General features: G+C 32.9%; 10 protein-coding genes and 1 long non-coding RNA gene across 19 annotated transcripts; 6 read left to right on the top strand and 5 right to left on the bottom strand.

The window, feature by feature from the left end:
• Positions 1-9,838: 9,838 nt before the first annotated feature.
• Positions 9,839-45,987, bottom strand: LOC132908976 (unconventional myosin-Ie-like). Of its 4 annotated transcripts, XM_060963479.1 has the most exons (22): positions 45,468-45,738; positions 42,502-42,879; positions 41,439-41,564; positions 40,838-40,927; positions 40,634-40,728; positions 38,972-39,149; positions 38,641-38,803; positions 37,358-37,465; positions 36,137-36,265; positions 34,831-35,027; positions 33,807-33,974; positions 16,656-16,826; positions 14,818-14,984; positions 14,466-14,679; positions 13,848-14,078; positions 12,934-13,218; positions 12,703-12,858; positions 11,977-12,116; positions 11,724-11,875; positions 11,095-11,472; positions 10,507-10,842; positions 9,839-10,147 (listed from the first exon to the last, which is right to left on the bottom strand). In XM_060963479.1, the coding sequence occupies exons 3-22, from the start codon at positions 41,562-41,564 to the stop codon at positions 10,071-10,073; spliced, it is 3,561 nt and encodes a 1,186-aa protein (XP_060819462.1). In that variant the 5' UTR covers positions 42,502-42,879; positions 45,468-45,738; the 3' UTR covers positions 9,839-10,070. The 4 variants fall into 4 exon arrangements, with proteins under 4 accessions (XP_060819462.1, XP_060819463.1, XP_060819461.1 ...); XM_060963480.1 differs by lacking the exons at positions 42,502-42,879; positions 45,468-45,738 and adding an exon at positions 45,766-45,987; XM_060963478.1 differs by lacking the exon at positions 42,502-42,879.
• On the top strand, positions 20,790-31,975 carry LOC132909016 (uncharacterized). The gene is made up of 3 exons (XM_060963597.1): positions 20,790-21,139; positions 27,969-28,193; positions 30,914-31,975. Exons 2-3 carry the CDS (start codon positions 27,970-27,972, stop codon positions 31,626-31,628), a joined length of 939 nt encoding a protein of 312 aa, XP_060819580.1. The 5' UTR covers positions 20,790-21,139; position 27,969; the 3' UTR covers positions 31,629-31,975.
• A 1,298-nt stretch (positions 45,988-47,285) lies between the features above and the next one.
• Positions 47,286-49,104, top strand: LOC132909038 (uncharacterized). The gene is made up of 2 exons (XM_060963633.1): positions 47,286-47,653; positions 48,918-49,104. The coding sequence occupies exons 1-2, from the start codon at positions 47,327-47,329 to the stop codon at positions 49,056-49,058; spliced, it is 468 nt and encodes a 155-aa protein (XP_060819616.1). The 5' UTR covers positions 47,286-47,326; the 3' UTR covers positions 49,059-49,104.
• Positions 49,105-49,239: 135 nt separating this feature from the next.
• On the bottom strand, positions 49,240-57,384 carry LOC132909056 (uncharacterized). Its single transcript, XR_009658487.1, has 3 exons — positions 57,004-57,384; positions 50,569-50,790; positions 49,240-50,481 (listed from the first exon to the last, which is right to left on the bottom strand). It is a non-coding gene; the product is annotated as an uncharacterized LOC132909056 (long non-coding RNA).
• Positions 57,385-58,148: 764 nt separating this feature from the next.
• LOC132908980 (EH domain-binding protein 1) lies at positions 58,149-70,483 on the bottom strand. 4 transcript variants are annotated; one of them, XM_060963492.1, is made up of 18 exons: positions 69,908-70,482; positions 69,150-69,357; positions 68,890-69,071; positions 68,608-68,819; positions 68,186-68,321; positions 67,869-68,102; positions 67,465-67,654; positions 66,496-66,662; positions 66,191-66,413; positions 65,872-66,042; positions 64,447-64,530; positions 64,240-64,353; positions 63,892-64,092; positions 63,540-63,689; positions 63,203-63,420; positions 62,920-63,108; positions 62,645-62,766; positions 58,149-62,540 (listed from the first exon to the last, which is right to left on the bottom strand). In XM_060963492.1, exons 1-17 carry the CDS (start codon positions 70,009-70,011, stop codon positions 62,685-62,687), a joined length of 2,865 nt encoding a protein of 954 aa, XP_060819475.1. In that variant the 5' UTR covers positions 70,012-70,482; the 3' UTR covers positions 58,149-62,540; positions 62,645-62,684. The 4 variants fall into 4 exon arrangements, with proteins under 4 accessions (XP_060819475.1, XP_060819478.1, XP_060819476.1 ...); XM_060963495.1 differs by lacking the exon at positions 65,872-66,042 and having other exon boundaries at positions 69,908-70,483; XM_060963493.1 differs by lacking the exon at positions 64,240-64,353.
• Positions 70,484-71,936: 1,453 nt separating this feature from the next.
• LOC132909024 (uncharacterized) lies at positions 71,937-75,602 on the top strand. Of its 2 annotated transcripts, none has more exons than XM_060963612.1 (2): positions 71,937-72,207; positions 74,878-75,596. In XM_060963612.1, the coding sequence occupies exons 1-2, from the start codon at positions 72,054-72,056 to the stop codon at positions 75,483-75,485; spliced, it is 762 nt and encodes a 253-aa protein (XP_060819595.1). In that variant the 5' UTR covers positions 71,937-72,053; the 3' UTR covers positions 75,486-75,596. The 2 variants fall into 2 exon arrangements, with proteins under 2 accessions (XP_060819595.1, XP_060819596.1); XM_060963613.1 differs by lacking the exon at positions 71,937-72,207 and adding an exon at positions 73,497-73,880 and having other exon boundaries at positions 74,878-75,602.
• A 777-nt stretch (positions 75,603-76,379) lies between these two features.
• LOC132908995 (cytochrome P450 6a2-like) lies at positions 76,380-80,885 on the top strand. The gene is made up of 7 exons (XM_060963545.1): positions 76,380-76,848; positions 77,446-77,642; positions 78,551-78,920; positions 78,984-79,321; positions 79,422-79,649; positions 79,915-80,166; positions 80,396-80,885. Exons 2-7 carry the CDS (start codon positions 77,459-77,461, stop codon positions 80,560-80,562), a joined length of 1,539 nt encoding a protein of 512 aa, XP_060819528.1. The 5' UTR covers positions 76,380-76,848; positions 77,446-77,458; the 3' UTR covers positions 80,563-80,885.
• Positions 80,886-80,943: 58 nt separating this feature from the next.
• On the bottom strand, positions 80,944-90,394 carry LOC132909005 (nuclease SbcCD subunit C-like). Of its 2 annotated transcripts, none has more exons than XM_060963575.1 (2): positions 90,215-90,394; positions 80,944-82,327 (listed from the first exon to the last, which is right to left on the bottom strand). In XM_060963575.1, the coding sequence occupies exon 2, from the start codon at positions 82,287-82,289 to the stop codon at positions 81,147-81,149; it is 1,143 nt and encodes a 380-aa protein (XP_060819558.1). In that variant the 5' UTR covers positions 82,290-82,327; positions 90,215-90,394; the 3' UTR covers positions 80,944-81,146. The 2 variants fall into 2 exon arrangements, with proteins under 2 accessions (XP_060819558.1, XP_060819557.1); XM_060963574.1 differs by lacking the exon at positions 90,215-90,394 and adding an exon at positions 86,479-86,557.
• On the top strand, positions 87,685-90,663 carry LOC132909075 (uncharacterized protein CG45076-like). Its single transcript, XM_060963661.1, has 5 exons — positions 87,685-87,712; positions 87,775-87,833; positions 88,228-88,401; positions 89,507-89,710; positions 90,373-90,663. Exons 1-5 carry the CDS (start codon positions 87,685-87,687, stop codon positions 90,661-90,663), a joined length of 756 nt encoding a protein of 251 aa, XP_060819644.1.
• An 8,342-nt stretch (positions 90,664-99,005) lies between these two features.
• Positions 99,006-110,999, top strand: LOC132909011 (uncharacterized). Its single transcript, XM_060963587.1, has 6 exons — positions 99,006-99,297; positions 103,828-103,966; positions 104,293-104,490; positions 105,713-106,099; positions 108,833-109,114; positions 109,542-110,999. The coding sequence occupies exons 2-6, from the start codon at positions 103,883-103,885 to the stop codon at positions 109,653-109,655; spliced, it is 1,065 nt and encodes a 354-aa protein (XP_060819570.1). The 5' UTR covers positions 99,006-99,297; positions 103,828-103,882; the 3' UTR covers positions 109,656-110,999.
• On the bottom strand, positions 110,763-114,198 carry LOC132909031 (uncharacterized). Its single transcript, XM_060963625.1, has 4 exons — positions 114,081-114,198; positions 113,103-113,357; positions 111,409-111,551; positions 110,763-110,885 (listed from the first exon to the last, which is right to left on the bottom strand). The coding sequence occupies exons 1-4, from the start codon at positions 114,156-114,158 to the stop codon at positions 110,795-110,797; spliced, it is 567 nt and encodes a 188-aa protein (XP_060819608.1). The 5' UTR covers positions 114,159-114,198; the 3' UTR covers positions 110,763-110,794.
• Between the last annotated feature and the right edge of the window lie 533 nt (positions 114,199-114,731).

Genomic DNA, 114,731 nt, shown 5'->3' with positions numbered 1-114,731 from the left:
TGTTTTTTATTTTTCTAAATAGCTTAGCCATTTCCCAAGCTTAAAAATCTTACAACGCGTAGTAGTTGTAATCTTCGTTGACGGATATGAAATTTCGTCAACGATCTTTCGTTGGAAAGAATAACTTACTAAATTAAAGGATCGTAACTCGTTTGATTTTATTGTCATTAGAAAATGCAATGACCTAACGTGACGCGCAATTATACGTTTAAACGAGTACTTAATTTTGAATTTCAGCAACAGTACAGTATACATAGGATACTCAGCATGCGCAATCATAAAAAGGCTAAATACCGTAAACGTAAGATCTGCTTTCGTCGTAAACTTTTAGTTGTCATAGTATATTTAACAAACTTTTATAAGGTAATTTAATAGATCTTGTAAGATAGAATGGGGCAATACGAGGTGCAATCAGGTAGTATAGCATATAAAGGAAAAGGTGTTTCTTGTACTTTTATTCCAATTAGTTATCGATGTTTTCCTGCAAGTACGTATAAGGGAAACGAGTATGCTTCCTGAACTTTGTATCAGCATGCAACAAACAAGCATCGACCAATCGATATTTAATTTTGATTTATTCGTTGACTCTGCGAACATATACGAGAGGAAAACTTGAAAGAAACTCTGTGTAAAATAGGATGAATCGTCGAACACGAACAGACACGTTTCTTGCGTATTCGGCGATATCGTCGAAACGTGTTTAACCAACGATTATTTATCGAGAAGAACAAGTACCTGTTTATGTATTTTAAAATGCTATTAAGTATTAAATCGATCTCCAGTTGAACAGCGTAATAACGTAATTATGCAACAACGTCGATAAGACGGTGAACGCCATACAGCATAATATAAGAGATACCATCGTTTTTATTTTTAGCGACTTTTTAATAAATCGAATGTGTGGCAAGAATTAGCATTACAAATTGTACTTGTCTAGAACGATTATGCAACAATTAATCGATGAAACGAAACCCGGCATAAACTAATTCGTAAAGCTCGATACGCAGCTATTACGCGATTATTGAATTTGTATATAAAATGTCTAGTTGCACGAAGCTATTTATTTTTGTAGGAAACTATGAAAACGTTTATACTATTACGAATAGTTTCTGTTCGTTGTACGACTATTTTAAATTTTATATAAAATATTTTCTTGTCGATCGCGTGTTCGTGTCGTCGGATATAACAAAACGAGTTTTAATTTTAATGTCTCACGATTCATCCTATTGTAACGAGAAACAGTTGGTTCTATTATAAACTCCATATGGCGTATTGGATTGGAAATTACACGACGAATCGTTAAAGAAAGCATACAGAGTAATCTACGTGGCTGCGAGAACGTAAAAAATTTGCTTTTATAAGGAATATTTTCAAACGAAATATCGACGAATGTAGCGAAGCGAAACGAAAATTGGAACTCGCGTTTTTCTACCTTAAAACACGATATTTTAGTTTGTGTTTGCAATTAGTAGTATCATTAGGTGACTCTCCATTCGACGTTTGTAGTAGCTTTGCCAGCTGATCACCTTATAACCGTACGTTTTAGTAGCTAGTACGTATCGTTAGTCGATGACCTTGTTTCAGAATCTTTATCGCTGAATTACTTCTGATCTAGTCGTATTACTTTTCTCCAAGTACGATTTAAGAAATATGTGAAACACGAAGAGCTAAAGCTAACAAAGGCTCGGTTACCGTGGAAAGCGAAACACGCGATAGAAACAAAGAATCACGTTTGTTCTTATGTGTTTGTTCTTATCGATAATTTGAATTAAGGGGTCTTCTGTGGTTGTGAGAGGAAGAGAGCGATTTGTTGGCCACTGTTTCGGGAAAAGCGTGTAGTACGTTTATTCTTACGACAGTTTTTGTATTTAATAAAGATACATTTGAAGAATATTTTGTTAAATTCTCATGCAAACGTATTCATTTGTTTCACAACTATGCAGGGTTTCTTCTTTTCTTTTTCTTTTTACGCCTCCTTCGTAAACGTTCCTAATTTCGTAGAATCGATTACATTTAGTTCTTAATTGCATGTATTCGAGCTGTCGATCTCGGTACACTTATCGGCGTTTTCTTTGTCTACGCGTCTTATCGACGTCCGAATTTCTCAAATAGTTGTCAGCCAATGGGTCCGCGTGATTCTTTATTCCGTTTAGGCGAGCATTTACGTGGTTTGTAGTTTTCTCCAAAACCGTGGATATTTTTAACGTTTTTCCTATCTTCTCTTTTCTGTTCTTCCGTCGTCGTCGTTTCGAAAAGTGGAGATTCTCAATTTTTCTGATAAAGACTGTATCGTCCGGCTGCAACAACCGGATTTTTCGGCATTCTTAACCACGGAAGACCCCGTTTAATATTTATTTGCATATAAATAAACCGTCTTAAGTTTTAGTAGAAGGAAGTAAAGCAGCAGCTGCTTTTACTCGGTATGTTTGTACAGTACTAGCGTTCAGTCGGATCGAATCAAATGAAATCGTTTTCTCTTTCTATGTTTAAGTTTCTAACGTTCGAGCCTATGAGATTAAACACGAACATTTCTTTCAAAGCAAACTTGCAACGACGAATCATCTTCGGCGATTCCAATGATTTCTTATTTGCACTTGTTTCATAGTGGTACCTCGCGTTCGTACAGAACGTTAGAGCTGGACATTTATCGTCATTTCGTGTTTCGTAAGTAACGAATCAGTGGAAAGAAATTTGCAGTTCTTGCTTAAAGATAGTTTCGCGTTAAAATGTCCTGCACGAAAATATGCTATGTATACGCGTTACGTTAATTGCCAGTGAATTTATTTTATTCGTTAAATAGAACAGAAGCATTTATTAGTTTTCGCAAGGTTCACCGTGAAAAGAAAACGAAAGGATCGTTTAGATTTCGTTTGGATCTCGTGACAAATTTAACGGGCAATTAAAAGAAAAAAGTACCTCGGTGTTAACGCGTGAACACCTAGAAAGGATCGACGATGGATGAAATATCTCTGATAAAAACGAGCCACGTGCGTAGATCGTGCAGAGATTCGTACTCGATCGGATAGTAAACCAGCCTAATAGAAAGCGACGCAAAACTTGCGACACGTACGTTGCTCCAGAGTTAAACGACCAAACGTTGTATTCTACTAGTAGAAGTAAGTAACCGAAACGAGATACGACGGAACATAGATTTGAAAATGCTTCGTGATCGCTGTGTATATTACAATGAAAACACATAGAACGTTCGCGCTCCGATTCGATCGAAGCGAAACGCGAGGGAAAAGCGTTCAGAGAAGACTTGGGGCGACTCGAGAGCGAAGACCGATTATTTTCTCAAACGCGTATCAATCGTGCACCCATTTGTCGCAAGAAACGCATCGATTCCACTCTTTTCAAAGCACGAAAGTAATATTCAGCCACTGCTTCGCTCGGCCAATCTTCTACCACGATCTGTCCTTTTTCCAAACGTGCAGGCTCCGACAGTTGGAGCAGAAGTCAGGTTTTTCCGCGTCTTGGATTCCAGTTCGGTCATAACTACGAACATGTTTGTTCTTATCGTCGATTCTACGTTTCCGCGTAGCTATACCGCGTATCGGCGTATCGTTTTTCCATATTTTCCACGTCGTGACGTTTTTGTCCTTAAGAAAAGAAAAACTTGCTGCAACTTGAGAAACTAACCCGATTTAGAGCCAGTTTACGCGTAACGAACAAAACCTAGTACAGGTATAAACGTGGTGCTAACGTTAAAGTTACGACAGTTCTTGAAAAATGATATCTACGAATAAAAAGAAGAATTCGAAAGTTGCGGCTTACAGTTATACGAATCGAAGGGAGAATCACGCGAGCCAAGGAACCATATGTAAACTAGCAATGTAAAATAGCTGTGTGCTAAGAGACGTCGTGGAATACAATTTTTACGCGAATAAAATGCAGTGATCTTCCTGCGAATTTCGCGAATTATACTAATTTAGCGAAACGAAAAAACGTTAAAAACGTGGCTTGTCTTTCGAGTCGCCAAATACCTTGTCTCCTAAACGTTGCTTGCGCGTAAAAGCAAGGTATTTTCAAAGTTGTGGCTAAATCGGAGCACGGACGCTGAGTTAATGATTTTCTGCTTAACGCCTATCGTAGTTTAATCGGACGAGTGCCAAACTTACTTATAATCTGTTGGATGTTGTGGCAGCGTGTTCTGCGATTCGTTATCTCGCCACTGCTTGCGGATAAAAATCAAACGATGTAAAATCAGCGCGCGGATCATCGAACCACACGGTAGAAACGAACGTCTATCGCGAAACATCTATAAGTATGTCGTTGTGCTTCTACGTAGATGTTGCGAGAATTTAATACGTTTCTTTCCTTCGACTTGTAACGAATTTTCACCACTCGCGATGTTTCTACGCAAGAAAACGGAAAACTCCGCGTTCAGCGGAGATCAAAGATGTTTTAACTTCTCGCTGTTTAGCTAAATAACGAAACGCGAATCTCTTCAACGCTAGAACTACCGATAGTTAACGCGAAGCTACTTCTACCAAAACCAGTGAAAATGACTGGTCTTTAAAAAACACGCAATGATAGAATATTTCTATTCCATGTTACGTAGTTCATTTTCCGTATTATTAATCCATGATCCCTGAAAGAGGGTTGACACGTTTATAAAATTGTAGAACCACTCGTTTTGACTGGTGCGATACTCCTAGCGTTAGCGTCTAGCTGACCTAGAAATTTCCTGATATCCGACATCATCGTATCTGGCGACACGCGGTAAAAATTGTAAAAACGCGTGACAAGTTGTAGAAAACGAGGAAACTGGTTAATTTCGACAAACAGATCGCAGCACCCTTTTACGCTCTGACAAGTACCAGTCATTTTCACTGCCATCGGTATAAGTAGCCTGGATACGAAATTATTTTCAGTTCGAATACATAAAAGACGAAATAAAATTCACTATGTCATTCTTTTAGTTATATGCGTTTAATTATATATAGAAAAAAATATAACACGAAGTAGAAATTTTAAAATACAATTGTAAAACCAGTCGATTAACTGGTGTGGTAGTTCCAGCGTTAAAGAAGACCCGAACGATCGTCGTGATATGGCCTACACCGTATCGATAGGATAGGAAGAAGAACGGTATATTCCGTCGATACGCATTCTTTTTCCAACGTGAACGTGACACACACGCATTCTTAGCCCATTTGCATCCAAGCGCGGGTTATTCCGCGATCGGACGACTGTGCTCTATCACCAAGCGCGGATTATTACGCGCGCTGCGACTGCTTTTCTTTATTTCCATTTCGATCTAAATAACTTGTACTTTCTTCCTCTGTTGCAAAGAACGTAAGACGCGGTGTTTGCGAGGTAACATCGTCTACCGATCGTTTCGAAGAGTAAATTCTCGATAAACCGCATCGAGCGCGCGACTGCGCGCGGTGATAGGGACCAGTCCTCTCGAGTAGGGCCATGATGCAAACGGGTTAGGCGTACGTACTTGGATACTTGATAAAAACGCGCGAGTAGAGAAATACGACGTACGAAACGAAGTATTTTACCATGGGAGACGTAGATGATTCGGAAAAAGCAACGTGTATTGTATCATATACGTACATAGTATTACTAATAAGCCGATCGGTTAATGTTAATCGTTTAGGGGATGTTAGGCAATTTGAAACGGTCAACGAAAAGCAATTGTTCGATGGTTACACGTAGATAATAAGCAGATTTATTTGAAAAAAATGATATCTCACGTCAAAGACCTTCGCTTCGCAAAATCATACAAATCTTTCCTTTCCTTTTACTACGATCGCGCGCGTCTGTTAATCGGTCGTTTTTTAACAAGCTTACGTAAATCCCTATCCGTCTCATTCCAGTATTTTTTTTTAATTTTTCGTTAATTGAATTTATAGATACGTACGATTCCATTAACTTGTGGTTTAGAGAAATTTCGTTTCATCTATCGACTAATTATTTTTTCATTTAAATTCATCGACTCTTTAACCACGCGAATGTCAATTCTCCGTAGCACGGTGCTGTTAAGGTAGAAATTAATGGAGTTTACAAGGACGATCGACAGGACGAGATTTTGTGGCGAGGTCTTTCCAAATAGCGCAGATACTATTTCCCGTTAGATACGAAACTTCTCGCTGTGATCTCTCGCGTTTCCTTCTTTCCATTGCTATTTCTTTCGCAAAGTGGATTTCCGATCGCTAGAGTAGTCGAATAAAGCGATGCGTTTACAGTTTCGTTCGACGATCGTAAATTTTCCGCGTAGACGCGTTTCCGTTAGAAACCGCGTTAGGAAGCGAAAACGTTACCGATTCACTTTTTATAATTGCGAAGAAAATCGACTCCGCGTGACACACACACACACGCATTGTAAACGTTTTTAAAAATACTACATACAACTTATAGTTTGTTCAAATGATTTGTATTCAAGCGGATCGCATCGAAGATCACGTAAATGCATATGCGTATGTGGAAGAAGATTCAAAGATCTTGTAAAGCTTCAGTTTGTACGATGCAACGTTATATCGTTGTACAACATCGGTTGTATAAAAGTTTCTTGAGATACAACAGCGAGGAGATTTGCATTCGCCGACGAAATTAATCGATACGTAGAAAATGAAAGAAATAGTTTGCGAATCGTAAGGTTTCGCTGCTGTAGTCGGATCTGTTAAAGATCGCGAAACCGTCAGTTGCTTCGCGAACGAGAACAACGAAGACGAAAACTGGCAATTTCGAGTTACACGTCCGAGCGAGAACGTTCGAAACGAGAATCGAAGCAAACCTTGATCTTGCTTCCTCTTGCGTTTTACTCTCATCTATTTTCCTAAAAGTGCCTACGCTCTTCTAAACTCTTTCCAACGCCACGTTTCGCTGACTTTTCGCCAGATCGTATCGTCTTTTTCCATTCATCCGACATCCGCCCTCGGCTGAAAGATTTAGGGCAACCGAAACACGTACGTTACACGCATACACAGAGGATAATTCGCTGTGACAATTGGGATATTTGTATGTAAACCGCGAATGTAACACGTCCTGTTAATGTAAAAACTCATTGACGAAATTCGTTGTTCTAATCGAAGAACGCGGAGAATTTGTTCGATGAGAAGCGAACGTCTGTTCGAACGCAGGAACGATTCTACGAGATTAGAATGGTATCCGTGCGAATTGAATTTCGGTTAACTGAATTTCAACGACGACGCACCATCTAAACTTGGATTATATGAACAAAAGTATGTCAATTGCGATATAACGTAACTTTAGGTATAAAAATTAAGGATATCGAGAGCGTTCGATACGACAGCTCTAGGCAACCAGATATAATACGAGCTTTCGAAAAGTTCTGTAACGCAGGGATTATCAAATTCCAGCAGAGAAAGCGATTAATCGACTTAAAGGGTGACGCGTTGTCAAACTAAGCTGGACTCTTATGATATAAATAGACCACGGATTTCTTTGCAAATTCTTATTTTTTTAGAACACCATGAAAAAAAGGAAGAAAATCGAAGCGTTACACTTTGGATATTTCGTATAGTTTTTCACACTGTGTCGGTCCCGTGCAATTTTCCGTCTTCAAATTTCCTACGAACGCAGAAAAATCCGCCGTCTATTTACAAACGTAGGACGAATTTAATATCCACTTTGCGTTCTGAGATCGTTTTGTATTCCGTGAAATTTCTCACCAGCTCTCACATATTCTCCAATAACGACAAAGTTACACGCTTATTCGAAAATATTGAAACGATCGATACATGATATTTGGATGGCTCATTTTCTTAACGCGAATGTTTTTGAGCGCATGTTACGTATGTAACTTGTTTATAGAGAACAAAAGATCGACATCTTGTATTTCGCACTGATGCAATCAAACTCATAAAAATGTATAAATAAATGTCTGAATTTCCCATTTTCTACGTTCTTTCATCCTGATGTTTATCGCGATAATGAAGCTTTAGTTTCAACGTAAATTTTATAGTTGAATAAGTTGTCGAAATGGGATCCGATTAATTTCAGCAGCCACAGGTAAATGTAAATTGAACTACCCGCGGAAATGCGCGTAAACGGGTCTCCTGGCGGTAGGCAACCGGCACCTACTCGTACGCTGTCACGGACGTAGATGGAATTCGTTAGGCGAAATTCTACGAGATGGTAGCAGCAGCTTTTTCCAAATATCTAAACTAAGAACGAGCGGTGGTTACGCGTATAGGGAAGAAGTTTGTTTCTCGAAATCGGCGAGGTGCGTGAGATATCGATAATCATCCAAATAAACGTTAGTTTATATTTTCAAACACATCTTTATTAACAAATTACGTATCTCCAACCATTTTACAAACTGTTACAAGTTTTATCATTTAATTGTTCATATAACAATTTTACATCACTCGTTGATTATAATTTACGACTAAATTCAATTAATACTGTTTAACGACTAATAAGTGAACGCTGAAAAACAAAAGAAACAGTTTTTCATACTTTGGCTCAGATACATATAATTTATTATAAAATTTGTATTGTAAAACGAACGAAACAATTCTACAAGGCAGAATGTTAGAACGTATTCCGGTGATTATTTACAAGTACTGCCGCCTGATCGATTTCGACGATTTTTTAATTTGTTATAGAAATCAACATTTTAAACGGAAAAAGAAAAAAGTTGTTCGAAATCGGCGAGGCGGTAGTGCTTTTATGTAATTACCCATGTTCGAATTCTAAAACTTCTGCTTAAGAATACTATAATCGATTATAGTTGGTCTTTGGGTTATCAAGTTACCGTGTTATCTATGGTCCCCACTGACTGATTAAAAGCAGTTAAGGCAAATAAAGGGCGTTAACGCAGTCTAAAACGCTTCGTTTCAGGATAACCCCATAGAAGTAAGCTGCAACAAGCGTTGCGCGGATACGTGTATAATATCCATGGTAGAAGTATTAACTCGTTTATAAAAATATTATAATTGAACACGGAGTATTACATTTTTTATTTCGGAAATACATTGCGATATTTGCTTTATTATTGTTTATTGCGGAACGCTAAAAATATTAAACTACAAAGATATTCGAAGCATCCTGTTAAGCTGCATTGTTTACAGTCTTTTTCAATCAGCCAGGCAATCTGCAGGAGAATAACTCGCAAATGAAATTAAAACAAGAATATCGTACAAACTTTTGCTGCAAATCTGTTACTTGTATACAAAGTTATAAGCAAATTGACATATACGTCTTGCAGGGAATTTTCCATTTTGAAACAAGAGCCTATCGAGTGATCGTTATCGACTGACATCAACTGTTTGCTACAACGAAGTATTTTAACAATTAGAATACAGGTTTAAGTAAATACGAAAGTACTTACTTAATTTTCGTATCCTGTGATGCAAAATTCTCTACACTCGTATTTTAACCTGTCTTTGATATTCGCTTACAATCTTGTATAATAAATCGTAACAATGGAACTTTTCTTCTTATACCTGTTTGTAGGTTATACTCCTGCAGTCCGTCCGGAAAGATTAAAAATACATGTATCTTGTATTATACGTATAGTAATGAACACAGTTCACACTCTGTAGTATCGTACATCGTATACATTTACTGATACAGTTATACTTTGTTGTTACAGCTATTAATGATGGAAATTGCGAGTTTGAATAAGAAAATGAGAAATGAGATTTTGAAACGAATACTTCGATTGAACACGCCGAATGAAAAAACGCGACAAACATAGAATTTCAGAAAATATTTAAAAAATACAAAAAATATATATTACGAATTAAAAGGTGTTGGAGTTATTGGAAGATCAGAGACGTTATTCTAATCTTGACATTAGATTCGTTCGATCTACGCTTCTACAGAGCAATACATGTTCTTTTAACATTTAACTTTTTGGTATAAATTGTTTTCTTTTCTAATATTTGGTTAGCTTTCGTTGTAGCGTAGAATATATCGCATAAAAAATATATTAATTTTAACAACAAAAAATTAACCTATTAAATTTCTTACAAATACATTTCATTTGGTTGTGAAAAATAGCTACTATATTTTAACTATATAAATAATATCCTTTTAAATTATTACGATAACGTTATAACGATTATTCTGAAAATATACAACAAAGTACTTTATATCTTGACAACGTAGTTTGATGGAAACAGCCCTTTCTTTCCTTTTAACCTACCGTACCACCAACCACCTTCGTCTGAAACGTCAGATATACATTGAAAATTATAATATATACTCAAATTTCTTGCTACCTTTTAACGAGCTTGAAATTAATAAATAATCGAGTCACTGTATTAATGATTTGAAGTCGAATATATGCATTAAACGTTATGAGTCGTACAACAGCGATAAATTTCATGTTCGAGTTTAATTTGCCCAATTCGAGTAAAAGTTAAACAACAAAATTGCTACGCAAAATCAATAAAAACCAATAAACCCACCATCAGGTTTGTAAATGTATCGTTTTTACAGCAATGAATAGCAAAACAAAAAAGTTATCGTATATTTCTATGATTCGACTACTTTTAAAGCGGTTATCAAATTGGTTAAACTTACGTTCTTTAAGTATCTCAACAATGTCACCTTCTTTGAGTCCTATCTCATCGTGATCTTGAGGATTGTAATCGTACAAAGCTCTAGCTTTAGGTAACTTAGGCACTGCTGGTTTTTGCGGACGTGGTTTATTAGGCGGGACAACACGAGACTTGTTATCTCCAGTTTTATTTACTACTTGCCCAATAACTGTTTGCATCCCTTTGTTATGTTTTATGTCTTTAATATTATTCATACGATCGTCACTATCAATCGGCGGAAGTCGAAATCCTGGATGAGCAAGTGGTGTTTGTGGTGGCGGTGGTTCGGAAGGAGGCGGCGGAAATTTCAGTAAACCTGCTTAATTGTAAATATTAATTTATCTATCAGAAATATTTTTATTATCGTGACACAGAATAGATGACATTTCATTGGGCAAACTAAATATCCTTTAGTATGCGAATAATGTATGATCTGTGAAATTTTCAAGTAGAGTAGACAATTAGTATCTGAGGTAGAAGCAATCAAAAATGAGCCCGATAATTATCATCGATTCTGTTCATATTTACTGCTAAAATATCGGAAATTGATGAAAAGAAAAAATTAACTCACCACGGGGTACGTCGTTTGGATTAGTATACATGCCCATCAGAGGCACACCATTATTTTGTATCTTTCTCGGTTGCTTTGTTATCTGCTTTTTCTCTTTTGTTTCCGTGGATGTATGTAAAGTATTCGAAGTATTAACTGTTGATATCTTTTTCACAGGTATTTGAAAAGTAGGCTCTCCGGACACGTTCGTATTCGGAGGTGATACGTTATTCAGTTTACGATCCAAAATTTGATTTTGTTCTGTAATTACAGATCGAGTAGTTTTCTGAATTGATCTGTTTTGGCCTGATTGCAAACTAACTGTTGAAAAAGGATGACTATTTTTCAACGTGTTGTATTGTTGCTTCGTCGACGTCGTTGCTTTAGTAATATTTAGATCTAAAATGTAAATGCTTACATCGTACGAGTACATTGACGAGTGCTTAATATAAAAAACTATTGTGTGTATTGCAAATAGAGAGAGACTACATTTTTTAACCCTCCTGTTATTCGACCAAATGGTACTTTCCTATTGTTAGTAAATTTTCCAAATTTGAGAATACTAAATAAACAATTTCCATTTTCGATCAACCCTATCGGATACTATCAGTACCTGTATTATCGACTAACGATTACTTCTGTTAACTTACTAGTGGTGCATGGCAATCCTGGTCCAATCCAAACGTTTAGAATTTTTCCACTTGTTTTCAAAATTTCTTTGTTCCTATATTCCATTTGTATAAAATGTATTTCTCTTGTACCTGCACTTCCCCATCCTTCCTTTTTAACCTTATATTCTAAACTATAAAGGTTAGAATGATATTAACATAACTTTATGTTACATTACGTTACTTAATTTACCAAATCACTATTTTACTATGTTTGATGTATTAAAAATCTTACTTGTTACTAAATTTTATATTTAGAATATGACCAGTTTCCTCGACGTATCTCTTGCTAAGATTAATCAAAAATTCTGTTTTAAATATCAACTCTAATAAGCTATCGTAATCTTCTTTCACATGAATAATGAGAAAACCATCCTGTAATCAATACGTAAAAATAATCGATTGTCGATAATGACATAATAGCTGTAGTATCAACAAATGTGGTAATAATTGGAGAGTGGTGCGACCGTGCGTATGAAAACTACGAGATGAATACGCGCTATTCAGTCGTAAAGGAAATTATCTGGCAAATAGCATTCTTTTTAAAAGAAAACAAACGAAGCAAGTCTAATCTTTTGAGCAACTACTGGGTTGGCGAAAGAATTGGTTCATTGCCATCTCTACACTTTTCTCTAGAGTGACAATGATGATTACGATCAAAACAGCAATATCAATGGCAATAGATAAAGAGCGAGCGAATAAGAAGTACTATCTAAAATGAACTCGTTACCTATTGGGATTTGAAAGACAAAGATAACGTAAAAGCAAGAATATCGATTCGTGTCTTTCCTTGTTTTTCATACATAAAATTTGGTAACTTGAAGGTAAAATATCTGGCAAGCAAAATAAAAGATATTCTAAAATCTAAGACGTTTGGAAATAAAACCAATTAACAGCTACTTTATATAAGCAATAGTTATTTTAGATAATACTTCTTGACTCACTCTGCATAATTACTTACTTGAAGTTTACTTAATGATACATAACTAATCTGATTGAATGGTAATTTCCGTTTTATAATTTCTACCAATTTGCCTTTCTCTGGGCCCTTCTTGATTTGCTCTTGACCGATAAGGTATAAGTATTTGTTGGTTAGAATAAAATTTATTCTACTCGTCTGCGAACCGTCATTAGATCGTTACACGTAACGTATATTTGTTAACAGCTAGTTTTCGTAGATTTATACAAGTACCTTGAATCTCCTGTCATACTTTTTCACAACTTCAGCAAAAAAAATTTTCTCTCTTCTTCCAATTAAATTTAATATTTGAGGTTTGTCGTCCAATCCGATGTAATCACCCATGAAATGTCTGTTTAAGCTAGCTCGTCTACGTTCTTTCCGACCAAACAACAAATCAGCTGCTTCTTGTCTTTCTTGTTCTTGCCTCTTTCGAGCAAAGTACTTTTTGAATGCTTTTTGAATTACTCTAGCGTACATGTTATATTTCCGATCTCTTGCTTCCTCTAACGTAAAAAGCTATTAAACAATAGTGACATTGGTCATTTATATCGTAGATTTATACGAAACAATTTTTCGAGTATTTAGATTTCTACGGCAAAGGCTGTGCTTTTGTACCGACCAACCGATATTCCGTCGGTATAGACGAGTCTATCAATTTTCATTATTATCGAGGAATTTAAAGACACATTGACCGGTGCTTGGAAAAATAAATACTCAAATACAAAAGTATGTAACGTAACAATTAGTTGTAGTTAGACTGTGGATTTTTATATAAAATATAGGAAATGTGGAAGCGCAAAATTCCGCAGAATGCGCGTTATATGAAAAAATATATAAAATATCCAAAATATAGTGTTTTCTACAATGCTTGATGGGTAAAACAATTTTCATAAAAATCCACAATCTGGTTATAATTAGGATAACTCTGGTGGACGAATAAAAGAGTATAAGTAAAATTTTGGTCAAAGCAGAATACGCTAATACGTGTATTCTACGTTACCGACTTTTGCTTATGGTTCTGATAATACAAGCGAATTTCACTTCTTTCCTCTGTTTTACCTAAGATTCTTGTCGTTCTTTACGAACACCACTAATTAAACTATTGCAATATAATTACTGCATCTTAGAATAAAATCGAAACTTACACTTTCGGGAGCTTTTATAAATAGTTTTGTTTTTCCAAGTTGATACTGCGATCGATTAATATCGAGGCTTTTTAATATCCATTCGACTCCCTGCTTTTCATTACCAGACCAACGTGGCCAAGTTTCTTTCGTGAGAATTCCATATCTTCGTAAAAATTTGGCGAACGGTCTTCTATATGCAAAACCAGCCCTACGTACTCTAATATTTTCTTTTAGACCTAAATATTCCACCTAAATGACATAGAACATGAAAACAGAACATTAATCAGAGAAATATGTAATTGTACGTACTTTGTGTTGTTTGAAAATGCTTAAATTTACTGCACATATACATATATACGTATATATACACCGTACTTAAAATATATATTTAATCGTAAATAAAAAAGTTTATAGTTGCTGGATCCCAGATTCGAGGTTTCTATATAATTGTTAAATTAACTTATATCAAAAAACAAATTATTGTATAAATACACTATATAAATATATATCAATATTTCTTTTTCTTTTCTTAAATAGGAATATGTAATAAATGGTATGTCTTGATATTATTAAATCGAACATGCACAAACAAATAAAAACAAGAGTCTCGTTAACTTCATGAGAGAAAGGACGTACTTGGTGCTTTATTCTAACCGAATCCCAATCTCGTGGTCTTTTTGTCTCGTTTGGTTTAATGCATCTGATATAATGTGGTGTACATTTCATCAATTGATTGACCAATCGACTTGCTTGATTTCTAATCTTGTTACCCGCAGTGGTGGGTCTGGATCTAAGCGTTTTTATTTTATTTGTTTGACATTCTGGCGGATACAATTTCTGGATCAAAGAACTGCAAATTCACAATATATATAGATGTTTTACATACACCTGCCAGTAGATCAAGCTAAAATAAAATTGAATATAGGAGCGTAGGATCTCCACGTTTACTTGACAGAAATTTAATAAGAAAACAATAGCAATGACTTACTTCGTACTTGTTTGCATTAGTTCCACAAGGTCTAAGAAAAGTACATCGCGATTTTTATCGCAGAATCCATCAACCGAATACGAAACTATACCGGCATAATGCATAATAGCAAATCCGTCTTGCGTGCTTTGAAAATGTTCGTGCTTGTTGGACGCAATTGCAAGTTTCTGTAAATAAATGTAATAAAGTTTCTATTGGTACAAAAATTCATTAATTTAATGAGAACTCGGAAAATAAATTATCCGGCCCTTTATAATATTAATTATGTATCATCGAATTGTGAAACGCATCGCGTTAATGTCGTTTCTTATGTACCTGTAGAGGCACATGAGCTAGAGGACAATTCAAATCATGTTGCTGTCTTGCCTCGGAGTATCAATATCGTTAGAATACAAATAATGTGAGGCTGTCCGCCTCTTCTGCGAGCGGGTCATGCTCGCAAAGGAACAGGCAGAAAGGGAGAGAAAGAGAAACCCTCACCCTTGTAGGATAACGCGATGGAGGAGGATGGCGGTCAGGCGACCCAGGGCCGCTCCACCACCACCCTCAACCGGACGCGACCAGCAGGGGGATGGTGCCAATACATTAGGATCGACTCGATTAAGGGATCGTGGGGAATGCACCGATAGCAATTCGCAAAGAACGGGATCACGGAGCATTCCTATCATACGCGCAGGCACGCCATCGTGGAGTTTTAGTGGGTAAGAGTCCGACACTGCTCTGCTGCTGCTCGCAGTGGCGGAGCGTCCATGAGGATTTCTCCACGTGAAAAAAGAAAAGAAAAGGATACAAATAATGTAACAATAAATAAACTCCGGGAAAAACAATGTCGCAGCTACGTGCGACCGTCAAGCAAACTCGAATTCAAATTTTCCGGCTCTCCCCCATCAGTATGACTAAACGAACGCGACCGTAACAGTTCAGTTATCAACCAGTTATCAGTCAGCTATCTCAGCGATCTTATTAGTCATTTACACACTGTCTTTAGCGTTAGTAGCAGCGTCTTAGCGAACATAGGCTGTACTTATTTATTTATCAATTATTTTAGATACACTTGACGGTTTTCCATATCAAGTGATCACGTCGGGGTCACCAATGTGGAGGATGTGTGTGCAGCTTGTTGGTTGTGTTTTAAATGACGGTTCTCAACTTTGAGTTATCTCGTCATTTAAAACACACACACATCCTCCATATTTATTATATTTATTAATTTGTATGGTATTTCCATTTGATAGTCGTTTAACCCATTCGATCCAAAACGTAGAATTATTGAAGCGAATTACTCGAAGTAGTAGTGAACTTTGTAGCATGAGAAACGTGGATACAGCAATTGGACATCAATGGACACCGTGTAACGTACGACTGAAAATTTAGAAATTTGAAAGGTAGAAATGTTCAGGAACTGTAAATACAATAAATATTAAAGAAATGGAGGGATCGAGAGAGATCGAGTAATATACATCGCTAGACGATAAATAACGACGAATAAAGGTACGCGAAGAAACGGTAAAACGTTCGAGGCAGATGCAATAATAATTCGTGTGTTGATCCAGCGATTTGACTCGTTACGTTTATCAATTATACACAGTTTGAGCCAGTCCACGCGACACTGTCGCGCTTTCGAATGGATTAATCTCCTACAAAGGGAATTTGAATTTACATTAATGCCAGATTATTCAAACAATATACGAGTATTGATTCTTAATATCCGAATATACAACGAGCAATGACTCATTCGTATTATGATAAAACTGTTACTAATTTTTCAATTAGCAGTATTATCGCAAAGACTGTTTTATATAAAATTAGTATACATGTATAAACTGTTTGGACTTTACCTTTTGCAAGTCTGCATCCGCGCCAGCGCTACCACCGTGAAGAGTAGCGCAAACATCGTCAAGTACTAAGAAGAGACCCGGTGGACGTTTACCTTCCAAAAGCTCGACGACAACCGCATTGTTAAAATACTCTATCGGAGTCCATTGTATATTTTCCGATACGTATTCTTCCTGAAATTTAACACTAATTTAGCTATTTTCAAAAGCAACTCTTCAAAAGTTCAAATTCGTCGAACAGTGTTATTTTTGCGCCTGTTAGTTGTAACGGCGGTCTCGTGCCGCTTTAATATAACTCTCCCATTAAATTCTATCAAGTAAACTTTGTTACGTGTTATATGGCTTCGGGTAGCTTTCATCGGAGTTTCAACGCACTTACTAATTCACACTTGGAATTGGCTAGTAGCTACTTTTCACAAATGGCGATATATTATTATTCGATGAGACACATACGGATAGCGAAGAATATAAATTTGCTAGTATCGCAGAAAATGCATCAACGACTGCATGTAATCAAGCGAAACGCGTATCACGGGCTTTAAATGTTCATTAGATTTCATTTAACGTCCAGGATACAAATCTCTTATCACGTAGCACAGAAACTAGAAAATTTATACATTTTATACATTTTTGCATGGAACACGCGCTCTGTGTATTTTTGCGCTTTTAAATTGTCCACAAATGCATAGAAATTGCCAGTCTATTTGTAATTTATATTAATTTCATAAATTTATCGTAGTTTTATGTAGCAATTCGTAATAACCAACAACAACGAGGAGAATATTGGATGATGGTTACGAATGTTATCTAAGTGGCCATCGAGAAACGAGTTGAGATTAAAGAAGATTAAAGAGAATTTTATACGTCATTTTAAAGACACAAATAACGTTGATATATTGGGCGGTTGTAATTAGGAATTAAATAAATCAAAATGCTTTTCTCTCATTACGTATTAAAACCTTTCCGTGCTCGTAATTGGCGATAATCTCTCCTTATAGCTATTTTTCTGTTATGTCGTTGGATAGCGATCGAGGAAACTATAGTTTATGTAATAAATTACATAAATACGATTCCTGGACGGGATTGGGCGTCTGCGTTACCAATTAATGATCGTACAAGATTGAATGGTTGGATCATGGATCATGGATCGCGTTCAATCGTCGATGTTCGACCGTCAGAAACCTTTCCAACACTTTCACTTTGATTTGGGACTTGTCCCGAAGAGGGGACAGGTAGCGTTACAACGTTTAGGCCATGCACAATTATCGCTTTAGTAGTTCTAACGATATTGTTGCGTTATATGCGTTATAACATTATTGGAAGAAGAAGAAACTGAAGTTTCCATGGATGCGAGCGAGAGCGACAAAATTGCCACGCGATCTCTCGCGCGTCTACGCTTTACGAATGCTGAAAACTTTCGTTCGAAAGGAATCCTCCATCGAATCTCGACAATTTACGGTAATAAGATTATGATGGAATCATTGGTGAGACGATGGGTACTGGAATTCAATACAGGTAAGCGTGGTGGCCGGCCGTCTCTCGTTACCTCAGGAGACGCGTCTGCAATTCGAGACAGCAAACCGAAATATTCGAGTAAATAATAAATAATAAAACAATAAAATAATATATGAACAAACAATGCCATTAAATGTTTAAAATCTAGAACCCGTTATCGATATCCTTGCTATGGTCCCGCTATTTGTGCAGCGATGGTCAAGAGGCTGAAGACGAATAAGGGCGCGAACCTGTAGCACGCAAATATACCTAAAAACCTAACAATTTTCTCAATTTTTTAATAATACGACTGCGAATTAAGGAAAAGTAGATAGCCTATGTCCTAATCCGGCATCTCAACGATTCTTATGCCAATTTTCAAGCGAATCGGTTCGATACTTGAGACACGATCGAGGGACAAACGTACAACGTTTCGATCTTCTATATTAGTATAATACGATCGGAAGAGTTTTCGGGTGAATGAAACTATGATTATGTGAACTTGCTGCAGAAACATACAGTGCACGCAATTGCTCGTTTCGCGTTACCATAGGTGTTAAATAGGGTGGTGGTTGTATCGCAAAATACCCAAGTATATTACGTTAAAACGAGTATTCTTCTTGCACGACCTTCGTACTATGGAGAACACTGTATTTTCGATATTTTATACATTTTTGCATGGAACAAGCGCTCTGTGTATTCTTGCGCTTTTAAATTTTTCATAGAAATTGCCAGTCTATTTATAATTTATATTAATTTCATAAATTTATCGTAGTAGTTTTATGTAGTAATAAGCAATAACTAACAACAATGAGGAGAACGTTGGCTGATGATTACGAATGTTATCTGGGTGGCCATCGAGGTTGCAAGTTGACTTTTCTTTTTTAACGAAATGTACATTTCTTTATACAATGATCGATGCACTTTTTAATTCTCTAGTTTGTAGATTTTATTTTAATATCTTAACTTTAATCTCGTAAAGTTTCTTCTATGTTTATCTATGTCCCTCGTCTTTCATGCGCCGAATTATTCAATTAACATTGGAATATCTTTTAAACTGTATACTTTTAGATACTAGTACTTCAATACTTTTTTGTAGAGAATTAAAAACTGTATCGAATGACGTATAGGAAAGTATATTTCCATTTAAAAAAGCAAAGAACACCTTGAAATCTAATTTCGACAACTCCTCCGCTTAGACAAATCTGGTGGTCATCGTAAGACGTCTTCCTTGAGATGGAACCAGTTTAATCCGCGCATTATATCTCCTAAAAGATTGTAGGCTATTCGAAAAAGTGTTTTAAATAAACTTGCGCATTATTTAAATATAAAATAGCACAGTTAAAATTTTGTTCGATATTTTGCGTATATCCATATCGCGTGGAGGACATTGCACGGAACGGATCAAGACCGGAAAGAAAACAACGTTATTTTAAGGCGATCTATGAAAAGATACTCAAAGTTGAATCCTCAATGAATCATTTTAACCAATTTCTTAGCTTCGAATGGCAGGATTTCCTGTGACATCTTCTGCACCGTCGAAAATAAAACCGTTTTGTCGTTACAGTGCAACCGTATACTTCTACCAAGAGATTTCCATGGATAAGGAAACCGTTAGCCACCTCGTTTTAAAACTGATGAAATCTAATGAACTTCTTTAAATGTAATGGTTTCGTGTAAAAGAACCCTGACACAGGCGATTAAACGAATAATTACACATACATCACCGTTACATATTTCTAAACCTTTATATTATATATGTTTCTATATATTTGTTATTTTATCATCAATGTAATATTATATAATAATAAAGTATTATTAATAAGCATAGTATAGTTAAGTAAGAAAAGTATAATTAATAATAAACGGAATTTATTCGTTTGAAGAAGCAATTATATTGTACAAAAATCATTATTATACTCGTAGATTAGCGACTATAAGTTTGGACGATAAATCGATCTTCGTAAAGGAAACTTTACATTTTTCGAGGGATTATACAGCATGGACGTGTCACAAACTTTTTTGGACATGAAAAGAGGCTAACGTCTTGACGGTTCTCTTTGAGATCGTCAAATTAGGGATACAAAGAGAAGAGAACCTATTTGCAAATATCGAAATATTTCGTTGCCAGAATGATCAATTGAAAAGTTATGTGGTTGATTAAACGGAAAAAATAAGCATAAATTAACCATCTGTTAATAGTAATTTTTTGTAATAATGTTATTAATACAGATAATTTTCTATTTGAAAATTCACGCGAAAATTGTAACGGAAAGTGGGAAAAGTTGCGGTATAAGAATTATAACGTTAGAACGTTATAAAATATTTAAAAATATAACACTCTTCCATCGTCCTGGATCCAATCAACGTTATGATATATTAAAACTTTGCCATTCTGCGGGAATACGAAGTATATAGTACACTAATTGTTATAGGGACGATCGTAGTCGAAATCAATAAAAAGAAACTGAAAATCAAAGAAAGGACGAAGGAGAAAGTAACGAATAGAGTGAAAAAGAGATAGGGAGGAGAAAGAGAGAAAGAGAGAAAGAGGAAAAGAGAGAAAGAGAGAAAGAGAGAGGGCGACGTTTCACTTAGCTATTTCATTACCTTCGCTCGATCCGTGGCCGCAGTGCAAACAGAGCCATCATCTGTGTAACGCGTATTCGATCGTACAGGACCGTTTCGAATTTCCATCGTTAAGATTCACGTGCAAATCATGACCGACAAATTGTCCGATGAATACAGAATGCTAAAAAATGCGAAATCCAGTGACATTTAGTTATCATAAGTGATTCGTTATTTCCAAGTTTATACAAGTTTGTAGTTTTAATTTGTTGTAACGAAATAACGCTTGATGTCGGTCAACTTTTATCGGTGTAAAGTGCACCAGTTTTTAGATAGCTGCGAACAACCGCAGCTACTACACCCGCAACATTGACTGATCCAAATAGATCGTATTCGCGCTGACCTATTTCAACATTCTACTTCAGGTACGCGCAAACCACTTTTACCAAGCAAAATCTCTTATCAATTTCATCGATAACTACCGTTAGATACGCCCGTGTTTATTGCCAATTTTATCGACACTTTCTTCCGACTAGATAATATATTGTCCTTTTTACGCATAAACCACGAGCGTGTAAATTTTCCCTTTTCCAACGAAGACTAACGTTATTTATCATATAGATTCATAGATTTGCTACGCAAATTACAAAGTGTTTTGTAACAAACATAGTACAATAATGTAACGATTGTGCTCTCTGTGGTTTGGTGCAAAAAGTATCAATGATATTGTAGTGCTTAAAAAATTGAGATTTTAACGATATTAAAGATATGTTTAAAAATTCGCGTTTAAATAATTTCTGAATTGAACAAGCGTCTCTGTTGTTTCTAGTTTTTTTTCTTAATACAAAAAGAGATTATATCGACTTTGGTATTTTCCGCAGGAAGTTTATTTCATGAAAAATATCGACATTCGCATGTACAAATTCCATTATAGTCGCTTGAAGATGCAATTTCCATTTGTAGTTTTTTATGCGGAATACAGAATCGCTTACAGACTCAAGGCCGGGTCCAACTGACTTTTGCAAAAATACGATATTAGCACTTGTTGCGCAAAACCACCGATCCAATTACTTTACATTCAATCGTTAACTTCTATAATCTATCGAATCACACGTATCGGTATAAGAAAAGCGATATGGATATGCTTCAATTTTGAATGCAAAGATGTATATATAACATCTCAAACTTACACGTAAAGTGTAATTCTGTTAACGCAAAATGACAAACAGAGAAGTAACTGATGGGATGAATTATTTTAGAGAATTACTCTACATCGTCAAACAAATATTTTTATCGATTAAAGTAAAAAAAGATGCATGTAATGATAATGCACGAAATATCACTTTTTATTTAAGCATAATAAAAAAAGAATTGAACAATACACTGAGAATAATATCTTGAAGAGAAGAGGGGGCTTGTTAATACTTAATCTGATATTATACATACTTTATACGTACGCAGAGTGTCCGGCTTATCCGCAAACGATCAAATATCTGGAAAAATATGAACGATACGAAAAGATGTTTCACAGAAATTGTACAGATGCTTTTCGCGATCGTCAGATTCATATCGATATGGCTTTGTTATGAGACACAAGGCTGCAGTTTTCTAACTCTCCGAGATGTTTGAGCGTTTCCAGATAAACCGGACCCACCGTGTAATAAATAAAACTTCACTGCGGTAGTTCGATGAAACTTCATTGATATCTATTTCCGCTACCTGCCCACTTATTCTTGTTCCCGGCTGTATATGGGTGGAATAACATTTCTCGAAAGATAAAGACATTGCACGTCTATTTTATCGGATAACAAAAATAGTATGTAATTTGAACGATTTCTTGAAACGTACAGGGTGTTCCCGATCCGAACGAGATTGAATCGTAGCTGCGGTGCATCAAATATCACCAGAGCAATGCACAGCTGCAAATAGGCTCCACTGTTAGAATTTTGAACAGTATCTTCGTTAAAATAGACGATAACACGAATTAATGAGCGTAGAAAGGAAAATTTCTTTGTCGCGATTTTCTTCAAAATGGAGCAAGGGCGAGGAAATCTCCGAAGGATTCTTCTTCTTAGTTTATCGGTCCCCGACGCACTCCCAAAGTTTCGACATTTAAATTAGGGACACCCTGTATATCGTACTTTTAGAACAAATCAGACGTGGCGTACATGCATATCACGCATATAATATATACCATTTTCCTAATGGTTTTACACAACACCTAGGGCTCGACACAGATAGTCGACAGAGAAGTAAATATCATAGAATACATCTGGTGTAAATTATTCTATCGGATGATCGCCTTAAAACGATTGCTACGTTAAAAAATAAATCGAAGATGTTACGAAGTGAAAGATGAAACACGGAAGAGCTTATTGGAGAACTCGGATCCCATGGAAAGTTAGATGCTACAAATAATCGATACTAAAGGATTTATTCTTAAATACAAATCTCGTGTATTTGTATAAAGGAAATGATGGAAGAATTCCAGAATCTAACGCAGTTGATGACAATGGGAGTGGCGAACAGAACGTCATCTCGAAATATTACGGAACATTGTTCATTCCCGATTACGAACTTGCGCAATTTTTAATAAAAGATACACAGGGTAGTCCGTAATTCGTGACAAAGGTGGAGATCAGAGAAACCTCAAAAATAGTACCTCTCGAAATAAGAGGAGAATCGAGAATAATAAAGTTGCATTGGACGTTTCATTTTCGAGAAAATCAAGTGTCAAATAAGTGGATTTGATGTCCATACAGAGATAGATAATCGATAGTCGATGTTCTAAATGTGAAAGTAAGAGGAAAGTATAGAATACAACTAGATGTCTGAAGTTTGATTTTTGATGAATGTATTTTTGTATTGCACGCCACATAAAATATTTGAATCGTAAAAGAAATATAATTGTTGATACACTTGTCCTGTGTTCTCCGATCTCGTCAGAAATTGATTAAAGAGGAAGACTAATCGTAAAACTAATTAAAATACTGTCGTTAAATTTCATAAAACTCCATTGGATCGTACTTGAGTCATTACTGGCGCCAGATCAGGACTTGGAACGTTGTACGTTTCTTGCTTTTTACACGAGTCTTGGTATTATTTGCTTTATCCTCAACGATATTACGATGCATAAATTACTGCTTTTGTATATTGCAAGTTTTAAAACAGTGTATAGGCAATCAGGCAAAACTATAATCAAGAATAAAGACAATATGTAAAAATTTACTTCAGCACTCTAGTATCTAAAGGCAGTTTTTCAGTTATTTCAATAACAAGTTTATAATTTTTCTTACTTTGGAAAAATCATAGAAGGTAGATGGCATTTCCCAATATCGAAAAGTTAATGGATTTCCTTCCGGAGACGAAACGTCAAACTGTAATTATTTAAGTGTGCGTCACCTAACTTCGATAAAACGATCTAAAAGCGCAACGCGCATACCATAAAACACAAATACAAATGTTGGAGCTAATTTATATATTGTAACTAATATAACAAGAGAAAGAGATAAATTATTTCAAGTATAATACGATCTAATCCTGTTTTAGCGCGATAGATGAATTTCCGAAAAGAGCGGTATAAAAAGATATACAACGAATGTGAAAAACTAGAAATTTGGAAATGGAAGACTAAAGAAGTCGGTAGAAACATTAAATTGTTTTCGCACAGATAATATCAAAATGATTATGCAGCGTGTCGCCACGTTTTTAATCGGCTATAAATTGCAATGTAAGAGATTTCCAAAATATTGTTTCCTTTTCTTTTTCTTCTTTTTTTGATAGAAAGTCACGGTATCACGGTTTAATGCAAAGTAACAGTGCACAGAAATAAACATACCTCGTGATGTAGCGTTGCAATATCTTTGTGCGTTCAACTTTAATAAATCTATCTCATATAAATTTCAAATTAATATAGATTTCCGCTCATAAATGTGTGGAAATTTTAATCGGTTTACGTTAACAGTACATGTAATTAAAATATGTGACGACCGGACGAATTAATGACAAAATAACGAAGAAAACCGATATTTACTGTTTTACGAAATATAAACTGATTCTTATCAATTTATCCATGACATACTAAAATTAAATATTTTCCAGATTCATCGGGGTGTTAATCGGTTTTAATCATTGCCAGATTTGATCACGACAATTGATCTATCCATTTGGAAGAACCTTCCTTATCTTGTTCATAACTTAACGATCAAACAAACCGAGTATGATGAAATTAAATGATAAAACCTACCCATGGCGTTTGACACCTGCAGGCACCGATCTTTTTGCGTGTCATGACGATTCTAATAAAGATTAAGACCACTTTGCGTCTTTCCATTCATCGTTTTGTAAATAATTCACGTTCTGTGAAAAGTAAGCAAGCGTCCGTATACTTTTGAAACGCAGTATACGTAATACGCGTATACCTGCACATAGAATCAACCTATCGAATCGAAAAGTTATAATTCGAAGCATTCGAAGGAAACGTAATTTCTTAAAGTACGCAGCGACAATAAGCGTTGCAAGCTGGGAATAACTACGATAATCGATTAAAACAAAAGTTAAAAGTAGTACAAAGTACGGTATACCGAAAATGAAACTTGGAAGCGACCGAATGCGGGCATAACTGCCGATAGAAACTTGAATCGTTTGACAGACCGACTCCACGTGGACTCCTACGTTCACCGAGTATAACCGAGTACGTTCACCAGGGCAACGAATGCACTTGCACTTTTTAAGAGAACCTGTTTCCACTTTAACGCGAACCTACATCGAAAGAACCACACCCACTGACAAGTCGGACCATAGATCTCTTTGGAAAGGAGGACCTTTCCGTTACTCTGCTAGGCGAACAGTAAGACACGATTACAGAGATTATTGCGCGGTATTTTCCTCGATATTAAACGGCACTTTGTAACAAAGAGTTAAAAAGAGGAAAATTTACTCGATGCACAAATCTATCAGTTTTTTAGACTTGAAACTTTCACGATGATTACACGATATATTTGTGATTCTTTGGATTTCGTGTTTTCGTGTTCGTATGCTGCGTTTTGTTCCGATTTTTTATCATTCAGTGATTCCAGTTCGCTTTTTCAGGACAGATCTACTTATTATTTGTTAATTGGGCGTTATTACTCTATCGTGTACAGTAATACTATTCTAATCCTTGTACGATCTTTATTCCTTTAGTACTTTAATTAGTTACAGATAAAAGTCTACTTAAAAGTTCGTTTGTATCCAATAAAATTTACAATTAACAATTTTAATAGCATCAACCATAAAAAACTGTTACAATGTATCAATTTATGACTAGGGATATTATTTACTTGAATTATTATAGCGTTAATTATTATAAACGTCGAACGTTTCTAAGAACCATTGAAAGTAATCTTCATCTTCCATAAAACTTATACAAATTTTTATTTTAACCAAAAAGCAACTCTTTTCTGATAAGCATTGGAGCGAAAATTTGTTAAATGTGCTATAGTTATTATTTAGAATATCTTTTCTAATAGCTATACTACAGTTGGACTGCAGATTTTTCACAGAAAGTTTGAAAGTGAAAAATTACACAGAATGCACGTAATATGAGAAGAATATATAAGATATAGAACAGAATATAGTGCTTTCTATAATACTTGTCAGATAAAACAATTTTAAAAATCAGAAGTATGAATTTGTTTAACTCTTAGGTCTAATTATAATATAAAACGAAAACAAAGATAAGCGTAAAGATATTATAATATAACAAACTCGAAGTAATTGTAGATTTTCAATCTTCTGTTCTATTCTTGGTTCGAGGTAAGTGGATTGTTTAAAAGAATCGAACCACTATCTTCCACAGCCGCACGATAAAACCTAAGAACTCGATGTTTATTAGAACGAATCATCGCATCTAAGGGAGATTGTAATTCCATATTCGCATAACATGCGACTTACAGAAACAAGACGAGTTCTATAAGACACTATTTTACTTAGCTGAACGTTCATACTTGGGAAAAAGAGAAAGGTAGGTCGATTCGTGACAATTTGAAAAATAAATTTATCTAATTTCGTAAATTCTGGTTCTGATCAGTTTCGGACAAAATATACATTTCAAATTCAAGTCTTGAGATCAGGATTCGAGATCGAGAAAAATTATAAATCATTTTTCCAAGTTTACTTTTTATGAATATTACGCGTGTTTAACGGTAAAAATAAAAATGTTCATACTCTCTTTTCATTCGAAGAAAACGACTAACTGACTCTAGCATTTGTTTCTTCTTATATTCTTAAAAATAATACGATCAATGCGAGAAACCGACTGCGCGATTTTGCAAAAATTCCATATCCTTCGAACAAAAATTTAACATAACAGTTCGATATTTTAAATAGTTCACGCTTTAGGCTGAATTACGAAAGATAAGATATATTAAAGAGATAGCAGATATTTTGGAAGAAAAATCGATGTAAAATATAAAATTTCAACTCTGATCTACTTAAATCGATTCTCCTGTTAAATATAGTTTTGAGCTCCCTTGTTCGATTATGACAACTATATTATATTACTTTGGTATACGTATGGCTTACGTAAGTGAAACAAGAGAAATTGTATCATTCTGTTCCTTAAGGTTGCTCTTGCGAACAGGTAAAACTTTCACTGCGCGTTTATTGTAACACGCTTCTACATACTGTCTCGTGTGAGTGACCAGGTGCGCTAACGTTCTCCTCTTTTTCGTTTCTCATAATTGTAGCGAAAGTGGACAATATTTGTAATAAACAGAAATCGCTATATATCTATAGAATATCCAGATATATTATAATATTAGGCATATTTTGCCATTAAGTATACTGTATATATGGAAATATGTTATAGTTAGGTATAATAATATATATAATGAGTTATGGTAACTCAAGGTACAGATATGTTATAACATGGCAATGTAAGACTTAGTATGTAGGTTACTAAAATTATGCTGCAAACACTGCAATGTATATTTATATCATACATGTATATAGGTAACATGTTAAAGAGCGAACGAAATTCCACTGAACCATGTGCGTTTATGTAATCAAAGAAGATCTGCTAACTTTTAACCCTCGCTACGATAAACAATATACATAAAAGTTCTCTTCTCGTTAATTACTCTCAACAAATGTACATACATAGTTAACTTGAAGATAGCAACATATTTGTACAACAAAGTAATTAAGAAGTAAACTATTCACAGAAAAATGACTTTACGCTTTCCTTTTCTAAAATATAAAATGGCATTCCAGAATGTTAGCAGCGGTAAATTACTACACGGCAACGGTGCTCTTTGCACTTATACAGCGATCATTCTCGGCAATGGTTCTTCCAAGGCCACCCTCTTCACCAAATTATATCCAACACTTTGATCGAAAAGGAAATGACCAAAGATTCTACGGGGGAAAATCTTTACCAAGCTTCTCACACAGTTCTGAGATGGAAAGAGCTAATAATGCTAATACCAACGATTACAGGTATTAATTATGTATTTACAATTTCTATTATAACTTCCTATAATTTTTACTTTTCTTCTGTTCTGCATAAATACTCTCACTTTCTCTTCTTTCCTTCCTTTCTCCCAGAGTCACATCTCCATGTCAAGTGATAATAAAGTCACGCGCTATCGTTATACTAAGAGTCTCGGATAAAACAACTTCCGCTTATAAAAGCATATTTCAAATAATAAGAATTAAAATAACCAATGTTGTTAGAGCGAATCGAATAAATTTTTTTTAACAAAAGTACACTTGACGTATTTGCGATTCTCCGGATTTCGACTGTGTTATAATAATCATAGACATAAGAAGTACAGATCAGAGATGCCGTGCCAAGAAAATGGACCCCGTTGAATCATCAGATAGAAATAATCGAAGAGATTGCTCTTTGCTTTTCTACCTATTAGAAACAAATCATCATCTCTCTCTATCTTTTTTTCAACAATCTTTTTTTCCTTACGTTATATACTTTTCCATACATATATCTTCCATCTTGATACAAGTTCTTTAATATAGATTTTGCACTTTAGACATTGACAGTTCTAGTTTTAAATAATATCCCATTTCATCTTAGTATAAACCCATAATTCTATAAGTCTATGTATGCGCCAGCCTTAGATATGGTCTGCTTCTGGCGTGGCAGTTGAATGCACGCTATTTGATTATATTCATTCATTCAATTATCGTATACGTCATTATAGATATCTATATTATTAGTAAAACGTTACTATGATCCGTGGCTAAAGTAGGACTGACTTAAGAGGATCCAATATACAAGACTGCGTAAGAAGTAAATGTAAAGATAGGGAAAGTTGTATGAAAATTGTACATTTAAGATTCTGGATCTTTTACACGTTGTGTAATTAAACCATTGTTTACCAAGTACTTTCATAATCAACGTACTATCAACATGGTCTACATGACGAAAATTCAAACGGAATATACAAATTAACAACGCTACGATATCTTCCTTTCACCAATTTTGTCTCGTTTAGGTTTCCTGAAACTGTATGTATCTGTATAACTGTATATATATTATCTGATGTTAGCTCAGGTTCAAAGTAAGGCCCACTGTCCATGAAATGTCACTCCATAGACGCGTTGATGCTAACGGTACGCTTCCATGCAGCGACCATTGTCAAGTAATGTAATGTGCACCGTTTTCGTCATAACGACTGACGTTAACATCGTACGTAACGAGACATACGTTACAACCATAAACAAACGTAGAGATACAGGATGAGAGCTCGTCGCTCGACATTTTAATAACGGGACAAAATGTATCTTATCCGTACGCTTCGCAGACTGAGCATCGACGTAAACGCATGGCTGCGTCTAGTAGGCTACGCTTACGCTTCCTGGATAGCGGGCCTTAAAGTAAAACGAAAGAAATTTTGTCATTATTTTTGATAATTTCAGAAAAAGAGTGCTTTCGATTCTTCGGACGTGTCTCATAAGAGGAAGATACATAGAATACATATGCGGACTATGTATCATTGGTGGTTCCATTGAAATCATCGACATAGACTTCACCGATACCCGCTTTAACCGGTAGTGCAAGGAAATAAGAGAGGATTTTTACTTATGTAGCTTTATTGCTGTACCTAACGATGGTTCAAAGATGCTATCTCGAACCTAACGCAAACTATGGACTTGATATTGATTTGTGTTGAAATTACGCTCAAACTAAAGGTAAATTAATTGAAATTGAACCAAAATTTACTTAATTTGCTAGCCAGCTTGTACCTTGTAACGGGTTTGGGTCAGTTCTCTTAATTCGTCGATCGTCTACAGCAACAAACCTACATAAGTAAAATTTCTCTCTTATTTGCCAGTACTAATACCGCCAGTCAGGTAACGCTGTTGTCAGTTAAAGCTATCGTCGGCGAAGACGGTGAAGACAGAGTCGGTGATTTCAATGGTACCCATATGTCCATGCTGAATACACTTGGCTCGACACTATTCGAGATCGTTTCTTTCATACGTGTAGACCTAATAAAAGAAAAAGCAGAATAAAATACTGCTTAATTAATTATGCTTCATCCTGATTTATTCTCTTTCTATCCGATTCCTTCTCTACTTTGTCGTTATAAATTATGGATTTTGTTATTTTAATGCTCGTCTGAACGACCGATCCGTTACGATCGGTTTGGACAATTTATACTTGATTTTTAGTACGCTGCACTCCGACCTTCATCGTCTTATCAATTTTAAAATTAGTCACATCCTTGGTAAACTTTGATACGGAGGGAAAATGGTGAAAAATTATGAAACAAAAAGAATTATGGATTAAAGTTAAAAGGATCGTCGCAATTTTACGTCCTCGTAACGCTAAAATTAAAAACCATTAAAAGTAAATGAAGATTGTCATATAAGCCATACGAAATAAAAATTGATTATGTTAACGAATTTGTGACAAAGAAAATTAATTAATGACAAAGGAAAGAAATTAAGCATATTAGATGTATATTATCGTTTGTAAACAGGAGATTTCGATCGTGTTTTAATACGAATGAACATTACTTCGAAATATTTATATCCTTGATCCCATTCGTTAATGACGCACGTAGCTGCATTTTGTTTCGCCTCTGAAAATTTATTTTATGAAAACTGACGCTTAATACTATCTTTCATAATTGCCTTCACAAATATTAAAACATCACGAACCGAGTTAAAAAAAAGCTATTTTTCTTTTTCAGTCTTGTAGAAATTGAACTTCAAAGTCCAGACGAAATGGACGCGTCCAGCCTTCAAAATATCATACACGCGATGCTGAAACAATCTGAAGAAGCTCGCAACGAGAGTTATCCAAATCCAGAAGTGCTACCTCGCTCAATTTTTGGTGTGAGAGATGTTGGCTCAAGTGTGAACTTCAAAGCAAACGCGGTTAACGAGGGCAGACACGTTTTAGCAGATCCGTCGAAGTTTCAAAGTTTCGATGAAAAGCTTTATTACTTAAAGAATAGCAGACCAAAGGTTTATGTAAACGTACGAGGTCATAGCGGTTCTTTTCGGAAAGGCGTAACATCTAGAACGACTACTATTCACGATCCTATAGAATTTCTTAGAGTGACACCTCCTTTGCAAAAGCAAACTGACTGGACATCTCATCGCAATAAAATAATTCGACCGTTAAAAAAAATTGACCATCAAACTAATACGAAACGTGAATATGGTAAAAATCTTTCGAAAAAGAAAGCTAAAAAACTTAATAGACTAACTATAGTTTACGGTTTAGATAATCTCTCCACTACTGAGAGCTCTATGGTGACTTCCAGCGAGTTACCAAAACAGATACCAGCACCACCGTCCAAATTTCCAAGTAGAATATTAATGGCACAGACCACGCCTGTTCAAAGATATGCTTTGAAAAGAACGAATATATTGCCAGAATATAGTTTCTCAAACGTTTGATGCTATTTTAAATACGCAAACAATTTTTTTAACAAGGTAAACAAAAAAAGAATCCGTTTGCGAAAAAAGTGGACAGATAGTGGAAATAGGTATCGATAAAATTTCGATAAATATGGTTTGTTTATACAAAAGTGTAAATATTAATTTCAATAATTACTTACTCAATAATCTATATACCATAAGGATATGTAATAAATAAAACTTATAGTACTAGTTCGATAACTTCATCGATAACTGCTTCCACTATGTTCACTTATTTTTATCCCCGTCTGCATCTCATTCGAAACCACCGAATACTCGACGATACTTTCAAAGTTTGCGAACAATGATAATTTTTCTATACCAAATAGGAATACAGAAAGATCTTACGTGCATGTTTTATAGGATCATTGTGAAAGATAACGTTTTCAGCAGATTTACTAAGTTGCATCTTCACTTGCAGAAAGTGACAGAATTTAATTTGTAAATACATAAACTTGTTGCATAGAGTCAAACTGAAGAAAATAATTTCTATAGAAAATTTTGAAGAAAATGTTACAACTTAGAAAATAATGTGTCTAAATAAAATTGTTGAAAGTATGTTGCCAGATAGAAATATCTATAATTTCGTTTCAAAATTTATATACTTAACCAAATTTATAAATATACACTCAAGTTTGTACAACTATTTATAAAGAATCTGTTATCTTTAATCTTAAGTTGTACATTATATAATTTCTTTAGAAACATTACAAGCATAATTTCCTTAACATAAGTTTATGAATGATTTTATTTATACAATAAATAATGCTTTATATAAAATGTCAAAAAATCTAGTTTTTAATCAAGAACAGTAAAAATTTCATGTTTCAAAATATACTATCTCTCATCTGCTGCAACAATGACATAAATATATATGTATACAATGTGCAACTATCCAACGTTTCGTTAAAACTGACGTACGTATGAACCGATCACAGACCAAATTGTTTAACTCAATTTCTAAAAATTTTTGAAACGTTAGTACCAGAGCACTTGATTCGTGCTTACCTCATATAGTTTCAATTTTCTCTATCTTAATTTTGCGGAGTTAACTGGTTTGGCAAATAAGCAGCTCATAATCTGCCATCGATCTTTCCTTCCAAATTATGGATTATATGAAAAAATTATTTTGTAATATATGTACAAGCACCGATGATCATGTATTTAATCTTAATGTAATTTTATCTATTTAATTTTAGGTCAAGTTTTTTAAGCCCTTAATATTAAGTCGTTTTTTTGATAAATTATATCTATGATTTATTGATTTCGTAAAAAAGATGATATCCGTTCGATCGAAGCATCTTATGTTCAGTTATATAGTCGTAGAACGATGAACGATATTTTATTCTTACGAACGATAATGTACAATATGTACTATTTGTATATTTATAAAGAAAAGTTTATATAAGAAAATTGCAATATTTATAGATTGAAATGCTATTATATTATATCATATAAAGTAAAAATTAAAAAATAAAGCTGTAATAGAACTTTAACGTATCTGTTATTCGATTATTTATAAAATATTCAATTTTCACCGAATCTCAATTTTATTTGCATAACGAGGTATACATTTTAATAAAATATTCTACAAAATATCATTATTCAGTCTTTAAAATCGTTTCGATGTTTTATGGATTAACGGAAAAGTCTCTTCATGAAAATTAACCAACAGATTTAATTTACGAACGTTCGATCTTATATATTTTTATACTTTTTGTATCTTTTATTTCTATGCTCGCTGAATGTGCATCGTGCAAGTTTAAAATTTTCGATTCTTGAAACCCCTCAACTTTATACCGAACCAATTTTACTTATTAAAGTTACTTTCAGAACTTTTAGTACAATATTAATGAAAATTGAAAATTAAAGTAATTTGTGAAAATTAAGATATATTTTTCTAGATCTTGTGTATCGTATGCAACGTTAACAAATGAATTGTAATATTTAAATATCTGCGAATAAGCGAAAATCAATGAACATTGAAATTATTTTAATTATAAATCATAATAAAATTATAATATAGTTTCAACAAAATTATAAAATCATTCACCAACGATAAAAATCAGTTTATCTAAACTTGTAGTTATAGTTATATAGTTTAGTATAAAAAATTATTAAACTATACCAAGAATCTGAAACAAAATTCGTACTTACTTGTTCTGCCTTTAGAGTGAGCTCTATGAAGATCTGTTGCAGTTTCTCATTCACAAAATTTATACAAAATTGTTCGAAACCATTTTTTTCAAAAATCTCAAATCCGTAAATATCCAAAATTCCAATTTCAAGACCCTCGGTATTGGTTTCCATAGCTGAATTAATTTTCTGCAAACATTAATATACAAGGTAACTCATACAGAAGTTAATATTTTAATTTACTTGTAAATTCTGACATTAAAATTTACTAAGATAGTGGTAGAATATATATACATAAAATTAGAGAACTGTATTTGTTTCTTGAAACCGAAATCTTCAATTAATTAATACGTATACATACGGAAATGCCAAGTAACATCAAAATATTCAGATTTGCAAGGTAGATGTCAATGAATTCGTAGCGAACTGTTATCCTTTGTTAAGCTCGGAATTGATCAGAGTAAATTTATTATGGAAATTATTTTCCACTAAAGTTATAAACTTAAAAAATAATATCTTAAGTTAAAAATTAAAATCTTCCTCCTACAAAAATAAATTTATAGTCTAATAGTATATAATAACAAAGCAATAAAATTCATTGTTTCTTTACGAAATGAAAAACTATTTGTATTACCAATAAAAGAACTAGAAAATGTTCGAATAATAGAACTATCACTTTTCTGATGTTAAATTTCGTTTGTTCGAATGAATGTTCAGAGAGCAAGGAAGATATTCTGATAATGGAGGCTCTAAGGATTTCTTTAAATATCAAATATTCTTTGATATAAATACTTGCCGCTTTTTTTATAAAAATTACCATAAATTTTATAGTATAAAATCTAAATAACGTGCCAACGAAATATAATATTTTAAATGTTGTACTTGTTGAAAAATTGTAAAATTCAATCGATTATGAACGTTATAACAAATCAAACGCATATAACAACTACTGTGTGAAATTTAGATTTCAATTGGATAAAATATTTCTAAGACATGAAAAACTAATTAATTGATAAATTGTTAGCGTAGAAATATATGTACTTACTTTAACCAGATAATCAAAGAGTCTAGCATAGATATCCTTCGCCAATGCATCCCGAGTATAGACAGCTTGTTCTACGTTTAATGTAACATCAACGCTCTCAGATTGACTTCCCCATTTGGATTCAAATTGACGTGATATCAATTTTTGAGATAGCTGCTTTACTGAAATCTCCAGCAAATGGGATGGAAAATCAAGATCTGAAATATATAGACGATATGTAATAAATGTTTCGTTTCGTGTATTAATAATCTAATCTATTCAGCCAAGCAACTAACCCATTGTATCGTATGCAGTGAGTCAGATATAGACAGTCACGAAAGTCTACATACATTTTAATTAAGAATCGACCCAGTACACGCGTATGATAAATCTTCAAATTTATTTGTCTCAGAAACGAAGCATCTTGTAAACAAATTTTATTCTACATTTTTCCCTTATTCTCACGTGCGATCCGGAAGTAGCCATATCCAAATACATTTGATAAATTTTTGTACATAGACACATGCAATATAAGAAAATTGCAAGTTTTCAAAAAGGTATCACCAAAAAACATACAGACAAATAGAACCTTATTCGTATTACGTTATAATATAAAGCTTAACTTGAAAATTTGTTTCTTCCTATTCATTTCTTAGAGTAGAATGATTTGCTACTATTTCATAACAATCGTGACTGCATATTACTATTATATTAAAAACGTTTATCATTCTTTCGGTTCCAAGTTCCAAGTAGAGAAAATATAATTAACGAAAAAAAAGTTACAAGCCTCGTACACGTATATCGCACGAATTCATGGATTCAAAATAAACATCAATGCGTTAACTACTGGTTATATCGTTAGTAACATTTTACAAATAACAATATAAGTCATAACACTGATTGGGAAAGAAAGATACATTTTAAATAGCTTGAAATTTGCCTTTGATAACCGAACATGTATAAGGTATACGTATATGTAAATATACATGCATAACTGTATATTTAACACAATATCTACTTTTTAATGACTTAAAGATTGCTGTTTTACTTGTATTTCGCGTATTCCTGCACATATTTAGAATATAGTATGCATATGTGCGGTGACCGAAATGATATTAGGTTCACCCGTGGTTTAATGATAGTAAGTAAAAATATGCGAAAAGATGTTAATTCGACTGTACTACTATCATCAGTTCGGCCACTATGTATACACGAAGAAAAGAGGACTATTTTCTTAATTATTCTGCAAACAATTTGTTTTCAACAAGGTCATAACTTCCAAGGTCTCCATCTTTAACTATAACTTTTTTCATTAATCCGTACTTACATCGTTTATCAGCGATTTGTGAATAATTTCCGTTCTCGACGAATTGAATATTTCCTATGTGAAGTATTCCCGCAACGAGTCTGAAAATATCAGTTACTTCGGAATCGCCTATCGCCATTATGTTCAATGCTGAAACGAATAAAATAACAATCGATAATTTAAGGTAAGGGTAAACGTAAGAATAAATAATAATAAATTTCTAAACACTAGCAACTGTTATCAGTGGACGAGATATTATCGTATTATTGTGAGAACTGAAAGTTTTATCATTTTCATTTTATTTTAGAAGTCGCACTTCTAGCGATATAATATGATTCTTTTAACGATTCAAAATAAGACCTACGGTCGACTACATTGTAGTATCTTCAGTACATATACATATTATTTATATGCTTGTTCTTTATTCTTTTCTTCTTCCTTTCTTTTTCTTAATGTAAATGTAATTCATTAAGACATTCACTCCATTCAGAAATTTTTTTGGAGAAGATAAGAGAATTTTCTCGTTCTATTCCTCCAGGTATGTCGATTCTCTTTCCAGGAAACAATCTCGCTACTTCCTCTCATTTGGAGTGAAATTCTCTGCAGCCAACGATACTATTGTTCAACTTGTGATCGCTTACAGTGCAATAAGTACTTGTATAGTTTCATACGCTTACGAAAAATTAATATCATGAAAACTGAAAGCAGATGCAGGGGTCTGCTAGAAAAATCGCTTCATTGGGATTATGTACAAATAATTTTTGTACAGTGCTTGTCACTGTAATCCATCGTCATTAAACCTTTCGCTAATAATAGTATTCGCGAAACTTTTAAAAATGAAAAGTTCATTTTGATTAAAAATATCCCATTTAAAAAACCTTAATCCATCTATTCAAGGTCGAACGGATATTACGACCGTAATATAAACAATGTAAATAATATAAATAAAATAAATCGATATAACTTTTATGAGCAAAACTTTTGTCTGAAACATTCTTTTTTTAGAACTTTTGTTTTTGAAATATTTGACCGTTTTCGAATTTTTATACTTTTATACCTTTGTACTAGAAACAACGATATGTACTTTTTAATTCGTTATCTCATAACAGTAATGTTATTTTATCAAGAACCTGTTCGCTAAATTACTCAAAATTGCATGAACCTCGGATACCTAAATGATCCTTGAACCTCAGTTTCTGCAATCCTTGCAACACTCGCACAATAGGCAACGCAAATTCTTACCTTTTAAAGTTGCTTCAAAATCATGAACGTCGTTTACGTCATCGACTTTATGCCCTTCGCCATAATTGAGGTAGTGGTAATAATCAACATCCACCAATCCAAGTTCAGCTGAAAAATAAAAGATTACATACATAGAGCATAGAAACGACAACTATTCAGTGGCGGATAAAAATAAATAGATAAGTGATGGAAGTAGGTATGAATGAAGTTTAATTAAACTAGCACTACTGTTATATAATTAAGTTTTATTTATTATACATCCTTAGGGTACATAGTTTATTTAATAGATAATTGAAGTTAATATTTAGATTTCTTTTTATACAGACGTATTCAACGAAACTTCATTCATACTTATTTTCGCTCTATCTGTCCATTTATTTTTGTCTCCGCCTGTATCGCGTCAAGGTCATGCTATACAATGTGGTGTTCACTGTATCGGTCTGCATGATGTTTTTGTCATGTAATCCGATATAAAAGTTCAATATAAGATAAAAAAATCCGATAAAAAGGTAGTTAATAAAAATAGATCTCTATTAAAACGAATAACAGGAAGTAAACATTCTTGAAATAGTGTTTTTTCATGACAAAATTCAAGATTACGTAAAATTTTCTAAAGTAAAGTTACACGATTCTTTCTAAATATTATATTGCCAAAAGCCTAACAATTTTTGTTCACGTAATACCAAAAATTTGTAGCAGTGAAAATAATGCTCCATACAGCCCAGACAAGTTATATCTCTCTCTTAATTGCGCTTAACGAACAATACGTGGAAAGAAATGTGTAATTCAAAAAGTTTCCTGTAACTTTCCTGTAAGTTTCTACTTATAAATGCGGTTTATGAGTAAAATATACGATTGACCAATCTTTTCTTCGTAGGAAATTTATCATACGATGTGAAAAAGGTATACGAGCAAATATCAACACGTACAACTTAAAATAACGTTAAAAATAAATGAACAATTTTTTAGTGCAACATGTTGCAAACGCTACGTGTATAGTTTGTTCGTTATTTCTCGTAAGACGTTGATGAGTCATTCGTACTTTATACGATGCAAAATTAATGATAACTTATCTTAAAACGGAAACTCTACAATTTCACACGCCGTAAACGGTAACAGAAAAGGAAAGTATTCAGGTTTTTGCGGTTCGTAACGAAAAAAACTTTGCAGATCATTAGAGTGAATACCTTGTATGAGACATGAGATATGATTAAATAAAATACAAAAAATAAATTTGTAATTTTCCTACCAACGATAAATAAGAAAGATTATTTGATATTTACATTTCATTTGCTGGTTTGCACCTGTTACAAGTTGATAAAATACATGAAAATTTCTTTCATCGATATTATAACAAGTGACTCTCGATTTTTCTAACAAAAAGTTCGAAATCTTTCCCCCGCTTGGTTGGCCACTAGGACCGAATTGCATTTCTACATATTTCCCCTGAAAGAAATATATTTTTAAAAAATGCTTGCTTATTTTGCTATGGATATTTATTTTCTATTTTCAATTAAATTATTGACAAAACTAATGGCTAAAATAAAATAAATAAAATAAGTAACGAAAATAAATAATCTTAATAAAATAAAAGGAATCTAGAATGAAACGTACAAATCTGCTACTGTTATTGTTCCGCACAGTTTTCGCATTGCCAAAAGCTTCTAAAAGAGGATTAGATTCCAAAATGACGTTTTTTACTTTTTGCACGTGTGTACCACCACCACTAATCTTCGCGATGTATGACATAATGTATTTTGCTGAAACTGTTTTACCAGCACCTGATTCTCCACTGTAAAATGGAAATAAATAAAATAATTCGATTACGCATTATTTTCTGCCGACTACAAATATTATTGTTTATTTAGTATTGCGAGGGTAAAATTGCTAGACTTTCGAAGAATACGTCGAAGTACATATTGTATGTACATCAGTACAGTGCACAGTTACATACGTTATTATTCGTACATTGCACTATCTCTGTATCTGCTGCTTTGTATCAGAGGGAATGATTTAAATATCATGATTATTTATTCTACGAAAATACGAACCATTCATATAGCTTGAAAATACCTAAGCTATCTCTTCTTAACGATAATTTTTAATCGTACGACAGATTTTTAACAAAAAGTTGCCTTATTTTTAAGATCGTTATCCTTACGAACGATTCGACTTACTTTCTATGTATAATTATTTTGTATACTTAACTCTAGAAGCAATTAACACCGATACTTTTATAATATACTAAGAAATTTTATTTTAACGTGCCACGAATCGGAAAGTATACTAGTTTTGACAAAAGACAACTTACAATTTGTCACGAAGAAAGAGGAAAAAATTATATAATGAAATTACAAAATTATTAATATCAATCGTAGCAGATATAAAGACCGTATTGAATTTAAGAAACAAAGAGGGCAACCACTGTTTTGTCAAAAATCTATTCTACGTGCGCTTAAACGTTATTCTTAATAACGAATTATTTATGTATTTCCAAGCTATGATAAATGATTCGTATTTTTGTAGGACCAATTTGTCTACTCGCAATATTATCAAACGTTCTTCTATCGTGAAACGACTAAAACCTGTGATTCACAATAATAATCTCATTCCACAGTATCAGTTTGTATTCCGATAGCAATATTCTGAGATGGAGCAAATACATCGGATAGTGAACGAAATAGGAAATAATCTTGAAGAAAACAAGATATCTTCAGCTGCCTTTATAGATATTAGCCAAGGTTTTTTATATTGCGTTTGGCGCAAAGGATTACTTTATAAATCAAGTATAGTCTCATGTACAACTACTACCTACTACTTGCTACCTACTATACACCTGTATGCTACTGATATTTTGTTTAAGCGAAAGATATTTCCATATGAATTACAATAGCAGATTGCAACGGTAAGTCGTAGCCTATAAAAGCTGATGCGCTCCAAGCCAGCGTTTTGGGGCCTGTGCTGTATCAAATTTTCAGACAACAGATCTCCCTACGATCAATAACGCACTAATAGACCCTTCGTATATGTATATAAACTATTAAACATTAACGGGACATATAAATACGTATAAAAACAACAAAAACGATATCTTCGTCTAAAGTAACGATATGTCCATTGCCTTTTTCATTTTATATGTTATCTTTCTTCTCAAATTGTAATTATTTTTAATTATTAATCAGCTAAGGAAATTTAAGCACTTGGGATATTTTGAACCTCATAGAGTGAAATAATTGTTTTAGAAGTACTATTTTCATGCAAGGACATATATTTTACCTGATGATAACACATTGATTTTCCTTATCGATTAACATATTTCTGTACATATTGTCTGCTAATCCATAAATATGTGGAGGATTTTCATACGGTACCTGAAACAGATGAAAATTGATTTAATCACAAGTATCGTAAATTAAGATCTCTTTATACGGCTGTGACGTTTATAATTTAGATACTACGTAAATATTGCTTGTTACTTACCGCACCCTGGTAAATTTCTATTTCCTTATCTCCAAAATATGGCATTTGCTTAAAAGGATTAATCGATACTAATACAGGACCAATACATGTCTAATAGTTATTAAGGAAATTAATATGATCTTATTTGCAACATTAAAATCAGAAGCGTAACAAAGTAACATAGATCGTTTCATGACGTTTTCAGCAACGAAAGGGTTAATTTACCATTTTCTAGTTTATTATAATTTTTCTTATACAAATTTGCCGTTGAAAGTATCATTGCTTAAAAATAGTACCTCTTTCTTTAACCTTTTAATCTTTTATACTATTAATCTTTCGTACTTCCTTAAACCAAGAGTTTACATATCTGATATTGATAATGTATTCTTAAAACCATAAATTTCCTCTCGGCCATCTTATTCCACAAATATCTAGAAGCTTCGGTGTATTATATACGTGTACATTATTAAATTTTTTACCGTAATCTTAATATAAGATTCTTTAACACATATATATTAAACATTACATTATACTATATATTACAATTATACATATAATACGTATAACGACATATTTCTTAGAATAAAGAATTATTGCTGTTATAACAATTATTTAAGGATACAAATATATAGTCATCCATGTATCTTTTTCGAAGATTTTCGGTAATAGCATCCTCGGTAATTTTCGGGAGCAAAACCATATCATCCACTCCGGAAACTTTAACATTTTGACTCTGCCAATGATACATCTGAAACAAAAATAAAATTTTCTGCATTGGCCATATGTTTGAAAATTTGTTATGTCTTATTTATGCTACTCCTTGAAAAATTTATTAAACGATCAGTGGAAATCACGCTCTGTATCATCATCAATCTATAAGTCGTCTGATACTTGCTTATTTTAGGCAAAAAGATTGCTACAATGTAGAAACGATGAATAATTCGGAGGACAACTGCGTGCAAAGCTTCGAATCGGACATCCTGCATATATATATATGTAACCGTTCTTTAGCTCTAGTTTTAAAAACGTTATATGAAATACTTTTAATGTTCTGTATACGCATAAATACAATAGAATCCACAGAAGCATTTGCAGTTGGTAAGTATATTTGAGTAGGCTTGTTTCAATAATTCAAATAATCAAAGGAGAAATACAGTCGAACTTTGTTTATCCGGACATGTGGAGGGACAGATCGTTCGAATAATAGACTCAGTTATGAGTTCATATAACTGAACAGTATAGTTAAACAAAGACTGGTTTGCATAAAGTATAAACGAGGTGCGGATAAGCAAAGTTCCACTGTACATAACGAGCACGATACGTGAAAACGTAAACGTAACGCGAACGCATCGATGACGGCTCACCTATGCATAGCAGACATCGACATCTACGTTTCACGATACGTGTTACGATGTATATAAATCTGTATCGACGAATGAATATCTGAATCAACTTGTATCGATGCAGAAATCAAAATTCCCTTCGGACGTCGTTTCAGCATTGCTTCTATTCGCTCAAAATTACATACATCTGCATTTACGGCAATTTACCCAACTCAAGCTTAATCTTTGTCTTTTGTTTATATCTATAGTTTATATAGTTAGTAACTGTATACATTTACCGAGTTGACGTTTTTATTGCAATATATACATACGTGAGATTGTGATTATTATTATGACACTGACCTTGATAACATACGTATGTATATCAAAGTCGTTGGAATCGATGAGACCTGCCTTTTCTATATAAATATATACACAATTGTTCTCCTTTTCTTTCTGTCAGAACAAAATTTATTAAAAGTGTTTTTATCGAAGATATCTTTCGGGAGAATATTCCAGTAACCGCGTATAATAAAGGACGAACGAACTGCATCTATTCTTACATAGCAAAGTAACGTTAAGCGACAATTATTTCTTTCAAGGCATATTCCACCTCGTCCAATTTATTGAGTTCAAGGTAACAAATTATACCGTGCTAAACACAGATAACCGGTCTTTCAATGTTGTTAATATTTCTTCAAGAATTATGATTCGTCATCGTTTTAAACATTGCATGTGAAGCTAAAAAAAATATGCATATATATATACACATGTAAATTCATATATTCAAATATAAAATTATTATTTATTTTAATCTAATAAGAATAAAAATTTTAATAATTTTTCATTATAATAATCAAAATAAGATCCTGTTCTGATATAGAAAACAAAAAAGCATTTACCTATATTAGGAAACTTAAACGATATAATCATGACTGCAAAAGTCTTATTAAACTGCGCTTTTATATAATTTATTCTTAATGAATTTAATGAATTTAAATTAAATTACACGTATCGTTTACTACTACTTTTTTTTTTTTTTAGTAATATGCCTCAAATAAAAGTCGATATTTTTATTCAAAATATTCTTCTATTAGCTAAAATTTTTTACGTACTATTTTATTCCCTTAGGGAAAAAGTCTTTCGTACTGTTTACTTTAAATTTTCCCGAACAATTATAACATCTGGATCATACATGCAATAATATACATATAAAGTATTTGCGTAATCATATCTTTGTATTGCATTATAGTTATACGGTAAGAAAATTAAGAAATATATACGTATCATGTATTCTATAGGTATACATTGTTTATATAATGATTGTATTATAGAAAGATTAATCTAGTCTATATTTAATCGAATGAAATTCAATAAGATTATCTGTAAGAAAACAAAAAAAAAAAAAAAAAAAAACTGTAAAAAACAACCAAGTAATAAATTACAATTTATAAATAATTATCTCCATGAAAGTTCTAGGAGTATACAAGCAATGTTTTTACCCTACCCATATGTATATTATAGATTTTTTCATTAAATATTTTATTAAAAATTTTGTTTATTTATTTCCCTATCCGTCATGAGGTATGCAATGAGAAAAGACAATTGGCAAAGGATATACTATACAGATTACATGTAATTGTTAATTTGCAATCTATTTAACATTTCAATGATATAATGTAATCAGTTCTAATGATATAAATATACCTTTTTATATAACTGTTATATATAATATATTGATATAACTAATAAGAGTACAATGTCTTGTATAAGATCCAGTCCTAACCATACAAAATAAATTTGAATTAATTTGAACTTGATCAAATATAATATAATTATAAATTAAATATTTCAATCCAATAATTGTTAGAATTGAAATCTAAAAAGCAAATAACAATTATTATACATACAACAAACTATTTTAGTAATTAAGAGATACATCTCCTTTATTAATGTTTCAATACATTTACCCAAAAATTTATTCAAAACTGGAAATATAATGGGTACTATATATAATTTATACAAATCTATAAATATGTAAGAAATTACTTCCTTATGTAGTAAATGCATAGTTTCTACCAAACTATGGTAAAGGCAATCACAATACAAATGGGGTATAATCTTATCAAGGCAAACTTATCTTATCGTACTAATAGATATCTTATAAACTTAATAACTGAAAAATAAGAAGTTCACGCTATAATTTTTGTATAGAATCTAGTAACCAATTAGTTAACAAGAAACTAAACTCTTGCTCTATTTATTCCTCTGACAATGAATGAATGAAATTATTTTGAAGTATATATTTACTAAACTCTTGTTTGAGCAACATAAATCATTCCTAATATGATAAAGGTACTTACGTATGAGTTTGTATGAGTTTTACAATTTTATTAACATATTGCCCCAGAGTTCCAATTATCTCATTCACAATTCATTGATATTATTTATATTATTTTCAACTGTATATACATGTATGTATAATATCATTTTAAGTATTTAATATTTGTGATAAAATAGGTAGTCTTAAATTAAGTTATTTAGACTATTTGAAACACCATTATATTGCAACTGTTAGTTAAAAATTATCAGTATTGGTCGTTGAAACAATAACTTACAACTTACAACAGCGTAATGGAATGTTTCACTGCAATTGTATGTTTTAATGGATCGTACTCTTATTCTTTTTAAATTCTCTTCTTTGTAATTTCCTATCGCTTCTTTAAAATCAGAAAGAGAAACAATCTAAGTTTTAAACTCAAGGATAAACTAAATAGACAAATATAATAGTAATTTAGAAATAGTTCTTCTACTTGTGGTATTATTTCAATCATTTACTATTAGAGAGCTTATAGGCTTAGCATACATGCTTAGACTTGTGTATGATATAAAAATGGAGAAAGTTTATCGGTGATGATTTAGAATATGGAAGAAATAAAATTAACTACTCAATGGTTGTTTTTTTCCATTTATGCTTAATCTTCTTTTTACATTAAAACAAAGAATTAATCTTTTTCTGTAGAAATACATAAATCTATTCTATATTTGGTCTACTATCCTACTATAACCTTAGATACATATTTTTTGGAAAATTTATTTTCGTTAATAACATTTTATTTATTATTAATACTAATTTATATAAACACCAATAGTTTTTAACAATGTTTATATAGTTTTACCTTCGCTTAGAAAAATCTTGTGTCCATATTTATTTCATTATTAATAAAATGTTTAGACGAAATAAATAAACAATTACAATGCATTTGGTTATACAATGTATACGATTATCAAGGTTGGAAAAGTAAATATGAATTGTTTTCGACACTTACCGCGCTTGGTAAATGATAAACACCTGCTTGTTTCTTCTTTACAACTATTTGGATATAAGAAAATATACAAAAGAAGCACTCACATAAATACAATAAATAATTTCACTAGCATCATATTATACAAATACAAGCACAAATACCACAATAGATCATCACGAGACATAAATTTCAACATTTAAAGTTTACAATCGCGAAACAGACCCGATCGTATCACGGTCTGACAAATACTAGCTGGAGAGCCGGTGAGTCAGTGCGCCTGTCACAGAACTGCTATGATAGCATGATACGTCAGACTTACTCAGAACCACGCTTTTCGTTTGTAATCGTTCAAGAATGTTTCTCATTGCGTATTTTATACGAATGCTACAGCTTCTCTATTATATGTTTGATTCGTATGCCTCGTTTATTTAAGTACTTATAATATTAATTGAGATACTTTTGACACGAATACACCGTATGACTGTAAGAGTAGGTATCTGAAGGAATCGATGAATGAAAAGTTCTAGCAGTAAAGATGTAGGCACGTGAGCTCGTAACCAATGTCATCGTCTCTAACGGTGTCGCGCCGATAAAGTCAGTAACAGGTGGCACTTTTACGCGCTGTTACACTTAACGCGCTGAAAACGATACAGCAATTGTGAGATTTTTCATCTTCAAAGTAAATACATACTTACATCGACTTAGACGCTCATTTGTAGTAGTAGAAAGTAGAGAGCCGTAGACTTTCATTCGTAGATATTTCAAATATTTCCAATAATTACAAGAACCGTGCTAAAAACACATATACATAATATAAATCGTGTATCTTGAAAAATTTCATTTAACGAAATTAATCGGTATTTATCTGTAATTCGTAAAAATGTTTAATTGTACTTAGCTTTAACGAATCAGAATTACTTTTTCAATTAAATCAAATGTTGGAAATTAATTCATGAGATTGAAAATACATATATGATAACTAGATAGCGGATGTTCATGCATTAATGGAAAATCTTTATGCAGGTGTTCCGTTTCTTTAGTTGAGCTATCAAAAATATGAAATTGTATCAAAATCTGCAGTCTAGCGTTGTTCGTTTCTGCAAAATAGCGATGATTGCAATTACACAATAGATCGCGTATTAATTGTTTTTTTTCTTACAAATTGTTTAAAATGTTCCTATTACGAGTACCTATTTACAAGTAGAGTTTGAATAATCTTGTACATAAATAATTTCAGTGACGAAGGAAATGCAATTTAACTCGACCGTGTTGCATTTGCGTCAAAATTCCATACAAATCAGACCTAAGTACCGTTTGTTTTTATGCAGCATTTGTTTTACGGTTCGAAGAATACTTGCACTGAAATTTTCGAATCTCTTCTTTTCGTAGCGTCGAATGAATCACTTATAAGCAATAGTTAGATCATAAGATGAAATTAATCGAGACGTCAAGTAAATATCGGCGTGACTTAGAGTTACTGGAATCAGAGTGTGTACATTACAAAGAAAATACAGCTAAATAGTAAAAATCAGATGCTCGGTCTGAAACGATAGACAGATGATGAAATAGATTAAACTATTATACTATTATTTTACCGAAAAGATTTATTTTAATCTTTGTTTACGACATCTATCTGTCATTTCCGCAATTGAGAAAGAATTTTTATCGACTAATAAAATATGATAACAGACGAAACTTAACGTTTGATAGATAATTTTACAATGCTGTCGTTAAGAAAGCAGAAAGAAAACCTAAAAAATGATATCGCCGCTCAATGAACAAAGATACGTAGTTTATCATGGCGATAAGTAATAACTACAATACATATATAACACGGAAAAACTAGAAATAAGTTGTTGAGTGACAGACCGAGTGACACGATGTTTGGAAAGTTAAGTGCACACTTGATCATGATGTTCCTGGTCTCGATGCTGTTAGTCATGGGCATTGCTGTGCCAGGAATCCTTGCCAGCAATGGATATACTCACTATGATCAGGCCCAGTTGAACGCAACTATTGCAGCATTGGTACACAGCAATGGACCTGTGACAGAAGTCGACGAGACACACGATCATTCGAGTTTCTCGATTAGATTTGCCAACGAATTGCATATCAAACTTCCATGCGACTTTGGCCGCCATTATTATAAAAATGTTAACACTTGTGTGTCGACGTCCAAAATGGTGCTAATTTACGATCATTGTCAGGTAATATCGTTTTCTATGCTTTTTAATGCTTTATACTTCACAAAGGCGTTAAATTACGTGCCACATGAATATGAAATGTATCGTTTATTAATATCGTTCATTTCTAGTGTCTTAATTTAGAGAAGCCTGCAAAACCTATAAAGAGCTATAATTATATGTATTATCCTTGTGCCTAGTTTCTAACGATATCTATTATCGATTATCTTCGATCGTTAAATCGAATTTTAACATTTTTCCTCTTCGGATTTTAGTAGGTCGAGCAATAAATAGAGTGCGCATCGTGCGCAACTGTTCTCAATAGTAGTAGAATTAATTAGAAATACGGTAAATGTGCGATGCATTGTATTTTTGTTCGTGTAACATTTTAAACACCCATATCGCTACTTACGATTCTTTGCTAGATTTTTTTACGTTCTTGAAACACCTTTCAGGATTTTATACTGTCTGTGTTCGCGAAAAATAACATTTTCCTAAGAAAACGAAAAAACGAATAATCGTGATCGATTTAATATACAGTGTAGGATAATAGATAATATGTTACAACGATAGAAACTGTTATTATAAAGTATTTTAATAAATCCCACTTAATCTACTGTATATAATATGTAATCTTTCACACTTGTTGTTGAGAATACGTTTTTTTCAATTAGCTCTACAACTAATCGTATTTTTGTAACGTTTAATAATTGTTTTTACCAAGTGTGAAAAGATATATACCTTTCCTAGCATATCTAATCTTCTCTATTTCAAAACATCAATACCTAACTTACGATTAAACCAATTCCGTTTACACACATAATCGTGTTTGCGGTGTTTCATGTCAGCCTCTTGGAAATCAAACTAATCGAGTCTTCTTTTTACTAATTTCTTAATTTCGTTATGCTCGTACGCAATTAATATTTTCAATTCTTAAGAAACGAACGACTTACTTCCACAAGTTCATTCATGTGCAAAAAATTAGCCTAAATATTAGAAAATTTTAAGGTAAAGTTGTAAGATGTAATATAAATTGTTAATTCGTATTTTATGCTAAAATAACTCTTTGTATTTTAATGGTTGTACGATATAATATTCATACAATTCGAGCATTCATTTAGACATTAAGAGTGTCGTTCTAACCTTTTACTTGGATGTTAAAAGTATTATTCGAAACTGTTTTGAGATACGGTTCGTTTGTTGCAAAATTACCATATAAATTTTACATTTATAAGATACATTTAATGCAGCTTTACGATTCTAATTACTTGTCTTTCTGTGTATATAGTTTTCAATGCGTCCAGATTGCTGGAACGAGATGCCTTTCTGTTTCCTCGACAGCACAAAGAACAATGCTTATGACGAAGATAACTGCCTGCCCTATTTTAAACTCAACAAAAACCTATGCCGGTGTGAACTCAAGAAATGATGAATTGTATCATACGTGTTCTGATATAGATGTAACATCAAACAGATGAATAATTTATTATGATAATGAAATATAATAAACAGAAATGTCTATAGCTTATTTTAATTTCTACTAAAAACTCCTTTATCGTATTACAGAATACAAGTTCCATTTCATTCGTTACACTTCTCGCAAACAGCGTTAAAAATTGCATCTCATTTATTACACCTACGTTATTTTTAGTATTTACATATTTACAATATGCATTTGGCATATTATTTTGCGAGATTCTGGTTGGGTTCGGATCAAGTTCGTGTGCTACGACCACCAGTATGTTTATCGCGAATTTTATGGTAAAACTTTTGAAGAAAAAGCTGTCGCTTTAAATATTCTATGAAGGGCATCGACCCAGATAATTTTATCCTTAAATTTAACGAAGAACTTGAGAAAGTAATTGACAACGCTATGGTAGACGAGAAGGTACACGGAGATTTGTTTAAAGAGAGTCTTGAAAAACAAGTGCTGCAAAACTACAAAAGACGTTCTCCTTGGTGAGAGGAAGGGTGCAAACTACTGGTGGAACGGAGACCTATCCGCACTGAGGGTAAAAACAATGCTATGTAGAAGAAAGATCCAAGGGGTAAGAATAAATAATTCCAATAATGCTGACAAACTAGAACCTTTAACCCTTTCGCTTCGGCAGTTCAGTCCGCTAAAGTACTGTCACGGAAGCACGCGCCAGAAATGCGCACAGTGTGCGTGGTTACTGTATATACGTTTTCCCAAGGCTTAAATAACAATAATTCTTGTAAGAACCGTATATGAAATATCGTTTCACTACCAAAGCATTGAACAGATTTTTTAGCACGAAACAGTATACGATAGTTTGGATGTTTGAAATTTTATTGTTGTCGTTTCAAAAATGAGTAACTTTTAAGAAGTGATTGATCCAATATATCAGTAAAATCAATTGAAAATGTTCTGCCGATAACGAAAAAATATATTATTCACTGGCATTGGTGTATGCCTGATATATGGGCTGCCGAGCCCAGGAAACGTCGCGCGGTCGCTGCTTATACGCGGCACCTGAAGCGAAAGGTTTAAGGATGCAGGAAAATAGCTAAAGTTAGCCTAAAAAGTAGAGGAGAAACATTTTTGCGCTACCCTTGACTGAGACCATTCTTAAGGGAGACTTTACTGGACCGCGATGGCTAGAATGGGCAGGAGAGTACCACCAAAAAATCTTCGTGTCTGCGGAGTGGCGAAAATCCTTGAGGCACGCTTTTCCAGACGAAGCCTGTCCCACGGGTTGATGAAATCGGTGGTGAAATGACCCATGGCAGCAACGAGAATAAAGCGCTCAGCATCGTAGTATAGCGGGATGAAGTGAAGAAGGCCGTCAGACGATTAAACTCCGGAAAAACTGCTGACGTGGATGGGGTACCTGGGCAAATATCGAAATTAGTAGTGGAGCAAAGATTCGGGAAACTCCTAAACATGTTCAACGATATAAATAGAACGGGTAAAATACCAAAAATTTGAAAGGTGGCTACAGTGGCGGTCTTCCCCAAATCTAGGAAGGATCCCCTTCTCTCTACCTCGTTGAGGCTTATTGGTACTCTGCCAGTGTCGACCAAGGTGTGGGAACATCAAAGCCCTCGTCGAGAGGAACCTGAGCCAGGAACTCTTCCTGAGAGTTCCCGAGAAGAGGTACTGTCGACGCGCTATGTGTCGTCCGCGGGATTGCCGACACCTGTAAGAAAAAAAAAAACTAATACGCGTAGTCGTTACTATCGATATTAAAGACGCATTCAATAGCCGGCGAAGCTGAAGCTAAAAAACTACGGCAATTCGATTATCGTTAATCCTTTTAAAAAATCAGAGTGTGGTGGATTTAAACACAGATGTATCTTCGTAAGTTTGTTGTTATGGAACAGAACGTACCACAATGCGATGTAGTTGTATAAATTGCTGTGGGAAATGGTGCAAATGTCGATCTTATGGATATGATAATCAGGTACACGAATCTCCTTCTTCTTCCCTTCTTTCGAATTCACACAATCCCTAACGCTAATTTGCGCATAAATCTTTTTAGATAGAAGCAACAAATTCACAGCAAGAAAGCGACGGAGCACAAATTACGGATGGATGAATCACCACAAATTCTTTCAAAGAATGTAAATCCGCGATACTCTGATATTTTAAAAATGTCTTGCCGTTGATTTATTTGATAGTCTGTTCCGAATTTGACTGTTCTTTATTTATTACTTAATTACTTCATCATCTTTACATCATCGTTTTTCACATTGAATTCCACACTTTACACAGCTATATCGCTTTGTGGTATGTTATGCTCCACAACTTCAAACTTATGAAGATATCTCTGAGTTGAAATCCACCACATTCTAATTCTTTAAAAGGATTTGTAGTGGTATTGCACTGCTTTCTTGCTGCGAATTTGTCGTTACTCGAGAGTGAACTCAAGAAATGATGAATTGTATCATACGTGTTCTGATATAGATGTAACATCAAACAGATGAATAATTTATGATGATAATGAAATATAATAAACAGAAATGTCTATAGCTTATTTTAATTTCTACTAAAAACTCCTTTATCGTATTACAGAATACAAGTTCCATTTCATTCGTTACACTCCTCGCAAACAGCGTTAAAAATTGCATCTTATTTATTACACCTACGTTATTTTTAGTATTTACGTACTTACAATATGCATTTGGTATATTATTTTCTGACATTCGTGTTGGGTTCGGGTCAAGTTCGTGTGCTACGACTACTAGTATGTTTATCGCGAATTTTATGGTAAAACGACTGGAAAAAAAAACTGTCACTTTAAATATTAAACACAATATTTGAGCCACCTTGTTATAGGAAGGACATACCGCGATGCATACGGTGTCAATAATACGGACACACAAAAAACTATTGCGACAGAAACTCGGCGTGTACCAAATGTGCACGAAACCACCTATAAGTATATATTATATATATTATATATAATATAATGTAATGTAATAAATAAATATATATATATATATATATGTATATTATTAAATTTAAATGTAACGCACTGTAACTACATATTATATTCGGTTTTAAATGTTAAATGTAAATAATGAAGTTAATCCACGCTTTCGATTATACGCTCGAGCGTGCTTGTTTAAACTTTACTTCTACGTTAACAAATTACATTTCATTAATTTTTATCCGATGTACCGGTACTGCATGTATTGTACGCCGCTTTATTATATATTTGATAAATGTTATTCCTTCGTACTTATGTACCGATGGTACTGGTTTTTGCAGCGACCTAAACTTTTGGCCTTGTAATTTATAATCTCACAAAATTATTATGTTTTTTCAAATATCTTGTTGCTTTCCACTGAAAGATCATCAAAGTCAACTACTTCAAGAGACATTTTGCCAACAAAACAAAGAATCGTATTCCAAAGTTGTTAACAATTAGATTAACAATTTTTCTGAACGTGATCCGAAGAAAGCGATCCGGGGAACGAAGAGACTCTTCAAATCCTTCATTCTTTTTCTTTTCTCGGAATGGTTTGTATTTGGTTATTTCACTTTCACATGTAGCTTTATTCGTTTAGGGAAAAATTAGAGAATTAAATGCTTTTCGGCTATTAAATAAGGGAACAGCAGCTTTTATTAGTTCTGCGTCTAACGCCGTTTTCGGACTTGACCCGCGTGCAACGGCAATTCCAAGATTCAACCCCAAAGTGCCTTCCTTTTTCTTCCTCCTTCAATAGAAATATGTTTACAGATTATGACCTCTCCACTGTTTAGATCGGTAACTTCTTTCAAGATGAAAGATAGAGTTGTCGGTGAGGTCACGCGAACCACGATGACTACTTTTGAGCTCTTGAGTCAAGTTTTTCCCTAAAGTTAAACCAACGGTAACTTTATTTTTCTCTTCAGAAAACTCAAGCATTATCGCAGTTACTTTTCGAGCGACTTAACGAGTCATAAATGAATCGTTGTCTCATTTATATTGTATCATTCGCGTAACAAATCTTCCGTTAATCCTTACAAGAATTCCTTCGTCGCTGTTAATATCAATTACTGAAATAACGCGACTATAAAAACATAATGCGACACTTGTACATTAAAGCGAAGCGTCTGAAACTTGCCCAAATACTTTATATCTCCAGAGGGATACTATCTTCGAGTTTGACTATTTTATTTTTTTAGTGAATTTAGTGGGAGTATTTCCTTTTTAGTCTTCCTTCTATGAGACTTTTGCTTTCTTCAGCAGCCAACTGGTTTGGGAGTGTTGTCGTTCTTTCCTTGTGTTCTTGCGCGTATCCGCCGATTTTTTCCTTGACCGTTGATATTTTTAATAGTGGCTCATTGCTGCTGTCCCCCATAGCGGTATTCTTTACGCCCAAATATCCACGTAAGTTGTGTACCTAAGTGGAGTCCCAGGTATTTAATTTGTCTTCTTTGTGTTATGTGCAAACTATTTAATTGGATATTTCTTGGCTGTTATGTGTGTAAATGTAATATGCTTGCATTTACTGGGGTTTGCTTTTATTTGTTTATCTTGTAGCCACCTTTTTAGTTTTGTAATGTGTTCTTGTAGTAATGTGACGGTTGTTTCTAGATTAGCGCCTAACTAGTACAGCCCTGTCATCCGCGAATGTAATCTTTCTACGAGAGTTTTGCTCTCTTCAGCAGCCAGTTGGTTTGGGGGTATTGTCGTTCTTTCCTTGTATTTTTCTGCGTCATTACCGATTTCTTCCTTGACCGTTGGTATTTTTAATGGTGGCTCATTTCTGCTGTCCCCCATAGCGGTATTCATGTCAAAGAATCTATTTTTTTTAACGTTATTCTATATATCAGTTGATCGTCGACTGGTCATCTTCGGATCGTTTGTTGTCATCTGTGACTGTTTGGTGAAACTTGTTTCCATACCTTGTATCAAACTGCTCGATGACAATCAAGTTCATCGTTGTTGGAAGAAGCAACAATTATGTGGACTGTGTATGTGCGATCTGCCATACTGATCGCACCAGTCGATTCTTTCTCATGTGCCACTAATAATCTCTCTTGACTTTCAGATACGTAAGAGGACTGTGGCCAAATTGTTTGTAATCGCTTATTTCCATCATCACCGTGGAAATACCTGTTTCTTGGATAATCTTCCTGCGTTTTTCATGTTTGTATTGAAGGCTGCGTCTCAGAGGTGATAAGTAGTTGAAATGAAAATAATTCTAAAAATCATTAATGTTATCGTTAAAATCTGCATAAAAACCAGTACAACTTAAACAAAAAGGACAAGGTATAATTTTCTCATTATCACGCTTAACGTATGATTGAACTAGTTTTCCAGTAAATTTTATATACATAAACTCTTATGAATAATACATATAATGTAATTGGTTAACGTTTAAAACCTTAACGTTTTAACAAAAATTAGTTTTTGTACACTTCTTAATGCATTTAAAACCGAAACAAACAAGTAGTTTGCAGATGTACTACATTATTTTAACTGTTATACTGTATTTATTATTATATTAATATAATATAAAAATAAATAATAATATAATAATAAATAATAATATAATATAATAATAATAATATAACAATAAATATAGTATAACAGTTAAAATAATATATATAATAATATATCGTTTCTCAATATCCCATCATAAAACCCCAGAATTAAATCAATAATACACAAGATATTTTTTAACTAAATTTATCAAAAAGATGTCTTTAACGATATTTGTTTGGTTCGAAGGGACACGTTTATTTTTCTTATAATTTTCTTATACAGGAAGTATCAACCTTATTTTTTATGCCAAAAACTATTGATTTAAGACGTATCTTAACCTTAATTTGTCAGATCTATCGTACGAAGGACGAAGAAAGACGCGAAGCGGTGTTCCTCCGTTAACGTCGCTTTGTCCTCCATACGATACATTTGACAAATCTGTAGCGGTACACGAGTCAGAGGACGATGAAAATCGAGAGCGACTCGTGTTGTTGTTTTGCCCCGGGACATTGATACCGCCTTGAGACACGAAACGTAATCGGGCAAAACGAACGAACGGTCGCCGCTACGTGCAACCGTCGATCAAAGGCGAATTTGAATTTTCCGACTCTCCCCCGCCCACTATAGATAAATGGACGCGATCGCGAGTAAATCAGTTATCATTCGAGTTTCACGAGTTATCATACGGATTATTAACAGTAATTAACGGAGTTGTTGAGTTATCGACTTATTCACGAGCGATCATACACAGTCTTAGCGACGTTTGTACGAGCGTCTCTCGACAGTATTTATATTTATATTTATATTTATTAACTTATTCAATTTATTCGAAATATATTTGACGGGTTGCAACAGCAATCTTTCGTTCACATTTTATTAACCCTCTACACCATCCACCAGAAATCTGTTGAGGTTGACTGATGAATTTGTAATAGAAAAATATATTGATATAAATATATTTATACTTATAGCTTTAAGTATCATGTATAAATTTATGTTGATCCAGATCCTCACTCTCACAGTGTCACGATGCAATAAAATCGATAGGAATCACGTTCATATATTTATAGCAAAAGGACATTACCAAAAATTATTTCCCCTCTTTTAAGTTAAAATTAACCCTAACTGAAATCACGTAGCAGACAGTCATACAAATGAAATCCAATACATATAACTAGTTGAGAATTTGAATTTGTTATTATTAAATTAATTTCGCGCCAAATGTTAAAATTTCAGTAAAGTGAGCAAGAACAGAAAAATGTTTCAACTATATACAAACTAACGAAACATGTAGTTTATCCTATCTTGCAGTAAATGTTTTTTACCACGTGATTTTATTCATTTTTGTAACAGGAAATTTTATACACAGAAATATATTTTTTTAAGAATCGTTACAGCTAGCAAGGATAGAGATTGTGCACAGAAATACTTAAAAGGGGCTGAAAAATTAGTAAAACGGTAGATATGAAAACCACCAAAATATTTTTGGTTTTCTATACATGAATGAGATTGGGAATTTAGATGATGAATATTTATTAAAGTGTTGTCAAGATCTTCACTTACATTTTGATAGAACTTCGATAGAACTTTCGATAGAACTGAAATGTCTGAAGAAATTAAGATGTTCCGGTCAATAACGCAAACCAATTATTTGGCTTTAGATTCGATTGTTGCAAATGGATTTCCTTATTTAGGAAAGAACGAAAAACGAGCATCATCGCAACCTCTGTGTGAATTTGTGGTACCCAAACTTATTGAACCGTATAGTATGAAGGAAGTACTGTAACGACCGACAATTTTTTTACAAGTTTGTCACTGGCATGTAAATTATTCGCCTAAAGAACCACACTAGTTGGCACAATACGCGGAAACAAAAGAAAACTCCCAAAAATTTGTAAAACGAAGGATACCGTGGCTCGCTTTTGTATCGGTCGATCAAATGAGATTACACTGACAATTTATAAAAGTAAGCCGAAAAAGAAAGTTTTTATTCTGAGCTTAAAACATAAAACAGGCAAAATTGGAAAAAGCGAAAAGAGCTTACCTGAAACGGTCGAATTTTATAATAAAACAAAATTTAGGGTAGATACAGCAGACCAAGTGGCAAGAAAATATAGCGTGAAGTCGGGATCAAGAAGATGGTCACTTCAAGTATCTTTTAATATTTTAAAATATAATAAAATTTAAGATTTAAGATATAAATGTCTGTATTTTATATAAAGAAACCACAGGTTTTGAGGTTTTATATCAAGATTTTATATCAACTAATAAATAAAGCAGAGACAAGAAAATATTACTAGCCACGGGTATAATAAACACCTAACCAAAAATCAAAAATTCTACGTAATATAACCAGTCACCCGTGTCGAATCGGACCTTTTATTCTGCGATATGATTCGCATGTCCAAAGAAACAAAAATGCATGCGACTTACGTTTAGATGGGACGAATATTGTGTCATTGATATCATCACGGTTCAAGGGAAGTTTTCGTGAAGCGACGAAGCCATCAAATTAGAATCGTCGAGTCCCATGGAGGAAACGCAGGCTGGAAGAAATCTATAAGAAAGCATAAAATATTATATACAATTTGTTACTAAGGACAGCTTTAATTATTTGGTAAATTAATTGCAATTAATAATTAATAAATTAATGAGTCAAATAATATTGTTATAACGGTACTGCATCTCGAGACAATTTTCAAATTCAACATAAGCGAAAAGTAAAGCGCGTTTTATTTGTCAATGAAACGATTTCTCTCCGAAAAGATGCTTGCTCTTCGATAGACCAAGCAGTTCTACCATCGACTCGTCTCGATCGAGAGTTCGGCAAAATCTAGAGTTCGAGTGGAGATGCTGATTGGCTAATTACCGAGCGCAAAATCCAATTAGTATGCTCGTCTGGAGCAGTCCTTGAGGACAAGGTCCTGATGGAAAAAACGTCAACAATACCGGACGAACGCCAGACTTCGAGGCTATTTTTTTAACATATATAACAGGTGAGATATGGTAACTAGATTATTTGTTGTCTAAGATATACTGTTGGATTAGAAAATTATTTAGCCAAATTTTCATAAGCGTTACAATTATGTTATTACGTATTAATTATTTATTATCGAATTATAAGGATTTATTTCAGAATATAGAGTTAGTCCTTTACATACGAGGATCATGATCTCATAACGATCTTACACCGGTGACGCTGTGCGATTTGGAAAGTATAGACGTATTTCTAACTTCCTTTTTGCTCATCAAGCAGTATATGTAAAAAATGTAAACAAGTAGATATTTATTTTCTAAAATTAGAAATATTACTATTGCAGGTTCCCACCATTTCAAATGTATATTTCGCTCTTAAAAGCTGCCTTTACTGCCAAATTCGTTTTTAAAAATTATATCTTTACTTTTTTACTTTAATTATACTATGTTCTATGAAATTATCCATAAAAATTAAAAATAAAGGTAAAAATTAAACCTAAACATGTAAGCTTTGCTTATTATCATTCCAAGTATCACATCAATTCACATATTATATAATTCCAGTTGTATGGAAAGGCTGTATAATAAATATTATAAAAATGTTTCCTTATGTTTTGTCGTAGTGCTTTATTTCTTTTTATTTATGGAGAACTACTGTGTTTTGACATGCTACACATTTGACTTTTCACATGAAATAATTTACAAGTTAATCAACTTTTTTCCATATTATATTGGCAAGAATTGTCATTGCTTTTATAACTTTAATATATTGTAGTCAGTATTTTTTAATAGTAACGAATAAAATAAATTAAAATTACTTTAGTACAACATTACATAACGATACAAATTGTATCATTGCTTTTATAACTTTAATATATTGTAGTCAGTATTTTTTAATAGTAACGAATAAAATAAATTAAAGTTACTTTAGTACAACATTACATAACGATACAAATATGAAAACGTTTTTATGTTGGAACATATATACAAAGTATCTCGAAATTAAGCAACGAATATAATTATAATATTTCGATTAAAGATATATTGCACTTAATTTAATATAAGTACAAAAAGAAAAAGAAAGAGAGAAAGAGAGAATTTTATAACATTGTAACTTCATTTCTTAACACATTGCGTACGGGTCACGAGATATCTTTTTATGTTTTCAATGTTTTCATATTTTCATGTTTTTTCGATTTAGCAATTCGATGACTTAGCAAACAGAAACCAATGTTTTTGTTATGTTACCAGGATAATAAAGCCTTGCGTTCTTGTGACAAATGATTAGCAAAAAAACTGAATGTTGACATTCCAAGGATGTAAAAACAATCAGTCAGTATAGTCAGTACATCGATAGATCTGTGTCGATAAAAAATGTGCGCGCTAAGAGAGCCTGGGAGCGCGTTAAGCGCGTATAGCGCCGTGCGCAATGTGTTAATTTAAATATTTCACTGTTCCAATTTTATATTTTAAAATAAACATATACACTGTACTAATTTAATTATATCAATCGCCTTAAGAATATGTTATTTATTGAACTATTAATTCAATATTGATTAAATAATTATTACGAGATACGCTGCATATTCACAACTCTGTGATACATACACATGTCTTATAATTATTAATCCTGTATATACACAATTTACCGCTCTCACGTGCAGATATAAATATTTTCAGACATTGAAATAAATTATTGCTACATTAGTCATATAAATCGGACATTTTCTGTTACGATATTCGATAAATTAGTATTAGAATAGATACAGTAAAGTAAAGAAAATTTAACAGTCACGTTTCAATATTGCAGTTTGATATTTTTCGGTACGTTTTGCGTTATATATATGTCCTAACAATTACCAAGAATATTGAAAAATTTTCATTATTTTAAAATATTGTAAAGCTTTATTATGTACAATAACATTCACTATATAAGGATTAGAAACGCATGAAAGTTAACAAAAACGATTCTTAGCTTATTTAAATTTTTTTTCATTATTTTTTATATGTTATTACTGAAATCAAATGTATCTGGTTTGCATACATATTAACATCAAAAGTAAAATTCAGTACTTTTTACCACCAAACTGAATTTATGGAACATGAAGCACATTCTATTTTATATGTGCATATTTCATGAAAGCATTGCTTTCTATGTATTTGATGATCGATTATGGCAGTTACATTGAGTATGATATGCCTGCACCAATCCCATTATATTATGTTAACTAAGTTTTATTAGCTTAGATTTCTTTACTTTGTAAAGTAACAGTTGCTTAGTGCTTCTTGAGTATTACTTTTATATGTATATTATAAAATTGTTAAATAAAAATAAATTTTATATTGCAAGGCAAAAGAATTATGTTATATGCACATTGCATACTTATTCTTTACTTAATCTCTGATGTTACAGTTTCTTAGTAGCCATATTAATGACATTAATGAAAAATTAATTATAGAAATTCTTTTAAAAAATTAATTAAATAAATCCATTTTATTACATGTGTGTGTGTGTGTATATATGTATACAGGGCAGGGCTGAAGGAACTATTAAGTAGATAGAAGGTTATTTTTTATGTAAAAATAAATCAAAAATGTAGAATAAAATTACATTAATTGTCAAGAAAATCCATTTTGATGCTATAGTTCCTATTGTTTCTATATAAACTGTCTGCGAAATTTTGCACATATTATTAGATTCAAGAAAGAAATCAAATCTTGAATAAAAAGGTTCTATTCAACATTTTCGATTTATTTTTGTATAAGGAATGACTTTCTACCAGTTGATACAATGCTTTCGCTATTGTGTACATGTAGCAGATTACTAAGTACAAACTTAAAATTTCTTATCTAGTTTTGAAACATAAACGAATATACAATTGAGATAAGCTGTCTCCTCTATGATTAAGAAGAGCTGTTTAAGTCTATGATTAAGAAGAGCTGTTTAAGTCTATGATTAAGAACCTCAGAACAGTTGAAAATAAAAATTCATATTAAAAAAGAAAATAGAATGATACTAAAAAATATCATATATTTCTACACTATTTATATGTACTTTTATACATTTGTACACTTGAAAAGTGCAATTATGCCCTTTTATATAGCATTTTATACCTTATGGATATCAATCTAATTTTTCTTTATAAAAAAATATTAAGTTAATTATGTTCCAAAAATTATTTCAATTTTCAATTTTCTTTATTATTTCTGTATATAGCAGATGTAGTAATATACCATTATTATGTATCTATAAACATGAACCAATTGTTCATATTGAACATTGTAAAATATTTTTTCATAAAGTAATTAATGAGATAGTTGAGCTGTTTTCTATAATAGCAATGTTATGATACACAAAAATATTCAATAAACATAAAATTGAAAAAATCTTTAAACTAATAGATTTAGGACATAAATACTTTCGTTCATTTGAGATCAGGATCTTATAAAATGATCCTCAAAATCCTCGGATCCTTCCAGCACATTTTGAAATACCACTGACCCAGTCTGTAAGTTACTTGGTTTTTATCTTTAAATCAATGTCAATTTTAACGTTTAAGCAATTTACTCATTATTGCCTCTATATAACATTATTTCTTCAATTTTTTTGACGCTCATTAATAAATCCTTTTTCCAATGCACATTCAATATAACCAACTTTTGCTATTATAAATATGTTCCTGAAGAACATAATTTATTACAATTCACAAGACAATTGCATTACAAGACAACAGAATTTCCTCTTGAAAAGCACTTTTCAAGTAGACTAACTTATTGAGGCAATATAGAAATATTTGCAGCATCTAACAGAGTATTTAATTTTCGTTTATAACATACTCTTTCATGTTCCTCTGTTTTAAGAATACAGCTTGTCCCAGTTGTGTAAGATACCCTGTATATACACATAAAATACATTGCTAAAATTACGCGTTACGTAATCAAAGCTATAGATAAATGGAATATGCATATTAATTGTCCTATGTTTGTCCTTAAGTTTGTGAATGAATTATGAATTTTTGGCAATTTAATTTTTGGTTATTTTATTTAACATTAATTAAAATATCAATGAATCTGGAAAAGCATATTTAATAGAAATAAAATTTTGAAATAATAATTATTGTATAATTCATTTCATTACTTTTGAGGAAAAGAAATATACGATAATATTTTATGTATCCATGAATGTACAAAATTAATTAGGCCTCATATATCATTAATATGGAACCCAGGAATTAATAATGAATATGATACTTTCTATTCATAATTGCATATTATACAATGCTAAAATGACAAATATTTCATAGGCAAATAAACGATTACTTGAATAAAAAAATTAGGATATTTTTATATGGCACAAAATAGACATAATCCATTAAAATCTTTCACAAAATTTTCCATACTATTTTGTAATAACTAATTTCTTTCTTCTTCCTCAAGTGACATATGTATCTTTATATGTAACTTTTCAAGTTACTTATGTATTATTTAATACTGCTTAATTGCAGATATGACATTATATGTTGCAACATTTCTTTTTATATTCTTTCGTCATTTATCGAGATTCAAGCACCTTCTTTAAATTAGCAGTTTTATACGTACCGTATTTTTCTACTATTGCCTTTATAATAAGACATTAGAATCACAAATAAATCGAACTATAACCAAAATTCATTTTTTCTAGCAACATATTCTTTTTACATATAATCTTTGCAACCTCGTAATAGGCTTCATTGATCTTATGTATTTCTTCGACGGACCGGTTTTTATTTTGAACCTAAAACTACTACAAAAAGTAGCATTTTGTTTATGCAGTACTTAATAAATTTGTATAAATATAAAACACGGGTTGTGTACAACTTGTATACAGTTCATAGTATAAAATAAGTTTTTAAATATTAATGTTTTACAGATTATAAAATTCTCGATTTTATCATCTTTGAGAAAAATTTTATTATGTGTTTTCTTTGGCAACCCCACAGCAAAACGAATCGTACCTAAAATTATTTTTAGTTAAAGATCACTTAACTGTTGTTTGGGAAAGATTTTGTATTATCCATTTTTTAATTAAAAAATGTCTGTAATATTTAAGAATACTTACTTGTCACTTTCGTCGTATTGACAGGAATAAAATTACTCTTTCATTGTATCATACAATTTTTATTTCTTTGAGCTAATCCAGCTCTAGATAAGTTTCGCTCTATTTCGTCATCATCTTCAATACTAAAATATAATAATAATAAAACAAAATGTAACATAACATTCACAGAAAAAACAATCCATAAAATCAACTTTTAATGTCTATTAATTATATTATACTTATTATATTATGTAATTTTAATAGAATTTAAATATAAATTAACCTTCTATACTTACGCTCTTTCTTGTGTATCAAGATGATGAACTAATTCATCTCTTTTATTTACTATTGAAACTAATTCTTCTAACAGTAAATTTTCTCTCATTTTTTGTTCAGGAGTTTTTCTCCACTCTTCTACTGCTAATATGCTTCTCAATTCACGATTTAACAATTCAAAACGTCGCTCTAGATCATCTTCTTTTTCTCTAAAGTATATTACAAATGATAAAAGAACAATACAACAAATATCCAAACAGTATTCAAGATGATTAATAAAATACCAAAGACATAATTACTTACAATATATTCAATTGCATTTGCCTTCTCAATAATGCATTTTTTTTATTGACAAGCGTAAACCAAAGAGACATTAGTCTTTCTGTTTCATCCTCATTATCGCTTTCCATTGCAGCTCGAAGTTGCTTCTCAAGTTTACCAGCTTGAATATCTATTTGAGTTTGTTCTCTTTCTAATGCTTCTAATTCATTTTGAATATATGATGTCATATCTTTTCCCAGCTATGTATGAAATGATTCATAAGATTTGATTCTAACTTAATTAATTTTAATTTAATTCTAACTTAATTAACTTTAATTCTAACTTAACTTAATTCAAAATAAATTAATTTAAACCATACCCCTCTGAGTGTATATGAAGTACCATCAGGGCTAGTTTTATCTGGTGAAATTCTCTCTATTATCTTAGAGAACGAGAATAGAGGAGAACCAGTTTTTTTCTCTGCATCTATTACATTCGAAGTTCCTAGAGTGTTTCCATTATACTCAGACTGAAATATTTATTGTATATAAATTTATATCTCTTATAATAAATATTAAAAGTTGTGCTTTGTCATGAGTGATGTAAAGAACATAAATTTCTATTCATTGATGGAGTAAGAGCATTAGAATTCAAATCATTTAATAATTTTTACTCTATACATACATATTTAAATACAGAAGTATTAAATTTTGAACAAAATAATTACCTACCTTTGTACTAAATTTGTCACCTGGAGTAGACGGTGTGATACTACGTCTTGGACTATTATTCTGATCATCTATCGATCGTCTCTCACTATTATTGTCATCATTAATTTGATTTGAAGTAACATTAACACCCATTTTTACTTCCGCTATTAAACGTCTTGCTCTTTCACGTAATTGTTGCTGTCTTTCATCATCATTTTGGCTCTATAAATTAAATGTTATAAAATAAAATGTTTCTTAATTCAAAGGACAATCTGATTAGAAATGACAAAATTAGTGTAAAAGGTATGAAACTAAATGAATGTACACAACTATTCTACACAAAATAATAACACTGAAAAAAAACAAAACCTCAATAGGATAAGCAGCAGTGGAAATAAGGCCAGTTGACTTTGTATGATTCCTAGCCTGCTCTAATAGTTGCCTGGCACGTTCTCTTAATTCGTCATGTCGACTGACTAATGGCTAATATAAAAAAAAAAAAAAAAAAAGAAAGAAAAATAGTAAATTAGTTGTGACACTACAAAAAAAATTGGTAAGTATGAAGAAAGTAATTACATGTTGAGAACGTTGTTCTCCTTGTGGTGATGATACACTCTGATATTCAGTACGATTACCCCTTTCACAAACATTAACTGAATCCTACAAAAAGAAGATAAATAAAGTTAGTTCAATTACTAAACTATTGAAAATTTATCCTACTTTAAATGTTATGATTTACATTAAGAATATAATCTGCAAATCAACATTCACATACAATATGCATGTATATATACATATACATATATATATATATGTAATTTATTATAAATACTAAATATGTAAATTTTTCATACCCATGTATTTAAATATATTTACATGCAAAATATACATATAAACATATATGAGCATAAAATATGTTGAGCAAATAATACATCTGAGCGTAGCATAAATAAATACATTTTGATGTGTGGACATTTTTCGTACTTTGGTATGAATAATAAGTGCAATTTACTGGAAATGCAAATGAGCAGATGGAAATACGACCATCTTTCATGAACTTCTGTCTAACAATAATTAACTTTATAAGTCATTGTGATCTTTGTAAATTTTTAGCGTAATATGTGATTCTTAAATGAGTGGACATAATACCGCCGAAAAATATCCTCGCCATATTGCATAAGCGAAATTTACACATTTATATCAAAGCGTAAAATCTCATTAACCAGAGTCACTAGTATTTTATATTATTTAAAGCGGTTGTTAGTTTTTGGCAGTTGTTAATCGTTTTATTAAAGTATTATAATTAAAATATTTTGAAATGAATAAACATTTCAAAACAAGAATTTATACTACATCTATACCATTTTCTATACTCACTATACTCACATTTATACTACTTTCAAAATAAAAAAAAGCAGTACAAGTGTAGACACGTGAATTCAAATACTGCTTTAAAATTATAGATAAGATATCTTTATAACTAACTATTTCCAAAGAAAAGTAGTTTAATACTTTTTCATTAAAAATTTTGTACACCAATCAGTATATAAAAAGATTGACGATTCCATTCAAAAATAAAGTTGCTCTTTGAAACATCTCCAATTTCAAAACAGACTTTTGTGCTATACGACGTATTGAACTATGACCTATTACTGAATGTCATCAATTCTATCACTTCCAACTATTTCGAAGCTGTAACTCTATCCCGACGTACAGAAAACCTGATATATTATACCTAAATATCTCTCCTCTTATGTATAAAAATACGACAGTATTACACACAAAGCTTTTATTTTTAAGAAAGATGAAACTAAAAATTTCGAAACAGTTTTTGCATTTGATATACATTATAAGAAGTTGTTGGGAAGTCCTAATACTTTGAGATTACATAAAAAAAATAAACAAAGATGAATTGCTAATGTAGTGTATAAAGGAGATAATATAAACTCAATTATGTAGCTATATAAAATTCAGATACTTAAACAATTCAAAAATACTAACATTATACATTGATGTTTCTGATTTGTTAATTGAGATTGATTGAGACCACTTTTCATCAATTATTTGAATATTTTCCTCTTCTTCATCAGACCCAAAAGGATCTGTTAATTGTCGACGAGTCATTAATATAGGGCGTTGCTGTGCTTGTGATATTCTTGGTGGAGATTTACTCTGTGTATATAATTAATAATAAAATGATGTCAATCACAAAATACCTCCTTATCACTCATTTAAAAAATAGTTATTTATAACGGTGACATATAAATGTAACATAACAATACATAGAAATTATTTATCCATTATAAATTTACTTATATACCTTTTCTCTAGATGAGTACTTTTCTTTAGTTGGTGACAATACTTTCTCCAGAATACTTTTTGAACTTGCTAGTATAATATCTTTAACATCCTTAACACTTGATGGTGATTTATCCTTATTGCATTGATCATGATCTTGATTTTCCATATTCAAACTTAGATGCAACTTATTTTTTAAGGAATCAATATTAATGTCCTCTTTCTTATTATCAAATGGATTTGATCTAGAGAAAAATATTGTATCTTTATTGTCTTTCCTAATATTTCAAAAAAATTAAAAATATTAATAGTATAATAAAGACATACCGTCTGTTGCTATCAGTTTTATTATTTTTATGTTCCATTTGATCTTTTTTACGTAAATTAATTATTTCCTGACCAAACAGTTGCACACTTACATCTGAATTATTGTCTGTATTAAATCTTCCAATCATGTAAGATGATTCATCTGTAGTTTTACCTATCTGATGTACCTGAAAATATGAAATAATTTTTTTTCTGAAGAAGTGTACAATAGTTTTTATACTGTACATGTGACTTTCTAGATATTTAATAAATTATATGCATAACTTGATCACAAATGCATAGTATACTTTGTGTACAGAAAATTAACATAATAAATAAATACATACATGTGTGTGTGTGTGTGTGTGTATAAATGTTTTTTATTTTATAAATTTGCAAGTGTAATTATATGAAAAATCATGATGGAGTAACGTTACATTTGCTAACTTTATATTTGCTCAATAAAGAAGTAATTTTAAATATAGAATGAGAGATCATGATTAATGTATGTATTGGAGACAGAATTGAAGATCCTTGTGATTCAGTACATTAAAGAGTATTTACAGAATTCAATGTTGTTATTTTATTCAGAATGAATAAATTTGATTTTATGTAATTTTTCTATAAAAATGGAAAACAAATAAAAAAAACAAAAACAAATAAAAAACAAATAATAGCAAAGATGATAATTTAATTCTGTAAAAAAAGAAGAAAGAAAAAATACTATAAGAGATATTGAGAGCAGAATTAAATTCAAATGGACATTCTTAAAAAGGCAGTAAAAGGCTCAAATTAAATCCCTGTAGAAAGGGATTTAAACTTCTGTTTAGTACAATTGAACAGATCATATCTTTTTTTGACAGATTGCTTCATATTAAAATCAAATTAGATATATATAAACAACTACTCCTTTGGATTTATGGACAATATAATTAAAAAAGTTAATTATAAATACAGAAAAATAAGACATCAATGAAATTTGTTAAATACCTCTAATTCATGACCAGTAAAATGTGCTCTCAATTGATACAAGTAAGTCATTACAGCTAATTTATCAGGTACAGTTAGTATATCCATATCTGCTGGTTCTATTACTCTAGGTATACCAAGAGCTTCTCCAGCATCAAATGCTTTCTTACAGTTACCCTTTACATCATGTGGTAATAGTGAATCTATGTCTCTGAAAATTATTATTAAAATACTTATCAGAAAACAGTGTAGTATTATTTTTATTAAAATTAAAAATAAATAATTTACAATGAAATGTAATTTTAAACTATTCATTTGTAAAAAATCATTCTATTGATCTTTAATATTATTAAGCTATTTTATATTTTTGTATTATTATATTTAATATTATTAAGACATTTCGAGATGCATTTTCTAATACATACATAAGATCTGGTCTGAAATGGTGTATTATTGAACAAAATGCCATTCCATTCCTCCAAGATGTTGTAAGATTGGTAACTTTTACACCAGTATAATCTTTAGTTACCTCTTTACACCATTCCAATAAATCCTGACCCGGAGTAATTTCTTTTAATCTAGGAATATTGGCATCATTCTTTTTTAGTTCTAGTGGTTGTAGTGGTAATCTTACTAGTGTACTATGTTCAATATTTTTACTGCAATAGTAATGAAACATTTATTAAAAATATTAAATTGTGGAACAATGAATCTTAATTTTTCTGATTAATTATTAACATACTTGTTTTCAACAGTAATAGTATCCTTTAAGGGTGATTTTTCTTTGAAAGAATCGCCAATACCTGATAGACTAACATCACGCATGATGTGATCACTATCATTTACAGGAGTAGTATCATCTTTTGATAAACTTGCCACTGCAAAATGTGCATTATGATTAAGATATGAATTAATGGTACATTGTGTATATTCTACAAAGTTGAAAAGATTACTAGGAGAATGGTACAAGGATAAAGGAGATACTACTCTCTATCATTCAATGTCAAGCGTTGCTACATTGTTTTATTTGTATAAGTGACATTTTCAGCCAATGAGAGCTTATCCATATAATTGGGTCTATCAGAAACAACTGATCAGACTCCCATTCCTTTGACTAGTCATCTTTTCTCTGCACAAAACAAGTATTTAATATTTGATTCATACCGCTTATTGGAGTACTAGGCAATTCACTTTCAGTAAGACTACTTGTCATTAAGTCAAGCTGAGCAGAGATATCTAAAATTTCATCAATGTTTTTTCCAGATATTTCTTCAACGTCTTCCGGTATATCTTCATTATCAAAATCATCTAAAGGTGCAATATCGCTATTGTTATTAACTGACATCAAACTGGCCATACTCTGCATATCTTCATCCCTGATTGAAAATTATAATGAATATTAAATTTAATTAACTATAAATCAAACCTTAAAAAACATTTTCTTACGTTGCTTTTCCTTCTCTTAAGAAAACACAAGATAAAGTACATTCTAGTGCAGCACTAACAATCTTTTTTGATGTTGGCTTCAAATCCAATTTAAGCTGTTGTTGACTAGATTCTAATGTCGCATATTTTTTCATATTTATATTTGTTGCAGCTACATGTCGTCTTTTACCAGTAGAAGAAACCTAGTTGTATTATATTAATGTATTAATCCATATTTAACATAATAATATTTGCAAATGTCTGTATTTATTCTTTCTTACATCTTCGATGACAAATGTCCAATCTTTATCTTCCAATTCATGGGTCCTTGGATCTTTAAACAAAGTTACAGAAACTGTATGATTATCAGGAACTGCCCAACTAATAACACCTTTTAGTGGGTCACTTAAGCTAGGTTCCCAATCTAGTGGTTCTGAACTAACTCTTCTACTACGTCTTGTCCATACAACACTTAGTTTGTTTGGTTTCCTATATAATGTTAGAATATAGTTTCTGGCGTATTTATGTATGTTTATGTAATATAAAATAGTTTCTAATAATATTTGTATGCATCATATATCTTCTATACAAAACAGCTAAAATATGTTATATACATAAATATGCTATAGAGATAAAGCTATAATTAATAATAAGAGTTATATTTTATCAATTATTTTTTCACATTGTTGTTTACTATAAATATTGTCACAGAGTCATAAGTATTTATTTATTTATTTATAATGGATATTTAATATCTTAAACCAGTTATATTGTGTAAGCACATATGCTTGTGTGAAATGACAGAATATTACACTTTTTCTGCAATGTTCTAATTTAGTATGATAATTCCTTTTCAAATAAATTTGTGGATACATGTATATACAAAGTTTTGAATAACAATATATTAATAGCATTTTATGTAATAATGAAATGTTTCGTGTACGTGTTCCTTACGATATATTAAGCACAAAAAAGAAACACTTATGATAAATATTGATTCATGTTAGTAATGTTGAAAAAATATATATATAACACTCACCATTTTGTTGTCGTTTCTAAACTGACTTCATGATACGACACGGTGAATTGAAATTTCGCGGCTCTCTTGTTTACCCGTTGTAATCGTTTCCAGACGGAACTCATTTTTTATTGAACTATTTTTTCAATGATCTTTACAGTATTTCCAACTTATAATGATTCACGAACGTTTCGGCTATAACACATCATCTTTCGTCGAAATTATGGAAATTGAGAAATCAGTTACTCTCTCTCTCTCTCTCTCTCTCTCTTGCAAAATATACGAATTAACTTTTATCTCTTTGAAGTTATTAAAGTATAAATTAGTAAGATACTCTAATCATTCATATATATGTGACATTTTCACTAATGTAATATGAACAGCAGCATATATTTCCTTATTCATTAATTCATGAATTTTTCAAGATATTACACATCTCATTATTTCGTTATAGACGCAGTGTTACCTACGCACAAAACAATATATTTTGATAGCACACTGATTAACAAAACCTACAACCACAAGATTAAAAACTTTCTGAATCAACTCGACCTCATACTCTGACGAAAGTTTCGTCACGAAACCTTCCAACTTATTGATCTCGTACTACACGACTCTATGATAAGAAACTTGGTTATAACAAACTGAATAGATTTTGTTTAATAATAATTTTTAAATTCGCATAGTTTCAAGAGGATCGAATTGCAATCTTAATAAATTTTGTTAAATATATATAAAGTTAACAATTACAACTCTTTTTATAAGAGACTAATTTTATTCTGTTAATATTAATCTTTCTATTGATATTAAGTAAAATTAATATTAATTATATATAATAAAGACATGTATTATAAATAAGTAATCTAATATATAAATAACACATTTAATCTAAATAATTCATACATTAATGTCGTTGTAGTTGTAGAACCTAGAGGCTGTTACTAACTTCGTGTCATGATTCAACTGAAACATCGTCTCTAATCTTTATTTATTTTATGAATTTGCGCATGCTCGTTCGTTTAAAATCAAATTTGAAAATTACAATTCTATACTTTAAATATTGACTCCTTAGTTAACTCCACAGAGTACGTTTCTCCGGCAGTTGCTCAACAGTTGTTTGAGAGATAATCCATATCCTTATAAAAATGAAGCTAAAAGACCACAGTATTAATTTTAAAAAAAGACTTTAGAGAAAAAGAAAGATAATGGAAAGACCTACTGAGTAGGGGAAAATAATTCTTTCTAAAACATGTAAATGTCATTTTTATAACTAAGTTTAATACTCTATAATTGTTTATTATATATTTAAAATATTTTTAATAAAGGAGGATAAAAAATTACTTTTCTATAATGGTGGATGAACATACTAAACCAACTTAGTTCGAATTGCTTTGAACAACAGTTGATTCGAATAAATCATTGTTGTCGATGTATTCGAAATTATGCGGTTTCGAATGGAATAGCTACATGTGAACGTTTATAAAAATTATAAATTAGAAAGGAGAAGAAAAACAATTCTATTTTTCGTTGGAACATATTTTCTTATCCTTAGCGTTAAACAAAAAAGACTCGTCGGTAACGTCGAGCGTGTACGGTTCAAGTCGACAAGTTCCTGGAAAAGATGTTTTCAATAGTGACCTTATTTGGCAGATTATTGTAGTTATTGGGATTTGTAACACGTGAATCTCTATTGAAATTTCTTTTTGATGAGATTTGGAAGCTTAATAGTTCGTAATATAATAGTATAATTTCTTAAATTGCAACATTTTTTGCGTAAAAATTTTTATATCATATCGATGAGATTTTTCCGATTAAATTAAAATCAAATTTACAGTTAAGCAATGTTTTCTATGGTGGTAATTTAGCGGACTAGGCAAAATTAAGGTAGATTTCTGCTGTTTCGCGTAGTGAGAGAGTATTAGATTTTGGATATCGACTGTCGCTATAAACCCATGCACTGTACTGTGAAGTGGCGTCGTTACGGGCAATCTGCGAAGTTGGTTGAGAGGCTACCACAAATTTATGTGACATAGGCCATACGCAGCAACTAACGATGAGCGACAACGCGGTAACAGTGAGCGGCAGAGAGGGGACCAATTTTTGTCGATCTGTTTTCCACTATTATGTTTGTTATTTTAGTAACTATCTAAGCAGCAAATAAGTAGTAATGACGAGTATGAAGAATCATTTCGATATCGAATGTTTAATAACTGAAGTGCAATCTAGGCCGATTTTATGGCAAGATAATCATAAAGATTATAAAAATAAGTCTATCACAGACATGATATGGGAAGAAGTAGGAAAGCAGTGTAATTGTACAGGTAAAATGTTTATTCTATTCTTATATTGTTACATAATTAAATTAGCAACATAATTATTAATGGATACACTTGTAGATTAATAACTCAACCGATTTCGATGATTTTTAAATATATTGTGAAAATCGACATTTTGAATAACTTCCTTGTACGAAAATGTCGCACTCATTTAGTTTTCTAGATATTCGTAAAAAACTCCCAGTACTAGCAAATTGAATTCTGTCCATATGTGTGAATCTGTGATACATTCACAAATATAACCAAACGTTCACCGTTCCGTTTGCCGCTTGGCGATCTGTTTACATTACATGTTTACTAGCCATTGATCTGTTTATCTTTATATCATACTTTACGAACCTAAATAAATGATTTCCACGAAAATCTCGTTTAGGATTGCATATGCAAGTCTTCTGACTTGCTATTCAATGCAAAGTGAATAATACAGAATATACATTTTTAGTTGTTTTGTACATTTGTTACTGCTACTACTACTAAGGTCAACTTCAGACGAGCCGTTTGCGGCAAATCGCCGCAGCGGTGGGGCAGGTTGGAACAACAAGAAAATACCTGTGTATGTATTCTTCTTTTGTGAGACAGAAGAACTTTATTTTTCTGTTCTTTCAACGACATCGCAACGGTGTTGTACGATAAAACGTTACTCGTCTACACCGAGCCATATGAAATAAGCAATACAGCGAATGAGCGGCAGAGCGTTGCCGCGTTAAGCCGTGTATGACTTATTTCATATAACGAATTATTTTAATGCGATCGTACATATGTCTGTCTATGAGTTTGATTTATTTTCTGCCGCCTTGTTGTCGCTCCTTTGACCGTTTCTACCATTCGCCACTTTCTGTACGATCGAGGTCAAGGGTTTTAACAGTAATCGAGTCTAACTGCAGATGGCGTTTACTGGACTCGTTTTCTAGGTAATGGATGATTGATGGAGACGTACAAAAGGCGTGAGCTTTTTTGAGCAGCTTTAAAAAAAGGCACGTTCAAAGATATCAACTGTACTGACATAAATTGTAATATTTATAGTTTTTCTTTCATTCGTATACATATAACGAATTGGGTATATAAAGAGAATAGGGATATCTTCTAAATTAAGTGTTCTATTGAAGAAAAATAATTGTGAAGCTCATATAAGAATTCCTATAAGATATCTTAATTAATACGTATAATATACACGTATATATTTTTAAATTAAATGTAAAGAAATATGAAGTGGAGAATTCGAAGGAAAAAAAGATTGAAAATTATACTACATATCTTATACTACAGCATTTCGATAGCTACTAGCACCTATCGATTCCATTCAAATAGATGTGCGCATATTTTTTTATTTTAAGCTGTTGATCTGTATTTATTACTGCATCTGCCATCATCCGGTACAGGATTATCATCACTATTTCCTTCATTTAACTTCGTTGTCACTCGAATGTAGTCTAAATCATTATCTCTGTCTCTTTTTCGGATAAAATGTATAATATACAAACACATTTGATAAAAATGATTGCTTTATGTAGTGAAGTTTGTATATCTTTAGTCAAAAGACACGATATACTATGGAGAATACCGAATGCACGTTCAATTCATTTCCTTGTTATCGAGAGTGGTTTATTAAAGTTTTCTCTTTACGAAGTCGATGCTCTTCGTGGATATGGTCGCAGGAGGTATTATTTTTTACGGGATACGCTCAGTTTTCGGTTAAAATTTAAAAGAACGATGTTAGAAAGCTTGAAGGGATGAAGCGTTAAATTTGTCTTGTTCCAAAAGACGGAAGAGGGTTGACGTGATAAAAATGCTTCCATCTCTTTGCTTACTCCTACTACCAACTTCGATCGTTATAAATTTTTTGTTGACACCTTGCGATATAATAAAATGATAGCGCAAATAATTGAAATAATAAGAACCGGAGTTTGACGGACATCTAATTTATAATGGAAAACATCGATGTACTCAATACAGTTGGGAAATTTTCACCGATTGTAAAAGCCATTAATATCATTTTTTAAATGTTCCATTGTGAGTTTAGACATATGCAGCGTGTTCGAATTATCTCGAGTAAATTAAATATTTCGAAAATACTCGTATATTCGATCTTGCGGTGACATCGAAACCTCCTGTGAAGAACATGTTAAAATTTTTAAACATATATATCGTCATTTTTTATTATATATTTTTGTAGCTGATACTCATTGTCAGAGGGTTTCACAGCACTACGAACTCGACTTTTGCGCTATTCGTTATCAAGATACGAACTTTAAAATTCAAAGTGACGCCGGCATTAGCGTTACCCGATGTACATCACAAGGACACGTAAAGACATTTTCCATAAATACTACTACTAGTATGGCATTGTCGAAACACAAGATCGCAGTTCTTTGATGTTTCGAAAATAGTCGGTCCGTTTTCAAAATAGTTTCCAAAATAGCCACTTTTAGGTAATATCTAACACAGAAGATTTCAAGGTCACCGTAAGGTCAAATGCATAGATTTGTCCCATATGACACGATCGTACACAGTCGATTGATTTATTCGAAAAACGAATGCCAAATAACGAAAGACTGATCCCAATTCCTAAATACCTGCAGCATAACGAAATTGGCAAAAAATAATAAATATGTAATACGATGTTTGGAGAGTAAATGCAAATTTTTGTGCTTCCAGGAGTTGTTGCGAAATTGAAATGGAAGAATTTAAAAGACAGCTATAGGAAAAACATACAGAAGCTGCCCCCTTTGAAATCTGACTCGAAAGCAACAATCCCATGTAAGATCAAATGGCCCTATTTCGAAATGATGGGATTCATCAAGGATTATGTAACTCATACTCGCGGTGGAAGTAATTTGCCAGATAATTCGTTCATCAGCGATGATAATATCGAGGAACAACCTGATGAAGTTTCCAATGATAATGTCAAAGATACGAGTGATCTTGCAAGTACTTCGAATTGTACGCAGGAATATTCCACTTCCACACCTATCAAATTTTTGGATCCAGGATTTCACTCAAATTCAAAATTTTCACAAAAATCTAAATACAAATACAAAAAGCAGCGGAGGGACGTAGATATCGAATTTTTAAAGCTAGAGGAACAGCGGCTAAACTTATTGAAAAAAGACATAAACAACAAAAGCGAAGAAAACCCAGATCTCCAGTTTTTTAAAAGTTTACTTCCTTTTATGGAATCCTTATCTCCAATCGAAAAATTGGAAGTGAGAGGAGAGATACAGAATGTTATTATTAATAAACTACGATCTAGGCAACCAGTCTAGATGGTATACTGGTATATCCGAAAATTCAAACGTCATACATATCTATTGAGGAAAATCAATAGCAAACTCGAATATTTTTTTTTTTACATAAATTCAAAATTTATTGTAAGGATTAGTATTTAATAGTATTATTATATACATGTATGTGTAGATAAATCGATTTTGTAAATTCATGCTGTTTTTTTAATCTAATCAAATTTCTTTTGTCCGTCATCCGCTGTATGTACGTACACAATTTTGAGTGAATGTAACAGTAATAATATATTAATAGGATTTAAGTAATAATGAAAGGTTTCGCGTACGAGTTCCTTACAATACATTAAGCGTAAATAATTTTCCAAAAATATATATAACACAACCCTATATTATCGTTCCTAAACTGACTTTATGATATGATACAGTGAATTGCAATTTTACGGCTCTCTTGTTTATCCGTTGCAATCGTTTCCGGACGGTTCTAACTTTTTATGAAAGTGTTTTTTTTCAGACCATGTGTCCAACTTATAATTATTTACGTATGTCTTAACCATGACACATCATTTTTCGTTGCAATTAATCAACATATCAATTATCAACACATCGTTGATAAATTATCGAGCGTTTTGTTAAATATAATTACAACTGTTTCATATAAAAGACTAATTTTTATGCTACATTAGATATGTCTGCATTTAAATTTAATTATATATGTACGTACATGCGATATACACACATGTGTTATAAACAAATCAGCCGATGTATAACTAATATGTAAATAATGACTCTATGCAATTGTAACTGGCAACTTAAAGCATGTCTTACTATTAACTTATTGTCATGGATGTCACGATGTCAGGATTGCTTGTGCTTCTTCGTTTACATTTGAAAATTGCCGTTCTATATTTTAGTAAGTGTATATAGCAATTAATGGAAATAACTAAGTCTAAGCCTAACTAGCTCCCGTAAGTGTAATTATCTATGAAACGAAATGTAAAGTTATATTAGAAATTCATACAAAATTACCATTATTGCTACTGTATAAATATAGATTGTGAAAATTGTTAAACGAAAGCGTAATTTTAGAAAATATGATTAGGGGCATTAGGTTTGTGACATCATCGAGATAATTACCAGAAATTGATGAGAATTGTCGAATCATATGTATGATACATTACATTCTATTTCTTATATAATACATGCAACATGTATTTATGTTAACTATTACTTTACAAGTTCTATATAACACGAAACACAGCTTCCTTTTTAATACAAGTTCGTACACCTAGGTAGAGTAAAGTAAGGCGTTCAACGATACGAACGTAGAAATTGTTTTATATCATTATTTGTCATAAAGTGCGATTCTTCCTTAAAAATAACGTACAAGGTTGGAAAGAATTTATTAGGAATTTTTCTTGAGTATTCTCTTTATTAAGTATTGTTATTTGGAATTGCGTGTTTGTAAAATAATAATTACTATTTATAGTTTTGTATGAAAGATTGTTTAATTAAAAAATTATAAAACAATTTTGTGTTTGCTACGTTTCTTTAGGCTTGGTATATTCATGTTCTACTGGAATGAAAAAAAAAAAAAAAGTGTTTGTAATGTCATCGCGTGTGAATTATAATAAATTGACTCTAATTATAACAAAAATTTGAAGAATATATCTGTCCGTTTATTTGAACGACTTAATGTTCTCTAAGTATGAGAATAAATAATTTTTAAAGGAGAACATAAACGATGTAAAATCACGCACTTAGGAAATGTCTAAATGTTTTATTTTGTAGCTGTACAGATAGAATCATCGTTTAATTAGAATTAAATCGCTTTATAATATTATATATATAATAAATATATTTCAACATATTCTAGCAATCGAAAGAATTTGTTAAATCTTATTAACACGATAAAATATAAATAATACACTGACGAAAGAAATTCAGATTTTATTGATATTTCATAATGTTTATATTTGCGTTACAGACAATCAAGCACAATGTTATTAGCTACGTGGTTAATATCAGATATTTTGGCTATTTCAAGCGTTATAATTGCCGGATGGTACATCTATTACAAACTACATATCTTTAAATTTTGGCAGAAAAGAGGAGTATTTTATGTCGAACCTACCTTCCCTACTGGTAATATAATGCCAATTGTAATTGGCAAACGATCACAAGGTAAGATCACTGTGAATAAATATAAAACTAACGTCAATCACTTTACTCTAAAATTCGACTCAGCAAATCGAGAAAAATGCTGGTATTAAATTTTAAATTAAAAAGTCAGTTTACTTGAAAGTTGTTACTAGTCGCATACAATTGTTTACTGAAATTTTATTAATATCAATAAAATAAAAATCGTTAAAGAAGCAATCACTGCGAAAATTGTATCTAATTAGTATACCTTTCGATTTCGTACGATTAAATTGTACAAAAGCTGCATATTAGTTGACTTGGATCGGTCAGTAATCGAGGGAAGATCATATACATATCACACACATGTTTCACGCGGTATCTTATAAGAATGTCAACTACTGTTAAATGAAACAGTAAAAAAGGCAATGTATGTTATAAACGAAATGTTATGAAAGTGTTTTCACATTTCGAATAATACGAAACCATTAACGATATGTTAGATATAATATCCATTGCTATACGCGGCAATTCAGGCTATACGTTCTTCAGAGCATACGATGTTCGAGGCGTTGACACGACTCCAATGCCTGCAGCTTCTAAAAATTATCGGCTTTTGAGAAATGCACTGTGGCGACGGGAACGCCATCTTGTCATCTTCATCTTTCGTATAGATGTAATAAGATTGTTGGTAAAGAAGAGTCGTTGTTGACCCAGCAGAGTATCAAGAGTATATTTAACGACTCTGGATAGCCAATGTCCGTAAACTTTGATATAATCGAGCGCAGTTTGGTAACAATCGACTGGAACACGATGTTTTCAGTGATCGTTTCCCAGTTTGTATAGTTAATACGATTTGTTGGTCTCGTTTTGAAGGAGACGCGAAAAGACGTTAAAAACGCGCGCATTATTCATAATTTACAAGTGTCTATCATCAAGGTTTTATTTCGTAGCCGAGTTTTTCGGAGATATTTATCATCGATATAAACAGCATCCTCTTGTTGGTATATATATGCTTCACAAGCCATTTTTGATTATAAACGATCTTGATTTGATTCGAGACGTACTGGCAAAACAGTTTACAAATTTCCACGATCGTGGATTTTTTTGCAACGAAAAAACGGACCCGCTGTCCGGACATCTATTTCAATTACCTGGAAAAAAGTGGAGGAATTTGAGAGTAAAATTGACACCAACTTTTACCGCGGGGAAACTCAAACAGATGTTTCCGATTATGAAAGACATTGGAAATACCTTAGCGACATATTTGGAAGAAAAGGCACAGACAAGATCGACGATCGATGTAAAAGACGTATTTTCAAGGTATGTGTTCCTCGCGTATCATTCATCCATCGATGGTTTGACAACAAACGCTTGCTTTTTCAGATACGCCGTCGACATTATCATGTCAGCGGCATTTGGAATAACGTGCGATAGCTTGGAGAATCCGGACAACGAATTTCGCTATTGGGGAAAGAAGATATTTGATCCGAAGCCTCTTTGGAATGCTCTTATCGTATGGGCCCCGCAGGTTTTTGATTTCTTCTCCATACCATACACCGATAAGGATGTTACAAACTTTTTTATAAATGTGTTCAAAGAAACTGTGGAATATAGAGAATCGAATAACATCGAACGAAAAGATTTTTTGAATTTATTGATGCAGTTAATGAGAAATGGATATGTGGAGGCAGACGATAACTCGGAAGCAGCAAATCTTACAAGTAGTTATCCTCCCGTTTAAATAACTTTTCGTATTGATAAGTATTTCGATGTTAAAGACACCGATAATACAAAATTATTATTTTGTCGTGCTACAAATAGAAAATAAATTGACAATGACGGAGGCTGCTGCACAAGCTTTCGTCTTCTACTTGGCTGGTTTCGAAACATCTTCGACCACGGTAACATTCTGCCTGTATGAATTAGCGATGCATCAAGATATACAGAATAAAGTACGCGAGGAAATTCAAACACATCTGAAGAAGCACGGTGGTGATCTGACGTACGATGCTGTAAACGAAATGACTTATCTCCATAAAGTGATCTCTGGTATGTACGTGGCTACACTATTAGCAACAATCGTGCAACATTAAATTTAAAACATCAAAACGTTTCTAAGGTGTTGTATAACTGGTCCGTGAACTTTTATGCAAATCTCTGTTATTGAGAATATAATAAAAAACGTAGAATCTCGATAGAAAATTGATTGAAAGCCTTTATCTATCGACTAATTATAGAAAGCACCGTATTTTGAAAATTTGTCGAATATTTGATTATTTTGAATTAATTTTATATTTTTATCGATTCGTTTCAGAAACATTACGGAAATATCCTCCGGTTACCGTCCTAAATCGTATTTGCACAAACGAAACAACGATGGAGGGAACGAAATTTGTCATACCTAAAGGAATTGCTGTGACAATACCCGTTTTTGGTATTCATCGAGATGCCAACATATACCCAAACCCGGATAAATTTGATCCAGAACGATTCACCGAAGAAAATATAAAAGCTAGACATCCCTATGCATATTTACCATTTGGCGAAGGACCAAGAATATGTATTGGTAAATATATTTTTCAAAGTATTTTCTTAATATAATTATATAAGTAAATATAGATTAGTAAATATAACTACTCGATTTATGATAACGATAGAAAATTCCATCTCGTCAAATTAAAACGCAACTTGACAATGACATTTTCAATTAGTAATAAATTAAAAAATTTTAATCGCAATGAATCACTTTGTTTTTGACGAATCATGGTATTAAACACGTTGTTTCTACATTTTAGGATTAAGATTCGGCCTTGTACAAACGAAGGTTGCTATAATAAATGCTTTGTTAAAAAATAAAATGACACTCGCACCAGGCACACCAACTACTTTGGATTATGAACCGGGATCTCTTATATTAATACCAAAGGGTGGTGTACACTTGACTATCGAGCCACTAAAGTGACTGCATCGTTAAGAGTATTAACAATAACGACGTATTTGTGTTACACGTTTACAAGTAATTTTTACACACTTTTTACGGATTATTTTTTTATAGAAAAAATTCTGCAATTGTCGAAAAATAAAATTATGCGAAATATGGAAAGAACGTTTATTATTATGGTTTTTAAGACAAATTATAATAATAAATCAAAAAGAGACGCGAAGGAGGAAAAGTATGGAAAGTAAACTTTTAGTTTACGTTAATTCTTTATTTCTTGTTTCATACATCTCTAGATTTGGAAATAAAGTAACGGAGATTGTTATTGCCCAATATTCTTAAATCTATGTCGTGTTTTATTTCGAAAAACTTGACAACATTTATATTTTCGTACTATTTCGAAGGGGAGGAGAGGAGGAAACAGATGAAAGGAAATCAATTAGTGAGAGATTTAACAGGACAAAGACGAGGAGGCGAGGCAGAAGATATTTGACGTTTCAACAATATTTTATTTCACAGTCTGACACACAGAACATAATATTTCGTTATTCTTGAATGAAGACGGTAACAAGTACTAGATTCGTGTAAAATGTCCAATCCAAAATAATCTAGTATCGATAACCTTTAATATCGTAACTATCGGTAGGTAAAGCATTGGCTAGGCTAAGCAACTCTGAGCGATGAAGACCGCTTGGAGATTGAAGTGCTGGACCAGCTTCGTGAAGCAGGCCGGACGCGCGAAGAGCGGCTTCCTGGAGCGCGGCGGCTTCGTGAAGTCCGGAGGGAAGACGGAGAGCTTCCGCTTGGTGAAGCGCAGCAGGTGAACGGAGAGCGTCAGCTTGGTGGAGCGCGCCAGGTGCGAGAAGGGCACTGGGTTCGTGAAGACCAGCATCGAGAACGGCAGGTTCTCCGAGAGCACCGTGCCGAGGTGGAGGAAGTTTCGGGAGCGGAGAGGGATTGATCGGCTGGTGAGCCAAAAGCGCAGAATCAGCGGCAGCATCGGCAACGTGTGCAGCGGCAGCGGCAGCGTTATTTTGCGCGGCTGCGGCTGCGCTCGCAGCTTTCTCAGCGGCCGCTTGAGTGGTTTCGTAATCTAGGCGAGCAGCAGTGAGTTGCTCGTCCACCGACTCCGCTCGTGCCTTCGCCTGACCAAGCATGGTGGTTTGCGCCGCCAACTCGGCCGCCGACTCCGCGGCAGCTTGCGCCGCGCGATCAGCCGTCGCCTGTGCCGCGTTTAAGGCCGCTGTAACCACTTGCAACTGTTGCATCGCTTGTTTAGCGGTGGTCCTTGCCGCGTTTGCGGCACGTTCCGCTTGTTGCAGTTGCAGATTCTCCCCGTCTACCGCTACGTGGGCGTCTCTCGATTGTTGTTCCAGCCCTTGGACCACGATCTGTTTGCCAGCGAGTGCCGCAGCCGCGGTAGCCGCTGACTGCGAAGCAGCTTGCGCTAAGGTATTCTTCGCCACGAACGCCGCTTGTCCGGCCGCGGATCGTTGGTTATTTAACTGCGTGTGAGCTTGTTCTGCCGCGCCTTTCGCGATATTAGCTAAAGGACCACCAACGCTGAACCCTGGATGTGGCAGTCCACGACCATGAGCGAGTGGACCTGCAGCTAGTGCGGGGCCAGATAGCGCAGATTCTTGAGCATATTCGTATTCGTAACCTTGAGCTTGTTGCTCACGAACGTGCTTTCTTCCCGCACCACATTCTGCCAAACAAATACACGCGAATAACAGCAACAGCGTCTTCATTCTTGGTTTCGAATTATCTCCTTTCTCCTAGGTTTAATCTGTAAGAAGAAAATTTTATTTCCATACATAAACATAATACATATTGCTATATATTTCGAAAATGACAAATCGACGGTGATAAAAGTTATCGATCGTTAACGATTATGGTGAAAGCGATAAATATTATTCGACAATTTTGCACAATAAAAGATAAATATTTTACTCTATTACGTTGATACTACGTACATTGATTTAGATATAAAAGTATGATTAATTGAATATAACGGTGGGAAATTCTCGCGACAATTCTCCGATCTCTGAATTTTACAACAGTAGAATATTGCGTAGAGATCACGATAAAAGGCACGTTGAAGCATCAACGATACTACAAAATATAAAGTACTATCAAAGTAACTATTCGATTAATAACACTCTCTATAAAGCTTAAATACTCCTTCGTAGAAAGTTATTTACCCTCTCAAACTTTGACACAGAAGTATTTTGTTTTAATCGTTTAAAAAAATGTAGCAGAGATTCATCGATGTGGCAATCAACGTGTTAACGATATTTAGAAAGATTTATGTTTTGTATTTACCGTGCCAATTTCCTACTTTTAATCAGTTTCTTTATGCGACGTAGCCGAGAGATTTTGTAAAATTAAAAAAGCAATCTACATATGGGAGAACGCAACATGGTAAGAGATATATTTAATCGAAAAATAATTCTTACAATTTCATTATTCGCGGGAATAGCAACAAATATAACTAATTTCCCCTCAAAAAATAATGCTACTATGCCACTGAGTTTCGCTGGTTAAACTAGTGCATTTGTCTCGGGTTCAAAGCTGTTACACTTGCGTATGTACCTTTTTTTGGACACTCCCACTGGAAACCTTTGTGCCTTTCACATTTTAGCGTGTATTAGTCATAGAAGATTGGTAGCACGGCTTTGCCGCGGTGATAGTGCATAATGCAGGGTAACTTTTTTACTAGCTCGATAATATTTCCATGAGTCTTATAAATCCAGTTTCATACAAATATTCTGCATCGTAAGTATCATATGTTTGATAATTTTATTAATAATTATTCTATCGCTATGCAATAAAATTAGAATCAGTAAAGAGTAAGAATATAACTATATACTAAGAGCGAATAAGTTACAATGAGTAGATTATTACAATATATATATAATAATATATAATAATGGTAATAATATAATTATTATAAATTATTCGCTCTTGGTACAATTTGAAATTTAAACATCTCATCGAATAATCGACTTGCATAGTCATTGATAAGAGTAGTAAGAGAAAACGGTGGTTTAAATGCACTCGATGATGGAAGAGGAGCGTTTGTTAAGAAAATCAACCGCGTTTAACGCGTAACATCTATTGGATACAAATCGAATAAAACTCAAAATACGAAGAATAATACAAATAAAATATAGAGCATCCGAGTATAAAGATCACAGTAGAATCAAATACCATCGATGGTACGTTACATCGTTTGTAATTTCGAAATGAAAGTTGTATGCGAGGATGGGAGGAAAATTATTTTCCTGGCAAAGTCAAGTAACAAATATCTAAATTTCAAATAAAATAACAAATACCACGATAACTTATGTCCCAAATAGATCTTCACTTAAATAACCCCATGTAGTATAAAATAATAAATAGAATAAATAAATAGAATACATATTTTATTCGATGTAGGACGCCTTCGATATAGGGCGTTATTGAATAAATTTTCATTTAAATAATTATTTAAGCAGGGTGTCTTTCGTTATCTGAGAGTTCAAATAAAAAATAGAAATAAATTATTTCTTATTTCGACAAATTTGTTTCCACAGAGGCAGATCTAACATCTCGGTTAGAGAGATTGCTGTGAATCGCAATTTGTAATTTTTAATAGCGTCGACTACGTGTTAATTAATGTTAGCTATGACGAATACGCCAAAATCACATCAATTTTCGGACAATTTGTTCGAGAAGCGTGTAAATTTAGAAGCAAGCACGAACTGCGGTCTGTGTATCGAAAAGTAATCATATTAGCTTCACGATCTTTTCACTGTGCAAACTGAAACGGATAAGGTAAACGAGAAACGATTTATTTACACATCTTCGTTAATTCGTAATTCTAACGACTAAAGCATTATTTTAATTTGCTATTTATTATTTAATAGTTTTCATTTCTTTAAGTCGACGTAAGTATAGTATACTTTTAGCAACAGTAATGTAGTAAACTTTTAGTTAATAAGTATAGTAACTATAGTATACGATTAGTAATCGTATCGGAGCAAAATTTCATTCGATAGTAGAATGTATTTAAAGAGTAACGTGGACGACTTATGTCCGCTACATTTTAATCATGATCAGTGTAACTTCAGTCTTTACGAGGTATCAATGAAATCCTTTTACGATATTTCGGATTAATGTTAATTATTCATGACGTACGTCCCATATTTTTCTTTTTTTTTTTTTTGGTGCAGCTCTGTTGCAAGTCACGGCTGTTCAAAATTGAATATCTAGTTCCGTTACGCTCTAAAAAGCACTGCGTGTACGTATGTATGCGCATAAGTGCATAATTAAATCAATGGGAAGCAGACCTTATCTGTATGTGATCGTAAGAACTTTGAATGACGTTCGTTCAAGCTGAAAAAATGTACTATGAGTACATTTAGATATTTACAACGAAAATACTCATTCTAGACGATTCTAAATAGTAAGAAAGCAGTGATATTTATTAAATGCCCGCAACAATGTATTAAATGTAATAAAAAATTAGTAAAAAGATTTTAAACCACACGTTATCATCGTTGATAAATATGTATTCGACGAGTAAAATTACAGATTTTCGATAGTAATGCGATAAAGTAGTATAATAAGTTACTACAAGTACTGTCAGGACGAACATTTTCGAAAAGTTTTGTTGATAAATCGAAAGAGAAAATTACTAAACGTTGATGAACGTAACAGCTTTAGAAACAAAGGTTTTTAATATATAGGAAAATATTTATATAATGATAATTAAATAGTTTTGTTAATTAAATGGAAATATTTGAACTGAACGCGTAGACGAGTATTAGATTTCAAATAGAAGCGAAGGTGTACTTAATGTAAGTTATTATACAACTCATCCGTGGCCGTGAGAATAATTCTACCAGGAATGTTTAAAAATTGCGAAAATATGTCAAGGAATCGATACCGGTGGTACATGTTCGAAAGACAACGCAACAATGATATCGATCGATCGATTCTGCTGCATTTGAAACGAAGCTTATTTATAATTTTCTACACACGGTATCCCTCGATTTTATCTTCGTCATTTATGCGATGTGTTTATGAAAATTCATGCTTTCGTCAAAATGACAAGAAAAAAAAAAATTAAACCTAAATAGAAATTTGTTTTCGTACGCTTTGGTACCTTTAAGTTTCCCATAAGTGCATACACATCCGCAGTATACTTCTGAGAATTGATATTCGTATCATTTACAAAATTTCTTGAACAAATTTCTGTAAAATCTTAGTATTTTAATATTTTGATATTTACCTTTATTTTAAATTTATTCCAACTGTTTATATTTAAAAGCAGTTAAATCGAGTATTATTTTCACATAAATTGTGGATGCATATACATAGTGATGTATATAAAATGTAATTTACATTGGACCTAAATCTCAGAAGATACGCGACATAGTTCCGCGTACGAATAAACGAAGGCACACTGTGTAAAACAAATTTTGCTGTTCCCAGGGGTGGTAAAACTGATTAATACGAGGACAAAGATTACAAATTATTCGCAAGATACGTAGAAAAATATGTAGAATATTTTATCGATTACAGAAAATGAGAAAATTTATATATTACGAATTTTTATGTACGAAATTAATTAATTACTAATTTTGTATAACTTTTTCATTTTTTAATTTTTTGCCATCACTGCAATATATATCGTTTATTAAAAAATGTATTAAATTTGCAGGATAACAGCACACGCAATAGCTACAAGTTAATAATTGAAGGAAGGAGTATGGTAAATGTTTAAAAAAGCTTTTTAATAAATTCTAATCCCACGCTATTTATGTTCGAGTCAGACGCTTGCCAAGGAACGAAATGTTCAAAAAGTGAAATTATTAGAAACTTTCTCTCGTTACCTCGACAACTACAAAACGTAAATAAATGATAAATTGTCAACAAACTTTTAGTACTCACAAAATTCAAGACTGGTCAAACGGTCAAACGTTTACAGAATCCTTGCTGTTGCAGCTCGAAGAAACAACTATAAACTGATACCACTTACTTGGTTATCGTAGCTCTTATAGGCCTGTACCAAGAGCTAATGGTAATACGGTAGTTACGGAAGGGGTTCAGGATATCGAGAATAACGGTGCACAATGACTTTTCTTTAAAGAAATAACGTAGCTCAAATTTGTAGTAAACCGCGTTTTCTTTTTATTTTGAAATCAGCTTCTTACAAAATAAGTAACGTGTCTATATATCACTCGTACGTTTTAAGTCGTTCTAATCTAATTCCAAATACCAGATATATAGTGTACAACTCGAAAAGGAAGGAAGAAATAGCATCGTACATTAATAATTAAGCTGTGGACGTTTATGCGCTCGTGAGAGATTGGCAAACGCACAATTACACGAAATACGTTTATGCAAAATATAGCGTCTACGATGATAGGTAAAAAGGGTCGCTGATTAAGTTCCATGTCTCTAATTGTGATCATGCAAATATGAATTTGCATGAATATCAGCAGTTTATTTATAATATTAGGTGGGCTACTGTACTTGATATACGCCCGATAATTGTATTTTGTCCAAATTTTTGGAATATCATCCACCAGTTTTCATTGCTACATGTTACCTTGTTTCGAAACAATTTCTTTCGACATATTTTAATTTTTTGAACAAAACAAAGCTTAACAAAAATATGGGAGGGATGAAAAATTACTTGAAATTACTAGTCGAAAACGATCCAGTATACACAGATGTAAAAAGATACTCGACTTTGATAACGAATATTTATTTCAATACCATTGAGAATGTACAACGTTCAGAGTGTTTTATTTTAAATTTTTACGTACGTAATTTTCACAAAGATGATAATAATTGTGTTTCTTTTAATAATCGAAACTCTATAATATTTGATATACGATACAAAAAGTCAAATGAAAAATATCCGATGATATATCGATGATATATCATAGATACGCTACATCTACTACTATAACTATTCATCCTTCTTCGATATGCAAATCCGATACTTCGATACAATCGCGTTTCATTCGTTTCTCTGGTCAATGTGCTTTCACACGTCATACTAATTCGAAATAAATAATTTTATATTCAGATATATGATGATTTGTACGAATTACAATCCGGCATTTACCTAAATTTTTTCTTTCCAGAATGTACATCTTTTACGTTCTTTACATCGGTGAGTACTGTTACGAGAAGGTCTGGCTGTTATTTTCTAACCAAGTAAACGTAATATTTTAGTACTGCTGACGTTCGAATATTTTGACTGTGGAAGGGTGCATAAGATTCCAGTTGCCTTAGTAAGCCTAATGATACTTTTTATTAGTCACTTACACTTACACTTGGTTCAGCCACTCTTTTGCGCAGTTATATTCTAACGAAAATTCATTAATCAACCTTCGGTGAAAACCTTCGTGTCGTATATTCCGCTAAATTTATTTCGCGCAATTTTTATCTCCTACGTGTACCACGGTGTAATTTACGAATAACGTAGGATTCATAAAAAAATCTCTTTTTACAAGAAATATTACGGTACATAGAAGTAACGTTACGCGTATAACTTGCGACAAACGAGCAACGCGTGGCACGTTATTACGTTTCCAAATTATCCTGAAAGGTGGATCGATTTTTACACGTATATATGCAAATCACGATAATCGCTGGTAATTAATGGCACTCGCATTTTTCCGATAGAACCAAAGGGAAATTCGTTACGCCGATGACCCAACTTGTTCGCGTAATCCGAACAATCCAAACAATTCGAAGAAAACTCCGGAGAAAAGTAGTAACATCGCGCAGAAAGCTGCACAGGAAGCTAAGGCTGCTTCGGAAGCGCAGAATATCGCTGGTCAGCAAGCCGCTCGTCAAGTACTTACTTTTTTTCAAATACGCGTTTATATTTCATTTAGTCGAGCAGATGATTCGTCCTTTAATATCCAAAGCTTCTGAAAAGCTTACAGCGACTCGGACACTCGAACTCTCCCAAAGACCTCTTACGTATGTATTCCATACGAAACATTCAGAAATCTCGCAAGCGCTGCAACCAGACAGGACGATCTTGATTATATCGATACAACTTGAAACAGATCTCAGAATGCACGTAGGAGTTACGCAAGATATTTATTGGAAACATTCGCTAAAATGATTAAATATTGGTATATTCGTTATATTAACGAACCACGATATTTAAGCGAAAGTACCTTTAGCGCTAATCGTATGTTTCAGACTATTTATGCTGTGTATGGAACTTCGACGTGCGCTTTTAGATTCATTTTACCATTGTAATCGCGATAGTCGTGTCTTATTGGCAGACCGCGGATTTGCAAACAAAATATTCAAATTAAAATGTTTATTATAATATTCGGTAGATGAAACGAATTCCAACATAGCTTTCGTCTTTTTAGCTGTATTAATAAAAATGTAAAGATACGTGGTATATTCATAAAAGAATTCCGTGTTGGAAGAATTTTACGAGTCGCTGTATGCAACAACCAAATATGCGATAATTTGTTTTATTTCAGAGAAGAAGCGCGATCTATTTGTCAAGTTTTCATTACCTTTTTCGTATTTCTTGAACCAACAACTCGTTAGACACAAAAAGAAGATCCATATTACGCCAAGCCTCGAATCAAATCTCGTCTCTAACGAATCCAATTACGTCAGATTTGTTTCTCACACGTAGGATGCGCATATTCTATGAATGTTCGCATTATTCTCTGTTGCGAAAACATGCTGGCCGTGCGAGTGAACTCGCGTTTTCTACGAAATCGCTCAACTATAATTCCCACATAACAACTAAAAATAACATCTGTGAAAGTAATTGTGTTACATGTAGTCTGTAACGTTTCCTAGACGTGCATTACTCCGGCGCTGGGAACCGATCGAAAAATAGCGCGAGTTTGATTCTGTCGTCGTTTCGTTATTTACTAGAATTAGAATTAGAACATGTGTACAAACGTATGGTAATACGCAGGTAAAGACACAACTCGCTGAAAAAGCGGTACAGGCTGCAAAAGCAGCGGAAGAAGCGCTCACAGGGAAGAAAGTCGTAGTGGATCAGTTGCAAGAAGAAGTGAGAGAAGCGCAATCGGTTGTTCAAGAGGAATCCTCATCCTTGGAACAGGAACAAGCTAATGTTAACGCAGCTTTGCAAGCAGCGCGTCAGTCGCAAGATCAGGTGATATACTTGAATTTTATACGCTTGAGAAATATCTTGGTAAATTGGAATCCGAGTAACTTTATTTTCGAAGGGAAATAGATTTTTCTATTTATCGTTTACTTTCTATATTCTTATTTACAATAGCAGAACGATATGAAAAAAAGTATAATTAAATTGGAAAAAACCTTAACCGAAACGGGAAAGGTATACATAGGTCGTATGGAAGGCGAGTCTATTTACGTTACGTTAAAACGCAGTAAATCACACGAGGTACATCTATGGAGAAAAATCCTTTCGTGTAATTTTAATTTGATTTATTTACGGTAATTTATTCGATCGACTGGATAATTTTCTCAAAAATGCTATAAAATATTTGAAAAGGATCGTAAAGAGCGTGACGTACGTATATATTTTATGCAACGTATTTAGCAACATGTTCAACGTACACGCGTAAATATACGTGTATACGCGTGTACTTACGCCCAGCCGCCGTTCTCCGAAGTAACTTAGTTTTCTACCTACGTGCGTACACGACTCGTTGTATTCTTATTGCAAGTGGCGCACAATCTTACGATCCTCTAACTTGTCTATCCGGGATGACTAAGAAATACTTTCAATGTACCGTAAAAATGAGAACGGCAGCCTGATTAAAGAAGCTAGCTTACTTTGATCCAACGCAGTTAAAGACGCTGACGCACGCAGTACAAACGGCTAAGGCGAACGCGGCCAATGCCCAGGCTGCTGCGAATGGAGCTCAAAAAACTTTACGAGACAAGGAAGAATTGGTGGACGCGGCGAAACGACGGGTCGAGGAACTGTCGAATCAGCTGAGAGCCGCTAAACAGGAACTCGCCAACACGAATCGAGCAGCTGCTAAGGCAAATGCCGCGGCTAACGAGGCGAAAGCCAACGCCAGTAGAAACAAAAGGCGACTGGAAAATATTCGGAGGATGAGGATCATGAAAAGGTAACTGATCGTCTTCTTCATAGGCTCGATATTCGTCTCGAGATATTGCGCGATTTACGTTCAATTCTAATAAGATTTAATAAGAAATCCTAAATTACTATCGCGTACGTGTATATAAAGTATATACAGAGAAAATATTCGAAAGTACAGCACTTATATAGGGTGTATCATAAGAATTGCCGGAGGGTCCTTTACGCGAGGAGAGGTAACCCGCACTCTCGCTCTTACTTGCCGCCACTCTCGATGCGATCGTAAAGTAAGCTCGCGTCACGTCACGCACACCAATAACATTATATCGCTATATGGCAGTGACAGTGGCAATCCCGATCGTAATTCGGCAATGGACAGGGGGCACGAAAACGACGAAGAAACTATCTGACCTTCTATCAAACTTATAGCCAGTTCTGCGTTTCGATGGTCGCGGTTGCTTACCTATTCATAAAAGGTGTTCGGAATGGTCTGTATGCGAGCTTGCAATAGTCGTGTCAAAGAATTTCGCGGACTTTTGAAACTTCCAGGCGTATATCGAATGCTCTTTCGCGTCGTTGTTGAAGCGGCAACATGCTCTATGATACGATGCTCTGTATACCCACGTAATACGATTTACGGCGTAGTACATTTTGAGATTTCATTAACACCTTTACGAGAGCCGACTATCGTGATCGTATCAATCCACAAATCTGAACCGATTAGAAATTGTCGAGGTTATTAGATGTATGCGAATACAGAGGAGCGCGTGGATAAATTGTAAGGTAGCAAATATATATTTTGAATACTAAAGTGTAAATACAAAGTTCAGTGTTACCCTATGACTGAAAAACCCTGAAACCAACGTTGCCTGTGTACAGTTTATGGTTTGCTTTCGACGCAGTCTTTTGTCTATGCGCTGCCGATGGCTTCAGTGCTTGAGAACTAAAGACCAGATGTAGAGTTTTCTTAAAAGTGATGATCACTTCAACGGAAATAAATCTGAAAATATATATAGATATTACAAGATATTTGGGGCAAGTATATATTTCACAGAGATCGTCAAAAGGAATGAAATCTTTAACTATCCATTGTGCTAATAAGCCTGGATATTCAGTAGGGTCATCTTTAACATTTACTATATGTTTGAGATAGCCATGTATTCTGTATACTACTTTTCTTACCAAACGTATATTTATCTTATAAACGATAAATATCTCGCAATTTTTATATGCATTTGCAGCCTGTTTCCAAAGTTTACCAATATAATCACGACAACGACGAGTCGTGTCTCTTATTACAGTGCTCATGAGACTTTAAAATGTTTTATGTAACACGCATAATGTACACGTTTCTGTTTTCTATGGTAAGTGTTCGAATACTTTCGTAAACGAGTGTGTGTACGTATGCTGTACAGTAATGTCCGGATGAATGGCCGCCAATCGGGAAAGTGCTTGGCCATGTGTCCGGAGAGGTGACTTTCCGAGAATTGACCCACATTATCCGACTCCTGCTCGCTCTGCCTTGCGTGCATCAAGGGTAAGAGTGAAAAGTAGGTAGTCGAGCGAGACAGGATAGGTACAGAGTAGTAGAGTCAAGCAATTTCTTACTCCTAGATACATATTTCTTCCGTTTAGCTAAAAATTGTTGGTCGAATATAGTCGCGGCTTCGGTATCATCTTCATCGCACGAGTTTTGTTATTCCGACCAAACCCACCTCCTAACTATGTAATAAAAAATAAAAAGAATTACATTTTTCTTATTTCGACGATTCGATATCGGCTTGAATTGGTTGAATCGATGTGGATCGTAAATAACGCCGAGGCCACGAATTCCAGAAAATTGGTGGAGATCACCCATGTATCCGGACGTTACATATTTGCGATTCCTCTGTTAGAGACATAAACCAGGAGTACACGTTTGTAAATGTAATAAATTTACAGACTTCTTGTAACGTAATGTAACAATTGGTCTTGGTATTCCGTTTAAGTTATAAGTAAATGCGTTCTAACTGCGTTCTTTGCATTCTTTAAAAAATCATACAGTAACGTTTTATTTTTCTTTGTTTGTAGATGCTCGCATGGTTCAAGAGGAAGCTAACGGAATAACAACTTTGAAGAAATTTATAAACATATAAATATTATATCGATTAATTAGATATAAGTGAGTTTATGCTAAATTATAATACTGCGAATCAAATAGCAAGCGTAGAATTGATATCTTTTAGCATCGACATACGTAAAACAATGTATCGACAAAGTAGAGGAAATAATTAACATATTTTGCTACAACTTATTTTTATAACGCTGTTTTACAAACGAAAGCAATGCTAATTACAATCACGCGAGCCTTCTCTTTTAATTATTCAAAATTGATGTCGATTTGTGATTCTCAGTAGCTTTATCTCTCATGAAACACTTTATATTTACATTATTTACGTTTATTCTACGTTACATTTAAATTAAAAATTTATAATGCGAATATCGAAATAAACACGAACGAGTAAAAGTCGCGCCGCTCTAGATACTTTCAAAAATTGTTTTGGTCTTATGATTTTTTATCGTTTACAGACACTTGGCAGCGAAGATGAAGCTCCTCCTGCTCTCACCTCTCCGAGTTCATTTTTTTCGAGGATGCTTTTGTACCAAAAAAACGGAGTAGGAGGATGAAGATGGATGTTTCCTCGAGAATCCCAGAAAATCAAACGTGTCCAAGAAATACGATAAAATTGTTTTTAAAATTGGAAATCAGGTTTTATAAAATGTCCAACGAAAGATCCATCTTCGCTTTTCTTCATTCTCTCTTTCCATACTATAGAGAAGAAAATGAGACTTTGTTCAAAAAGTCAAAACAATTCAAAGATCGAAGCGAAAATTTTCAGTTCAGTGAAGATTTAACGATTCTCTAATGTTGCTACTGAATATAATATTAAGACAAACAATCGATTAATTAATATGATATAAGACAAATAATATTTTGCTGGCAGATGATTTGATTGCAAACCACTAAGTTTTACCAAACTCACGCTGATGCAAAGATTGTAAAATATCATACGTTAATAAACTGAGCTATCTGAAAATCATTTGGGTACTTTCTCTCGTTTGACGTACATTTTTATTTGAAAAAATTCACGATATAAGTACATGTAAAAATTAAATGTATCGATTGCGTGACATTTTTCATTATTTTGAAGATTAATTGTTAAAATTTTGAGTTTCGCTGAATATTTAAAGGTAAACACGAGTAACTAAAGAATACAAACTTTTCCCATTACTTCTTGATCTTTTACTGTCGGGTAACTTTTAGAATACGAATATTATAATTCGTTGCCCGAAGCTTCCCCCAAACTGCTTCTACTTTTTGTTGCCTCACAGCGGTCTATTACGTCAATAATCTTTTATCACAAATGCTTTTTAGTTCCGATCGCTGACATTTACATTGAAATCGTGATTTACTTATACAAACGTACCGTCACGCATCAGCGAACTAAATCCTTTCTAGCGCAAATCGCAATGACGTATTTGTATGGTGATTACACTAAACTTTGTAATGAAACGAATGCTTTTTACATGATTTGCAATATCCTAGAAATATACTCTTTGGAAATTAAGATATACCGGGTGTCTCGGTTCGATCGATCCACGTAGATATCTCCTAAATTATACTTTATTCGAGAAGGTATTTCGTATAAAAATTACCTTGTTTCGAGAAGGACGTATCTTGCGATGGTCACAGACGTTGTTTAACGGACGCTACTTCGAGATTCAAGGAGACCTTCGTTCCTTTAGCTGGAAGTATAAATCTTTTTATATATCATTCGATGTATTTTTAATTCTCTACGGAAAAGTATCAAGGTAGCCACGTACGTTTTTCTCGAAAAACCCGAAAACAAAACCTAGAACGTAATAAAGACAAAATGTTTCGCGAATAATCTCGCATCACGAGCAATTCCGTTGGATTTTCCGTCGTATCGGTCCGCGATCGACTCGCGGAAGGGAATTCTCGTCTCGTCGCACATTATCGTTGTATTTTATATTTTTATCCAAGAACATCGTCTATATTGGTCATCTGTAAATGTACGCATTCTTCCATCACATGTTAACCCGTGTTCGTGTGCAATAAAAATTCTACATGTTAAACCTTAAAACAAGGTCGTGATCAAATTCTACCCCCATTCGTACAAACCCTCTGTACCCTTGCCAAGCTAGTACCACCTAATTACAGTTCGTTATCTGAACATTTGCTCAATTTCAAAATACTTGTTTTCACTATATGTATGTACGTACAAATTTTATAATATTTTTCGTATTATTTGGTTCGCTGTTTTAGATTTAAATTAGAATACAAAATATTATAGGAATAAAATTTAATCTTATAATCAATAAAATATTTCTACGTCAAGCGATTGGCTGTTTCATCGAATTTGACGATCACTGTACACCCCGTCGCTTAGATTGCCCTACATACACACGTGTACAGAAGTTAGTCTAACTCGAGGAGTATTCCGATCAATTTTTAAATATAACATCAAAGCCTCGACAGCAATTTTCAGTTCTTCATTTTCGTTTTATCGCGAATCGGCTCCCTTTTATTAGAAAAAGCTCAAAAGATCATCGATAATAGTTTTAAGAATATTTAATCGAAAATATATAGATTTAACTGATACGGTTAATAATAACGAGGAAAAGGTCAAATTTAATATTCCATAAAATATTCGTTATGTATGAGGATTTGAAAACGTGTTCGTGACTATATTAAGTTGATGTTAAATCTGTGTAAGTCTAAAATGAGATCGTACATAGGTGAACGAACTTGATGTGTTAGAGAAGGGAAGAGAAATCTAGGAATGAGAAATTAGACTATAGCTTGTCTCCGTCATTTGCGTAAGACATGTTTTTAAATAGACAATCAAAATGATTGCACGCTAATAAAAAAAAATTATAAATGTGGTCTTAAAATAAAATTTTAGAAATTCCATTAATTATAAATATCGTAAAGATGACTGGAGGAAATATAACTGTACTTACTATATTAGTTAAAATATACATCCAGCATATATTTTATTCATTTAATAAAGATATAATTAACATCTCTTTAAGTGCTTTCTTCTACTTTCACTGTTTCCGCTACACATTTTTAATACAAAGAATAGAATGTTTAGATTACGAAGAATAAAACATAAGTAATAGATAACAATAAACAAATACACTGATATCTAAAGTGATATTTAAAGTCCATATAAGTACGAACCTTATCTTTTTGTATTAAGCTTGCACTAAGATTGCATAATGGTGCAACCGTTGTAACACGTTACAACTATTATAACGTGAAGCTAGATACACAACATGAGCGTTTAATTGGCGTATAAATTATGGAAACTTTAGCAATTTCCATTTACGATAGAACTAATTATTTGTATTTCCATAGTTATGCAAGTATTTAATTAGATATCTACTAGATCCTTATGGAAAATTCAATGCAATACATATACAGTGAGTCTGGTTTATCTCGAACTGCTCAAATATTTGAAAGAACCTGAATGATATAAAAAAAGATCAAGGTATTTGAGCTTTGCGTGACATTGAAACGTTCGAAGCGCTTCCTACGAAAGATATGTTAAAATTTTTAAACAGGTACCTCCATTTTTTATTATATATTTTTCTAGCTTATACTTGGAAAATCCGCTATCGAGATACGAACTTTAAAATTCTTTTTTTTTTTTTTAAATTTTATTTTGGTTTTTTACAATTTGTCCTTATGGACATTTGGTGAAGTGTTATATCTTATTGGTGAAAAAACAAAATAAAATAAAAATAAATATAGCGTGTGGGTGGCTACCCCCAGCGGGGTGCCAGCTTCGTTTTTTCTAAGTTATATCTTTTATGAATTTAAAATTCTTAAACCAAAATTGAGACGCTAATGCTCCGATGAATCAACGAACCGATGATTTCTGAACTGAAAATCGTTTGAAGATTATAGTATTATAGGTCTGGATTTGAGCTCGTCTGGATATCAGCTACGATGTTATGAAAAGTCGTGTACACCATCTCTACTTTCGTGAGCCGCTGTATGTATAAACAAGAATGAAAACTCGAATAGAAACATCTTTTTACGACAAGGCTATCTTACTCCTCACAATACTGCGTCTGATTGTTCGTTTACTTCCTAGTTTCACCAGAATGCGGTAATTCTTTCCGAATCTGGTACAATGAACAGTTCTCGTCAGCATCTTTTTATTTAGCGACATGCTCCATACATTTGAATAATTGTTACGACTTCTTATCTTAAACAAAATTGCTTCCGTATATCTATTTGGTAAAATTTACAATAAATTACTCTTTAAGATTGCAATTGTTAGACGGAGAAATTATTTAAAAAGCAAAACTTGCGTATAATTATTAATTTCATTTCTTCTGAACTTAATTCTTTTCTTCGATTTAATTTCCATCTTCTCCACCACTTGTCTTTGGTAAGGATGATGAAAAAATTCATTTTTATAGACTTGCTACTTTTTAGAGTGTGGAAAAATAGTTTAAAAATTAAACGGATAGTAAACGCGTGATAGGGTATAATAATTCTTGAAAGAACAAAACTGCAGATGCTCGAGTTTCGTAACAGTCTATGTGCTATTTTACGTTTTATCTCACGGTTAAGAGATCACGACTCGCATGAGATATGTGTAGTCACGAACTCAAGACAACTATTAATTTTCTAGTATGTCAATGATGCTATCGATAAAGTTGTTCGCTTATTATTAATATATATAATATTCTTCATCCGATCAAACTAGAAGACTACGAAGAAAACGTTCAATCGATCTCCTACTCCGACTATCTATGAATTCTTCGCAATTTCCATGAAATATAAATAACACAATTGCATTTATGCGATTATTACCGACGTTTCTTCGGTGGAATAAACGTATACGTGCTACAGTTGCAACATCGTTAAATCAATTTATCGAACGTTCACGTCTGTACAGGACCTATAAGACTCAAGGATAATATACGAAAAAAGGAAAAGAAATTTAAAACAAGAACTTGTAATAAATCAAAGAGCCTGAAGACTCTTTATGCGCTGTGCTACTTGACTATCATAGCTCGTTTGACCATTATATAAAATTACCAATGGCTGGATCAGACTACTTGAATAATTGGTTTCTTACTTTACGGTTACGGATCATTATGAAATCGAATTTGCGTATCAGTTTCCATGAATACCTTTCACGGAAAAGTCGCCACACCGTGGGAAATAGCAAAGTAAGAGGAGAACAGCGATGCAGCGATACACATCTTTCTTCGACATTGTGAAGGTATGGATTGTACACGATGCGAAAAGATTCGTATTAGTACGCCTCCGCTTGATGCTTTTATCGATAACGAATTAACGATGAAGTTATCGCAACGATAGTTTATGGGACGATTAACTAACAAATGCTTGCTTCGAGTAAAACTTAATTATATCTCTGCACCTTGGTGCAACAGGTGCAAATACCCTATATAAAAAACGATAATCCTATTCTATCTAAAAATGACTATAACTTTTTGAAAAAGTATCAAAGTCAACGTAAAACCAGCGAATAGCACGTTTTAATTCTCTCTTTTCGTATTAGAAAAGAAATCTGAAACAGCAGGAACTTTTGTATTAGAAATTATTCTACAATGAATTTTTTAACAAACCTCTAAATTCTAATATCTCAACTTTATTAATATTGACGTTGGTACCTTTTGCACCAAGCCACAAATTTGATTAAGTTTGTATTTCGTTAAAATACGGTTAAATGTGCGTATATAACATTTATATCATTATATAAGTAGTAGTTACTTAAATTTGTATCTATATTTTTATTGCTAATTACATATCTACATCTTCACGAAGAATAACGTGTACGTATAATATGTACTTGTAATGTATCGTCTTGAAAATTAATTAGTATCTTATTTTAAGCTATGAAAGCTATCATTATAACGTTGTTTACTATTGCATAATAATATCATACCGTTGCCGTAATATATTGTTTTATATTTACTTTAATCTAAAGTTACATTAATAATTCACACGAATTAATATATTATATTATTATTACGTTATCGTTATTACGTTATCCTCCTCTTTCCTTCAGTAAAATAAATTCCAACGAGAAACTATCTATTTACGAGGACAACCAGCTAGTTGATCGTCATTGACCCAGGATATCGATCACCGCAGCGTCGATCATCTCCGTTTCAGGTTGTTGAGCCCGTGAGTGTGAGAAAGAAGCGAATTAGGAAGAAGAGAAAGAAGAGGAACAAGCTGCAGAACTATTATAGTCTAGCAGTGAAAGTACTTTGAACTCGAATCACGTGCTTCAGTTCTCTCAGGTATATCATCAGGTGAACTCTTACAAGCGAGTTCAGTATCATCTTCACAACCCTTCGAATTCTTGGTTCAGCCTCTTCGTCTCTTCGTCGATCGCTGCAGTGTACATATGAAAGTTGTGGTGTATGCATCGGTTCGACGATTTAATTCGCAAAGTATAGCACCTGGTCAGATAATCTCGATATCGTTTTTAGTTTTCGACAAACTGTTTTGTGTATTACCACATGTTGCTATTCATGGTGAAGTTTTCAAAAATCAAATTAAATAGCCGGTAAATGCACTTCCAAGATTTTACCGGCACTTTCTATACTTGGTTTGTACTGACTCTTCTTTTTCATGTTTACAAACAAACAAATAAATAAATAAATAAGTTATAGTTAAGCGGTTCAGCAGTCACATTGACCAATTCTATGAATTTTACTTATGTTATCTTGTCACGATGAACGCACCTATAAAAATAAGTCATTTGTTTCTGGAGAATCGAATATCAATCGCACTACTTACGTAGTGAGATTAAGAAATTAATGAAAAGTAGAGTTAATTAATTTGTCTTCTGAAGAGACTCGATTACGAGTCAAATAAATACTCGAAAGTGTAGTTTCTTTTCTAATGATAGGTATAAACTACTCGTATACTATGCGTATTAACATAAGCTCGGAAGAAAAGTATAAAGAAATACACAGAGGCCGGATGTTGGCTTTTTACCGTGTTATATACTTGATGAGACTCCTACGTAGTATTATGCTGTTTCCTAGTTCCGTTCAACTGGGATACAATGACTTCGATTAGGTAACGAGACGATGAAGAACGTTCTAAAGAAAATTATGAGTATATTTGCTGTAATTATGACTGTTCTGTAAAGTACCGATATTTCGACATTAAAAAATTCAGAAAACAAAGTAGCCACATAAATAATATAATAACATGAGATATATAGAATGTTCGCGATAAAGCGTGACAAGTTGTCTCCGAAGCTATTGTAAATTTCGAAAGTTTTTCACGTGTCAAATGGTTCACAGGGTGTAACCTTCTCGAGTAAAAGAAATTTTTTAATTGAGTTTTCTTGGAATGGATGGCATGCCTATTTTGTCAAATGGAACTGCATATTAACATTCATCAGTCGAAACATTTTTTCCCTATTCTGTACAACTAAACAGTTGCGAGGAATATTTTCTAAAAAGTAACTTTAAAGAGAAGAAGGCGGCGGGAGGAGATGAAAAAGAACAGTATTGAAATTAATTATTCGTTCCCAAGCATTGATTTGTTCCTTTTACGTTTCTAGCGTTTCTTTATCCTTCTCCTCGTGTCTTCTCCTAACACGGTTGGCTTAATTTTAAGTTGACCATCAATGGATTCGCGCGTACGACGAATAACGAAAACGTAAAAGTACTAACATGATAGGATAAACTTAGATCTTTATGAAAAGTACATATTGCTTATCGCAATGTTTAACAATTTGCTAACGTGTTTCATTCACTTTGAGAAGCGATGGTATTTCGTAATTAATTAAAGGATAGGCGACCTTAATAGCGTTAAAGACGAAGCTACTTTCACTAACTCGACCAAAAATACAAAATCATCCGTTCAATTGAAACGAAGACTTTCTCTAGCATACGATATTCCTTAATAAATTAGGAAAATATTGCGGGTACATTCATGAACGATATAAACGAAGAAAATGACGTTTGGTGGTAGCACAGTGCAGTCTACGAAGAATATGATGATTTGTACAAAGCAGTAGCCAGATGTTAAAAATCGTTCGTATTTATTTATAAGTTTATCTTCTATTTCATGGCGCATGCGAAATTTTGAAGTTTTAAAAAGTGTAAAAGTTAATGGAAGAGAGTTCTATTTTTTATAATGTCGTCGTTAAATTTCATAAAAATTGCATAGAATAATATCGTATCATTGAAGAATAAATTAAATCGAACGATGTTCGTCTAATTACTGGTACTAATAATCGTTGAATACCAAGATTCCAAAATTTGCTAAAGATTATTATCGGAAGTTCGATAGTTGACCTTTCGATATTTTTAAAGAAGAAGAAAATGAATTTATTTCTTTTAACAAACTTTGCACGTGGTCATTTCGTTGCGCAAATCGAACATATACGCCTCTATACATGTATAAAGGTGCACGCATGAAAGTTACTCAGCGCCTACATTTAATCGAGTGTCTACATTAAATAACCATACATCGCACATATTGGAAAACATAATAAAGCAAAATGTATATTTTAACGATAATTATACTAGAATTTAAAGGGGTATATGTACGTAGTTTCTCGATTTTGCTGTTCCTCGTCCTATTTTTAATCGGTCTTTGAATTTCTTTGTGTCAACTTCATTCAAGGTGCAATTGATAAAAGATAAGAATACTACGTTGCGAAGGAAACTTTCACCTTTTTTTTGCTTCCTGCAGTTGATCCAGTTCCCAAGTGCAAAAGTAATTCAATTATTCTTCAACTTTGTAGCAAGAAATCCACTAGAATGTACCAGAGCAGTATTCAATTCCTTCACTTTGCTTCGAATTAGTATCTTCTGTAGCCAGAATAATTACAGTAGAACCTCCCATATTCGAACTAATAATAATAGGGGGACAAATTGTTTGGATAATCGAATTTCTATTACACAAAGAAATTACGTCACATTCTGAAAAACTTGTCGATTATATACTTAATGCGTCGCTAATGTACATTGGCTAAGCTATTTACGACTTGCACGCTCAGCGAGCGTGCTAGCTGGTGTATAGGAAACTTTAGAACGTCTCTTGAATATCGTCAGAAGAGGTCTAGAAAGAAACCATGTTACTACAAATTGTGCGAAGGAACGACAAGTGCACGTTGTACCCATTTCGCTCTGCCCTCGTCCTCACCAATAAAAATTCCTTGATCCGCTACTCGTCTATTTTTAATTCAATTCTAATTTTGTTGGCTTTCCGATATGTTGTAGACAAGAGGGTCCCGAGTAACGTGCCCTTTGTCCGAGACGTGCGCGTAAGACGATTGTGGTGCAGGAGTTGGGAATCTAGCGCTACTAGGATCGCAATCCTATGCAAATGCAGATTCAATTTCAAATCGAAGTAAATGTACGTAACAAGTACCATTTCCCGTTTGTCATAACTTATGAACCATGACTATCCCACGCTTCGGACAATGAAATATGTCACTCGTGCCCTTCCCCTCTACCATGTATATTTCAAGCTCAAGGTCGTTAGAATCGAGGTTTCCTCTTTTGCGTAATTACCTCGTGCATTGTTCGAAGCTCAATTTCGTTTAATTTGACAAATTTTTCCATCATTTTAGTGTGGGGTTTGTCCTATTGGTTTGGCAACTAAGTGACTGCTGATTTTGTCATTAGGTGGTAGTGACAATCACTTAGTTGTCAACCCAATATATGATAGTAAATTACAGTTCATGATCGATTTGCAATTAGTATAATTTAATTTATGAGAAAGAGTGATATAAAATTTGCAGAGATCGATCTTGGATATTTGCAACAACCTTGCAGATAGAAAATGTAATCTTCGTCATCATTGTCGATTATCTATGCCATTGAAGAGTGAAAGTCATTTTATAACCACGAATATCGTTCCAAGCAATCAGTTATCGTTTATGTAAAACTTTCTTCTTCCATAAGCACGGATCTCGTAATGTTCCTTCGTTGAAAGTTGAAGCTTTCTCTAAAATCTTGCCTCTTTCAAGTTTAATAACAGCCACGTTAAAATTAACACGCCTAACTGAATTTTAATTCTTTTAAACGTACGTATAAGGGTATCCTACGATGCTCTTTGCAACAAACATTACGCGTTAAATTGAAGATTTCTCGACAATGAATATATGATTCATACTTATGAGTAGCAAGTGGTACTTGCTGGTCCATCGTTCGTAGAAATGTATTGGGGCGGATGGTAATCATATCGGAAACTCGTATTGAAATATCTCAATTTCTGTTAATATAAAATGATATATTTTATTATTATTCATTTATTATAGATTTTAATAAAATAATACTTGCTGTTTATTATCGCGTTTACTACAGGTTGATGTAACAGTCTACATCGCGGTTGACGAACTATTCAAGATATGTTTATAGACTTTAGCACAAATATAGAGCATCGTGTAGCATAATCGTAAAGTACTATCGCCTGCACGACTTTATACGTAGTTTAAATTTTATAGAATCATTGTATTTTGATCTAAGCACATTGGAAACAGTGGAAAGAATCTTTTTTCTCAAGGTCGTCTAATTCTATGTTCTTATAATTACCAATTAACGCGATTTTCTATTTTCCATACAACAGTACCAAAACTTGTGTCTGAAAACTTGTCTTGTTCGTCTTTCATCCGCTACACTTCATGAAATTAAAATCGAAATATCTTCTAAACTAACTTCCCAGCGTAGGTACCTTGCTACTTTTGTATAGAGAATAGAAAATCACATCCATCGGACAAGCAAATACGTAGATCTCTATTTTAAAAATAAAACCGATGACCTTGAAATCTTCCGAAAGAAACGAACTTGAGGAAAAATTCTTTTCATCGATTCACGTGTCCCTCGAAGTAGCACAGCTTTGTCTTGAGAGGTTTTTACACGCAACATTACACAAGGTAGATAGTTGGATAATCCTTTTTAGCTTAGGCATCCTCTATACGTACTAATACATTTATTTCCACTGCATGTGTGATGTCATTTTTGATGACTTTCATAAAGTGATACAATTTTGTTATCAAAGTAATACATATCAATACCTGGAATGGCAGTGTACTCAACTATAATTAAATAACAAGTAGAGTTTCATAATTATGTATCGATAAAAAAAATGTTTTTTTTTAATATTTTAGGAAATTGAATCGAATGTTTCTGATTATGTAAAAAATCAACCAATTTTCCATTAGAATGAAGACAATAATCGAGAAAGAAAATTGGTTTCGTTTAATACTTACCGCCACGTTTCTAATGATATGCGTTGTTGCAGAAAAGGTAAGATACACAGACACGATATTAGATTTAATTACAAATGGTAATATAACTAGTTTATCGGTAATCGTATATTACTCTTGGTATCTATACTACAAATATTAGAAAATACTACATACGTACATAAAACTTTTTTTTATAAAAATGTTATATCAGTTGAATACTTGTTTAATGTATAAGTATATTGCTCTAAAGACGATCACAAACTAACCTTATAGTAACATCGTTTATATTTCAATCGTATTTTTCATGGCGTAATTTTAAAGTAAAATATCTTAGAAACTTTATTTTTGTAATATTAATACGCAAACAAATTTTTATGTTTACAGCGGAAAAGACAAATATTTAGAGAACAAGTCTTACCAGCATTAGGAGGTAAAATTCCAGAAGAAGCTTTTAGAACTGATCGTTTAGCGTTAAATCGATTAAACAAAGAAGGTATTACAGTACCTGATGGAGTGGTCTTGGATGCCCGAAGTGTGCATAAACATACTCAGCATGTTCAAACGATGCCAGAAGTAATAAAGGTATGTACAAGTTAATACACAAAATGTAGGTTAAACACTTTCCAAGTCAGTGGTATTTTTGACGTTTTAAACAAATTTCACTTTGCACTCTACTATATGCTAAATATTATACAAGCTGCTTTATTTGAATCGAGATAATCCACACAAATATCTTCTAAATTATACAGTATTCGGAAAAATGTTTACGTTTTTCTAAATGAAACTGTACACTTTTTTATATACTGTTCGATGCAGTTTTTAATTCTAAATTTAATTCTATACAAAAATATTATGATACTTGGAGCTTAGTTTAAAAATGCTTAGTTTAACCCTTTCGCTTCGGGTGTCGCTTATAGGCGGCGCGCGCAGGATGACCTGTGGGTACGAGCATATAGGCGGCGACCACGCGACGAATCCTGGATTCGGCACCCCATATATCTAGTATACACCAATGCCACCTGTGGTCAATAATATATTTTTTCGTTATCGGCAGAACATTTTCTGTTGATTTTATTGACATATTGGATCAATCACTTCTTAAAAGTTACTCATTGTTGAAACGACAACAGCAAAATTTCAAACATCCAAACGATCGTATACTGTTTCGTGCTAAAAAATCTGTTAAATCCATTGACAGTGAAACGATATTTCATATACGGTTCTTACAAGAATTATTGTTATTTAAGACTTGGGAAAACGTATATACAGTAACCACGCACACTGTGCGCATTTCTGGCGCGCGCTTCCGTTCACTGACAATACTTTGGCGGACTGGACTGCCAAAGCGAAAAGGTTAAGAAAGTTAAGAAAAATTTTGAAGTATGAATCGGGAGAGACTCGTATTATCGTGTCTTGGAATACCAACGTTGTTTTGGTTTGCCAGATTCAAAGGTAAACGAACTCCGGACTAAATATTATCGTCGTTATTTGTAATCGTCAACCCGTTACGTTCGAACTTCTTATAATGACACTGGTCGATACAAATAGACGAACGTGCTCTCTAGGAAAGTCATTATAGCGAGTCAGATAGTCGAGTAGCGAGCGTATAGTTGAACAATAGTATTGAGCGAGCAACGATTACGACCGGTATACATTATCTTTATACTTGTACTTAAAGTGATTTTAATATAATTGACTATTACAATTTTATCACTCGTCTCTTTAATAAACTAACCAATACGTTTAATATTCACCTCGTTGATTAAATGGAAATTAATTGAAGAGCATCTTTCCGTCTTTGCAGGTATACCTGACACCGGACGGACGATACGTTCCACCCGAAGGCAGATTTCATTACAACCGTGCAAAAGCGATCGACACAACTTACGTTATTCGTACGCCATACTCGCGATTCAATGGTCACGAGTACACGAACAATCGCTTTAACAAGCATCGGGATTTTTCCAAATCACAAACTTATACGAGCTTCAGACAATTTGTACCTATAGTACCACCATCGAAACCTGGAATTTATAAACCTATCGTAACACCTTTGGTAATTCCTGCTAATGCCAATTTATTAGAAGAAACTTTTACACCAACTTGGAATATTCGCTACGAGTGGGATTCTATTTACCAACCATTCGACGATTATATTCTCAACAACATAGCGCTTTTCAACTCTCACCAGGTATATATTCTATGCGTCTACTTTTACGTATAGTTGGTCACCATTATTCCAACACAGCACTATCTCTGTATCTGTTGCGTCGTATAAGCGAGCACGATTGAAATATTATATTGCTTATTCTACGGTAATTATGCACAAAAAGAGATCTCAATTTCCAGCCACCCATGGAATCTAACTTGGATCAACTTAATCGTATCTTACACTATTACGATCGCAATCCTGTGCAAACGCGTATGCAATTTCATTTTTAATCGTTTATATTAGACTAAATGTGATTTAACAGGTATCATTTTTTTCTTGTAATGTGTCGTAACTTTTGTGTTAAGGTTATTCGGTGTATGTGGAATTAAAGAAACGCGTGGGTAAATTGTAAGGTATTGTAAGTATATATATTGTGAATAATAAAGTACAAAATGTGGAATACAATGTAAGCTGATCCAGATCCTCTCGCTAGCAATGTTACCCTGAGACTAAAACAACCGCCGAAACCAACGTCGCACGTGTACCGCTTATGGTCTGTCATCGACGCATTCTTTTGTCTACGCGCTATCGATGACCTTAGCGCTTGAGAAACCGAAGACCAGATGTAGAGTTTTCTCAGAAGTGGCGATCACTTCAACATTTTGAACCATGATCACCCCGTATCTCGGACAAAATGCATGTTACTCGAGACCCTCTGCTCACAACGTATTTCAAATTTAACAAAATCAGAGTTGAGGCCCTCTTTTGTGCATAATTATCTATTCGACGAAAATACGGGATATTTATTAATATTTGGACATTTGTGTACGTTCTGCGATCTACCAATTGTTACAAATAGTTCGAACTGCGAATGAGGTTTACTTTGTATAATTAATACCAGGAGAGAAATCACGGTGGAACTTTGTTTGCCTGGATTTGTCGGGGAACAAATAGTTTATATAATAGGAGCTCGGCGATTGTCCCCACTAAGTATCTGTTATTGTTCACATAATAGGAGCTCACGTTCAGATAAATGAATTCAACTAGCAACAGTTTAGTCAGATCACGTCAAGTCAGGTACCGGTTAAGAGATTTTCACTTCGCTTGACCGAACCGCCTACCGTGGATGTTCTCATCGGGATACGTGTAAGCGATTTTCATCGTTGTTAAACTAAACTTTTGCTGGTTCAACTCATCTATCTGAACGTGAACTCCTATTGTGTGAACGAAAAGTTATAGGTAGTGGGGACAATGGACGAGCCTCTGTTATGCGAATTATCCTTCGATCGATCATTGACTAAAATTTCGTTCAGATAGACGCGGTTCATATAAATGCAGTTCTACCGTAATACCAATATTTGGACGATACATTAAGTTATCTAACATATCACGGAAAGAAAAGAAAGAGTTAAATGTCTTACATGATTTCCCTGCATAATTCGATAAACGATTGAATTCATAGAAATATTGAATTAGAAATGGCAAATTGAAGCTAGCCAGCGTTTACGCGTTTTAACAAGGAATAAAATGAGAGATCATAAAATTTATAATGGTCGCCTATAGGCTGTATAAGACGTATATGTGTGCGTGTGTGATATATCTTTTTCGACCAACTTGAGTGCAAAACCACAATCTGTGAAAGAAGAACGTATATCGACACACGAGATTCTAGTTTGCCTACTTCGTTGAAACCAACCACAATTTTCTAGGATTACCTGCTACGAGAAGATAGATCATCTAGTTATCTTGGATTTGAAACGCGAATGAAACTGTAGTCGATAGTACATTCGCTGGTGCACGCTCACCTGCACTCGCGGTATGCAAATTACGAGCGAAGCACCAATAACGTACTATTACGCCTCTTCCTTTCTTAACAGATTTCAAGCAAGAATCTCATGAGCATCTTTCACAGTAACAGTAGTTAAGTCATGTTACTCTCACTCGCGTTGCATATATCGATATGTCTAAAACGCTCTCTCTTACGTAATTTCCTCTTCTACTCGTAATAGAGTTAAACGTACAGGGTGGCTAATAAACGCATGTTCATATGTCACGAGATGAATCTGAACATTAAAAGGACTAAGAAACGTCATATCAACGTATCGCTCGTTTAGCGCATAATTTTAGGGAAAATGAGTTTGAACGTTTAGGGTCGTTATAATTTTGTCAGAACATTACAATGAAATGGCACAAACATGTAAGTTGATATAACGAATACAAGAACTTATCCTTAAAGCTACCTCCATTCTGAGCTATGACTCTCAATGATCAAGATTTATTTAATGTTGTGTCGTTATCGTTTAAAATAATTTTAACAGTAGCCACGCGTATTATTTCATAGATAAAGTTGTAAGTTGAAATATCACGTTATTAATGATAAAAGAGAAGAAAGAAGCTTTCATCGTCTTTACAGCAATATCGTGACAGTACAAGATGCGACACTCCTTTTGAAACCAAAACAATAGGAGCAAATGTAAAAACCCAATAGCGACACAAGTCTTCTTGTGTGGCAAGTTTCGATGGCTCACTTATAGGGTTCGGCTCAACGTAAGATAATAACTCGGAAACTGCAAATTTTGAGTTATATCATTGTCGCAGCGAATGAGCAACACGTCCTACGTACATAGTTTATTCACAATTATAAATGACTAAGGAAACTGTTCAAAGTGTCTGTCGTATCTCATATCCATAAATTCGTAATTTGTTTCCAGATGGATATCAGACAACGTTTCAATTTCGAAAATGTACAAAAAACGGTCTCTTTATTTTCAGATCATCGCCGATTATCAAGGATTTTTAAATAAGTTTCATGAGCGATCTTCGAGACACGTTGGATCTCATGCCGCAAATAGGAACCAAAACTTTTCTCCTCGTATTCGAAAGCAGGAATTGCAAAACATCGAAATAAATCCGAAAGCAACATCGTACCAAAATGTCAAGCTGAATACTGACGATACAATTTCTCGGTACACGAATCTTACCAAAATTCCAGAAACTGGTTTCACGTGCAATGGTAGGAGAGGCATGTTTGCCGATGTTGAAACTAAGTGTCAAGTGAGTACATAGCTCATTACGCTTTTCGTTCCAAAAATTTCCTTTCCAAGTTAAGGTTTAATAGATTTCGCTGTTACGAAAGAATAAGAAGATAATACATTTTCTTGCATGAGGCTTCGTTTTCGAGAAACATTAATTTGAACGTTTATCCTTTCGTTACATTTAATCTTGATTAAAAAAACATTTTTTGTTTCTTGTGAGATGCTCTTAAATGTCCTGCAAGAATATCTCGTTCATAGGTGACTCCAAAAATGACAATTTTTTTACATTCTCCTTTCAAACTCGATTTTTTCTAAAAAATAAGCTTCAGAAAAGAAAATGTTCTATATCTCTCCCTTATTTCTTTATAAAGAATCATCTGATAATCGTATGTATTTTTTCATTACTCGGATTACTGTACATTATTCGGATGATTCTTTGTTTCTAGGTTTTCCACAACTGCTCTGGTTGGTCGAAAACTTCTTCGCTTTGTCCATCGGGAACAGCATTTAGTAACGTAAAGAAACGTTGTGAATGGTGGAATACAGTAGAGTGTAAATAATTCGTTTAATTCTATCGAAATCTCAATAATCTTAGAATAGCAATATAGATATAAATGAATTAAAGGTAATGATAACTTAGATATCCATTATAAATCGTTATAATTAGACTGTGGATTTTTACGCATTTATGAGAAATTTAAGGTGCACCGAAATGCACAGAATGCACATAATACGCAAAAATATGTGAAACATCTAAAATATAGCGCTTACGATAATACCTAGTAGGTGAAACAAATTTTGCTTTCCAGGTACCATTTCTTTAACGGCTTTCATAAAAATACAAATTTGCATAAATATCCGCAGTCCGGTTATGATTAATATACGAAACTAATACGATGAAGAAAATGTAGATATACCATCTCTATTACAAACGTCCAAATTATGTTCACTGTTACATAGAATGAGAAAATATAAGAACAGTTTAAGAATGTACATGTTACGGTAAACGAAAAGTTCTTTTAAAATCAGTTCTTTGCATGTATATTACCATTCACTTTTTTAAAATACAGTGTCCTAATCGACGTGAAAACGAGTTTAATGATCTACAATCTACGATATCACGATATGGAAATAATAGTGTAAGATGCGCAAAAAAATATGTATAGTTTAGAACACAGCAAGATTAATTCAAACTGAATTGTCATACTGCTCAGAGCAGTCATTCGTATCATATTCTGTACTTGTTTCTTCGTTTATATTTTGTATTATTTTCCGAAAACTTTAATACCGAATGTGGCGAAGCGTTAACTGAAAGTGAAATAAAAACAATTGTAATATTAAAGATAGAAAAGTGTTTCTTTTAAAAAATTTCACGCGTTTTATATAATTATAAGAAAATAATTTACAATATACTAAGAATCCTGGAAACGTATGTATGATAGAAAGAACACTGGCGAACCTAAAGCGATAATTATTCGTGACAAATTTTGGAAAATGTCTCGTACTTTACTTCGCCGTTTTCTCGTTTGCATTAGAAAGATCTCTATAGCAAAATACAAGAAAACGTCGCATAGCCATAATAATTACATTTATAAGAAACATTTTTCTACTAAAAGCTGTAAATCATGCAGCAGAGATTTAGTGATTCTTTGTACAACTGGCACGCATTAAATTATATTTAGGATATAGATTAGAAATTTTAATACACGACGATTCTCATATTCTGCTTCCGAATTATCTCTTTTCTTTCTTCCGGTATATAAGGGTTCTTCAAAGGATCTAAATTTAACCTAAAACAAACAAAATGAAAATATCTAAATTATAAAAATTAAAATATTGCAAACGATAAATGTAATAATACATAAGAATTATTGACAAAATGATAAAACGAATTATTAAACATCGAGGCTGTGAAACATTTAATTTCGACATTTTTTCCGCATTTTTGGTACGACGAGAAGTTCCTACGATTTATTTGACGCTAATTGGCTTTGTCAGGATCATAGATTTTTGGAAAATACAAAATTTCGCGGAATTCCAGTTAACGTCAATTCCGTTTCAGAGGACAAGGACAGAGGATACTTCGACTACTCTTTTTTACAAAGATAACGCATCGAGGATACGAAAGAAATGAAAATGACAATCCTCCGAAGAATACGACATTATACTTTTTAACTTCTTCAAATCAGAATAAATTATAAGCAGTTAGTTTGACTAAGCCTCGCTTTAATCTGTGTTCGTTTCACATTGAGGTAAATATCTATAATGTTTACCGTCACAAATATATTTATTAGAATAAATATACGATTATACCTATACAAAGCTGGCGCATCAGCACAATTCACGTTATACCACCAATCACAAGCAAATTCCCGTTGATTGAAAAGAGTTCCATTAGTACAGAGAAAAGATGCACCTTGATGACCTTCGCGACCATCGTGACAAATGTGATATGCCTAAAACGTAAATAAAGTTTCTTAGCGTTTCTTACATTATAGTGTAATGGTATAATACAAACGTATCATTTGAGTTAACATGTTGCAAAAATAAAATATTATAAACTATTATTTGGAATAAGCGAGGCTCTACCATAGGCAAGATATGCCTAAGAGTTTTACACGTAAAATTTCATAATTCTTTTTTTAAATCTAACTATCCAATTATATCTCTTTCCTGATATCTACTAATATTTTATGCACTTTTTAACATATGCACTGGTAATGGTAACTTTAGTTTGAACGAACAAAAGGATGATGTCACGTATGATCGAAATAAAATAAATTTTTGGGTTAAACGCAAATATTACAATATTCGTTCCGCTTTTAGGGCCAAATTAAAAGATGTGTTTCCGCCTTGAACAAGAAAGAAATTTTAGTTGATTACATATAAGGCAAGGCTAAAAAGTGAATGCATAGCTAGATAGAAACGATAGAATTGCCTTCAGGGTAACTGTTGCAGGAACTACATATTGCGGTCAAAAGTGACTTTTAACAAGATACATTAGCGAATAAGAAGTACAAAGAAAAAGAACAAATAGATAATTGAACAATTTGTTAGATGACTTTAATCATCAATTTTACACATAAAAAAACTCTTGAGACACGCTGCACAATTATCCAATCCAACTAATATATTATACAAATTACTTTTTTATTCGTTGAAACCATTCGTACGTATAAAATCTTTTATATTATCAATTATCATATACTAAAAAACCTATTCATATGTATGTACGTATGTATATGTGGATAGTAGTCATTTAAAATCCTTTAACTGATTCGGATCGATTTTATTATTCGCAAGATTTATACTTTGTACGATTGATCGTCAGACTGCGGATTTTTATCTGCACTTTGGCGAAACATAAGGCCGCAAAATATGTAAAAAATATATTGAACGTAAAATATTTGTCATAATATTAGTGTGTGAAATAAATATGTATTTGGATTCCATGTTGTTAGCAAGTTCGCAAAAATGTGAAATTGCATAAATATCTGCGGTTTATTGATCACAGTACCACGACTTTCAACTATATTAAATTTCGCTAAAATATCGATAAAACCATCTCTTCTATGATCTCTTCGCTACAGAGAGTTACTTTATTCCTTAGATGTGCTTTTTGCAACAGTAATTCTTCTGTCTTTCTTAAAGTCTCCATACATACACATATACACAGTATACAGAATGTGTTACGTAACGCGAGTCACTTTTCTGCTATCTGCCGGCATGTGACAAGAAATGTTTTGCACTTCAAGCATGTCGAGTATACGTACGACGATGAAAAAAGATCCGAAAATGCTCTGTTTTCATAGCCGTCTACGATCTAACGAAAAAAGACAATATAAGGTCCTATTTATGTTACCCAAGGTGACCTGGCTTTGTCATGAAAAGCCTATTGATCCTCGCGTTACGCGGACACCGTCTACATAATGCGTTATATATATGTGTGTGTATATAAATATTTCAATGATCAATTGTAAAACGATTGATGAAATTAAATAAATTACCTGACAACCGGTTTCCACGTTCGCGTACATTCCTGGTACGAAGGGAACGTGTGCGCAGGAAAAACTTGTCGGAGGTACGGTATGGTACAAAGGAAAGTCTACACCCGGAATACCAGGAATTTTGCTAAAATCTTGTTGGTTCTTTGGCTTCTCAAAAGCCTTCACGACAATTGGTCTGTCAAACTTTACCGCTGGTTGGAAATTTTGGTGTTCATTGTAATGATTGTAATCGAGATCTTCGACCACTATTCGATGCTAAACAGGTATAACAGAATCGGTATGAAAATAATTCGTCGTGCTTGCTTCTTCCTCATTTATGTAATAAAAATATACAGTAATATATACGACATAATTATGTATAAATTGTGTATTAAAAAATCATTTATATGTATATTGCAATGATACTTTTATAAATATGTAAAACATCTTTTTTCTATTTAATAAAACACATGGTAATGCTTTGGCACAATTAGTAAATAGAATTAAAATAAAATTAATTTCTTCGATAAAATGTAGTTACGTTACATGCTAAACGTTTGTATACGAATTCAGGACTTGTTTCCCGTCATAAAATTAATCACTGATTGCTTTATGCATTTTTCGATAATGATCCAAACGTACAACTATATCTTTATTCACAACTTTTTACTTTTAAATTTGATTTACTTACTTTATAAAATATATGAAAAATAGACAAATATGAATATTTTTTTTAAGACACAAATTTTCCACTGATAAAAGTTACTAAGTAAATTAACTTGCTATCCTTTTAAACAGATATTATTGTTTTAATACATAAATACTACAATGCACCACTTCTTATGTACAATTGAAAATCTTTATAGTGATTTCTTAATGCTATGTACATCTTTGTCAAACGAAAAAATAATCGTCCGAATCTATATCGAATAATTTGATTAAAAACATTTCAATTCGCTAATAATGTAAACAAGCAAAAGATAAAAGAATAATTTTTACCTGTAGAGAAGTGGTGTACGTTGTTACCAAAAGAATGGCCAACAGAAGTGTAGTAAAGTTGCAACAGATTCTTGACATGTCTGTACTGTACGTAATAATAAACGAAACTACTCCAGTTTTCAATGTGCGGTTCAGTTCCGACTCTCCAACTGCTCAAAAGATTATGTCACAGGTAGAGAGAGAAAGTCCTGCACCACATAACTCGAGCAAGGACTATTCTGATTTTACATGTACACATAGCGTTTAATTGCTATACGAAATACTGTTTTACGTAGACTTTCACAAATTCACTGTGCTGTTCTATTTTGACTTTCCATCTTGAATGAAGTATGAATAACGTTAGCCAAATCAACCAAAAAAACCAAGAAACATAGATATGGCCAGTATAAAAGTACATGTATAGTGTTTTATGAAAGTATTCGAATATTTCTAAAAGTTTTCCATGTACGATACAAGACATTTTGAAACTCTAGTGGCACTGTAGCGAAACACGACTATCAAGTTATATTAGTAAAATTTGGAATGGCTCTGTAAATGTATATGCTAGTTGCAAGATATTTATTGAAAGGAGATACTTTGCGAAGATTTCCAAAAACGATCAGTAATAAGCTACAATAATTAAAGCTTGACCGTTAATGGTACGTTTAAGAT

The sequence above is a fragment of the Bombus pascuorum genome, chromosome 7 (genome assembly GCF_905332965.1).
Source record: "Bombus pascuorum chromosome 7, iyBomPasc1.1, whole genome shotgun sequence".
Taxonomy (NCBI): domain Eukaryota; kingdom Metazoa; phylum Arthropoda; class Insecta; order Hymenoptera; family Apidae; genus Bombus; species Bombus pascuorum.
Note: the sequence above shows the minus strand (reverse complement) of the source record. Positions and strands in the feature narration are given on the sequence as shown.

Excerpts from the sequence above, each read along its gene's own strand:
- LOC132909016 (XM_060963597.1), top strand. The coding sequence starts at position 27,970 with ATGTTAGCAGCGGTAAATTACTACACGGCAACGGTGCTCTTTGCACTT. Across the intron at positions 28,194-30,913 it reads GCTAATACCAACGATTACAG|TCTTGTAGAAATTGAACTTC; the intron begins GTATTAATTATG and ends TTTCTTTTTCAG.
- LOC132908976 (XM_060963480.1), bottom strand. The coding sequence starts at position 41,564 with ATGTATCATTGGCAGAGTCAAAATGTTAAAGTTTCCGGAGTGGATGAT. Across the intron at positions 35,028-36,136 it reads ACAAATCGCTGATAAACGAT|ATCTTGATTTTCCATCCCAT; the intron begins GTAAGTACGGAT and ends TATATATTTCAG. Across the intron at positions 10,148-10,506 it reads TGTTGAGATACTTAAAGAAC|ACGAAGGTGGTTGGTGGTAC; the intron begins GTAAGTTTAACC and ends CTGACGTTTCAG.
- LOC132909038 (XM_060963633.1), top strand. The coding sequence starts at position 47,327 with ATGTTTGGAAAGTTAAGTGCACACTTGATCATGATGTTCCTGGTCTCG. Across the intron at positions 47,654-48,917 it reads TAATTTACGATCATTGTCAG|TTTTCAATGCGTCCAGATTG; the intron begins GTAATATCGTTT and ends CTGTGTATATAG.
- LOC132908980 (XM_060963492.1), bottom strand. The coding sequence starts at position 70,011 with ATGAGTTCCGTCTGGAAACGATTACAACGGGTAAACAAGAGAGCCGCG. Across the intron at positions 66,414-66,495 it reads AAAACTGATAGCAACAGACG|ATCAAATCCATTTGATAATA; the intron begins GTATGTCTTTAT and ends ATTTTTCTCTAG. Across the intron at positions 64,531-65,871 it reads CAGAAACATCAATGTATAAT|GATTCAGTTAATGTTTGTGA; the intron begins GTTAGTATTTTT and ends TTCTTTTTGTAG.
- LOC132909024 (XM_060963612.1), top strand. The coding sequence starts at position 72,054 with ATGACGAGTATGAAGAATCATTTCGATATCGAATGTTTAATAACTGAA. Across the intron at positions 72,208-74,877 it reads AAAGCAGTGTAATTGTACAG|GAGTTGTTGCGAAATTGAAA; the intron begins GTAAAATGTTTA and ends TTGTGCTTCCAG.
- LOC132908995 (XM_060963545.1), top strand. The coding sequence starts at position 77,459 with ATGTTATTAGCTACGTGGTTAATATCAGATATTTTGGCTATTTCAAGC. Across the intron at positions 79,322-79,421 it reads GGAAGCAGCAAATCTTACAA|AAAATAAATTGACAATGACG; the intron begins GTAGTTATCCTC and ends TGCTACAAATAG. Across the intron at positions 79,650-79,914 it reads TCTCCATAAAGTGATCTCTG|AAACATTACGGAAATATCCT; the intron begins GTATGTACGTGG and ends GATTCGTTTCAG.
- LOC132909005 (XM_060963575.1), bottom strand. The coding sequence starts at position 82,289 with ATGAAGACGCTGTTGCTGTTATTCGCGTGTATTTGTTTGGCAGAATGT.
- LOC132909075 (XM_060963661.1), top strand. The coding sequence starts at position 87,685 with ATGTACATCTTTTACGTTCTTTACATCG. Across the intron at positions 87,713-87,774 it reads CTTTTACGTTCTTTACATCG|TACTGCTGACGTTCGAATAT; the intron begins GTGAGTACTGTT and ends GTAATATTTTAG. Across the intron at positions 88,402-89,506 it reads GTCAGCAAGCCGCTCGTCAA|GTAAAGACACAACTCGCTGA; the intron begins GTACTTACTTTT and ends GGTAATACGCAG.
- LOC132909011 (XM_060963587.1), top strand. The coding sequence starts at position 103,883 with ATGAAGACAATAATCGAGAAAGAAAATTGGTTTCGTTTAATACTTACC. Across the intron at positions 104,491-105,712 it reads CGATGCCAGAAGTAATAAAG|GTATACCTGACACCGGACGG; the intron begins GTATGTACAAGT and ends CCGTCTTTGCAG. Across the intron at positions 109,115-109,541 it reads ATGTTGAAACTAAGTGTCAA|GTTTTCCACAACTGCTCTGG; the intron begins GTGAGTACATAG and ends CTTTGTTTCTAG.
- LOC132909031 (XM_060963625.1), bottom strand. The coding sequence starts at position 114,158 with ATGTCAAGAATCTGTTGCAACTTTACTACACTTCTGTTGGCCATTCTT. Across the intron at positions 113,358-114,080 it reads CGTACACCACTTCTCTACAG|CATCGAATAGTGGTCGAAGA; the intron begins GTAAAAATTATT and ends ATACCTGTTTAG. Across the intron at positions 111,552-113,102 it reads ACGTGGAAACCGGTTGTCAG|GCATATCACATTTGTCACGA; the intron begins GTAATTTATTTA and ends TTTACGTTTTAG.